The sequence below is a fragment of the Elgaria multicarinata genome, chromosome 9, assembly GCF_023053635.1.
Source record: "Elgaria multicarinata webbii isolate HBS135686 ecotype San Diego chromosome 9, rElgMul1.1.pri, whole genome shotgun sequence".
NCBI classification, from domain to species: Eukaryota; Metazoa; Chordata; class Lepidosauria; order Squamata; family Anguidae; genus Elgaria; species Elgaria multicarinata.
Window position 1 is genome coordinate 91,891,073 of NC_086179.1, and position 121,896 is coordinate 92,012,968.

General features: G+C 41.1%; 1 protein-coding gene across 1 annotated transcript; it reads left to right on the forward strand.

The window, feature by feature from the left end:
* The first annotated feature begins 10,523 nt into the window (after positions 1 to 10,523).
* MPPED1 (metallophosphoesterase domain containing 1) lies at positions 10,524 to 120,805 on the forward strand. Its single transcript, XM_063133332.1, has 6 exons — positions 10,524 to 10,801; positions 18,887 to 19,068; positions 41,399 to 41,624; positions 100,136 to 100,251; positions 113,651 to 113,764; positions 120,558 to 120,805. The coding sequence occupies exons 1-6, from the start codon at positions 10,650 to 10,652 to the stop codon at positions 120,674 to 120,676; spliced, it is 909 nt and encodes a 302-aa protein (XP_062989402.1). The 5' UTR covers positions 10,524 to 10,649; the 3' UTR covers positions 120,677 to 120,805.
* The last annotated feature ends 1,091 nt before the right edge of the window (positions 120,806 to 121,896 follow it).

A 121,896-nucleotide genomic window follows, 5' to 3' on the forward strand; every position in this document is an offset into this window, starting at 1 on the left:
TCTGTATTTGCAAATCTCATTTGAAAATGCATCTGTCTCCTCCACACATTAACCTCTTAATTTCCAATTTTCTCTCTATGCAGTTCCAGCTATTTATAAATTGTATGTTGTACATTGGCTTCAATAACTCTGAAGTTCAGTGAAGTTGAAAAGTTACAAGACATCATCAAATTGGGGTTTCTTTGGGGGGGGGGTAAAACAGTGCATATCTTGTAGTGAAGTGTTGCCAAAAAAACTGAATGGTGAACAGTGTGACATGAAGAACAGTGAATAAATAGTGGAAAGAGACACATTATAGAAGCAAGAGCACAGGATTTAAAAAATAGAGTTCATGAAGGAAGACTGCAGAGAAATATTGCCTTATCCATAAATAACCGGAAAAGATAGACTAAGAAAGATGTGATTGAAAAAAGCATGAAAAAGATGAAGTGGAATTATTTCCTGTAGAGGATAACATAACATAGGCCTTAGCTAGACCAGGCTATATCCCAGGGCGAACCCTGGGAACGTCCCTGTGGGTCCACATGACGCACAGGGAATCCCCGGATCAGGGAGGGATCACCCCTTCCTTGCCCCGGGATATAGCGCTCCCCTTTGGGCCCGGTTTTTCTGCTGTCCCGGGTTGAGCCCGAGACAGCGGAACGTCTGGCCCATTTCCGTGCTTGACCCCACTCTGTGTGATTACTCGCACGGAGCCGCGCACGGGGCGCAGCGCTCCTTAGTAGCATTGCACCCATCGGGGTTAGGGTGAGGGGAAATTAAGTTAAATTCTAAAAAGCACCTACCTTCAGTGCACGAGCGTTAGTGCGCTCCTCTCCCTTTAAAAATAATTTTAAAATGGCGGGCGCGACACCTCTCTTCCTGAGGTCGTCGTGCCTTATGTGTAATCCCAACACAAGGTCTCCCCTCATCTCCCCCGGAACAAAAGGTGGGTCTAGCTAAGGCCATAGTAACAATGATGGAAAATGCTAGAGTGAAGAGCAAATATCCTGTGGTAAAAAACCCAAAATACCCAGAGTCTACTTTTTTTCCTGTTTTGTCTCTGTGATTTCCACCTTTGTTTCATTAGTGGGTCAAGCTAATGGTCCCTTTCATGTGTGTATGTGGTATCGCCACTGTACCAGTGAAATCTCCTTTTGCTTGTTTGCTGTCCCACCCCACCCCACCCTTTCTCCTTCACCCTCCAGTTCATTGGTTTTTGCCATTCAACTGAGTCAGCACAAGCCTGTTCGTTCAACACAGTGTGCTGGCGGAGAGAACCACCCTGCCCTCCTCTTTCATCAGCAAGACCTCCCTTCAAAGCACGTGCCCCCAACAAAGGACATGCTCAAAGGCACCCTGTCCTGATATCGCTGTTTTCTCAGAAACTGGGGAAGTGCACATGCAGCCTTCATCCTTAAGAGAGAGAGAGAGGGAGGGAGGAAAGGGAAGCACTCTGCCCATGCCCAGAAATAGGCTCAACGAAGGGGGGGGGGAAGTGCCCAGCCCAGTCCTGGCCCTTCAGTACAGGCTTCTGATGGAGCTGTTGGTGGTCAAGAAGTGCAGGCCGGGGCAGTCCTGGCAGGAATTGGCTGGAGCGGCTGTCCACTGAGAGCCGCTTACTTCCCCTCCTTCCCAATACTACTCGTCAATACTACTACTTTGTTGAAGAGCAGTATCGTCAATGAGAGGAGGGAAGCGCCTCTCAGAGGACATGGGCACCTGCGGGCCGGGAAAGGCATGCTGGGAGGTGTAGTACTAGCATGCAGAGTGGCTGATTTTAAATAAAGCATGGGTTAGCAGAACAGGTCAGTAAAAATGTCCATCAGACACAGAATCTTTGAGGAAGTTACCTATGATAATGTCCTATCCAGTCAGATGCAGGCCTTTTCACCATGGTTCTGCCGTTTTAAGAAAGGTCAGTATTTACCACCATATCTACAAGATCTAACGTTCCCCGCTCTTAGGAAGGCCTTCACCGCTCTCCGCTTTCAAACAGTGCCCTCAGCATATTTAGAAGGGAAATACAAAGGGATCCCTTATGCTCTAAGACGCTGTATTTGCGGCACAGGGGAGGTAGAAGATTTAGGACACCTCTTTGTACATTGCCCGTTATATAATGAGATCAGGGAGCGTTTTTTAAAAGACCTCCGGAGATCAAGAGCGGGCTGGCCCATTAGTGATATAATCTGTGACTTGTTAGCAGACCATAACAAAGTAAACACACTTAGAGTTGCAAACTTTGCAACAGCAGCTCAAAAAATTCATCAAAACCTCCTGAAGGAAGTGGGAGTTGACTGCAAGGGGGATCATTTGGTATGATGCGTTGTAATGGTTTTGTTGGGGGTCTTATTTAAATGGTATATGCATGTTCAGCCCTTTCGTCTTCAGATATATAACCTAGTATATCTCATGATTGTTATTTGTATGATGTTGGGTTTGTAAAGGCCTTTGTGCTACAGACAAATAAATCTCTTTGATTTGATTTGAAAACATGTCAATATGTGCAAACCACGTCACTATCTCTCGGTCCTAACTCAGCCCCCACTTTCCTGACCTCTCACTAACTGTCTTTGTTCTCCTTCTACCTGACTTTCCCCAACTGCCACCCACCCGCCCACCATTCCATTCTAGCCTCCGCTATCAGTCATTCCTCCATTCACTCCTCTGTTTCAGTCGTAAAGTCAGACTTTTACATAAAAATCATAAACTTTATTCAGTAATTCTTGCATCTGTCTTGGAATGTTGTGGTTTAGTTATAACAGAAAAAACCCACAACTTAAACATCTCATCAAGTTAAAAGGCCTTGGGATTTTTTATTTTTTAAAAAAATCACTTGGCACTTAAAAGCCATTAGTGCAGTCCCTAGGTAAGCCTGCCTGGAAAAAAGAAATCCAGAAGCAGGGTGCCACAACTAAGAAGGCCAGCTCTTCAGTTGTCTCCCACCACATCTCAGATGGTGTTCAAAGGTTAACACGTTATTCAGGGATCTAGGCTTATGCCTACAACTTCCAGCATGCCTTGGGTGGGAGGAAAGACTTTTCGGGCTTTGGTGGCCATTATCTGGAAGTGGCTCGCCATCCTGGCCCTGAAGGGAGAGTGCCTGGGCTGGCTGCCTCAGACACTAGGCCCCATCAGGAGCAGAAGGCAAGAAGGTCGCAGCTCTGGGCCTGTCGCCAATGGCAATGACCAAGCTACCCATGAGTAATCTGGCCAGCTCCTTCAAGGCCTACCTATGGGCACCGATTACAGAGTGTATCGCCAAGCTCTAATTTAAAATACAATTCTTATTAACACAATTTCCCATTTATTCTTACAAAACAATTTACTAACCCAACCAAACTAAAAAAACCCCAACCAACCTAAAGATGAATAAGTTGCAGAGAAATTATTATTTATCAAATGTTATAAACGTTATTCACAGACCCAAGCAACGGTGGGCATATTTGCTAGTAAGTTCTAAACTAAACGTTCTAGTAATCACACCTGGCTTAGCTATGCACGATAGGTTTCCTTATGTTAGTGTAAGTCTTCAAGACCCTGATTTGGATCAGGGCCACAGTGGTCCAGGAGGGGTTAAACCTTTCACGCCCACCGTTTCTCCTCCCGCCCCCCCCCAATTCAATCTCCCCACAGAGTGTGGTAAAAAAAATACAAAAGTTCCTATTGAGTACAATGGAGACCTTTTTTTAAAAAACGCCGCCATTGCAGGGTGGGTGGAATTTTGGGGAAGAAAAACGTGTGTGTGTGTGTGAGAGAGAGATATCATTTAACCCGCCCTCCCAGATCGCAAAGGTCCTTATCCAAATTGAGGCTATGCACACTTAGACCAGCATAAGGTAAGCTAAAATGTGTCTGTTTGCCAGAACGTTTAATTTGGTTGTTATTTCTGGCAGGGAGGAGAAAGTGAGTTCTGCAACTCTCCTTTTCTAGCTGATTGGCCTGGCCGGTCTTTCCCTTGGCATGACGTTATTCCTAGGAATCGGGGTGCAGTCTCCCAGTGACTGTAGGTCCCTGGCTCATGGGGACTTATGCCCTTTGTCACAAAACTTGCATATTACGGGAAAATATAACGATGTTGTTGAATTTCATTAAGTAAATTTCAAAGTGGTGGCTTTTCTTCAAAACATGTTGTTTTCAGAATGATATAATATTCCCATTTGGTCAGTAGCTCATTGTGAAGGCTATTAGAGGTCACTGTACTGGTCATCTCTCCTCTGATTGCAGAAGGGGGTAGAAAGGGCAGCAGAAACAAGTGAGGAGAGTGACCAGAGGACAGGAGGTAGCCTCCTTATTCCTCTCTCTGTCTATCAGTGCAAGAAGTGACTAGGAGGAAGTAGAATAGGGAAGGTGGAGGGAAGAGAAAGTGTCAGAACCAGCAGGACTGAGAAAGAAACAGGCACAGGAGGCAGAGAATAGCAGGGAAGACCAAAGGAAACAAGAGCTGGTGTATTGTTTCAGGCTATGTGCTCTGATGACGCTCCGTTAGGTTGCAGGTTTCTGCTGTGGATCAAATCTTGAGCAGCGGTCAGGTCTGTAGCAAGGTGGAACGAGATCAGAAGAATCACAGAAAGTTCTGAGTGGTGCTGGAAGCCAGACAGTGCTCTCTGTTTGTTACGCCAGCAGAGGTCAGAGCAAGACAGAAGCTGAAATAGAAGTTACCAGCCTTTAGGCTGATTCACTCTTGGTCTGGCGTGCTAGTTTCTTCAGAGTCTGAGAATGGTAATAGATTCTCCTCTGGGCAAAAAAGGAGCTGCCCCCAGGGGTTCCTCTGGAATACTGGGTTCTGGGGAGATAGAAATCTCGTGATGCTTTTCCGTGGCTGAGTCTTCTCCTATATGCTCTGGAGCCTCTTCTGAGGATGAGGGGTTGGAATCCTCTGAGGACGATGTTCAGGGTGCTGATCCATGACAGTCGGGATGGTTGGAAGAGGCCCTACCAGACAGTGGGAGAGGCAGGCTCAGATTGAGGCCAACTGTGTTGGAGAGGTAGAAATCCTGGAGGAGCTGGGGCAAAGAGAAGTCACCCCTGACCACCAAGACCCCCAGGCAGTGGAGACAGAGCAATTTCCTCAGAATCTGAGGAAGAGGGCTTGGGCAGGTGGGGTGTGTGTGCAACCATTCTGCTGCCCCTCACAATCCACCACCTGAAACAAGTGGCACAGAGTTGCTCCTGCACCTCACAGGGATATTGTGATGCTAAAAGACCAAATGAATAATGAGAGGGTTCTTTGGCTCAATATTTCCTCGTATGCTGCTTAATCCTATGCATATTTACTTGGATGTATATCCCACTGTGTTCAATGGACTTGCTCCCTAGTAAGTGTGTTTAAGTTTTCTTTTGAGTAAACAGGTATAGGATTGTGCTGTGGGGTACTTTATTTCAGCCAATAGAGCCAGATTTGAAACTATCTTAAACACTAGGGCTTTTGTCGTAGAAGATTTTGTAAAAAATAAATATCCTTGTTTATTAGAATTTGGAGATTCACATTAAATGGGAAAGAATGACTAAACGAAATATCCCAGAAAACATTTGGATGCGACTTTTCAGAAAAGGTCCAGCAGTATCCATCTAGTTGTAATAGATTAATGGCGTTTGAACTGGCATGACTAATTGGGAAAAAGAACTTGTGGTTGTGATAGCTATCTCGGTGAAAATGTCAACTGAGTGTGAAGCAGTGGTAGTAATAATATCATACTATTATTAGAAATTGAAAAGGAAACTGTCAGTCTTATAAGACCTTAATGTAAATTCATGGTGCGGCTATATTTGGAATGCAGTGCAATTCTAGTTGCTCTGTCTCAAAAAGTATATCATAGAACTGGAAAGGTGCAGCAAATGGCAACCAAAAATTAAGTTATTGGAACACCTTTTCTAGGAGAAAAGGCTAAAGAATTTGCAGCTTTCAGTTTGGAAAGATGGCGACTAAAGAGGATCTTCGTATAGATGGATTAAAAATAGAAAACAAGGTGTGGAGAAAGTTGAGAGAGAACTCTTTCTCCTTCTCTCTTAATACTAGAAGTCAGGATCACCCAAGGAAATTGATGGGCAGTAAATTCAGGGCAGCCAAAGGAAGTAATGAACAAATGTGGTACAGAACCAGTGGGATGTGGTTATAGTGTCTTAACTAGCTTCAAATCCTTACAGAGGCTGTTTCTACACCTGCCTTTTCCCCTGGGATCGTCCCAAGATCATGATCCCTGTGCATCCAAATGACACACAGGGGATCCCGGGAGCAGGCAGGGACGATCCCTCAATTTGCCTGGGATAATCCTTAGGTGTAGAAAGGGCCTCAGATGGGAAGCTAACTGGTTGACTGCAGGCCATTCACTTTGGCCTATCCTAATCAACTTCACGGGGTTGTTGTGCGAATAAAAGGAGGGCCTTGGAGAAATGAGGGGTGTTGTTGTTGTTGTTATTTTTCAACCCACTACACAGTGTAACGTAGTACACACTACATAGTGTGGTGTAGTGGCTAAAGTGTTGGACTGGGAGTTGGGAAATCCGGGTTCTAGTCCCCACTCAGCCATGGAAACCCACTGGGTGTCTTTGGGCCAGTCACAGACTCTCAGCCCAACCTACCTCACAGGGTTGTTGTGAGGATAAAATTGAGGAGGAGGGTTATGTAAGCCGTCTTGGGTTCCTTGGAAGAAAAAAAGGTGGGATATAAATGCAATAAAATAAATTATTATTATTATTATTATTATTATTATTATTATTATTATTATACATTTGTATAATTTGTTCAAGTGTTCAGAGCACTGCACGTCAATATGCGCTAGTTATAATCCTGAGGTAAGTCAGCATTATTATTCCCCATATTGCAGATGGGAAGACTGAGGCTGAGAGAGAGTGGTTTGCCTAAGTCCACCTAGTGAGTTCAAACTTCCTGATTTATAGCTCAGTTTAGTCACTGAATAAAGAAATTGGCTCTTGGCTTAGAAAGGGATGTCAGATTCATGGAGGATACGGCTATCGATAGCTGTTAGCTATAATTTAAGAAACCTCCAGAACATCCTTCGCCAATCTGATGCCCACCATCAGCCAGGCTAGCTGGGAATTATGAGAGCTGCCATCCAACACATCTGGAGGGCACCAGGTTGGGAAAGGCTGCTCAAGATGTTAACTTTTAGTAAGCTATCAAAGGCTATAAAAATAGCAGTTTGAATTGTGCTCGGAAGTGTAACAGAAGCCAGTGTTGTTGTTTTAAGAATGGTGAAATGTGTTCTGTATGTCCAGTCCCAGCCACGGAATATTGTGGGGGTTTTGTTTTGTTTTTAACTTCGCTTCTTACTTAAACATATGATTTGCTGTTTTAGTTTGTGTTATAGGTTTCCTGTGCAGATAATAATCTGCTATTGCTGGTATAACTATATTGTAGAAACAGTAACATATTAAATAATTATGAGACCATTTATTTCACACAAACATACATATATAACATGTTCAGAGGAGGGCAACCAGGATGATCAGGGGTCTGGAAACAAAGCCCTAGGAGGAGAGACTGAAACAACTGGGCATGTTTAGCCTGGAGAAGAGAAGATTGAGGGGAGACATGATAGCACTCTTCAAATCCTTAAAAGGTTGTCATACAGAGGAGGGCCAGGATCTCTTCTCGATCCTCCCAGAGTGCAGAACACAGAATAACGGGTTCAAGTTAAAGGAAACTAGATTCCGGCTGGACATCAGAAAAAACTTCCTGACTGCTAGAGCAGTACGACAATGGAATCAGTTACCTAGGGAGGTTGTGGGCTCTCCCACACTAGAGACCTTCAAGAGGCAGCTGGACTACCATCTGTCAGGGATGGATTCCAGCACTGAGCAGGGGGTTGGACTCGATGGCCTTGTAGGCCCCTTCCAACTACTATTCTATGAAATATGGATTTTGATTTAAGTACCGCATTTCTTCGATTCTACGATGCACTTTCCCCCCCATATAAACATCGATTCTAATTTTTGTGAACTGCCCAGAGAGCTCCGGCTATTGGGCAGTATAGAAATGTAAAAAAACAAAAAAGACACACTCCCATCCACCCCCATATATACATCTCTAAAAATGGGGTGCGTCTTAGAATCGCGGGTTCGTTTATTATTTCTTAGAATCAAAGCTTTTTTTCTGTTGGTGGTACTGAAATTAGTGTGCATATTACAATCAGTGGCATCTTAGAATCAAATACGGTAATAATCAACTTCAGTGTATCTTATGAATAATGGTGTGGCCTTCTGACTTAAGATAATATTTTCAATATAGCTAACAAATTGCCCATTCGAAATTTATTTGAAACTAAGTAATGAATTTATTTCTCACTGTTTTCAGTGTTTTCTTATTTCAAATCAAATAAGACTAGATTTTCTTTCAAATCAAATTATCTCTTCTCATTTCCCTGTATTAGGTCAGTCTTGTTTTGGAGGGGAATAACCATCACCCAGTGACCAACCCAATGGTATTAATTCTGTTGATATTTTGTGTCTTTCAGAAGCTGTAGCTTTGACAATGTGAACGTGCAACGATAAAACCTTTGTGGTTCGAAAATGGTAAGTTTCCACTATTCATGCTTTCTGGGAAAAGCATGAAAGATGCTGCAGTCTCGTGCACACGTACATGAAAGTGAATCTCCCTGAACACATTGAGAGTTACATCCAAGTAAACATGCATAGAATTGTCTGAGGATCCCAAAATGTGGTACTTTGTTAAATTCTAATTGTGTTGGATCCAAGCTTAGTCATACTTCAAGTAGGCCCATTGAAATCAATGGGACTTAACCTCATCATGACCTTAGAAAACATGACATGAAGTTGATAAAAACCAGGTGCTTGTGGTGTGTGTGTGTGTGTGTGTGTGTGTGTGTGTATTTAAATGATATGAAGAATACAGCTGGAATCCAGATGGGTGTGGGAATCATACCTAACTTTTCTTTGATTTTTTTTTAGAGGATGCCCTCCAAAGTCTCCAAACTGCTTTTTAAAATTCTAAAAAAAAATCCATGTAGTTCGGTTTTTGAAAGGGTAACTTGGGAGGAAGAGTAACAATAAAAAGCAAAAATATTCCATTGAAAAGCTCAGCCACCAAATACAAAACTTATGTTAAAAATACATCTGAAGGTATGCCCCCCATCTCAGTCTGTATAATGAAATACTGCTAAATATGTAGAAAGTTGGATGTCAATGAAAAAAAGAACTGGGTGCAAGATTTGAAATGGTATATTTTGATGAATGTCTGGGAAAATATTTAAAAAGTAGGCAAGATCTGAAAAAAGTAATTGTGTTATCAGTTGATGCTATTTTTTTTCAAGTGAGTATGTGAATGTACCATATAATTTAAAAATTCTGGAAAGGTTTGTTAATGTCGTGTGATAAATATATAACATAAGTGAATATGAATTTGATAACTGGATGGATTATCTACCAGATACAGTGTGCTTACGGCAACTTGATGCCCTCCAGTTGTAGTCCAACACATCTGGAGAGCACCAGGTTGGGGAAGGCTGGCCTAGAGGATATTTATTTATTATTACATTTATATCCTGCCTTTTTTCCTCTAAGGAACCCAAGGCGACATACATAATCCTTCTCTCCATTTTATGCTCACAACAACAACCCTGTGAGGTGGGTTGGGCTGAGAGTCTGTGACTGGCCCAAAGTCACCCAGTGGGTTTCCGTGGCTGAGTGGAGACTAGAACCTGGATCTCCCAACTCCCAGTCCAACACTTTAGCCACTACACCACACTGGCTCTGAACCTCTTTGCTGAATCTGAACCTTTGTTAATATGAACCTCTTTGTTGAATCTACTAGGAATTACCAGTGCAAAAGGTATGGAATGCTCCCTCTCCCTCAAATTTGGGATTGACTAAGCAAACTGGAGGATTATGAAGATGGAGGAACTGAGCTTTTAATGTTCATAGAAGAAAAGAGAGATTAAACATGATACATGTGAATAAGTGCAAATTATTTGGGGGCAACTGGAATAATTTATACATGGCACATCCAGTCATGAATAATGTATTAACTTTATACACATTCTTTGCATGGGAAATAATCATGAAAGGGATGCGCATTTGTGATACCTGTTTTGTGGATTCAACAAAGCATTTTCAGTTACAACATTCCTCTGGATAATTTATAGTTTTATGAATGCTATTGAACCATAGGATAAAACAGACCTTATACTAATTTCTTGGGAACACATGCTTGTAATTTCTTCACGCACAGGCATGCAGTCAGTTCAAGCAATAACATAAACATTCAGTAATACACCAAGGCTACAGGGAAGTAAAATTAAATAGTTGTGTTTGCAAAACATTAAAACATGGCATGCAATTTCTAAGCAGTAATGCATTGTTCGGTAGATTTGTGATTAAAAGTTCTAACTGTTGGAACATGTTGCACCATGTGTTCATTTACAAGTTTGATCCCCTCCTTGCTCAACTATATGCAGAACATACATTTTCATCAAATTGCTGAGTTTGAAGAGATTTGTAATGAGATATCAACTCAAGCAGATTAACTATCAGACACTTATACTAACTGCATTTCCTCGGTCTGCTTTCAGGTTTTCGAAAGGAGAGTTTGTACATGCTGTGGTAAGGAGGGAACGTGGATGTTTTCAGCCAATGTAGAAAAGTAGTGGAGATGATTCCCTGAAAAATCAGCATCACTGCACAGAGCAAGCATGGCTTTTGCCCAATCGCACATTATGACAGCTAGAAGGCATCAACACAGTAGACTCATAATTGAAGTTGATGAGTACAGCTCAAACCCGACACAGGCATTCACGTTCTACAACATTAACCAGGGACGTTTCCAGCCCCCACATGTGCAAATGTAAGTATTATAGTTCTGTTATTGCTATAGCACAGACTTCTGAATGGTTATTGCTGTGTCAATGTGGTATTTGATGGGCCAGTCAAAAATGGGAATCTAGGGAATAATATTTGGGTGAAAGGTACTTTTATTATCAGTGGATGCAAGTGGTAAGGCACTGTGATATTGCATCTTGGTAGTTTAGTAAATAGCAACAGGCAACCACTGGAGTTTTTAGAATGGAATGGAATTGTACCATTGATCAGTAACCACTCTACATCTTTATATGAATAGTTCTTTTAAATATAAAGCCTGTTTTAGAACAAAACAATTCCCATTGTTTTGCTAGAGATTCAAGACATCCACACTCACAAAAGAACTGCAGCAACTAATGAAATAGTGTGGGCACCCAACTGACAGTTCCTACTTTAAATACTGACAGTATGTGAAAGGCACATGGTGCTTAAAGTGTAATTAAATTAACATGCTTGTTGTTAACTTTTTGTGCGTAGTGAAAACATCTGTAAAGTTAATTGCTCTGAAGGGTGATTTTCTTTTAATGTAACATGGAAGATCATAATTGCAAAATGAAAACAGCTAATAAAACTGAGAGACAAAGGGGAAAGAAGGAAATCTTTTAAACGTATTAAAACTTACTGTAAAAACCTTGGTAAGAAAATGAAACACGTACAATATACATTTTCTCTTTAAGTTAGAAGACCGTTTTGTTTTGCTAACTTCACCAGAAGCAGAGTAGCGTTTGGCTTATTGTGTCTGATTGTATATGACAGGAGCGGGCTGTTTGTGGCCCTCCAGATGTGTTGGCCTTTGGCTCCCATCAGCTTTAGCCAGCATAGTCACTAGTGAGGGATGATGAAAGTTGTAGGCCAAAACATCTGGAGAGCCACTAGTTAGTCATCATTGGTAGAGGGCATGCTTTTCCATAACCATTCCATATGTAATGCGTGTGCTTGACATGCAAACTGCAGCCATTGTCTCTATGCGGACTTACAATTAACTGGGGTTTAAGGATCAGCATTGAGCCATGGAATTTTGTGCAACCTTTCCCCTGCCCCTTGTCATAGAATCATAGAATAGTAGAGTTGGATGGGGCATATAAGGCCATCGATTCCAACCGCCTGCTCAATGCAAATGCCTCTAGTGTGGGAGAGCCCACAATCTCCCTAGGTAACTGGTTCCATTGTCTTCAACCCTCACCCCCTCTCTCACTATATGGGTTTGGTGTTCCATTTAGTTGTCACCAATTTGGACCTTAAAAAGCTTCGTGACGCTTCTAAAGTCATGTTGAAAAACCCTGATGAAAATAGTTCTCAGAGTTAATTTAGGAACACATCTAAACTCCTTTTAATTTAGTTTGGTGACAGTTGCAGATATGAGCCAATCTCATAAAGGATGGGAAGTAGGGAATGACTGTGCATGTAGTCCCAGTACCTGCACCTGCTTCCTAAACTTTATGTAATTGTACATGAGATCCTCTCAATTAGAAAAGTGACTGGATTTATTTGGGCACGGAAGACCATGAGAATCAAATATAACAAGTGCAAACAATGTTTTATTATAACTGTATGATGGGGTAAGCAGTCCCCATCCTAGGCTAATCAGGGAAGGATTTAGCATCCTTTTAAGTCCATTGATTTGCTACAGTTAGATCAGAATTTGGTGAGATGTGGCAGATGGGATACTTCATTCCAGGACATTACCAAATAGCATTAGAGAGTGCTGTTTCAACAGAAATCACAGTGATAAAGGGTTGAATGAATGTCATATGATAGTCAAACTGCAGCATCACTTTAGAATTAGTTGTGAGAGCTGGGGAGGTGTAGCAACTAAGGATGTGAATTGAGAAGGAGGAAGTCACCGGTTGAGTCCTGCTTAATCCGCAAGCTAGGTGGATTAACCAGTCTGAGCCCCACGTTTGCAACATGGGGTAATAGTTTAGAGTTAAACTGACATTCCTCCTATTTACTGTTGCATTCACAGGTGGTATAAATAGAAGGCCATTTTGAGTGTGTGAGAGTAGAACGGTGGAGTGCAAAGCAAACTTTAGATAGTGGCAGCAGTGCTCCTTGCCGCCATTTCCTCCCCAGAAGGTCCTCAGCATGACGCTCTGTCATGATCCTCTGTGTTGCACAAAGGAACCTTGTGGCATGGATGGGGGAGGGGAAAGAAATGTCAGCTGGGAACTACTGGGAGGAGCTCTGCCTCTGCCACCGCAAAACACAGCTGGTGATGGCAAAGCAATACAAAAGGAGTTGAGTAGTTTCAATCCCCTCTTTCAGTTCCAAATTGCCCCTAAATTAGCTCAAACATTCTCCTCAGAGCACTTTCGGACCGCACTTATTACTGACCTTACAAGTTCTGCTGTAAGGGTTACTGAGATCATCATCATCATCGTCATCGTCATCACTTATTTATGCTGCCCTTCTCTGTGTAGACCTAGCTAAACAAAAATTTAGTTTGTAAGGTAGCAGATTGGTGGCAGGCTTTCTCTGAAGTGCTTCCTGTTCCATGCACTGAGCCAGCTAGATAGGTAAAACTGAGGAGTCTCAATATGTGGATGAGACAGTGGTGTAGGGAGGAGAGGGGTTCACTTTTGTCGGCACTGAGGAACATTTTGGGACAAGTCAGGCAATACAAAAGGGGCAGCTGCACTCGAATCAGAATGGAACCAGACTGCTGGTGCTCAGTGTAGGGTATTCAAGAGGCAGCTGGACAACCATCTGCCAGGGATGCTTTAGGGTGGACTCCTGCACTGAGCGGGGGGTTGGACTCAATGGCCTTATAGGCCCCTTCCAACGCTGCTATTCTAGGATTCTATGTATAGCCAACAGGAGCTGGAAAGCATCCAGTTCAGGTTGAATCATCTCTAGGGAATGAAGGTGGAAATGTTTCCTATTTCTCATATGAGGACAGGGAGGAAATAGGCCAGGAGCATATGGTGAAACATGATAGCCTGAGCTGGGAGTTGGAGGTACTGCGTTGCAGTGGTTCCACTCCTACTTGGATGGCCGATTCCAGAAGGTGGTGCTGGGGGATTATTGCTCTGTGCCGTGGCACCTAAGCCATGGGGTTCCGCAGGGCTCTATTTTATCCCCTATGCTGTTTAACATATACATGAAGCCGCTGGGGGAGGTTATCCGGAGATGTGGACTGAGGTGTCATCAATATGCGGATGACACCCAGCTCTACCTTTCCTTTTCATCAAACCCAGGTGAGGCAGTGGCTGTTCTGAACCAGTGCCTGGGCACGGTAATGGACTGGCTGAGGGCTAACAAACTGAGACTCAATCCAGACAAGACGGAGGTACTGTTAGCGGGTGGTTCATCTGTCTGGCGAGGTGATGTTTGCCCTATCCTGTGCGGGGTTGCACTCTCCCTAAAGGATCGGGTCCGTAGTTTGGGGGTGCTCTTCGATCCAGAACTGTCACTTGAGGCACAGGTGAACTCAGTGGCAAAGAGCACCTTTTATCAGCTTAGGCTGATATACCAACTGCGCCCTTATCTGGACAGTGATAACCTAGCTACTGTTATCCATGCTCTGATAACGTCTTGTTTGGATTACTGCAATGCGTTATACGTGGGGCTGCCTTTGAAAACGGTCCGGAAGCTTCAGCTGGTACAAAACAGGGCAGCCCATTTACTAACAGGGACTGGCTGGCGAGATCACATTACGCCAGTCCTTTTACAACTTCATTGGCTGCCAGTCCAGGTCCGGGCCCGATTCAAAGTGCTGGTATTGACATTTAAAGCCGTAAACGGTTTGGGGCCAGGTTATTTGAAGGAACGCCTCCTCCCATATGTACCTACCTGGACCTTAAGATCATCTACAGGGGCCCTTCTCCGTGAGCCCCTGCCAAAGGAAGTGAGGCAGGTGGCTACTAGGAGGAGGGCTTTCTCTGCTGTGGCACCCCGGTTGTGGAATGAGCTCCCCAGAGAGGTCCGCCTGGCGCCTACACTGTACTGCTTTCGTCGCCAGCTGAAGACCTTTTTATTCACTCAGTATTTTAACACTTAATTTTAACTTAAATTTAAATTATACTGTTTTAACTCTGTATTTTAACCTTATATCAATTTTGCTGCGTGGTTTTATCCTGGTTGTGCTTTTTATACTGTATTTTGTATTTGTGTTTTTAACTTGTTGGTTGTTTTATGATGGTTTTAATTTTTGTGAACCGCCCAGAGAGCTTCGGCTATTGGGCGGTATAAAAATGTAATAAATAAATAAATAAATAAATAGTCAGTCAAAGAGGCTTAAGGGGCATAGCAGAAGATGCACATGGCAAAGATATCTGGAGAGGGACACCTTGTATAGGTCCTAGAAGCCTCAGAGCAAAAATGGGGAAGTTGTAGTGCCTGGGTTTAAAGGGGAATTTAGATACAGTGAGCATAAAAGAAACTGGTAGAACAGAGAACCAGTTGGATACGGTCATCTCTGGATATGAACTGTATAAGAAGGAAAGGCAAAGGCGTATTAGAGGAGTTGTTGCTCTGTACGTCAAGTAGGGCCTAGTATCAAGCAGACTAGAAAATGTAGACTCCTCCAGAAAGGGCTGTGCATGACAATACGGTTCCAAAAGTAATTTTGGGAGTACTAGGGACATGCTATCATCCCCCAAACCAGAACATTCAGGGTGATCAGGGTGACAGAAAATGAAATCAGGGTGGCAGCCAAATGAGAAAGGATTCTAATCATGGGTGACTTCAATTCCCCCCTCCTCATATAGACTAGATGAGTGCATGTTCCGGTCATGACAAACAGCTTAAATTTATTGATGCTCTAAATGACTGTGCCTTAGAACAGCTGGTCATGAAACCAACTAGAGGGTAGACAACCCTGGATTTAATCCTAAGTGGTGCCACCCACAACCTAGTGTGAGATGTGAGTGTTGGAAACAGTGACCACAGTGCTCTCAGATTTAATATAAATTTAAGTGCAAAATTGCCAAGACGTCCAACAGAGTGACATTTGACTTCAAGGGGAAACCTTTCTAAAATGAGGGAACTGGTAAAAAGGAAGTTGAAAGGAGGAGTTAAGAGTATTAAATCCCTCCAAAATGCTTAAAGGTTACTCAAAACCACAATAATAGAAGCTCAGCTAGAATGTACACAAAAGGTTAGGAAAGGTAGCACCAAGTCCAAGAAGTTATTGCACATTATGGTTATTGCACATTATGTCAAAGAAGCTACTTGAGAAAAGGTGGCTCCCTTTAGAAAATGGAAATATTGCCCAAATGAGAACAAAAAGGAACACAAAGTTGTACAAAGGAAATGCAAGCAGATAATAAGAGATAAAAAAAGCATTTTGAGAAGCATATTGCTAACAATATTAAGGCCGATAATAAATAAATATTTAAATTATTAAGAACAAGTTCTTATGTCCTGCAAATATATCAGAAACCATAGAGGGAGGCAGTTGGGCTGTCAGATGATAGTTAAAAGAGGAGTACTAAAGATGAATAAGGAGATTTCAAAGAAGCTGAATTATTTGTTTTTCAGCTGTCTTCCGTGCAGAAGATGTAGGAGAAATGTCTGTGCTTGAGATGATGTTTTTAGGAAGGGAGTAAGAGGAACTGAGGCAGATAATGGTGACAAAAGATGAAGTTCTTTAATTTATCAACTAATTGAAAGCTAATAAATCACCAATCCTGGATGGTATCCATCCTAGAGTTCTTAAAGAACTCAAGTATGAAATTGCTGATCTTCTAACAAAAAAGTTCAGTCTCTACAAGAGTAGTGGAGAATGGCCAATGTAACACCCATTTTTAAAAGGGATGCTGGAAATTACAGGCTAGTTAGCTTAACATCTGTTCTGGGTAAATTTGTTGAAAGCATTATTAAAGATAAAATCATTACACATATGGAAAGACAAATCTTGCTGAAAAAGAATCACCGTGGCTTCCACATAGGTAAATCCTCTCGCTATCCTTTTAGAGTTCTTTTAAACATATGGACAGGAATGATCCGGTAGATGTTGTTTACATGGACTTCTAAAAGGCACTTGACAAAGATTCCTGTGCAGATGTAGCAGTCATGGAATAAGGAGAGGTCCTGTAATGGATCAGTAACTGGTTAAGCAGAGAATAGGAATAAATGGTAGAATCTCTGAATGGACAGATCTAAACAGTGGGGTCCCACAGTGACCAATGTTTTTTCAACTTGTTGATAAATTACTTGGAGTTAGGAGTGAATAGTGATCTGTCCAAACTGCGTGAATGGGCATCAAAATGGCAACTGCAGTTCAGTGTAAGCAAGAGTATAGTTGGGGCAAAAAAATCACAACTTCACATATATGCTGATGTGATCTGAGTTACTGGTGACTGACCAAGAAAGAGATCTTAGGGGTGAGCAGCTGCTATAAAAACAAAAACTCCATGGGCAATTAGAAAAGGAATTGAAAATAATATTGCCAGTATTGTACTGCCTTTATACAAATCTGTGGTGGAACCATCCTTGGAATAGTGTGTACAGTTCTGGTCAAAAACGGATATTGTAGAGTGCAGAAAAAGGCAACTAAAAAGTTCAAGGGGCTGAAACATCTCTCCTACGAGGAGAATTTACAATGCCCCGGGACTCTTTAGCTTAGAGAAAAGATGAGTGAGGGTAAGCATGATAGAAGTGTATAAAATTATGAATAGTTTGGACAAAGTAAAAAGGCATGTAAATCCAGCAAGAGCTGGTAATTCTTGTTGGATTCCGTCCCTGATACTTAGCTCTCTACTGTAAGTTTGTAAGTGGCTACTCCTCTGGGATTTAGCTCCCTTTGCTGTGGCCTTGTTTTGGCTTCAGCAGGTGTTTATGAATTTTAAATTATAAAGGATTATGTCAGGTAACTAAATAATTAGTTAAGTAATTTCACTTACCTTTCCTTGCCCAGTTGCTTAACTCGCGTGTGTCCTGACACTTTTTCACTTGGGCTGAGATGTTTCGTCACTGGGGCTCCTTGTGCTCAGAGAGAATGTATTACCTTTGGGAATGGGGGACCAGTGCTGACTGAGCCATGTATTGCCTCCATTGCTATGCCTAATGATGGCAAGTAAGAATGAGATTTGCCCTTCCCCCTTGAATCTAGCCTGGAGGTGTGCAAGCAAAATTCCCATCAGTGAACCATCACACCAGTCATCTCTGGACGCAACCCAGTTATACCATAATTCAAATGATCTTAATACAATTCTGCATCTGTCATTAAACAAACATTTTTCTTGGACTTTATCAGACTTGTTGTTTTTTAAAATAAATAAATGAATATGGACGCTTCAGTGATGTACAATATAGTATTAATGGAATTCTTACAGAATTGTTTATTAAGAAATATATAGAGAAGTTGCCATACAAGATTATGTAAATTGTTCTCTCTTTAACTGTTACATAGGTCACATTTTTTTCTTATTTTGAAGAGTTGAAAAATAGTGTGTATGTATAATTAGAAATATAAATTTAAAAGTTCTCTTTAAACTGAACATTGAGCTCCCCAGAGAGGTCTGCCTGGCGCCTACACTGTACTCTTTTCGTCGCCAGCTGAAGACCTTTTTATTCTCTCAGTATTTTAACACTTAATTTTAACTTAAATTTAAATTTTACTGTTCTAACTCTGTATTTTAATCTTATATCAATTTTGCTGCGTGGTTTTATCCTGGTTGTGCTTTTTATACTGTATTTTGTATTTGTGTTTTTAACCTGTTGGTTGTTTTATTACGGTTTTAATTTTTGTGAACCGCCCAGAGAGCTTCGGCTATTGGGTGGTATAAAAATGTAATAAATAAAATAAACATTTAACTGAACGTCAGCAAAGTTAAAATTTCATTCAATAAGAAGTGGTATTTATTTATTAGTAAACATGTGAAAAATAACTACAAAGTAAAACATATTTAGTATTTATTTTTACGCCTGCTATTTGGTCTGACAATTATTAAAAAAACTCTTACATTTGAAAACTCTTACATGTATTGCTTTCCTTTCCGAGTGTTCTAAATTGCTGTATCGTATGTGATAAAAACGTACTATGACTTGGGACTGCAAACTATATATGAGAATAATATGGTGCATTCGATTATCTTTTGTAACAGTGCCTCAAATGCTTTTCACACAGGGTAGATCCTGTTTCACATGATGCTCCCAAGCCTCCAGGATACACTCGTTTTGTCTGCGTATCTGATACCCACTCCAGAACAGATCCAATCCAAATGCCATATGGCGATGTTTTAATACATGCTGGTGATTTCACGGAACTGGGACTCCCTAGCGAAGTTAAAAAATTCAATGAGTGGTTAGGTGAGTATCATGTTACAAATGAATTTGAAAGTTTCATTTAATCATGTATAAAACCGTATCTCTGCTTCTGAGTCAAACATTATGCTCTTAGGACTTTTGAATATTAATTTTGCCTTGGCGTTGAAGGCAGTGATCATTATTGCGACTTAAAATCTTGTTATGATGTGCTCTTCAGGTGTGAGACGAAGCTATGTGAAGCCATCCACTCTTGGTTTTAGAAGTTTTAAACCGAGTACAGTATTCTATTCAGCAACTTTCAACTGAAACTAAACTGTGGAACTTGTAATGATTTGCATAATAGCTCTTGCACACATTGATCCCTCTCTGTAGGGCCGGGTGGTGGTGGTGGGAGTTGTTTTGACTCTTTGTTTTATCCTGGAGGCTGCTAATTTTTCTGTCTGAGGCTCAGCTGCACTGCAGCTCTGAAATCCAAACAAAGCAAAACATGTGGTTTCTGCCTTGGATAAAAATGTGGATGCCTTCTGTACCAACTGTTGGCATGGATCATGGAAATTCTGTTCCACTCGGCAAGCAAGCAGTGATTTTTATGCACTCCTATAATGTTCTGAATATGCTTTGATATAAAGTGTAAATAAAGTCCATATATATCCTGTTTTTCATTACTGACTCGGTGTGCCAATATTGCCATGAAATGGGATATATTCAGATTTCCATTTTGCGCCACAATCCTGAGGAAAAACCAGGCAAAGACTGAGATTTCACACGTAGTATTGAATATAGCATTTTTGAATAAATACAGTGTTTTGGTATGAATGAATAGGTTTTAATATGTCATAAATTGATTGACATACTGGTAAGAGTTATGGCACACTTTAAATAAAGTAAGGAAAGTGGTCTTAGGGTTTATAGAAGGAACTTTCAGGTTCATATTGAACACCAAGGGCAGGAACTCCTATCTTTGCTACTGCCTTTTCTTTGGGTGGTCATTTTACTGTCCAATCACAATTATATTAAAATCCCAGATTTCTCCATTTTTTCTACAGCAATTCCTGTCTGTGGGTGAAAAAGAATATAAAGATTATCATTTATGCCAGTTATTCCCAGTTAGCCAAGTACTTCAGACCCCTTGTTTTTCAAATGCCAAGCCATGGACCCCCTACTTTTGAAAAAATTGTTATCTCTATGGTAGTTACCTGTGCGAAGCAATTTTTTGGAGAAAATAAGGGGCAGCCCCTAATACACAAAGGATTTTAGGTATACTAAAAAACAGACCATAAAATTTGTGATACTTGTGATATTACTACGCAAAAATGACAATGATTTAGTTAGGAATATAAAGACGAATTTAATTTTACTAATGTCTAGTTTACAATTGAACAAATTATGACATGTCTAGCAGCTAGTAAACCTAAATGTGATGGGAAAAATCATGCCTCTGTTTGTCCTGAACAATCCCTTCCACATCCGGTTCAATATTTCCTACTTTTAATCTCAAATTTGGATCAACATTGAGCCGATTTCTATGCTTGTTCTTCATATAACAAAATGTCGAAAATGTTTGTTCACAAAGATATGTGGAACAAAAGGGAACTAGATGTTTCAAAGCTTTTTCACCTAACTTCTTATAATCAGGAAAAACCTTCACCCAGAATTAGTCCACTCTATATTCTTTGAAAAATGATTTCAATGAACCATCACAAGTCACGTCAACAAGTGCATTTTGCTCTTCCACAGATAGAGTTGTTAGTTTGTATATCACCACGTTCAAAAGGATTCCTTCTCCATGAGTTTTCAGGATTAGGTGCAGGGAAGTAATCTCTGAAGCTAGTCGCAGGTGCTCAGTGATGTTATATTTTACTTCTGGTAGGAATTCGTAGTCAGTGGACTCCAGAAATGAATGGTGAATATGTGAATGGTGCCACGGACCCCCTGGGTGGGTAACGCGGACCCCCAATTGGGAACCACTGATTCATGCGAATCTATAAAGTTATTCTATGGTTAGGAACAGTGGAAATATGAAATCTTACGATCTCAGTTGAGGAGGAAAAAAATGGAAAATGGAGGGCTGAAGAAAGAAGAATGGTTTGCTTAAAAATATATTGAGCACTTGGGAGTTGGAAGACAAAGGTGGAGGATGCATGCCATGATGTTTTTTGTTTCGTTTCGTTTTTAAACCTCCTCCTCAGGGCCACCCAGAAGAAGTTGGGGGCATGCAAAATGCTTGCTACCTTTGCCCCCCTCCCTCCTCAGGCAGGCATGCTCTCCTTCTGCTATATAGGATGTTTCAGAGGAAAGAAAGGGAAAACGAGATCTTTCACTTTCTCACTCTCCAGAGCGTTTCTCTCCCTGCTATGTAACATTAAAATGTTTATGTCTGGACTGGCAGCCAGTTTCAAGCCTGATCTCTCCTAGTAGTACAGCAGAGGAAGGCCTTGGCCTGGAAAGAGGAAAAAAATATTCCCCCTTCCCCCTCCATATCCTCCCCCACATCAAGAGATCTGAACTTAATACTTCTGTTCCAGACTGGCTAGAACCGTGAACAAGAGCAGCCCTAGCAGATGGGGGAGACGGTGCAATATTTTGCTGCAGCCCCCATGTATCACTTTATAGTGAGAAGGTAAAATCTTTATTAGTCAGAATGCTCTTATGTATTGCAGATACCTCTTCGACACAGTCTCTTCTGTTTTAACGGCAGTCAGATATAATCATAAATAGTCCGAGAGGCTCAGTGACAGCGTATTTCTCACTTACAAAAATGGTCTCAAGTTTCTTGCTTTAAAATCCAAGCAATACTTTATACACAAATGTATCTAATAAAAACCAAAAGGGGGGGGGGCAAAAGAGTCTGTCTTCAAAATGGTACTGAAAAATGTAGGGAACTTTTAAATAAAACCAGAAACTTGGTCATTTCCTTTTTTTGGTGGAAAACCTTACTCAGGGACACGAAAGAACAGAAAACCATAATTCAAACAACAATATAAATATGCAAAATACAAGTTAATATACATAGTTACTAACTATAAGCCTGAAGTGGGTGTGGGGATTATGGATGGAATGTGTGCCTGATGGTGCAACATTTTGTTGAAGGCCGTATTTGTACCTATCTGTAACCTTTCCTGCTATGGTGACCATATGCCTGGATTTGCCCAGACATGTCTGCAAATCCCACCCCCAACCGGAATCCGGGGAGAGATTTCAAAATCCCCCCAAATGTCCGGGAAAATCACGGTCCTGCTGCCCACTCCCATGGCCTATCCAGGCTTTCTCTTAGCCGGTGCAATGTTACCAGCCAAGAAAAGACTCAGATCACCATGCTGGGAGGGGCTGGAGGATGCGTTTCCTGCACTTCCGGGAATGCATCTCCAGCCCTTCCCAGAGCCATCCGGGGCTTGTTCTTGGCGGGTGCAATTGACATCAGGCTCTCCCCCCCCCCACCTTTCCCTGTAGATGTATAAGAAATTACTGCCTCAAAAAAGCCTAATATACTCTGGACACAATATGTTGGCTAGCCCTCTGCTCCTCCTCTCCAGTTATGTGTGATTATTCTCAGTGTGTGTTGTGTCCAGAAGGGGAAGTGTGTGGAATATTTATTATTTGTTTAGGTACAAGAAGAGTTCTCTTGCTATGAATGAAAAAAAAAGTGAGCATTTATCAGTACTGATCGAACTGAAACTGTCCTCCAGACCTCTTGTTAAAATAGATCCTTGTCTGACAAATTCTGAATGCTATAGCAATGGGGGGTCTGTTCCCCTCCACCACCTGAAAAATATGTCGAAATATTTTGTTTATACTAACATAACTCACATGTTTGGTTAAAATTTATGTCCCAACAACAAAACTTTGGAATTTTCTTTTGCCACTTTCAGAAGTTTTTGAAATTATCAAAAATACTCCCTCCCGCCCCCACATTTTTTAAAAAGGAAAAGGAATCCTGGCAATATAAAAGTAAATGCAGTTCATTGTGCAATTTATTATTCCTTTGGTTTGTTGCTTTTTCCTCTCCAGTTTAACAAATTGAGTTGCACACAAAAGTCCTGTTTCCTTCCCTGCAGCCATCAAATGAGTTTCTTCACCACCAGTTTGTATTTGTTTGTATTCAACACTTTTTATGCTCCATTGTTGATGCAAAAAGGCCAGGGAGGTGCAGACAGGTCCCATATTGCGCACCCCTATGTTAAGAACTTGAGCAGCCCAATTCCCTCTTCTCTCCACCCCATCTAGTTTATTGTAATAGATTTTTCTGCGTTTGTCAACTGCTTCATTTGTTCTGTGGTAGCAGTATGCTGAATCTGTGAGTATGGATATGAGAAAGGTGATGGGGAAAGAGAGTTAAATGTTAGGAAGGGTGAGACTATGGTCATCCAGTGAGGGATTTGCAGTAAGAAAAGATGTTTGAAGGAGGGGCAGACTTTACCACACATAATATAGCAAAAGCTTCAAAGTACAGCAAAGGCTACAAAAGTAGCACTGAGTGAAGTTAATTTCAGATATATTGAATCTCTCACTTGTTCTTTATTTCAGTGATTTTTAACATCAAGATGTTATGTAGAACAGGTTTGTCTTAATTGTGTGCTGTAAAATCAGACATGTAACCAAGGCTTTGTTTGGGTGAGGCACGTCCCCTTGGGGCTTGTCATGCCCCCCTGGGGGGGCAGACATGTTGGTCGGCAGACCCCCTGGGGGGCTGGACGTGTTGGTGGGCACGCCCCTAGGAGCTGGACATGTCAGTGGGCACGCCCCTGAGAGCTGGACATGTTGGTGGGCATGCCCCCTTGGGGGCGGCCATGTTGTCCTCCTTTTTGGTTTCCAAAATATGGTCACCCTATTTACTGCCCATGTGCAGATAACAAGGGCAAAAAACCGGAGTTTTGCACTGAAAAATCATCATGTTCTGCAATAGTTGCATGTTCATACTATTAAGGAATATCAACAGTGTGTAGTATATGCAAAGAAGAAGAGGGAGGAAAGTGAGTTTTAGAAAATTCAAGAGGGAATGGAAGAAAGTGCAGTAGATTTGGGGTGGGGTGGGAAGTAAGTCAGTGGAAATAACAATGGAAAGGGAAGGAGGAAATGTCTTTGTTTGGCCCCAGTTCAGTTTCCTGTGTGCTCTAACGTGTATGAAAACAATTTGAGGAATGTTTCAATTGATGGAAAAGCTACATTGTAACAGTCTCCCGACTTTCTATCAAAGTTATTTTCTAAGCCTTAGCTAGACCTAAGGACTATCCCAGGCAAATGGAGGGGTCGTCCCTGCCTGCTCCCGGGATCCCCTGTGTGTCGTTTGCATGCGCAGAGATGATCCCGGGACGATCCCGGGATATAGGCCTGGTCTAGCCATGGCCTAAGTTGTTGATCTGATTCTCTGATCACATGACTTCAGGTTCTTTTTATTGTGTGGTTTTCCTGAAAAGCTCAAGTACAGTAAAATGAAATTCTGTACTTACTCACAAGTATGTCCCATAAAGTCCAATGGGACTTAGGTATGCATGAAATTGCAGCCCAAAAAATGTGTACAGTTGGTACAATAAATATGTGGGTTCTGTGGTTTTAGATGGAATATAGTTTGTGAGAAACCAGTTGATTCCTTCATATTGGTTCTGTAATAGATAATTTGTTGTGCAGTTATTGTTTCATTCTTGCTAGTGTAGTATGTGCTGTTTTAATGGAATGCATTTTTAAATATCGGACAAGGAGACTTTATTATTTGCATTTGTATGTTAATTATTTACACTAAAAGAAGCAAAAAGCTCCTTGAAAGAATGCCGTGTCTCAAATAAACCACCCATGTGCCCCTTCTCTCTCTCTCTCTCTGTCTCTCTCTCTCTCCCCTACTCTCTTTTTGTCTGCAATCTTGCTAATTTGTCTGAAGGAATAATTGACACCATATGGTATGAGCTTCCACCCTCCCACATTTTCTTGCTTTCTCCCGACTGCATTCCTCAACCCCCTTCATGATTCTCAATATTTATTTTCTGCTTTCTTAGGTTTTGTCGCTCTCTAAATATTCAAATCCATATAGCCATCTTTTCTAGTCTCAGAAATCTTTCGCTCATATTCTCTTGTCTGTCAAACTGTCCTTCCTTTACTCCATAGTTTTGTCCAGCTTCATTGCTCATGCTAATTACTTTCTCCATGACGTCTTCATTACTTATGTTAATTATATGTTGCTTTAAACACTCTTCCAAGGTCTGTCCATATTTATATTTCATACCATGTCTCCTGTCATTTGCTGTATTTCAAGCTCTAAGTATTGTACATGCTTCTCAGGCAACATATAAAGCTTTTCACAAGTATTCCTGTTCTCAGCTTTTTTTTAGCCTCTTCTCAACATCTCTTTAAATACAACCGTACTTACTTATAAAAATAAAATGATATTTTTATAGAAATTAACTGTAGGTTAACCAGGTACTTAAACAATACCTCTGGTAAATGGCATTTCAAACCTTGTCATCCTGACAGGATTATAGTTAAGATTTGTTGCACAGTACAATTTATGGACATTTTCTTACAGTGCAATGATATAGAGGTTTATTCAGCGGCAAATCTTACTGAGTTAATCTAGAAAGGTATATCATATGCCACTTTGGACACTTTTAAGGTAAGGCAGTAAGTGAAATAAATGAACAATAGAAAAGTAGCATATATCAACCTATTCCTTCCCTACCTCTGTAAATTCATCACCACACATCTGTAAATTTAGCAGCTGCCACTTCCACATCCTCAAAAAGCTTAGTCAGTTGATTAGTGAAATATTGTCAGAAAGCAGTGAAATATTCTAATTAACATTCAATGTAATAACATTAGCATTTTCCTCAATATTTAATTCATTAAAATTTTAACTGAGAGATGACTTCATTAATTACAAAAAAGTTAGTTAGCTGTTGTTGAGAGACAATAAAAGAAAGTCTTAATCAGCTGTAATCATTACTTGCAAATAACTATGTTATGCAAAAACAAACGTATGAGTCAGATATGTGAATCATATTTATATGTTTTGTGCCTTGCAGTAGAAATGAGAGAGGAACACCAGATTGAAAGCTATAAAGGTCTGTACGATTTAGTGGGAAAAATCCCCAGAATATAGTTTTGTGTAGAAAACTATGAGGCAGCCACCTTGGTGAAGCTCAGCAGGTCTGGGTCTGGTCAGTGCTTGGAGGGGAGACTACATCGTAACCACATAGCTACTTTGAGTTCCACAGTGGGGAAGTAAGGTGGGGTATAAATGTAAGAAAAATTAATTAAATAAATACCTTGAAAATCTGAAGAATCTCAATGATTTTTCACTTTACGTAACAACTGATTTTCTAATTTATTACTTCATCCAGCTGTTTTCATACTACCTGGTATCTAGTATTTGCCCCTACCAGAGTTATATATCTGATACCACAGTGGAAATACAGAGAGAACAAACTTATAGTCACAGGCTTGATTTTATGTGTTTTTGAAGCAGACATCTATAATTGAACAGCAATTTGGGTGAAAAAACTACCTATCCTTTATCAGCTGCAGTGCAGACACAAAATAGGCAGCCATGACTTGAAGCAGGATTTATACATTTGCAGATACTTTTGGCTAGTCGGTTTTTATAGCAATTTATTTGTCTAACCACTATAAAAGTAATTTTCGATCTGGGAAGCTGCTATCCCAATCACATGTACTTGGAAAGAATGTACTTCTATTGAAATCAGTGGGACCTTTTTTCAAGTAAATTGGTTTAAGTTCAGAATGGAAGTATATTTTTGAGCAAAGGCAATTTTTCTTCCCAGAATATCTGTGCCCTTTCCCCATTTTTTGTTAATGTTAGTGCTTAGGTATAGAATATTTATTTGATATTTCAATGTTTGGTTTAATTGCTAGCTTTTACGTTTCGATGCTGCTTAGATGTAACAGTTTACAGATGACTTAAGAAGGCGTATTCATTTTCAATGTTAATGTACATTTTCAGACATCAGCCAAGTGTTTAAACACAGAACTGTCAATGAGATGCTTAAAATGCGATCTAAGACAGTTATACTATCTTCACTGTATCACTCACTGCAATATTCTAAAAGGTTGAAATGAGAAAGAGAAACTGTTAAGTGGGCATTTGTATGATTGCTGCTTCTCTTACAGAATACTAAAATATGTTCAATAAAATACCAAGAGAAAAGTAAAGCACAGCGGCTGTTAGGAGCCTGCGTATCTGTCTCACTAAAGTTAGCATATCATTTTTAAAATATTCAATGGAATATGGAGGGATACAAAAAAGATATCCATAGAAAATGTTTCACGCCCAGATATGGAACTAGTGCTCTTTGCAAGACTGGAGCTCAATCGAAGCCCTCTGTGGAATCTAGATGTTGTCTAAGTAGGCCAAGACTCAACACTGGTCTAACTCATTAAGGGAGAAATCCTGTGGTCCCTAGTCGGCATCTGAGGAGCCATAGGATATTTCAGATTCCCCAATCCAAGGTCAGAGGCAGTGCCCCAACCTTGGAAGGAGGAATCAGAGCTCTTCCACTTCTTCCTCACAGCCAGTGCGGAAAGAACCGACCTCAGAGAAGGAGAAAAATGGACGTTTCAGTGGTGGGGAGGAAAGGAGACAAGATTGAAGAGGCCAGGAGATGAGTTATAGAGCTTTATCACACCAGCGTTATACTGTGCAATCACTGCGAATTGCGTGCAAAGGGCTCCGAAGTTTTCCAGTTTATAATCTGCTTTGACTATGAAGTACTCCCATGCATCCTGCTTTAATTGTGCTATAAAGGGAAAAGACCCGCCCTATTTTGCTACTGGTTTCAGAGCGTGTTTTCCGAGTGGCCACTTGGGCGCAGGAACAGGAGCAGATATGAATTAAACAAATGCTTACATCTGTGTAAGCTTTAAATCAAAATTGGCACAGTAATAGATATTAAGGAGAGCTTTAAGCACACCAAATTTGAATCGGATTGGGCCACCTGTTGATTTTTTATGATTTTTTTTTACATTTCCCCCCTTAAACCCATTGCAAAGGATCTTAGGCGCGCTGCCGCCCCGGGTGTGATTTAGCAACAACAACAACAATGCTGACAGCTTAGCTCTGTAGGGGATAATCCAAGGGAAACAGGAACGTGGGATGAAGCTTATAGTGAGGCCTGTCCTTCCTTCTCATTATGAAGGGCTCCAGCTAGTCAGGCAAAAAAGCCCATCTAGCGAAAAATACAGGGTGCAAGGATAGGGAGGCGAAGATCACCTCTACCGTTCCTTCCCACCCTACATTGGATGATTGGAAACCTCCAATTTTGGGGGCTCATGATCATCGAGAGCACAACCTGTAGGACTGCCCCCTAAGTCTTACGGAAGAAACCACAATGGAAGTACAAAGCCAGACAAAACTTTAGAGTGGAGTTGCCAAGCTCAGATAATGCCTTTAAAGCCTTCTTCAGGCAAAAGGTGAGCTTCTGAAGCCCTTGAATACTACCCTAAACCTTAGAAGAATGCTCAGTTGCCCTCTAGTCCATGCTATCCCCCCCAAATGCTTTCTGCTAGCCCCAACTTCCAAAAACACCATCTCCCCTTCCTGGCAAATAGTAGTGATATTGGGATAATAGAGGATGGAGTCTTGTTCCTTCTCTTTCTCTTCATCCCCATGGTGCACTGAATAGAAGCATGCCAGGCAGCAAATCCCAAGTCCACATATCCAGTGGTGCCCTGAGCTTTGCACACCAAGGAGCATGCCAGGGAGACAGAACATGGAGGAAAGGAAATAGCAAAGCTCCCTCCCCTCCTGTCACTCTGTTCCACTACTGCTACTCCTGTCACCACCATCACGTGCTAAAGAAGGGAAGGAGAATGTTTTGGAGGGCAGCTAGTGAGGTCTTTGGGGAATGGAGGAGGTTCATTTTTCCCAAGCCTTCTGTTTTGAAAGAACCTAGATCATTTCTGGCCTTTTGACTGTTCCGGTTTCTGCTGCTTCCTAGCCAGTAAAGGGGGGGGGCTCTCCCCCTGGTCACTGGTCATTAGTACTACATTCTGCCCACTCTGCATCCAACGGAGCAGGCAGCAATACAGAACTTTAGCCATTGTTAAACAGGTTGCAAGTTGGCTCTTGTTGCTTTTTTACGTAGAGCTGTTGGGAGGATGTGATCATACAAGTCAGGGTGCAGGATGGCCAATGTGCCAAAGCAGCCTTTCCAGCAGAAAGCGTAACAGAACAGAGCTGGAAGTAATTATTGACACATACAAATGCTGTAAGTTCCTTTGCCGTGCTTTGTTTATTTTTGATACACATGAGCAATAATAATGGAAGTTATGGGACTTTAAAAACGTATGGTAATATCCCACTTTTGTTACCACAATATCTCATAATGTTGAAGTCCTCAGCATAAAGTATGTGCACTGTGGTTTCAAAATGGGAATTCAATGTGTTGTAATTAGCACATAAAAACTACAAACAGAGATTCCATTTGATATTTTTAATTAGTAAAAGAAATGTCAAAAAAAGTGAATCAACAAAGCAATTATCAGCTATAAACTATAGACAAATACACACCCATTAGATTGCCAATGCTATCATCAAGTTAATGAAGGTAGTTTAGAGAAATATAACTGGCCAAAGAAACCACACACACAGTTATTGGGGATGATATTAAGAATATAAGAACAAAAGAATAGTTGGATCCCATCTGGTCCAGCATTTTGTTCTCAGAATGGCCAAACTCATAACTTTGGAATGTTCACAAACAGGATATGAGTGCCAGTCTCCTGGTACTGAGAGGCATACTGCCTATGATCTTGGAGGTGTTATATAGCCATAGAATCATAGAAAAGCAGAGATGGAAGGGGCCTACAAGGCGATTGAGTCCAACCCCCTGCGCAATGCAGGAATCCACCCTAAAGCACCCCTGACAGATGGCTGTCCAGCTGCCTCTTGAATGCCTCTAGTGTGGGAGAGCCCACAACCTCCCTACGTAACTGGTTCCATTGTCGTACTGCTCTAACAGTCAGGAAGTTTTTTCTGATGTCCAGCCGGAATCTGGCTTCCTGTAACTTCAGCCCATTATTCCGTGTCCTGCACTCTGGGAGGATTGAGAAGAGATCCCGGCCCTCCTCTGTGTGACAACCTTTCAGATATTTGTATTACCTTTTTCATTACATTTTCATTACCTTTTTTTAAACCTCCAGTTTTACAATATCCTTTTGGTGTAGTGACCAGAACTCATAGAATCATAGAATAGCGGAGTTGGAAGGGGTCTACAAGGCCATCAAGTCCAACCCCCTGCTCAATGCAGGAATCCACCCTAAACAATCCCTGACGGTTGTCCAGCTGCCTCTTGAAGGCCTCTAGTGTGGGAGAACCCACAACCTCCCTAGGTAACTGATTCCATTGTCGTACTGCTCTAACAGTCAGGAAGTTTTTCCTGATGTCCAGCTGGAATCTGGCTTCCTGTAACTTCAGCCCGTTATTCCGTGTCCAGCACTCTGGGAGGATCGAGAAGAGATCCCGGCCCTCCTCTGTGTTCTACCTGACAGATGGCTGTCCAGCTGCCTCTTGAATGCCTCCCTAGGTAACTGGTTCCATTGTCGTACTGCTCTAACAGTCAGGAAGTTTTTTCTGATGTCCAGCCGGAATCTGGCTTCCTGTAACTTCAGCCCATTATTCCGTGTCCTGCACTCTGGGAGGATTGAGAAGAGATCCCGGCCCTCCTCTGTGTGACAACCTTTCAGATATTTGTAGAGTGCTATCATGTCTCCCCTCAATCTTCTCTTCTCCAGGCTAAACATGCCCAGTTCTTTCAGCCTCTCCTTATAGGGCTTTGTTTCCAGACCCCTGGCCATCCTCGTTGCCCTCTTCTGAACACACTCCAGCTTGTCTGCATCCTTCTTGAAGTGTGGTGCCCAGAACTGGATGCAATACTCATCATGAGTAGTGGCTGTTAATAGCCTTATCCTTCATGAATTTGTCTGATTCCTTTTTAAAGCCATCCAAGTTGGTGGTCATCACTACATCTTGTGATAGTGAATTCCTTAATTTAATGATGTGTTGTGTCCCACCATTCAGCTTTATTGGATGACCCTGGGTTCTAATATTATGAAAGCAGTAGAAAAATGTCTCCCTAACTACTTTCTCCACACCATGCATAGTTTTATGTACTTCTATGGTGTCCCTCTTTATTTGCCTTTCTTTCTAAAGAGCCCCCAAACATTGTAAGCTTTCCTCATAGGGAAGCTTCTCCAGCTGCTTGATCATTTTCATTACCTTTTTTTAAACCTCCAGTTTTACAATATCCTTTTGGTGTAGTGACCAGAACTCATAGAATCATAGAATAGCGGAGTTGGAAGGGGCCTACAAGGCCATCAAGTCCAACCCCCTGCTCAATGCAGGAATCCACCCTAAACAATCCCTGACAGATGGTTGTCCAGCTGCCTCTTGAAGGCCTCTAGTGTGGGAGAACCCACAACCTCCCTAGGTAACTGATTCCATTGTCGTACTGCTCTAACAGTCAGGAAGTTTTTCCTGATGTCCAGCTGGAATCTGGCTTCCTGTAACTTCAGCCCGTTATTCCGTGTCCTGCACTCTGGGAGGATCGAGAAGAGATCCCGGCCCTCCTCTGTGTGACAACCTTTTCAGGATTTGAAGAGTGCTATCATGTCTCCCCTCAATCTTCTCTTCTGCAGGCTAAACATGCCCAGTTCTTTCAGTCTCTCTTCATAGGGCTTTGTTTCCAGACCCCTGATCATCCTGGTTGCCCTCCTCTGAACATAATTGGAATACTGTATGCAGTATTCCAATTATGATCACACCATAGTTTTTTGTATAAAGGCATTATGATATTGGTAGTTCTCCTTTTGATTCCTTTCTTAATGATCCCCAACATGGAATTTGCCTTTTTCACAGCAGACATGCAGAGTTTTTTCATCAAGCTATCCACCGCAATCCTAAATTCCCTTTTCTGGTCAGTCACTGCCAGCTGAGAGGCCCCAACAGTAAATATATGAAGTTAGGATGTTTTTGCCCCAGTGTGCGTCACTTTATACTTGCTTACACTGAACCACATTTCCCATTTTTAATACCCATTTCCCATTTAATGCCCATTGACATTAATCTTGGGCCCTCATCCTCCTTCTCACAGGAGCCCTATGGGCCTGTCGCTTCAGGTGACAATACTCCTGGGAGCCAGGCAGTTTAGCCTCTGTGACAGACTCCTCTCTCCCCCCCCCGACAGGGATGGACTCATAGCCGTCTCCCCAAGGGCCTAAGCTCCCCCCTGGTCTGATGACAGGGGCTGATCTAGGGTGCCTTAAGTTTCTAGGAGCTCTAACTCTTCCTCTGAAGAGGATTCCATCAGTGGGAGCATGACACAATCTGACCAAACTGATGGCATTCACAAACTCTGAGGTAAATGACCTCACTACTGCGGAATCAGTGGCTACTATTCTCTAGAGTTGACTGTAGAGGATATTTGTAGAATAACAATAATGGATACAGGAACTCACTGACTTCTTGCAGCATTTGAAGAAATTCCCTGGTTCCAGAGACTGCGCTGTTGCAAAATTCCCAAGCTATGATTTCCTGAAATTATTCCGATACTTCTTGTCTTTTCTCAAGCACCATAATTGGATGTTCCATCCCAGAAAGTTCAAAAAGAAAACCTTCAGTTCCTTAATCTGCAACACTGCTTATAGCAGTGAACAGAATGGGCATTGGGGACTGTGTCCCAGTATTCTGCATCACACATAGTTCTGAGCAATGAGTTTCTTCTTGTCACTCTCTTCTGAGAACACCTCTGTCAGTTATTATTATTATTATTTATTTATATAGCACCATCAATGTACATGGTGCTGTACAGAGTAAAACAGTAAATAGCAAGACTCTGCCGCATAGGCTTACAATCTAATAAAATCCTAGTAAAACAATAAGGAAGGGAAGAGAATGCAAACAGGCACAGGGTAGGGTAAACAGGCACTGGGTAGGGTGAACTAACAGTATAAAGTCAGAACAAAATCAAGTTTTAAAAGCTTTAGGAAAAAGAAAAGTTTTTAGCTGAGCTTTAAAAGCTGTGGTTGAACTTGTAGTTCTCAAATGTTCTGGAAGAGCGTTCCAGGCATAAGGGGCAGCAGAAGAAAATGGACGAAGCTGAGCAAGGGAAGTAGAGACCCTTGGGCAGGCGAGAAACATGGCATCAGAGGAGCGAAGAGCACGAGCAGGGCAATAGTGTGAGATGAGAGAGGAGAGATAGGAAGGAGCTAGATAGTGAAAAGCTTTGTACGTCAACAGGAGAAGTTTATATTGGATTCTGAAGTGAATTGGAAGCCAATGAAGAGATTTCAGAAGTGGAGTTACATGGTCAGAGCGGCGAGCCAAGAAGATGATCTTAGCAGCAGAGTGGTGAACAGAAACCAACGGACTGATGTGAGAAGAAGGAAGGCCAGTGAGAAGAAGGTTGCAGTAGTCCAACCGAGAAATAAACAATGCATGAACAAGAGTCTTGGCAGAAGAGACAGACAAAAATGATTGAATCCTGGCAATATTATACAAGAAAAAACGACAGGATTTAGCTACTGCCTCAATATGAGGAATAAAAGAGAGCGAGGAATCAAATATAAAGCCAAGACTACGAGCTTCCTTGACTGGAGTAAGCGTAACATCATTGACAGTAAGAGAGAATGAGAGATGAGGAGAAGGTTTAGGAGGAAAAACAAGCAATTCAGTCTTTGCCATATTAAGTTTCAAACGACGATGAAGCAACCAAGCTGAGATATCTGAAAGACATGCCGAGATACGATCGTGAACATCAGGAGAAAGATCCGGAGATGAAAGATATAATTGTGTATCATCGGCATACAGATGATATTGGAGGCCATGAGATTGAATAAGATTACCCAAGGGCAACATGTATAAAGAAAACAACAATGGACCAAGCACTGAGCCTTGGGGAACCCCTGCTGAAAGGGGAAAAGAAGAAGACGAGCTGCCATTAGCCAACACGCTGAAAGAGCGACCCGCTAGATAGGAGGCAAACCAGTTATAGACAGAGCCACAAAATCCAAGGTCATGAAGGGAATCTAAAAGAAGATCATGATCAACCGTGTCAAAGGCTGCAGTTAGATCAAGGAGAATAAGAACGGAATAATGGCCTTTAGACTTGGCAGTAAGAAGATCATTGGTAATCTTAGTAAGGGCTGTTTCAGTGGAATGCAAAGGACGGAATCCAGATTGAAAAGGATCCAGAGCAGAGTTACTAGTTGCTGAAACAAGAGTGTAGTGATAGTTTCAGCCCAAGGATCTTCAGCTGTGTAAGTGCATAGAAGTGTTTCACTGTGAGCCCTCTTTGTTGATAGACTGGAAAATCAGTATGGCTTGGCAGCATGTGGAGACATCTGTGGTGTTGTTAGATTCAATAGCCATCAAAGGATTGCTCTTCAATTGTTCTTTGTCACCATCAGCATGTAGGCCAGCAGTTCTGGATCGTCTTCAAGAGACCCCTGAATATTGTGGCACTGTGAAATTCCATGCCTAAGTCAATGGTCAGCATGAGATTTAACTAGACCACTGAAAAGTCTTGGATCCTCCGTCTCATTGTATACATCAAAAGCTCCATAGGACTATATGCAGTTGACAGGTTGCAAGGGAAAGGCAGAAGTTATAGGATAATGAAATAAAGAGGATACCTGCAGAAAAAAGCATGAGAGGACAATTACAAAAGCACAATTTTTTAGGAGCCAGATGCTGTGGGAAACTCAACCATCGGAGCATAAAGGCAGCAACCCTTCTGTACTGTTTGCCCCACAGTAACTAGTGCAGAGCAACACTGCCTTCGAAAATGAGAATTTAATTATCATGATGTCTATCAAAGGATATTAGTCATATATCTCCATGGATGTCTATATCCCTATGGATATGTTTTTAAAACATCATCAAGGGCGACACGCTCAACACCTTGTGGCATTGGATCCCATAAGTTAACTATAGATTGAGGCAGAAAATTAGTGGGGAGGGGCCTAGGACGCAAAATTTGGAGCAAGGTCGAGAAATTGGTTTAAAGGGGGGAAACATGAGGAAAACTTTACATTATGGAAAGTGAAGGGTGTCCTCTTTGTATGGATCTTTTATTATTATTTATTATTACATTTTTATCCTGCCCAATAGCCGAAGCTCTCCGGGCGGCTCACAAAAACCAAAACCATAATAAAACAACCAACAGTCTAAAAACACAAATACAAAATACCGTATAAAAAGCACAACCAGTATAAAACCATGCAGCAGAAATTGATATAAGATTAAAATAGAGAATTAGAACAGTAAAATTTAAATGTAAGTTAAAATTAAGTGTTAAAATACTGAGAGAATAAAAAGGTCTTCAGCTGGTGACAAAGGGAGTACAGTGTAGGCACCAGGCGGACCTCTCTGGGGAGCTCCTTCCACAACCGGGGTGCCACAGCGGAGAAAGCCCTCCTAGTAGCCACCTGCCTCACTTCCTTTTGCAGGGGCTCATGGAGAAAGGTCTTCCCCTTATTGGCTGATGCTGATTGAACAGCTTCCCTGGCTTCCCTGTGCTCTGCTCACTCCCCAACCCAATCCTGTGCTGCCCCTCAAAAACATTGGCCTGGAGGCTACCTGGTATTGGAGGTACAGGCCCTGGGTGCCCAGCCTTAGCAATGTGAGCCCATATGCATAAGCGATGAGAAAATACAATTTCCACAATTGTATTGATCTGGGGTTCTGATTCTGTTGGGTCCCAGTCAAATTAGATTCTTTTGATTACAAAGATGAAACAAAGTCACTTGTGCAAAAGGATGAAAGTTTATTGATAGAAAATGGATGCAAAATATATATGCAAAGAAAGTTCATAGCTCTCTTCGGTTGATAAAGTAGGCACCTTTGCCACAAGCTGAATGTCTATGTGGGCCCCATGATATTTATTTATTATTATTTATTTATCATATTTATACCCCGCTCCTCAGCCAAAAAAGGCTCTCGGAGCAGCTTACACTTAGCAAAAAAGACAGTCCCTGCCCTTAGGCTTACAGTCTAATAAAGACATGACACACAAGGAAAAGGAGTTCAGGAGGGAAGAGGTAAAGAGAGAGAGAAATTAAGTGGACTGGGAAAAGGGCTGATGGGATTGTCCTGCTCCCGAAGGAGGGGAGTCCAACTGGAGTTGGACTCCTGTCCCCTCGGTCTTTCTTCTTCCCCACAGGGCCAAGATGGCAGTTTGCCCTGTGGGGGTGGGGGAAGAGTCCAACAGGAGCAGGCCCCGATGTTTCCTTGGCCTGCTCCTGTCCCCAAGATAGACGAGGAACTATTCCTAGAGCCACAAAAGTTCTCCAAGCTGGTAACGTGAATATTCCCCCTTTGACCGAGACCAAAGCACAAAGCCTGTGGATTGGATCTTATAAGCTTCTCTGCTAGATGCCTCTTCAGTTCATGGGCTGACAGGCAATGCCTCTCTCCTTTCTCAGAAGCTTACAAGCCTCCCCCCACATATTCAGGAGAAGGGGGGCTTCTTTTTTCAAAGGTGCTTGAAGCATTGCAGACTGGGAAATCAGTCATCCCTTCTCTGAGACCAGGGCTTCAATATTCCAGCACGGGAGGGGGAGCTTCTAAGCTACTTCTGTGAGAATCAAGGCACAGCACCCTTATCTTTTTCACTACATGAGATTATTGGGCCAAGGCTTAGCAATGTGCAGTTATTGGCATATGGAGCTGTATTTGCTCGGAACCAATGAAGGCATGTGTAAGGCCTGCCTAGTTAACTATACAGTTGCTAGGTGCCAGCTAGGCCAAACTTTACAGGTCTCTTGAGTGGCTACCCACTGAAGTCCACCTCTTTGCGCACCAGCCAACTTACTATAAAAATGATTTATGCAGAAGCAATTTTCTTTGCAAATGAGTACTTTGAAATGTCAAAAGCACTCTGCATGATTTAATTTTATGTCATATGATCGCATTCCTCCAACCAGTTTATACTGAAGTAGCTTTGGTTTAGTTCTATACATGTCAGAGGGATGTTAGTGCAACTACATCCCATTGACTTATATGATGGATAGATTCCATTTTGCTTACCCCAGTTCAGTGATTTACTTCACGCACAGAAGCTCCCTTACATTGAAAGTCTTTTCTATACATTTCATTAGGAACAGAAACGGCTGCCTTGTACTAGGTCAGACTGTTCGTGTAATTAGCCCAGTATTGATCGGCGGTGGCTTCCCAGGGTCTAGGCAGAGGTTGTTCATATCACTTGCTACATGTTCCTTTAAACAGGAGATACCAGGGGTTGAATGTGTGATCTTGTATAGGTGGAGCATGTGCGCTACCACTGAGCTATGGTCCCTCCTAAGAAGGAGGTCAAATACTGACAAATATCTTGGTTCAGGGGCTCCAGCTGAGAGATCCGTTTTTGCATCTGAATGTATTGTTGTCTCTGGGTAAGGACAACTGAACAGCACAATTATACATATTTACAAGACTACGACTTTTATTTGGAGAAAATAAGTTATTTTTCTAAGATGTAAGATGTTGTGAGTTGCAAGTGAGCATGGAAAGGATAGGAAAAAGATGAGCTGTAAACTCATCAAAAACTGTTGTTAATTGAAAAGCTGGCAGACCCATAACCAGAATAGTGTTTGTAGCCACCACTATAATAAATGTGACTGTACGTTTAGAGTAATTTGCTAATTTGCTTAAGTAACAACCATAGACAGGAGCATGGCATAAATATATTAGCAAAAGCAACAACTATAACCAGCTCTTACAGGGTTTGTTTAGTAGATGGGTAGCTTAGATGAGCTGGAAAACATTTAGAAAATATAGTGGAAGTGGAATTGTTAACACAAATTTAGTATACAGTTTTCTTCTACATTTGTCAAGGGCATAAGAACAAAGGTTCCAAACCTGTGAATGCCTAAATGTACTATAGCACTTGAGCTATATTATCAGTTTACATTTGTGTCTACATATATTATAGAGAAGCACTTCAAAACTGTATATGAAAATACAACTTATATTTAAGAAGTGCTTTGAATAACTTTAATTTTATCTTAAATGGAAAACCAAGATATGCACAAAAGAACAGAAAAGAAGGATATTGGTTTTCAGTGGTTGCATTCAGACAACACAATAATCAGTGGTGAGTTTAATAGTCAACTCCACAGTTGATTATCGAGGGGGTACTCCCCACATGACATGATTATAATCAACCGTGGTGTGGATTAAGGCCAGTGTCGAGTTGACGATTATTCAACGGTGTGTTTGATTGACACGTCCCCCTCTCCCCCCCTCAGTCCTTCAGCTGGTATCCCATCAGCCATTGTGAGATCTGCTGGCTGATCCTAAAGTGGCAGCAACTGCTTTTGCTGCTTTTTGCCATGGGACTCTAGTTGCTGAAAATAACCAACTGTACGCGACAAAATAGTCAACATTGCCCGACACGTGACACGATAACCAATAGTTGTTCAAATAATCAACTCTGCACAGCAGAGTTGGTTATTTTGGCCAAATAACCGTGGTGTGAAAAAGTCCCAACAGACGACACAATAACCCACCGTTGACTATTTAACCCACCGTTGACTATTTAACCGTTGGTTAGTATGTCGTACAAACTCAGTCAGTGTGTTGGTCCAGATTACTTTATAGCTGGATTAGCTAACTAATAATTCTAAATGCTCTATACTCAAACTCAAGTAGATTAGTGATTTTGATATGAGTTGGAGGTTGTGTCTGTATGTGTTCGTTTTAGCCTGGGTAGAAAAATACATGCTTAGAGAAGAAAATGGGGTAAGGACTGGTAGTTTGCCAAAGGACTTTTATGTGCGGTGTGCTAAGAAATGTGGGTGGGGGTTCCCCTTAATTTTTACAGTAACAGCCAAGCTAGAAGTGGTAGCAGCAACTCCTTTTGTTTAAACACAGAACTGCCACAGTCACATAGGAACAGGGAGTAGGTATTTTAAAAGCAAAAAGTGAACAAATAAGAGGTGCTGAAACCTTTTTGCGTCCACTACTTACTTCCAAAGTCGTCGTCGTCCCCGCCCAGTATTCTGGTCTCAGAACTCAGCTGAAGAGAAAAATTCTTAGAGTGTAGGATTGGGTACTTGATTGTCAAAAAATATTTGATCAATTGTCCAATCAAATATTGGTTAAATAATGAACATGTAATTTAAAAGCATCAACCAGCAACAAAAATGCTTGCATGCCAACCCTGTCATGGAGAAACTGCAGCAAAGGGGTGGTTTTGCAGAAAGTTCTTCAGTACTCTTATCTCCCTGTTCGTTTTGCTGTTAAAATCAGCCCCATTTTATTCTCTGCCCTTCACCATGTGAATAAATCAATTCACTATTTAAACATACACAGTTTGCCATCTTAACTTCTCATTTGGCCCTTTGCACAAAAACTACTAGTAATGTTTCAGAAAAAGTTCAGGGTCTCTCCTGAATGGTGAATGATTTTTGTCCACCAATGTCTGTGTAGTTCTGCCTTACTTTAGTTCCATTTAAATCTATTTTATTTATTTATAAAATATATACGTTTACTTCCTGGTTAGGGTAGAAAGTATTTTTTTAATTGCTAAACGCAACATTTCAAAATAACATATAAAACATAAAGGCAGAAAAAATTAAAACACAAAAGAAGAAAAGTAAACCCAACTTGAATTGCTTCACTTCGGCATCCACAGACGTGCAATCCGTATTGCACCCCTAGTTAAAACTGTGTGCCTTTCATCTTGAGACATTCTTCAAAATGTCCAGCTACATCTTCAACATAATCTGAATGTCCATGTTAGTCTAAATAACAAAGGGTCTTGTTAAATTTGTTAAATACTAATTTATTCTGGCATAAGATTTCATGAACACTGTCCAGTTCATTAGATGTATATAACTATAATATATTTATTAGGCCAACGAAAATATAACAAAAAAGGCACAAGCTTTCATGATCTCCAGATTACCTCATCAGGATAGATGTTACAAAAAGCAAAATTGAGGGGTGGAAGAATAGGGGAGGGGGGTAAAAAATAACAAAAGCTTAAGCCAGAATAAATTTGTTAATCTTTAACAAATTTAACAGGTCTCTTGCTTATTTACACGTATACAGACATTCAAATAACGCTGAAGATGTGGCTGGACATTTTAAAGAAAATCTCAAGGTGAAATACACAGCAGTTATAACTAGGAGTGCAATACGGATTGCATTTCTGTGACTGTCCAAGTCATAGGCCTAATCTACACCAAGCAGGATATTACACTATGAAAGCAGTATATAAAAGGCAGGAGCCACAACAACCAGGATATAGAGGTATGAAAGTGGTATATGGTATGTGTCAATAGCCCCATAGTGCTATAAAGCAGTAGTGTGGCTCCTGCCTTTTATATACCACTTTTTATTTTATTTATTTATTTATTTCATTTTTATACTGCCCAATAGCTGAAGCTCTCTGGGCGATTCGCAAAAATTAAAACCATGAAAAGCATAATAAAACAACCAACAGTCTAAAAATGCAAATACAAAATACAATCTAAAAAGCACAACCAGGATAAAACCACACAGCAGAAATTGATATAGATTAAAATATGGAATTAAAACAGCAAAGTTTAAATTTAAGTTAAATTAGGTGTTAAAATACTGAGAAAATAAAAAGGTCTTCAGCTGACGACGGAAGGAATACAGTGTAGGTGCCAGGTGAACCTCTCTGGGGAGCTCATTCCACAGCCGGGGTGCCACAGCAGAGAAAGCCCTCCTCCTAGTAGCCGCCTGCCTCATTGCCTTTGGCAGGGGCTCACGGAGAAGGACCCCTGTGCAATATCCATAGTGCAATATCCTGCTTAGTGCAGATTAGGCCATTGTGTCTCAAATGAAGTGGGGGAGGAGAGGTCTGAGGCATGCAACTTAGGTTCTGCAGATCATAGGATGGTTACAGATCGGACCTAGGGATGCTGGAAGGAAAAAAGAGGAAAATGTTGGATCTACCATTTTGGAAATATAAAATCCAGCTGTTACTCAGAAGTGTTTCTATGCTGGGCGAGCCACGCATGTCTCTTTTACTAGTATACTACTAGGCAGTCTTTATATTACTCAAGATGGGGATAATTTTAGATGCCCTTTGAACTACTCGGTAAAGCTACCTAATTTGACTTTAATTTACTTCTTTTCTTCCTTTTTACCTAGTACAGCACCTCTCCCACAACCCTGCTTTTTGTAACATTATGGCCCCTGAAAAGATCTGGAGATTTTGGAATTTTGCACATTGTTTTAATTGTGCCTAATAGTACCCTAATATAGATTTTGGAATTTTTGTCACGGTCAACATGGCTGTCTTTGCTGTTCTGGGTACAATTTAAATGATTATACATACTTAATATTAGCCTTTTTTTTTTATCAGTAACTGGACTTATTGTTTTTCTCCCTCCCTTTTAGGCAGCCTACCATATGAATACAAGATTGTGATTGCAGGCAATCATGAACTGACGTTTGACCAAGAGTTCATGGCGGACTTAATCAAGCAGGACTTTTACTATTTTCCTTCTGTATCCAAACTGAAGCCAGAAAGCTATGAAAATGTCCAGTCTCTCTTAACAAACTGCATATACCTGCAAGATTCAGAAGTGACGGTGAGGGGCTTCAGGATATATGGCTCACCTTGGTAAGCATTTTAAAACTTAACAGTATGGATAAATGCAGACATTTCATGTCTATTGTTCATCTTTCAGTGGTTATATAACAGAAAATGTAACGGTAACTTCCATATATTTCATAATAAGGTTTCAAAATTTAATTTGAATATGAAATTTTTTAATCAATTACAAAAGGTGCTCCTGATTAATCTAACCAGGCAGTGGCCTAGTTTTCACGTCATGGTAATGCAGTTGTTTTTTGTTTGTTTAAAAAAAGCTGGTTTACCATGAGCAAGCCAGCGTGCTTGCAGGCGCAACTAAACAATCCAGAGACTCTAAGCACCCCTGGTTTGTTTAGCTTGGTGTCTGAACCAGGAACTCTGACTTGCCTGACAAGCCAGAGTTATATGTCACGAACAACCCCTGTCACCCACGAGTCAAACATTTCCTAAGGGGCATCTCTTACATCAGCCCCCCACATCCCGCCCCATACATACGTGTTTTCAGCTGGGAACTGTTTCTGATGCGGTGGGCCATTTGCGCTCCTCAGGTTTATTTCACATGGAGAAGGTGGCCCTTCAAGTGGCCCTAATGTCTTCTAGGAGGGGGATGAACTCCCTTCTTAGTCCAAGGAGAAGGTACATGCTAGATGTGCACCATGCGCTACAGATCTACCATCAGCAGGTTGGTCATCAAATGTATTGTCCTAGCAGATAGGTCCAACAGATGGTCTTCACTCAAGGGAATCATGGTTTTCCAGTGTCTGGGCAGCTGCCTCTGTTGCTTTGAGAATACAGGCCCCCTTAGGCCACATCTGTAGCACCCTCTATCTTCATGTGTTACGACAAAAGAATAAATACATCTGTCTCTGCAAATGCCTCCTTTTGTAAGAAGGATCTCAACTAGTTAGAACTGTAGTTGGGGTGGTGCTTCTTGCCCCCCCCACAGAGAGCCATTGTGGTGTAGCAGCTAATGTGTTGGACTGGGAATCGGGAGATCCGGGTTCTAGTCCCCACTCGGCCATGGAAACCCACCGGGTGACTTTGGGCCAGTCACAGACTCTCAGCCCAACCTACCTCACAGGGATGTTGTTGTGAGGATAACATGGAGAGGAGGAGGATTATGTACACTGCCTTGGGTTCCTTGGAGGAAAAAAGGCAGGATATAAATGAAATAAATAAATAAATAAATATAGGCACCACATTTTGAGATGTCTTTGCTGAGCAAGAACACGATGTTAGACATACCGTGAGATTCTCTTTTGATCATTAGGCAAGAGCACAAGCAGACCAACCTTATCTGCTTTGTTTGCATGAATGAGAGAGGGCTGCATTTTGCTTAGACCTCCTAGTTCAGGAATTAAAGATACCATTGGATTTCCTTCTGTCATGTCTTCTTTTATGTTTTCTATTTCTTTCATCCCTACTGAGATGACAGTTTAATTTCCTGAATCTCAAGTTAAAGAGAAAATGGGAGGGAGAACCAGAAAAATTAGGAAAAACATTTGAAGAAAATTGGTGTTTTCTCTTCAGTTCCCGCCCCTTCAAGCCATCACATCTTTAGTTAAGAGATGTGCTAAATCCAGCTTTTCAGTCTTACAACTGAGAATAGCACTTCGTGCATCTGATGAAATGGATCTTACTCCATGAAAGCTTATGCTACAATAAAACTGTTAATTTTAATGTGCACATGGCTTTTTAAATATATATATATTTATATATATATATATATATATATATATATATATATATATATATATATATATACACACACACACACACACACACACACACACACACACACACATAATGGAAAACTTCATGTGTATTTTTATAGCCCAGTTCTATGAGTTGTTGCGCTCGCAAATAAGCATTCTGGATAGGATGCAATGACTGCTATGCTGTCAATATAGCAGGACAGTGTTTTGCAAAGCTATTGTGTGGTACAGAACTAGGGTAGGGTATGGAGGTGGACCAGTGGCAACCTAAAATGATTTTGGCCATCATAGTGATAGTTACTTTAGAATAATCTTACATGTTTGATAGGAAATAGCAATCTTTCTTTCATGACATTCTGATAGTGAGGAAAACAGTGTTGTCCAGAGCAACTCTAGTGTGAGCCATGCTGAACTCTAGTACAGCCATTTCTTTTCAGAGAGCTGTTAGAGACTTAACACTGTAAAGTTGTGAATATAAATGGTACATTTTTCAAAATCAAGTCTAATTTATTGTTAATATAGAGAATGTATAAATATATTTGGGCTATAACCATAAGTAGATTTACTTGGGAGGAAGTGTCATTGAACTCAGTTGGACCAACGTTTGATGGGTAGGATTGGGCTACACAATATTACAATATAGTACTATACTAAATATGCAGTTATTTTAATTTATTTATGATTTTGTACCTGCTTTAATTTACTAAGGGGAAGTAACAGAATGTAATGCCATTTGTACATCAGAATATGTTGCATATTTGATAAACTGAGCCAAGATTCAACTTCAGTTTATGTAATAATACTAGTTTTTACTATATAACTCTCTAAACTTCAGATTTAACTTTGTTGAAAAGTTACATCTGAAGTTTATAGGGTCATATAGTAAAAACTAATATTATTACATAAACTGAAGTTGGATGCCAACTGTTGAAGGGCACTTTGCATGTTACTATTACACTGTTCCTTGCAACTGCAGAAAAGCAAAGCACAGAATATGCTGCTGGATACAGAATTCATCTTTTTGAGATGATCAAGTCTCTCCCTTATTCTCACTTTAATCCATTTTCCAGTACTACGTGGCTGCTAAAATAGAGGTGAAAGCATTTGTGAAATGGCTGGCAAAATCTCACATAAGAGTTGTGATTAAATAAGATTTCCAGTGATTTCAGGGTAGAGCTTCCTTTACCAGCCTCTTTGTACTCCTCCCAACAAAATTAGCCAATTAAAACAAATGATACAGGTTGCAGAATACACCTTTTTCTTTGTGCAAATTTTAATATTTTTAACACAGACTACATAACGTGGAAGATATAAATAAGTGTGTGTGTGTGTGTGTGTGAGAGAGAGAGAGAGAGAGAGAGAGAGGATTTAATAAACATACAGTAAACTTTGAGACAGTTTAACATTTGTTGTTATTTCTTAAATTTCAGTATTTATGGTTCTGTGTTGCTGTTTCTTACGTCAGCCTGAAATGTAGGAAACAAGTTGTCAGACCTAATGCACGTACCTCAGTGTGAATTCTCACAGTGTGAATAAACTGTGAAATGTATTGGAATTTTTTTTTAATGAAAATTGGCATTCACCAACTTGTGCTTGTGCTGAGTGTTAATCCTCCCCACCTGCTGATTGTTGTGCATTTATCTAAATTTAAAACCACATTGCACTTGAAATACATCCATTTATCTCAAATATCCAAATTGTTTTTGTATTTTCTTCATATCCACCTGCTGTGTTTCAGTTCCATGTTCCAAGTTAATTTTGTTTCTATATATATGTATTATATATATATATGACCAATGTAAAACTAAGATTGGCTACTAAGTTATAAAGACAGTACATATCATTCCCAATAATGTATTTATTTATTGCAGTTTACGATTTGGCACCTATTATTAATTTGTAAATCGAATATAAACATAGTAATTATCCTTTGAGAGTATTTCTGGTATCTTACTTGGTATCTTCACCGTCTGCATCATAAGATCACAGGAATGTAGTTGCATATAGGAGCCGCAGTAAAGGTGCAAATAAAGAACAGTAGTGTCAAAGCGGGCCTGGGAAAGGTAGCCTTAAAGAATATATTCGCAAACTGGAGGTGATATTACACAACTGCAGATTTTTCAGCCAAAAATTGTAGAGAGATACGGCTGAAACAGGACCTTGTTCGTTCTGGTGGCCGCTGCCATCCTGGTTGGTTGAGCGGACTACCCTCCTCCTGACAATGTACGGGTGTCACTGACACAATGTGAAAGTGATTTCTTCATCTGGAATATGGAAGATTCCTTGGGCGGGTGGGCAGGGACAGTGGTGAATGTGTGCAACTGGTCCCTTTGACTTATCCTCACCAGAAGTACAAGGCAAAGGGGATTGGGATGTGCTAGACAGAAGATCTCCATCTGTGGCTGTTCTGGCTAATGGAAGGAGCTTTCTTCCTTCCTTCAGAGGCGGATTCTGGTAGCAGAGACTTGGTTATATTAAGATGATAATGTTTAATTTACTGTATTTTCTGGCGTGTAAGACTACTTTTTAACCCAGGAAAATCTTCTCAAAAGTTGGGGGTCGTCTTATACGCCCTGTCGTCTTATACGCCGGAAAATACGGTAGCTTTAAGGAGTGCAAACGACTGACCTACATTTCATATAAATGGCTGTAGTTCTCTCCCCTCACCCCCAATAAAACTTTTGTTTCAATGTTGTGTTATGTAGTTTACTCCAGCAGGTTAGCCAGGCAGGTTATTTTTCAGAGAGGACAGTGATCCAGAATAGGGAATAAAACAGATGCGTGATTTAGTTTTTTTTTTTTATTAAATTTTTATTCATTTTCAACACTATATAAACATAGATAAACATTACCAAAATATAACTGAAACAAAACACAATAAGAAAAAAAAAACATCAAATATCTGCTGCATACATATTGAATGATTGTTGAGTACAAATATCAAAAACTATTACATATACCTTATCATACTACAACATCTTCGTTCTTAACATAAAAGTGCACCCCCCACCTCGGGATCATTCTTGAGTCCAAAATCTAATCGTTTCTTCTGCTGGTGGTTTCCCACTTCCCTTAGTAAACACAAACACTAGGAACTGTTTCCAAATTCCTTCGAACTCATTTATTTTAGTTACGCCTTTTCTCCACTTAATATTACATGTCAGTTTATCATTAATGGCTATGTCCCATACTTCTTTGTACCATTCCTCAATAGAATATTCCCCTTGGACCTTCCAGTTCCTAGCTACCATCAGTCGTGCTGCAACCAACAAATTCGATATCAGCTCTATAGTTCCTTTTCCACACTTTATATCTTCAAATAGTGACAGCAATGCTATTTTTGGTGTTTGTTCTATTTTCATTCCCACTATTTCTTCAATTTCTGAGAACACCATCTTCCATAATCTTTGTACATATTTGCATTGCCACCACATATGTAAATACGTTCCTTTTTCCCCACAACCTCTCCAACAATTTGCTGAATGTTGATCACTTATCTTATTCAATCTAACCGGGGTTAGGTACCACCTCCATAGGATTTTAAAATAATTCTCCTTTATTCTTACTGATAAACTTCTCAACACTCTTTGTTTCCATAGTCCCTCCCAGCTCTGTCGCCCTATTTGTATCTTCAAATCTGATTCCCAAACCATTTTCTCTGTATTCTCTCTAAACTCCTTCTCTAACAATATTTTATATATTTCACTCATTAATCCTTTTGAAACTATACTCCCTCCTTTCCCTTCCTCCTTACTTACTACTAATTCTTCAAACCTCGTCATCTTTCTGCACATTCTATTATCTTTAATCCACTTTTTATTCCATTGCTCTAATTGACCATATTCTAGCCAAGATAGCTTCTTCTCCTTTAACAAATTTTCCATATCCTCTCTTGTTTTAATATCTCTTACCCAATCCTTTAATCTTATTTTATTTTTCTCTTTTAATATTTTACATAATCTACCCTTTAGATCCTCTGGGAAATTCTTTAACATTATTATCGGTGCTAAGGGAGAGTTGCTCGGAAGCAGCTTCCCTTTGAATTTACTCCAAATTTCCCATTGAGTCCTCAGGAGTGGATTATCTATACTTCCAACCCACTTTCTTCCTCCGTCTTTAAAAAAAACATTCTCCAAATTCATCTCTACCTTATTTATGGTTTTTTCTTCCATCCAATACAAATCTCCTACTCCCATAATTGCTTCTACAACATGTCTTAATCTATTTGCTACGTAGTATAATTTTATGTTTGGGAGACCCATTCCCCCCTTTTTTTGGCTTAGGTACCAATTATTTTTATTCACTCTTGCTCTCTTTTCTCCATTACAATATTTATTAATAATATTTTGCCAACTTTTTATCTCGGTTTCTGATATTTTTATAGGTAACATTCTAAATACAAAATTAATTTTAGCTAATATCTTCATTTTTATTAAGGCTATTCTTCCGAACCAAGATAAATTTAATCTTTTATATTTCTCCAATTTCTCTAATACCTCTTTCTTTAACCTCGTTAAATTTTCCTTTTCAAGATTCTCTAAATTTTTTGTAATTTTAATTCCCAAATATTTAATCTCATTCTTAACTTTCAATTCCATTCCCTTAAATTCCCAAACCTTTTCTTCCTTCTTGGTATAGTTAAACAACATCATCTCTGATTTAGACCAATTTATTTTTAACCCTGTAATTTCCTCAAATTCCCTCAACTGATATTTAATTCTTTCTAATTTTCTTAATGGATTCTTAATGGTCAATAAAGTGTCATCCGCAAACATGTTTAACTTTATTTCCCTTACCTCTCCAATTCCTTCTAACTCTTCATCCTCCCTTAGTGCCTTCGCCAAAACTTCCATAACCATTACAAACAGGACCGGCGAGAGCGGACATCCTTGTCTTGTTCCTCTGGCTAGTCGTATCTTTTCAGTAAGTCCGTCATTTACCACCACTACCGCCGTATTTTGGGAATATAGCTGTTCTATTACATTTTTAAATTTATTTCCAAATCCCAATTTATCTATAATACTCTTTAGTGCCTGCCAGCTCACACAATCAAAAGCTTTAAAAATATCTAATGCCATAATACCTGCCTTAATATTTGCTTTTTTTATTACATTTATTACATTTAAAACTCTACCCACTAAATTATGCATATGCCTTCCTACCACAAACCCACATTGATCTGCTCCTATATATTCTGCCAAAAATTTATTTAGCCGTTTGGCCATAATAGATGTAAAAATTTTAGCATCCTGATTTATTAAAGAAATAGGTCTATAAGAATCGGGATTAGTCAAATCTTTATCTGGTTTTGGGATCAGAATTATCACTGAATGTTCCCATGATTCAGGTATCTTCTCTCCTGATAATATCCTATTATAAAGTTCCATTAATTTTGGAACTAAACAGTCTTTGAAGACCTTATAATATTCTGGACCCAAACCATCTGCTCCCGGTGATTTACCAACTTTTAACTTATCAATAACCTCTTCAACTTCTCTTTGAGTTATTACTGACTCCATTAACTCCTTATATTCTAATTTTATTCCCTTCTTTATAAACCTTCCAATATACTCCTCCACCTTTTCTTGTTGAATTTCTTTACCCTTATACAATTCCTGATAGAATTCCTGAAAATTTTTTATTTTAGCTTTCATTGCATGACAATAATTCCCTCGGCTATCTTTCAACGTTTCTATCCCATTCCTCCCTTTTTCTTTTTGTGTGAGCTTGGCAAGCAACCTCGAGTTCTTATCACTGTTTTCAAAATATTCCCTTTTCATATACATTAAATTCTTTTGAATCTCTTCTATATTTAAATTTTCTAATTGTTTCTTCTTAGCTTGTATTTCCACTAATTTATATTTATCTTTAACTCGCCAATATCTTTCCTCCAAGTTTTTAATTTCTATCTCTAACTTTTCCTGTTCTGCACGTTGTTGTCTTTTTAAACTACATGTTTCTCTAATACAGATTCCTCTTGCTACAGCCTTCATGGTGTCCCAAATGACTGACCCAGCTGTTCCTCCTTTTTCATTAATTTCCCATGACTCCGACAGTTCCTTCCGAATTTTATCTACTATTTTATTATATTTCAATATCTTTGTATTCAGCTTCCATCTATATGCCTCTTTATAATCTTTCTTAACTGTAAATTCTAGACTTAACAAGGCATGATCAGTTACTTTTATTACCCCCATTTCCATTTTACAAATCCTCGTTGCAAAATCTTTTGAAACAAATATATAATCTATCCTGGAGTATGTATGATGAACTGGGGAAAAGTATGAAAATCCAGGCCTATTCCCGTTAAGTAAACGCCACGAATCTAAATAATCATTTTCTTTTACTAATTTATTCAATATAGTCATATTGTTCCTCTTTTCAGCATTAGTGGGATTTGACCTGTCCCGTTTATTATCCATAACCATATTAAAATCCCCAGCTAATATAACATACCCCTCCTTAAATTCTTCTATTTCTTTAAACAACTTTATAAAAAACTCTCTATGCCTCTCATTTGGGGCATAAACATTAATCAAAGTATAGACCTTTCCCTCAATTTTACCTTTTAACATAAGATATCTGCCCTTATCATCCTTTTTTACTTCTTCTAATATAAACCCACTTTTTTTGAAATCAAAGTGGCCACTCCATTTTTTTTCGATGTCCCTAATGACTTTTCATAATAGGCTAACCACTTTAATTTTATCATATTCGAATTCTCGGAGCCTTGGTGTGTCTCTTGGACCATTATAATATCTGATCCCTCTTTATTAAGCATTTGTTCTATTCTCTTCCTTTTCACGACTGCCCCCAAACCTTTAACATTGAGTGTTGATACCTTTATCTTTTTATCCATAATCACCCTTTTGAAATCTCTTCCGATCCCTTGTGCTCAGCAGTTCAAACTTGCTTACATAAAAAAACAAACTCCATACATAAAACCCCCACCCTCCTACCCCAATCCCTCCTCTCCTACCTTCCCCCCCTCCCCACCCCCCACTCTAATCCCCCCCCATATCCCCGTGAGTCTAGTACTCCAGCCATTTTAAAGGGGGGGGGGAGGCAGTGCTGCGCCTGGCCGGCAGGTTTCTATATTAGCATTTCTATTTGCAATTATCTCCAAACATAATTAACAATTCTCTTACTCTCCAGATGTCCCAGCCTCATTCCCTCCCCCACCCACTCCAGCCCCATTTGCTTCCCCATCCAGACCCAGCCTCTTCAGCAATTCTTTACCTTGATCCAATGAGGTTACTCTGTGTTCCCTCCTCCCATATGTAAATCTTAAGAAAACCGGGTAACCCCATGCGTATGGAATTTTGTTCTGCATTAACATTCCAGTTATTGGTTTAATACTCCGTCTCCAATTTAATGTATGTTGAGAAAAGATGCGTGATTTAGATTCTTCTCTTGGAACACAAACTAGGCCTTGAAACTCCCTCCACACACACACAACGGCCTTCTTACTTCCAGAAGCCTCTCTGGCTTTTCTGGTCCCATCCCTCCACAGACAGCTCTTCTACTAGGGTTACTCTTAAAGGTACATGAAGTATAAACTGACGTAGTGGGTATCATCATGGCACCGAGTTCGCACCGCATTCCCCCCAAACCCTGAGCTTTTGCTCCTGCGGGATTGTGCCCTGTTATCCCCATGCAAAGGAGTGAGCATGGGGTTTATATGGATCATGGGGGGGGGGGCAGCTGCTGCTGCCGCCGTTACCTCCCTGGCTTTTGCCCTGGGATTGAAGCCAGGGGAAGGGAGAACCTTCCCTCCAGCAAAAGGAAGACTCTTTTGGAGGCATTGCAGGCTGACGGCAACCAAATGGCTCACCATCTGCCTGGCCGTGCCTCCAATGCGACCCCAGAGCAATGGCGACAGACAGCGATGTGCTGTCCTCACCGCACTCCAGAGAAAAAAGTTGCTTCGGAACTTTGGTGGAAAATCTCAGGATGCCTCCGCAGTGGCTTCTGCATCCTATAATCGACCCTGCATTACCGCACACCCACCCCGGGACTTTTGTCAGGTATAGATAGCCCCTTCGATATAGTTGCTTTCTAAAGTATGGTGTACTGGCTAAAGTGTTGGACTGGGAGCCAGGAGATCCGGTTTCTAGTTTAACATTCATGTTTGACATTGCTGCTAAACTGATTTTTCTGAAATTTATTTGAAACAAATCACTGGGGATTTAATTTATGCCTTTGTATACTTGTGTGAATGCATGCACACATGTGCTCATTAGGCAGGGCATAAATGGGGAAGAGGTCACCTTTTGTACATTTTTTTGTCCTCTACAAAAGTGCATCCCTTGATTTGGGGTGTCCTTACGGCAATTTTTTAAAGGCAACCTAAGCCCCATCTCTATATATGGGGCTTAGGTTGCCTTTTAAAAAATTGCCATAAGGACACCCCAAATATATGAGGCTTAGGTTGTCTTTAAGTAATGGCCTCAAGAACCATGTGTGTGTGTAGACACACACACATCACACTGCATTAGGAGAATGCTCTGACAGACATTTTGAAAGATGTCGCACGGAACAATACAAAAATATTGTAGAGGTACAATTTAAAAAAATATTACTTGAACAATCACATTCACTTTCCTAACCGCTCCTTGGTGGAGAAAAGGCTTTCCCTTAGGAGAACATTACTTAAGTTTCTAAGACTAGAGAGGGCTGAAAAATCAAAATCATACTCATAGAAAATGTACTTGTACTGATAACTGATAAAAAGACATTTGGAACTGATGGCCTAAAGTTTACATCTGGAATGTAAAAAACTGCTGCTTGTAAAGGATATCTTAATATTTTGGGGATGTCTTAATATTATTTTTGTATATTATCAATAAAGACACCACCTTTCTCCTCAAATGATAAGTTTGGCCTCCAGCAGAAGATTAATATTTGAGGAGTATGGTAGTAGTGGTGGCTTTGTACCAGTGGACCAGTGAATTCACTCTGGGTTTCAGTAAGAACTCTAAAAGAGTTATCCAAAATGCTAAACCCATTTTGGGGATAGGGTTCAGCACTTTGGATAGCTTTTTAGAGTTCTGCTGAAACCCAAAGCTGATTCATTGCCCCACTGACATAGGATCCACCAGCCTCCACTGGATGGTAGTTATCCTTAAGAACTTCTTAAGATATTTTAATAAATTAGCATGTACTTTCATGGCTTACAACCCACGTAATCGGTATAAATGTTTCCTAGTACATGTTCCTTCATTCCCTGAAGTCTTCTTGAAAATGAGAAGGTTGATTTGGTATTAGAAGAAGAATAGTCCATCAAGGCAAGAGGGGATTCATTAGCTCAGTCTGGTATTTGGCATTGCTTTTTAAACGAGGAATGATGAATAATTATAATTTCCAAGGAACTCAGTCCATGTACTACTAATCTTCCTTGGAGTTTTCCTTATGCTCAGTCATTTTTGCTGTTTTTTTCCTAGTCCTAATTCTACAATGTTCATTTTGATATAACTGAATTGTTCATAACCTCGTAGATACATGCAGACCAATTATTTTCCTAATGTCCTTTCACTCTTTTTTCTTTCCATGTGCCAGCTCATCTTATTTTTCAATATTTTGACTTAAATGACAACATGGAATAATAGTTGTATTTTCTAAAAACTCAAAACACCTGAACTCTACATTTTGATAAAAGAAACCATTGTGAAAAAGAAGTCTGCAAATCATGTTTTAAATATATCAGCATGTTTATCATTAAAAGGCTTATCACTTTTACCTACCCATGAAAGTAAAATCAAAATTCTTCTTGAAGGAGCTCTGATCACAGGGATAACCTATATCCCACTTAAGTAACTGAGAAAACTTATATTGGGTTAGGTCAATAAGACCTAACCCATTGATCCACTGGAATCAATGCAACAAGTTAATTATGACTTAATTCTTCCCATTGATTACATTGATGGGAACAGCACAATCCTGTGTATAACTACTATGACATCATACCCACTGAGTTTAATGGGGCTTACTCTCAAGTAAGCATATATACCATAGGCTTTAATCCTGTGCACACTTACCTGGGAGTATGCCCCATTGAACGTACTGGGACTTACATCTGAATAAACTTGCAGAGAATTGCACTGCACATCTAGACCAACCTAATGGTTTGGGACTGAACTCTTAGGGTACAGTTCAGTTGAGCATTACAGGTGATTTTCATCAAAATCAATAAAATTTAAATATCCTTATCTATGTACTGGATTGTGCCCTAAGACTATAATTATAGCTAAATCGTAATGAAGTAAATGGGATTTATTCATGCATACACAATGACAGGACTACACCGTAAGAATGGAAATCTTATTAAATTAAGAACAATTGGTAACAGAAGTTCTTACTTTATAGTATAAACACAAAACAACACCTTTAACTTGAAAAACAGATGTCTCTCATAAAATTAAACTTTTAAGGAAATGAGGAAAAATAAAAGTGAAAAAAAATGCTTTGGGTGATTGCTTTTTCATTCTTGTGTTTTATGAACTGCTTGAAAATGAAGCAATTCCCTATAGTGAAATTACAGGTCTCTAACTCTGTAGTCCTTCAATTAAAAGACAGCTGAATGGAGCAAACATCTTAACTCAATCTGAAAATTAAATTATTTTCTTTTAAGTAACTGAAAACTGAACCAATTATATTAAATATACATGTAATAATTAACACCACCCAAAAATAATTTAGATATTTCTCTGTATTATTACAATGTATTAGAATACCTTTTAAATTTAAATTAAAGTCTTTCTCCCGAAGAAAATCCATGCCTTAATCATACAAATAAGAATCTGGTGTACTTTCGAAATAAAAACCACCACAAGAAGCAAACTATCAAGCAAAATCAACCAGATATCTAAACAATGCTGGTTTGCACCAGACGTTTTTCATGCTATCTGCTGCTGACTTGTGCCTAAAGAAAAAAGACACTCTACAGCTCATCCCATTATCTGTCACTGTTTGCATTCCACCTCTGTTTTTTTTTTTTTTTGGTTTTTTTTTTGGGTGGTGGTGGTACATAAAACTATATACATCCTTAAAGTGGTATAAACACTTTATGTGTTTGGTATGGTCTGATTCACGTGTTCACCAGATTTCTGATCACTGTCCCAACCCTTCTCCAATAATGATAATTTTGCATTTTTCTTTAGTACATTTGTGCCATTGCACCCATGTACCCATTAATCCACCTATGTTAATCATTGTGTGTGCTAGCAGCCACTAAACACCTAGCTATTTTCTGAAACCATACCTGGCTACTTCACATTCCTAGAGACCAGCTGTCTTTGGGTCACATGCGCATACATATCCCAAGTAAGACTCCTAAGCATGCAGTTAGGAGAGGGCAAGAATGTGTGTGCAGGAATAGTGTGTGTGTGTGTGTGTGATTGAAAATACCTGGAAAACAGAAATAAAATTCAGAACGCTTTTGATAAGCTGAAGCGCTGGGGTGAAAACAACAGAATGAAATTTAACAGGGATAAATGCCAAGTTCTGCATCTAAGAAATAGAAACCAAATGCACAGTTACAAGATGGGGGATACTTAGCTCAGCAATCCTACAAACGAGAACGATCTTGGAATTGTTGTAGATCACAAGCTGAATATGAGCCAACAGTGCAGTGTGCCTGCAAGAAAGGCAAATGCTATTTGGGGTTGCATTAAGAGAAGTATAGCTTCCAAATCGTGTGAGGTCCAGGTTCCTCTCCTAGTTAGGCCTCATCTTGAGTACTATGTCCAGTTCTGGGCACCACACTTCAAGAAGGATGCAGACAAGCTGGAGCGTGTTCAGAGAAGGGCAACCAGGATGATCAGGGGTCTGGAAACAAAACGCTATGAGGAGAGACTGAAAGAACTGGGCATGTTTAGCCTGGAGAAGAGAAGATTGAGGGGAGACATGAGAGCACTCTTCAAATACTTAAAAGGTTGTCACACAGAGGAGGGCCAGGATCTCTTCTCAATCCTCCCAGAGTGCAGGACACGGAATAATGGGCTCAAGTTACAGGAAGTCCGATTCCGGCTGGACATCAGGAAAAACTTCCTGACTGTTAGAGCAGTATAATGGAACCAGTTACGTAGGGAGGTTGTGGGCTCTCCCACACTAGAGGCCTTCAAGAGGCAGCTGGACAACCATCTGTCAGGTATGCTTTAAGGTGGATTCCTGCATTTATTTATTTATTTATTTATTTATTTATTTATTTATCATACTTATACCCCGCTCCTCAGCCAAAAAAAGGCTCTCGGGGCGGCTTACATTTAGCAAAAAAGACAGTCCCTGCCCTCAGGCTTACAGTCTAATAAAGACATGACACACAAGGAAAAGGAGTCAAGGAGGGAGGGAGGGAGGGAGGAGAGAGAGAGAGAGAGAGAGAGTCTAGCAGGAGCAGGCCCCGATGTTACTTCTGCCTGCTCCTGTCCCCTCGGTCCTTCTTCCCCACAGGGCCAAGATGGCAGTTTGCCCTGTGGGGGGGGGGGGGGAAGAGTCCAGCAGGAGCAGGCCCCGATGTTACTTCTGCCTGCTCCTGTCCCCTCGGTCCTTCTTCTTCCCCACAGGGCCAAGATGGCAGTTTGCCCTTGGGGGGGGGGGAAGAGTCCAGCAGGAGCAGGCCATGATGTTACTTCTGCCTGCTCCTGTCCCCTCGGTCCTTCTTCTTCCCCACAGGGCCAAGATGGCAGTTTGCCCTTTGGGGGGGGGAAGAGTCCAGCAGGAGCAGGCCCCGATATTACTTCTGCCTGCTCCTGTCCCCTCGGTCCTTCTTCTTTGAGCACGGGGTTGGACTCGATGGCCTTCTAAGCCCCTTCCAGCTCTACTATACTACGATTCTACATTTCTTGTAGGGTAGAAGGAAAGCCAGGTTCACACATACATAATTGTCATTTAATGGCTGCAACTCAAGTGATGACTTCCATGAGTGAATGGACCATCACAGGTCCATTTCTCAGATAGAGATTTGGGATTATCTCATCTCACCTTGTAGTGTTTTTCAGTGGAATCACTTCATAAATTCAGTTGCTAGGCATGCAGTGCAGACTGTCATATATAAGAATATAGTAGTGTAAGGCTCATTACTCAAGGTGTACCTGACTGACTTTGCTCATATTTGTTTTAAACTGAAGCTTGAGCAGTATAGACATGCAGAAAATGTTGAAACGTTTAAAAAAGTCCAAAGCTCAAGATTTGGACAGGTGGGCAAGGGAGAATGGAGAGGGATGTGGAAAACAGGAGGTTAATGCATATGCCCTCACTGTGCATGTAATGTGACATGTGACACAGTATCTGTGTGTGCATGTGTAATAATGCTTATTCCTGTGAGCTTTTAGAGGGCTCAGGCAATGAAAGGCCAGGCACAGAGTGTTGAGAAAGGGGCTGAAGAAAAGTCAGTTAGAGGAGGAGCAAGAGAAACTGAGGAGAAACAGCTGAAAGGACCCAAGAGAGAGAAGAGAGAAAAATCTTACATCACATGTTTTCAGCTTCAAACAATGGTAAATGATCTTTTTTTAGAAATAACATTTTTTATTTTCATGTTTGTTGGTTTATTTGCAGTACATTTATTTTAAAAGTGTAAAGTTGTTCCAGTCCCAAGGGAAATGGACAAACATATTTTTATCCAATCTTCTCAGACTACTAGCCCCCGTGGTCATATGGGATTTACACTACTGTGTGAAGAAAGCTCTTAAATGAATATTGATATTCAACAAACGATGTACACGCTTCAACACATTTTCTTTTCTCTTTTCCATTTCTAAAACAGCCATTTATAAGATAAAGGTCTAAGTGATTTGCAAATAAGTGTATACAGTATACACATACTTTGTATTTACTATTTTATATTGTTTAAAAGTAAGTACTGGGTGTAAAATTCTATCAATCACAGCTGAAAAGTTTTTAAATGTACCATGCATGAATATAAAGTAACTTCACAGTCTGTGCTTTGCATATGAGACTCAGATTGCTTCCAACTAGCCCGTTTTTTGGATTAGTAATCCTTTGTTCACTTACAATTTACACAGAATCCACACAACATTGTTGCTAAATCGTGGTGTTCCACTTTTCTCTGTATTGTTTTTTCAGACCCAGTTGTAGGTAATTTTGTTGTTGTTGCAATAAAATGTAATTTTAGTACCAATATGCCCACTTGTGAGGCAAAGAACAACTTACTAAGTTTTAAAGCTCTACTGTGCCTTAAATTGAAAGTTTCCTATTTTCAGGTTCAGTCTGTTTTATTGATCTTTATTTACTATAGCTCAGGAATCAGTGATGACTAGCCAGCTTCTGTTCGGGGGTAGGTGGGGTTAAATTACTGGCTTCCATCTTTACAGTGAAATAGCACTATATGAAAAGTAAAAAAAGCAGGAGGAAAGCAGTATTTCCTCCTTAGCTCTACGAAGCAGAAGCTGAATACTTAGGGGGCAATTCATCACTAATACCTCAGCTGCACTGAACAGAAAGGAGTAAAATGGGCTGAAACTACAAGGAGGAAACTTTTAGTGTCATTGAGGACTTTTACTGAATGCGAGTCACATGTGAGTAAACATTATTTAAAAAATCTTGGTCTTGGGGAAGAACACGGCTGAATAATACAGTTCTATAATAAGTGTACATGCAACTTCTGATTTAATTACACTTCCCACTAGGGTTGCCATATTCTGAATCCTCATAACTGGGACATTTTTTAGAAATGTATTTATTTTTGCATTTAAAATACATAAGTAATTTGACGTAACTCAGAATGCATAAACATTAATAAAATAACCTTTATTAACCTGGCACTTCCAACACTTCTGTCTTAGGGCAGGCAAGAATAGTCACAGGGTCTGTGATAGGGCAGGCCAGAACCGTTGGAGAATCTGCAAGAGTAGCCGAAATAGTTTGAAGAGCCTGCAGTAGGGCAGGCTAGAATAGCTGAGGGCTGTGTCAGGGCACACCAGAACAGCAGAGGGGAGTGTGACTTTTGCCAGATACTGCCCGTCTGGGTTTAACAGAGAGATCTAACACATCCTTTGGGGAAAAAAATTGATCAAAGAAAATTGGCAGAAAAGAATGGCAGATGCCCTGGCATTCTGAAATCAAGAGAAAGAAAGTAAGGCTTAAGTGGTTCAAACAGTACTCAGCGTGTTATGTGAACCATTCCTAACTATGGTAGCTACATAACCACGATTTAAACACACTCATTCATCATTCACTGCAAAAAGGTTAGCAGCCTAACCACAGCTTAGCATGTTTTCTGAACAGGCCTTTAAAGTGGATCTGAGTCACAGCTAACAGTAGGTTGTACAGCCATACATTAATCTCTCTCTCCTTTTGAAGCAAAAGTAAGGAGTGGCAAGCTACAGTGAAGAGCATGTGAAAGCATCCCCCCATGCACCTATAACAACCCCCACCAACCCCCCTCTTTTTGCGGGGTCCTCCTCTTAAAAAAAACAACCCCAGCTTGACTGAAGGGACCAGAATATCATCAGACTTCCTGTAGTTGTGGAGCCTCATGTGGCTCAGAGTGGTAAGCGGCAGTTACTGCAGCCAAAACTCTCCCCACGGCCTGAGTTTGATCCCAGCAGAAGCTGGTTCTCAGGCAGACGGCTCAGGTCGACTCAGCCTTCCATCCTTCTGAGGTCGGTAAAATGAGTCCCCAGCTAGCTGGGGGAAAGGTAACCATGACCGGGGAAGGCAATGGCAAACCACCCCGCTACAACGTCTGCCAAGAAAATGTCAGCGAAAGCAGGCGTCCCTCTAGGAGTCAGTAATGACTCAAGTGCTTGCAAGAGAGGTTCCTTTCCTTTCCTTCCTGTAGTTGTAAATGCCCCACTTAAATGAGTCCAATAGTCCCTAAACAGTTGAATTAGTTATTTGCCATTCAGTCTGTACAGTCTTAGCTGTACAGAAAGCATTCTCCCTATTTATTTAATTTATTTTTCCTAGAAACATAATAAAAAGTAATGGTGTGGGTGGAAGGGAGTTAGACGAAGAAATCTTTGCAATTGTCCAAGTGCCTGGTGGAATGCGCCATCCAGCTGTAAAGGCATGGGCATGTCTGCTCTGCTGAAATAATGTCATAGAATCATAGAATAGCAGAGTTGGAAGGGGCCTACAAGGCCATCGACTCCAACCCCCTGCTCAATGCTGGAATCCACCCTAAAGCATCCCTGACAGATGGTTGTCCAGCTGCCTCTTGAAGGCCTCTAGTGTGGGAGAGCCCACAACCTCCCTAGGTAACTGATTCCATTGTCGTACTGCTCTAACAGTCAGGAAGTTCTTCCTGATGTCCAGCTGGAATCTGGCTTCCTTTAACTTGAGCCCGTTATTCCGTGTCCTGCACTCTGGGAGGATCGAGAAGAGATCCTGGCCCTCCTCTGTGTGACAACCTTTTAAGTATTTGAAGAGTGCTATCATGTCTCCCCTCATCTGCATCTCCTGTTCTCATGGGTGGCAAAGACATCCACCAAAGGAGCACTCTAATGACTGATGAGAAGGTCCACAGTCCTTCAATGGTGACTCATGGGAGGATGGAGAGCTACGGCTCAGCAGATTAGTGGGGAGATTTTAGTGCTTGAAGTAAAGGTCCCTTCCCCATTCCATGTACAGGAGCTGAATGCACTTTAACGCTAGTGACGGGACAGCATCCTTCATGGTCCTGAAGGGGAGTCTAAGGCAGGCTATGTGACACATACAGTTTTGTCCTCTCAACACTTTGCTGCTCCTCTGTCCTGCTCCTCCGCCCCACTCCCAGTATCTCCTGCCTGATGCAGCTCCCTCACTCTGCCCAATGGTAGGGCTGGTTTTGGGGTTAGCAAAGTTAGGGTGACCATATGAAAAGTAGGACAGGGTTAGGGTTAACTCTCTCTTTTTGTAAGACTTAACTATTTGACATGCCATGTTTATCTCTGTAATTCTGACATGCATTCCAACATATCACAGGTGTAAATAAGGACATGCTTTTAACTCCCGTGTTCTCATACTAAGGATCACTTTGCTAGAGTGACCATATGAAAAGGAGGACAGGGCTCCTGTATCTTTAACAGTTGTTTTGAAAAGGGAATTTCAGCAGGTGTCATTTGTATATATGGCGAACCTGGTGAAATTCCCTCTTCATCATGCCAGTTAATGCTGCAGGTGCCCTGCCCTCTTTTAAATCTGGTCACTCTAGAATAGCTCCTGCACCTTTAACTGTTGTGATGAAGAGGGAATTTCACCAGGTTCTCCATATATACAAATGACCCCTGCTGAAATTCCCTTTTCTATGCAACTGTTAAAGATGCAGGAGCCTTGTCCTCCTTTTCATATGGTCACTCTAGCAAAGTGATCCTTAGTATGAGAACACGGGAGTTAAAAGCATGTCCTTATTTACACCTGTGATATGTTGGAATGCATGTCACAATTACAGAGGTAAACATGGCATGTCAAATAGTTAAGTCTTAAAAAAAAAGAGAGAGCACCGAACTATATTGTGTGAGAAATATACTAAGAAGTGTCCATGCAGAAGAAGAGAATACAAAGGATGCTGCAGTCCATGTAAGTGAACTGAGGGTTAATTTACTAGACTCAGATATCTTACAGTATATAATTTCTTACATTTTTATTTTGCCTTTCAGGGTTGAAGTACATGTTAATTGCAAAATTGTAAGAAAGGCCCAAGAAGATATTTCCCTGCTTCGCTGAGGGATTGGGGGGTGGGGCATGTTGTTTAACCCTTCCCCAACTCATAATTTGATTTGCAAAATTAGCAAAAAAATTGCATAATATGCAAATGAAACTGTGAAATGGGAATATGGCAACCAGAAACTTACTATCCCTATGCCAATGTAGCATCACAAATTGTTTTAAGCTAAGACGGAAAGGCTACAGGTGTTACAGGAGGATACATTGTCACAGGTGTTTTGGAAACCACAGTAGTAAATTCCTACCAGCCACCCTCACCCTCTTTTTAGGCAAAATAATTTTGTGCTTCATCTGGCTTTTGCATTTAAAACTGAAAATCTGTATGTAATTTAAGCTTTGCTGTGAACATTTTTATTGTTATTTGGTATGCATCTGAATATAACAGACCATAGCCCATGTTTCAAAGTAAATGGCACTGTTATGGTCTGAAGACTTTAGAAGAAAAATGGTGCCTTCTAAAATGGAGATACTAATAAATACGAAAAAGGGTGTAAAATGTCAATCCATTACTCCTATAAAAATGAAATGTGTATTCCATGCTGAAATTATTATTTTTGACAAGCTAATCAATTTTTCCTTTTTAAAAAAATGCTTAAGCATATGTCACATTTATCTTTCATTTACTGAACACCTGAAATAAAATATCTTCCCTCAACTCCAAAGAATGCTGCAGCCTCATCATCTTAAGACGTCAACCTCCTGCCTTAAAATACAAATGGATATGATATGCTTCAATTTTAAATAGCAAGTGGAGTGTATTATTCACACTCAGGATTTCCATTTACCTCAAGAACCTTTCCAGCCTCAAATACTCATTATAATCCTCATAACTCAAATGGATGGTGAAAACACTGTTCCAAATCGTGGCTTTCCTTCAACAAAAGTGCGTATGGCGAGAGAGAATCAATGGTTGTTTTTTTAATCCAACTTTTGAAAAACCTAACATATTGTAAGAGGAATCTAAATATAAAATGCCTTATGAATGTATCTCCTTGAAAATCTAATTAAGCAACGCATGTACATTCTGAACTGAAAAATAATTCTTTGTTGCTTAAAATAACCTCCCAGAAGGAATCATATTGTGATTCTTCTTGCTGTTAACTCTTACCAGCTGAAGAAGGCAGAGCCAACATCACACAGAAAATTGTTTACTATGTGACATAAAAAAAAAACCTCCAAGTCTGAGGTTAACAAGCAGTCTGTGCATCTGAGCGTGTTTATGACCATTAGTATGTATGGGCTGCTGGTGAAGTTCTCCTGAGCCAGACTGAGAAACAAAATTTAAGGACTCAATAAAAGCCCAACTCAAACACAGACGTGAGCTTTTAAAGCCCCAAAATTATCCTTCAGCTTTCCCCATCTACAAAGGTCCTCACTCACAGCTTGCCACCCCCAAAACTCCCATCCCTTCCTGTTTCTGGCAAGTGTTGGTGACGGCGAAAGCAACAGTGGCAGTGCACAGGGAACGGAGAAGAGGGAGAAGTTGTCCCTCTCTTCCATCTCTCTTTGGCCTAATCTTCACCAAGCAGGATATTGCACTATGAAAGCAGTATGGAAGCGGTATATAAAAGGCAGGAGCCACACTACTGCTTTATAGCGGTATTGAAGTGCACTGTCAACTGTTGCGGCCCATTGACACATACCATATACCGCTTTCATACTGTCATATCCTGCTTGGTGTGGCTCCTGCCTTTTACATACCGCTTTCAGAGTGCAATATCCTGCTTGGTATAGATTAGGTCTCCCTGGTACACTTCACAGCAAAAATCCCAAGGGCCCATGGAGTTCATTTGAGGGCTATTACAACTGGGAGAGCCCACTCATCTCTATTAAACATTTTTAGGACATAAAAAAAATACTTTGGGGATAAAAAACATTCTTAAAGAACTCCTCAAATCATTTCTATAGAAGAAAAGTCTTTAAGGATAGGTCCTGCTCTCTAAGAGCAGCCCAAAAAACATGTCTCCACTTGGAAACATTATTTGGCAGTGATTTGTTTGTAAACTAGTAAATACCTCAACCAAAATTGGCCCGAGCCATCACTGTGGTAACTCAGTGTCTTTCTACAGCCCCTACTCACCCCAATGTGAATCTGTATGGTTTGTTACCTATGACTGTGGGCAATTAAATTAAAAATCAGCGGTGTCCCTTCTCATTCTTAAAGGAAGCGTAGTTCTTGGGTCATTTAGATTGTTGTGCTCATCTGCATGGCTCTGAAAAAAAGATCCAATAATTTGCAGCAGGTGAAAATTTGAAACACACATGTTTTAAAAGCATGTTTGAAGAGGCCTCAACATCCTATGTAACAGCATTACTAACCATCATCAATCCTGTGCAGCCAACTAACCATTGCTATTGGGTGGTATAGAAATGTAATAAATAAATAAATAAATAAAATAAATTATGGCCTGTGAAGTGCTTACGGTTTTTTGCAGGCTCAGGCTGTCTTATTGAAACTCTCTTGGACAACCATACATGACCAGTATATACAACTGGCTCTTAGTGGCTCCATTCAGAAGACACCTTAAAACATGGCTTTAACCATGGTGGTTAAGCCAGAAAGCCGGGTTGTGTTCAGAAGACACCTTAAACCATGGCTTTAACCATGGTCTGGCTTTCTGGCTTGACCACCATGGTTAAAGCCATGGTTTAAGGTGTCTTCTGAACGGGCCCAAAGTGTGTGATGGAAGTCCTGAACCACAAACTCACTAGGTGCCCTGAGGCACACCATTATTCTCTTAGTTGTGCACGATATCAGAGCTGAAATGTCTTCAGCTTAGTAGCTCACAAATTTTCCAGGTCCGATTTTGATGCATGCCAGAGCTTCTCCTGAAATAACATGTTTGTACTGTTGTAATTATGAGTGAATATAACATACAAGGGAATTATTAATGAAAGTTATTTATAGTTAACTTCAGGTAGAAACTGCAAATGAAGTCAGCAAAAGGAGCTCTTGTTTTTGTTTTACTGAGTTCGCTTCAGCTGTTATTAAATTACATATATAACATTAATGTAATAGACAAATGTATATATGTGAATGTGATATGCACATGCACAAATATATGAATTTTAATGGTTTCAGATGTATGTTTTCTGTTCATTTAACTCAAACCAGCTTTGGATTAGAAAAAAAGAAGTTGGCAGGCAGCTAGTCCATATGGTCTAATTACTTTGGTATTTTGGAAGGAAAAAAATGAAAGCCTTATGTGAGATATTAAATTGAAAAGTGGATCCTATTTAGGCTTTACGTGTGTGTGTGTGTATTACATGCATATCCTACATTCTTAGTCTTCGTTCCTTCTGCCTATACACTTCCGGTTGGAATTCAAGGTGTTGGTTATGACGTTTAAAGCCCTAAATGGCTTGGGACCTCGATACTTGAGAGAGCGCCTCTCCTTATATATGCCTGCCCGAGATCTTAGATCTGTTGGAGGAGCCCTTCTCTGCATCCCACTAATGCAACACATACGCTACGGTGGGACATGGGAGAGAGCTTTCTCTGTGGTGGCACCCTGACTGTGGAATACCCTCCCCTTGGAGGCCCGATTGGCGCCAACAGTGATCGCATTTCGACGCCAAGTAAAAACATGGCTTTTTAACAACACCTTTGATGGTTAAACTCACTGGCACATTGTTTTAACTGTTTTTATTGCTTTTAAATTATATATTGTTTTAACTTGGATCATGGTTTAATTTGTTTTTAACTGTGCATATTTATTGTTTTATACTGTATGTATTTATCTGTACGCCTCTCTGTGATCTTAATGATATAGGGTGGGATATAAATGTTTTAAATAAATAAATAAATAAATAAATACGGCCCCAGCTTGCTACAGCTATACCTATAGAAAGGATGCTTATATCACTACAGTGGATTCAATGGGGGGGGGAGCGGGGGGAAACTTACCTACATTATTTGTGCAAGTATCACAATTGCAGGCAGGATAGGTACTTCTGCAGTTACTAGTCCTTTAGAACTGCTGTGCATGCAATAGTTAAGTGCAGTACATGCATGGGTAATGGTTCCAGATACAGTCAGCAATAGCTGGGCAGGTATCTCAAGCTTCACAATGTGTCACTGTTTCGCATGGTGGTTTCAATGGACGATGGGTGTGTGTGTGTGTGTGGGGGTCTGATTTAGGTGACCATCAATGGCAATGGCGTCATTCTCAACCCCTAGTCCTGGAAGCTGTGGATTGTCCTGAAGGACCATGTTCATAGATAATTGCTCAGTATTTAGCAAGCAACAATGATATCTGGTACAAGGTCTTCCTCCACCTGCAAAAGCATGTATAGGGAGTACTACTGCGATTTTAAGCAGCCAAAAACATGCTCTACATGGAATCTAGCTTGGATGTGGTATTTTCTATTTAGCCATCCTCAGAACTTGATATGGTGTTACGAGCTATGGTTGAAGTGCAAAAGCCTGGTTGCCAAGAATAAGGGAGTTCAGGGGAGCCCAATTACCATGGCTGGTGAATGATCCCATTGCTAGTTTATCCATCAGTGGCTAATTCCAGAAGATAACAGTGTCATGGCTTTTCCCCAAAACCCCAGCATATATGTCTATGAATCTTCCATTAGAACCCACAAGGGCCTGAAGCATCATGCTATAAAAACATTTATGGTTGTAGAAGCTAAAATGCCAATGTGCTAAGAATCCACTGCCCAAGGGAACCCTAGTTCACGGAACCACCGGAATATTCTTTCTCTCAACTCATACCTTGATGATGTCAGACACAATGTTCCACTGCTTCTCTGAAGAATTCACGTGCAGTAGATTTCCTTACCTTGAAGGTAGTGCTGAGCACAGGAGGTACCCAAAGTTGAAAGCAGTTTTGTACTAGAAACCTTTTGGTTCTTCTGCGTGGTTTCTGTGCATCACACACTATGGGCTTCTGCGCCTGCGCAGGACCAGTGTCAGGAGCTTCAATAGCTGAGTATGACTTTTGGCGGGATCCCCGCCCACCATCCTACTGCGCATGTCCAGGGGGTCCCGCCATGCTCCTCAGTTCTCTTTCGAACGCGCTGCTACCAGCACGTCCGGAGCTTCGCTCGTCTTCAAAGAGAATATTTAGCTGAGATTTCGTACGTTCTTACCTCTATCCGTATTCTTTATCCTTCCTTCTTTCTTTTCTCCCTTTATTCTTCCTAAAAACAACAACAAACAAACACTGTTAGTCTTGCTATTCTTTACTTTCGTTTTCCATTCTAATGTCGGACTCTAACAAAGGCCCGTTTAAAAGATGCCTTTCCTGCAATGGAAAGGTCCCTCTTTCTGATGGACACTCCTTGTGCATCTTATGTTTGGGCGAGTCGCACATCGTTGAAGCCTGTTCGTGCTGCATGAAGCTATCCAAACAGTCTCGATGTAATAGAGCTGATCGACTGAAAGCTCTACTTTGGAAAAAGGCCCTTGAATCGGTTCATGAACCAATTCCGCAGGCCTCGACATCGACTGCCCAGCCCCTATCTCCTATCATGGAACAACGGGCATCTACGGGCAAGAAATCCCATACCCTTGTAGCAGCTAAAAAGCTCTCAAAAAGGGCAAGGGATCATAAGGCGGACAACGGAAAGCAAAAGAAAAAACCTCACCGAGAAAAGGAGCCACGTCCTCCGTCTCGCCCTCCAACTCCTCAGTCGCAACCGATACCGTCAGTACCGTTGCCTCCGCCGCCACCGACATCACCGCCACTCCCCTCGGTACCATTGCCTACGGCATCGATGTCAGAGGGTGAACTCCGGGACTCCCCGTTATCATCTAGAGCCATCCCATTGGCACAACCAATTCCATCTCAACAACCTTCCGAGCAACAGGTTTCTACTCAAGCGGCCACTCGCCCTCCTTCGTACAGATCACGTTCTCCACTCCGTGACTGGGACTCCGATTCCAATTGGTCCATGCTAGGGCCTCGCGACTCGTATCGTCGTTGAGATCGACAACCTTACCGCCGTCGGGACCAAGAGTTCACCATGGCATATCACCGTTCTCCATACCGCGAAAGACCAGTTCCACGCACGCAATCTCCACCGCCTCTGCCGGTACCGCCTAGGTTTGCATCGTTACAACGCTCCCTACAAATACAACAACGACGCCACGATCAACGCAGATCGCCTTCTCCTTCCGACAATGACTATCAATCGGATTCATCTTCAGTCGTATCGGTACCGAGATCGGTACCATCACCAACTGACGCCGTCGACACAACTGAACACGTGTCTCCTTCCGACGATATCGACCATTTTACGGAACAGATCCTTCGCATGGCCCAATCCCTTGGCATAGATGCTCAGCAACCATCCGATGACATTTCTGACCCTATTTTTGACTCTTCTTATCCGGATAGTACACCTCCGGTATCGATACCGCTCTTCCCGAGACTCCTGCATATTGCTCGACAGTCCTGGAAGACACCAACCACTCTCGGTACCACATCTAGGCGACTCGAGAGTCTCTATAGGGTGCAAGAGAAGGACGCCTCTTTCCTTTTTAGCCACCCTAAACCTAACTCCGTGATTGTTGAGTCCTCACAGGGTTGTTCCACTAAAACCCACACTACACCTTCCGATAAGGAATCTTGTCGACTCGACATAATAGGCAGACGGTTATATTCATCTGCGGCTCTGACTATTAAGGTAGCCAACTATACCGCCCTTATGGCGCGTTACCAGATATTTCTCTGGGACAAAATGGCCTCTCTGACATCACACCTTCAGGGTGACCAAAGGGAACTTGCCCAGCTCTTCCACGCCGAGGCGGCTAAAATTTCCCGTCTCCAACTCAACGCTTCTCGTCATTTGACCGACTGCGCCTCTAAGTCTATGATTGGTTCCATCACTCTCCGTCACCATGCTTGGCTTCGTGCTGCCGGTTTGACCCCTGAAACCCGCTCAAGAATCGAAGACCTTCCGTTCGATGGTGAGGGTCTATTCAATTCTACCACCGACGAAGCAATGGATACCATTCAAAAAGCTCGCCTCACGGCACGGAAAATGGGAATTTCCCAACCCTCTTTCCTTCTGTCTTATAAAAGAAAGTGGCATCGCCCACAAACCTCCTTTTCATCAAGGTACCAACACCATCAGCAACAACAACATCATGACAAATTCAATCGTTACCAGCAACAATTCAACCAACCCAAGCGACAAGTACCTTCTCCACGATTCCGTCAGCCCCGTTCCAAAACGGATGCCTTTCCCAAACGTCGTCTTTGACAACCACTCTCTTCCACTAGTACCAATATTCGGCTCCATACTAAAACCATTCTACCACGCCTGGTCCAACATCACAAACGACACCTGGGTTCTCACCATAATCCTAATAGGTTACCGCCTCGAACTTCAAGACATTCCACCTCTCGGTACCGTAAAAATTACTTCCCCATCACAACCTCTCATAGACGAATCCCGTCTCCTCCTCAGCAAAGGAGCCATCCGCAAAGTCTCCACCAACATCACCCGAGGATTCTTTTCCCGATACTTTACCGTACCGAAAGCCGACGGCGGACTACGCCCTATTTTAGACCTCATACATTCAACCAAGAAAATTCAGAATGACCACATTGGCTTACATCCTTCCCCTTCTTCGGGAAAATCACTGGTTCACCTCCGTCGATCTAAGGGACACGTATTTTCACATTGCAATTCACCCGTCCCATCATAAACTCCTCCGTTTCGCCATCGGAACCGACGTTTTTCAGTTTACAGTTCTTCCCTTCGGACTCTCCTCTGCCCCAAGGTATTCACAAAGTGTATGGCACCGGTGTGTGCACATCTTCACACCCAAGGAATTACAGTCTTTCCTTATCTTGATGACTGGCTTTTGATGGCTCCATCTTCCTCAACAGCCCACCGAGACACCACATACACCCTCAACCTTCTTGCCTCTCTAGGCCTCTGTGTCAACAACGAAAAGTCAAACCTCCTTCCCTCCCAACGCATCTCTTTTATCGGAGTCGACATAGACTCAGTAACCTCCACAGCATATCTACCTCAAAAACGACTACTTACCCTCATCGCTCAAACACACGCAATTTGCTGTCGACCTTCTCCAACGGTCTGGACAGTCCAACGCCTCCTCGGCCTCATGGTATCCACTGTATACGTCGTATAGTGGGCGCGCCTACGAATGTGCCCTCTTCAAGCATACCTCATACGCTCCTACAACGGCACAACCGATCCACGTCGTACTCACCTCATTCCACCAGACATTCATTCCTCCCTACTGTGGTGGACTCAAGCACGTCAAGGCATGCCTTTTCGACAACCTCAACCAGACATCACAATTACAACCGATGCATCCAACCTCGGTTGGGGCGCCCACACCAATCACTTCAACACCCAAGGTCGATGGTCCACCAGCGAGTGCAAACTACACATCAATGCCCTCGAACTCTTAGCGGTATACAAAGCAATCATCGCTTTCGAGCCGAACATCCAACACAAGCACGTCCTGATCCTGTCCGACAACACCTCAGTCGTGTGGTACCTCAACAAACAAGGAGGGACACGCTCCACTACACTCATCAATATAACCCTCAACATCTTCAATTGGGCAATTGCCAAGAACATTTCGATAACGGCCACCCACATTGCGGGGAAGTCCAATCAGGTTGCAGACACCCTCAGTTGCACCTTCTCTCCGACCCACAAATGGGAACTCTCCCAGGCCATCCTCCTCCAACTGTTTCTCCAATGGGGAACTCCATCCATAGACCTCTTCGCCTCTCAAACCAACGCTGTCTGCCGACTCTTCTGCTCCAGAGCTGGGCACGGAAAATCCTCTCTCGGAGATGCCTTTCAGATTCAATGGGCACACACCTTTGCTTACATATTCCCACCCTTTCCGCTCCTCAACACAGTTATTGCCAGGCTGCGGACGGAGCCAATGACTGCAATTATCATAGCCCCCTGGTGGCCTCGCCAGTCCTGGTTCGCTCCCCTTCTCTCCATATCGAACCAGACCTACATCCGCGTGCCCACGATACCGAACCTCATCACGATGAACAACGGACACATTCACCACCCAGATCTCCAAACACTTCGACTAACTGCATGGAAAATCAACAATCACCATTAGATATCCCCCCCCAAATACAACACATATTACGTTCAGCAAAGAAACCATCTACCCGTAAAGCCTATCGAGCCAAACGTCACCGATTCAGATCTTTTGCAATACAACACAAATTTGACCTGCAGAACTGCTCCATCAAGGATATCCTCCTCTTTCTTAAACATCTTGTGGATTCAGGTCTTAAAAATTCTTCACTCCGAGTACATCTAGCAGCCCTATCCGCTGTGCATCCTCCAATTCAAGGACATTCTGTTTTCACTCACCCTCTCATCAAACAATTTCTAAAAGGTGCTAAAAATTTATTTCCTCCAATAAGATGCATCACTCCACAATGGAGCCTGTCGGTCGTCTTAAAAGCTTTAACGGCAAAACCTTTCGAACCTTTAGCATCCATCAGCATGCGCCTCCTCTCGATGAAAGTAGCTTTCCTCATGGCTATCACATCCACCCGTCGAGCTTCTGAACTCACAGCCCTTCGAGTCGACCCACCATATCTGTCATTCCACCCTGACAAGGTCACGCTTCGACCAGATCTACAATTCCTTCCAAAGGTTGTGACATCTTTCCATCTCAATCAGGATATCATTCTCCCTACTTTCTTCAAGCAGCCCTCTTCTCCACTAGAAACAACTTTGCATTGTCTCAATGTCAGCCGAGCCCTTGCATTTTACAAATCTCGAACCGAGTCATTTAGAACTACCCCACGCCTATTTGTTGCGTATGGTAAGCCAAACCAAGGCTCACCTGTATCATCACAAAGGCTTGCAGTATGGATCACCCAGACAATCCGACTTGCCTACCAACTGCAAAATTTACCTGTACCTAATCCTCTGACAGCACACTCTACCAGAGGCATTGCCACCTCTATGGCTTTTTCCAGAGGAGTCCCACTTCAAGAACTTTGTAGAGTGGCCACCTGGTCGAAGCCCTCTACTTTCATCAGACACTACCGACTAGATGTCAGAGCCAGAACTGATTCCAGTTTCGGTAGAGCTGTCTTATCTTCACTTCTGTGACATCAACACGACCAACAAGACTACCCTCCTCCGGTAAGTCAGCTTGCTATTCGCCCATAGTGTGTGATGCACAGAGACCACGCAGAAGAAATGCAGGTTGCTTACCTGTAACCATAGTTCTTCTAGTGGTCATCTGTGCATTCACACAACCCACCCACCATCCCCTCTTGTCTCGTTCAGGCTTGAGGTATACTGCATTATAATGTGACACCTGTCACACACACATGTATTTGTTCATCCTGCTTGAGCATATACATAGACATGCATGTCTGTCTAACCGCATATTACTATATGAACATATATATATATATATATATATATATATATATATATATATATATACACACACACACACACACACACACACACACACACACACACACATTATTATGCGGTATGAATATATACATATATGTATAGCTATCCTTGGTTCTATTGACGCAGTCTCAAGGAACTGAGGAGCATGGCGGGACCCCCTGGACATGCGCAGTAGGATGGTGGGCGGGGATCCCACCAAAAGTCATACTCAGCTATTGAGGTTCCCGACACTGGTCCTGCGCAGGCGCAGAAGCCCATAGTGTATGAATGCACAGATGACCACTAGAAGAACTACGGTTACAAGTAAGCAACCTGCATTTACTGGAATTGATTTCCTCCTTAGCGTGTCTGAACAGTGAATTATGGGATCAATTTCTGCTGCTATGGTTTCAAAAGTTGCCCAGGACTTGCAGAAAGTGCCATGAAATCTGGCATCATCCCATGCATCTACATCTAACATTGATGACCAAACAGCTTCAGTATGCAGCATTGTCCAGCAGCGGATGACACATCTGTATGCAGTAAGCTGCTCCGCTACAGTGGTTGCAACCACAACATCCTGTTATTTTTCCACAGAGGCAGACATTTGGAGCCTCTGCTGATTGCTGAACCTTCTGTGACCATCCTCCAAGAGGGTTCTTTTGTAGCCCTGGTCCTTCCCTTCCGCTCCACCTCCAGTGCAGAAGTGCTGCAGAGACAGTTGAGAATTCGCTCTACGTATCATACAGAAGTGCTGGAAGACCTCATTCTGGTCATCGCAGTGAGCAGTTTGCATAGCAGTGGCAATAGCAGATTCTTCTCCCATAACTCAATTCCCAATCCCTTACATGAAAGGGGTGGTAGCAGTCAATCATGTTGATTTAGCTGTGGAGATAGGAGTTGAAGGAGAAGAGGGAGTGGAGGCTGAACCCTGGGAAGGATGCCATTTGGTGTGAGTTAAGGAATGCTTAACTCAGTTGTCGGAGGGAGGAAGAGGCAAGCAAGATTGCTCACGAGGAGCGTCACAGTTTTGGCTACTCTTGCCAAACATCTCTGTAGCCTTTTTCAACAACCCACAATGAAATCATCTTGCTAGGTTTGGATGACACAACAAGCCATCATGGGTATGAACAACCCTAGAACAAGCCATGGCTTCTCAGGGTGGCTTGTTAGAGAAAAATAACCCTGCTGAAAATGCACTGGGTTGAGATGACATGACAGCCCATTATGGCTTATTACCTATGGTGTGTTGTGTTGTCTGAACCAGGTCAGTGATGAGTCTCACCCATTGCTTGGTTTGATCCAGATTTGGCAGTTGTTCCTAGGGTGCTTCCAGATGATTTTTTTATCATGTTATTGCCCTGCCTTATTCATGGAATTTTACAACTGGTCCGGACAGTGATGTCATCCACTGGTCCCCTCTCATGGTTTCCCATTGCTGCTTCTGTCTTTTTTTCTTACTGTGAAAAATTAGTTAAGGAAGAAATTCTGCACAATGCCTTCTTATCGTTAATGGTAGAATTTCTCTATCTGGAAGGAAATCCCTAAATTTCATAGCTAAGGCACATCTTGATCTTGACAGGCTGGAGCGCTGGGCTGAAAACAACAGAATGAAATTTGATAGGGATAAATGCTAAGTTCTACACCTAGGAAAAAGAAACCAAAGGCACAGTTACAAGATGGGGGATACTTGGCTCAGCAATCCTACAAGCGAGAAGGATCTTGGAATTGTTGTAGATCACAAGCTGAATATGAGCCAACTGTGTGATGTGGCTGCAGAAAAAGCAAATGCTATTTTGGGCTGCATTAAGAGAAGATAAATAATAATAATAATAATAATAATAATAATAATAATAATAAGAAGAAGAAGAAGAAGAAGAAGAAGAAGAAGAAGAAGAAGAAGAAGAAGAAGAAGAAGAAGAAGAGCTTCCAAATGATGCAAGGTACTGGTTCTCTTCTATTCAGCACTGGTTAGGCCTTATTTTGAGTATCTTGTCCAGTTCTGGGCACCATACTTCAAGAAGGATGCAGACAAGCTGGAGCGTGTTCAGAGGGGAGCAATGAGGATGATCAGGGGTCTGAAAACAAAGCCCTATGAGTATGAAGAGAGACTGAAAGAACTGGACATGTTTAGTCTGGAGAAGAGAAGATTGAGGGATAGCATTCTTCAAATACTTGAAAGGTTGTCACACAGAAGAGGGCCAGAATCTCTTCTTGATCATCCCAGAATACAAGACACAGAATAATGAGTTCATGTTACAGGAAGCCAGATTCAATCTGGATCTCAGAAAACTTCCTGACTGTTAGAGCAGTGTGACAATGGAACCAGTTACCTAGGGAGGTTGTGGGCTCTCCCACACTAGAGGTCTTCAAGATGCAGCTGGACAGCCATCTGTCAGGTACACTTTAAGGTGGATTCCTGCAATGAGCAGGGGGTTGGACTCGATGGCCTTATAGACTCCTTCCAAGTCTACTATTCTATGATTCTACTCTTTTTCTGAATTAAAATTAGAGCTCTACATTTGAAAGTGTAAAACTCTATGAATTATCCACTGTTGGAGACGTCCATCCTATGTTCTACATGAGTTTATCTCGTCGCTGGAGAAGCAGTGGCTCGTGCGCAAATGCAATAAACAACCCCCATTGAGGGCAGCTAACTGCACTGTTTTTCTGCATCAGGAATGAACCATATAGTAACACCTAATGCAGAGATATGGCGGAGTGGAGCCTTCCCAGAAAAATTGAGCTGCTCTCATCCCAGCCATTTTGCTGCACTTTGCACAGGGTTCAAGAATGGGTAAGGGATTTCCATTGTCTTTCAGTGAGGGTAGGGTTTGTTTCTTTAATTCTACTATTTCTTTTTCTTAATTTATTGTGAATTTAATATTTTTAAGCATTTATTTGGGCACTTGTACTTTAGTGAATTAAGGAAATGAGATTTAAAAAACAAACAAGCAATTGCCAAGCTGATCAGATCTGAAAAGTGACATCCTGGGCTTCTCCTCTTCTCTGCCTTTGAGCCCATGAATATGCTACTCATCCTTCTCCTCTTCTTCTACTAGGCCCCCACTTCCTTCCTTCCCCAATGTAATTGCAGGATGTGGAGAAGAGAAGTGTCTTCCGAAGAAAGTGTAGTGCTTGGGAGAAAACCGCCCTCCTTAAAAAGTGCTGATACACGCACTTACAGAAGGAACTGAGCCAGAAAGAGAGTGTGTGACTGAAGGACAACCCTACCTTATCCCACCTACACTTTCTCTGGAACCAGAAGAAAAAGGCACTGGCTTATTCTGGGGGGGAAAGGGAGATAACAGCAATTTCATTCTTTTTAGAAGTTGCACATTGGCAAACTGAATTAAAAAAAAATCACACTAATTCAAGCCATTGCACCCTGAGGAACACCTTTCATCAGCTCCTCATAGTTGGCTGGTACAGGCAGCTGAGGGAAATGATGTTTGCCATTGATCATGGCGCTGCTGGTGTTAAGTAGCCAGATTGAATCTTCTTTTGCTGCCAGGTTCAGAGTTGGCTGGCTCCCTTCCTCCAACCATCCTTCTCCTTTGCTCTCTTGCTCTCTCTCTCTCTCTCTCTCTGGCTGGCTCCTTTGAGCATGGAGCTGTGATCTTGCTCAGAGAACAGCACCTTATTCCCCCTTCCTACTGTTAAAAAAGCTAAACAGAAAAGGGGAAACTGGGGCATTTTGGGACATGTAATGGCAGTGCAATCAGGGAATGGAGTATCATTGAGTATCATTGAGCACATTTTCCATGGACTACTTCTCTGGCCAGCTGCTTCCAAAGCCTTATACCTGTTCACACCCGATAAACAGATGTTGCAGTTGAATTTAGAAGAAAATCCACAAAAAGATGAGAGGCATATATAGAAAATACTGGAACACTAGGGTGTCAGTGACATAATATGAATTTCCCATAAAAACAGAGTGAATGTATGGTCCATTTCAGACCAGGTTTTTTTAAAAAACAAAATATAATATTTTATTGAATTTTACATAAATAACAAATGGATGTATGAAAGCAACTGGAAATAAAGTGTGGCACAACTAAGTCTGGCAAAACAAAGTTTAGATCACAGTTTCCCATCTCCTGACCTTTTCTTTTTTCTTTTTCTTTTTTTTTTTGTGCTTCCTAGGAAGAATAAACCATTTCCTACTTTCCTAAGTCAAGCTCTTCTGTGCAATTAGACAGTAACATTGAAGCAATGGAGTTTTTAAAAAACCCTATGGGATTGGTACGAAAGGAGAAATTTATATGCTTCTTCAATGCACAACAGACTTGGCTTTCCAAAATAATGTTTACCCTGGAATAAATAAAACATTATACGTAATGTCAAGTGAACAGGACATGGATGTACAATATCCTATTATCTTTGTACAAGACTTACTGTGCGTAACGTTTAGCAACTTCATGTGTTTGTTGCTGCACTCATTCAGAGTACTGGGGAGTTTACTTCTAATTACACTTCTTGTATGGAGACATCATTTTTATTTATTTTATTTATTGCATTTTTATACTGCCCAATAGCCGAAGCTCCCTGGGCGGTTCACAATTGTTAGGTTCATGGCCTATCAATTCCAGCACCAAGCTGAGGAAGATAGTATTTCTTATGTCTGGTCAGATACTGGGTTGGATCTAGACTAAGGTCACAATCCTAGCATATTTGGACAGAAAAATGTCCTACAATTCCCGGCATTCACCGCCAGCATAGCTGGCTTGCAAACGCTGGGATTTGTAGGACATTTCTCTCTCTAAACATGCATACGGTATTCTACCATAGATTAGTTATAAATTATATTTAACTATAAATTATGTCCACTTGCAAGGTTTGTTGTTTTTTTTTTTGCTGGAAAAGTGTCTCATTAAAGAGATACTAACTTTTCTTCAAGTTAGTATCTCTTTAATGAAATCCTTCCGGTGGACATAGTTTATACCTAGGGACAAGTTGTAATAACCTTAATACGTCTGGGGACATATCCGAAGAAAACCTGCTAAGGGAGGCATTCCCTTCATTTGTGACAGCCTCGTTACCTATTTCTTTGACCAGTAGGTGGGGTCAGAGAAATAGTTTGCGGAAAAGAATAGACTCTCTGCTGATGCTCATTTATGAGCTCAATGGGTAAGCTTGAGCATACATCCCTATGAAGATGGACACCAGGAATGAATTTGAACTGCAAGCATATAAACATGTACCATATTATGATTTACAATGTATTGGTTACCATTCTGACTGTGTAAAACTGTTATCCAAGTTGTTCACTTAGTGAACTGATTGTAAATATACTTATCGCCTAACAAATTTTTGAGCGGTTGAAGAGCATGGTAACATTCGGCTCACTGTGGATAAGGAACCCACGGACAACCTTCTTGTGTGATGTGAATACCATTTGGCAAGTTGCCAACTATTCCTGCCCTAAGAAATTTGAAAGGATCAATGAAACACTTGGCAGTGTGTAAGATGAAACAGGCAAAAAAACAGAAAGAGCAAACTATTGGGAGGCAGATGAAATTCAGAAGTGGTTGAGATACAGCCAGAAGATAAGAGCTTGGTAGAAATAATGCCAGGAGGAGGCATCTATATCTACACCAAGCAGGATATCCCACTATGAAAGTGGTATATAAAAGGCAGGAGGCACACCACTGCTTTATAGTGCCGTTGAAGTGCACTGACAACTGTGGGGGCCCATTATACCACATACTGCTTTCATAACACTTTCATAGTGTTATATCCTGCTTGGGGTGGATGTGTCATGGGCCCCCACAGTTGTCAGTGCACTTCAGTTCCACTATAAAGCAGTAGTGTACATCCTGCAGTGCACTTCAATGCCACTATAACGCAGTAGTGTACATCCTGCAGTGCACTTCAATACCACTATAAAGCAATAGTGTACATCCTGCAGTGCACTTCAATACCACTATAAAGCAGTAGTGTGGCACCTGCCTTTTATATACCATTTTCATAGTGGAATATCCTGCTTGGTGTAGATGAGCCCTAAATCTAATCCAAGACGGTGTTCTCTCTTACCCAGTTTTGGGGTCCATTTCACAGCCTATGGGAGCAATCATGGCCCTTAGACAGTGTTCCGACCTCCAACCTAGGAGTCCAAGCTCCCTACCCATTCTGTCGCCCCCTTCACAGCTGGAGTGAAGAAAACCACACTGGTTGCTTGTATGAGCTTGCAAATGCAAGCTCACAGAGGGGTGAAAGGGGGCGTGCTGGAAAGCAGGGCGGGGAGGCTGTTGGGGAAGCAGGGATATGAACTATCCCCTCCCCCTCCACTAGATGGGCAAAACCACCCATTTAGTTAAAATGCAGAGCAGGAGGCGCAATGGAGGCTTACAAGTACCCATGGCAGATCAAATAGGATTGTGCCCTAAAATGCAGCAAACACTGATCTGTGCATCAGGCAAGACCAGGTCTCTTGAGATACCACACAATCCAAAGGCTCCATACATTGCATTCGAATTGCAGGGGTCATGTTACCTATATTCACCCGTGCCTGAAGAAGGCTGTGAGAGTTCTAGGTAAATTACTAGAACAAACCTCAGCTGCAGGCTATGAAGTGCTTGGCTGATAAAATATTGCTCTTCTTCATTATGGATATAGCTCTATGGAGAAGGAAATTGAGAGTTTACCTAGAGTACGTTGACCATATGAAAAGGAGGACAGGACTCCTGTATCTTTAAAGTTGTGTAGAAAAGGAAAGTTCAGCAGGTGTCATTTGTATATATGGAGAACCTGTGGAAATTTCCTCTTTATCACAACAGTTAAAGCTGCAGGTGCCTTGCCCTCTTTTAAATCTGGTCACTCTAGTATAGCTCCTGCAGCTTTAACTGTTGTGATGAAGAGGGAATTTCACCAGGTTCTCCATATATACAAATGACATCTGCTGAAATTCCCTTTTCTATGCAACTGTTAAAGGTACAAGGGCCCTGTCCTCCTTTTCATAGGGTCACCTAGTTTACCTCAAGTTGAAGACCAAAAGTTAATAGTCACGTGACAATTCCCTTCGATTTGGCTTAATCTGAGTTATCCCAGGAACCTTTTTGTGGGGAGGGGCTGTTGGATTTTTTCCTGTTCTTTTTGGTCTTAATGTTGAATTTCTTAGCTCTTTATTCACAATTTGAATGCTTTCTTCCATATCAGCTGTAAGATTATCTTTTGGCAGAATGTGAAAAAACAATCCTAATATATATTCGGCATTTCATTAATGTTATTCACGACCTGTTATAGTTTGCCTCTCCTAGTTATGGAGATAAAATTTACTCAATTTTGTTTTTCATTGTTTTATAACAAATTAATTTTTAGAAACAATCATTTCACATTAGTCACAGCTCAAGTCTTTCTTCTTTCCAGTCAGAGACACATGAATTCTCTTTTTAAATAAAAGGTGAAAGATTCCATGTGTAATTTGAAAAATGGGGGAGTTAATAGCAGCGGGTTTTTTTGTGTGTGTGTGTGTGACGTTTTCCCTTCATGGAAAAAAAACTTAATTTGAGATAGAATCTTCACCTGTTATTATTATTATTATTATTATTATTTATTTATTTATTTATTTATATAGCACCATCGATGTACATGGTGCTGTACAGATAACTCAGTAAATAGCAAGACCCTGCCGCATAGGCTTACAATCTAATAAAGTTGTAGTAAACAATAAGGAGGGAAAGAGAATGCAAACAGGCACAGGGAAGTGTAAACAGGCACCGGGTGGGGTGAAGCTAACAGTATAGAGTCAGAACAAACTCAAAGTTTAAAAGCTATAGGGAAAAGAAAAGTTTTTAGCTGTGTTTTAAAAGCTGTGATTGAGTTGGTAGTTCTCAAGTGTTCTGGAAGAGCATTCCAGGCATGAGGGGCAGCAGAGGAAAATGGACGAAGCCGAGCAAGGGAAGTAGAGACCCTTGGGCAGGCAAGAAGCATGGCATCAGAGGAGCGAAGAGCACGAGCGGGGCAATAGTGTGAGATGAGTATGCAGCATAGGAACGGTGCCATACCGGTTGGGGTAAACATGGGAGGGTGTAGTGATGGTGGTGGTTAGGAATGTTGCAAGTGTTTGATTTCAGGCTTTCAAAGGATCAAGTACCCTTGCTCTAATACAAACAGGATTTGGGTGAGCAGAGCAAACAGGGCCCTTGATTCCATGAGTGCCTACTGCCTCTTCACCTTGCCCCTGCCCCAAGGATCTAGGTACTTACCTTGGATCCAAGGAAGTCATTGGCTCTCCACATGCCCAATGGAGTGTCTTTTCCTGCCATGGATGGGATGAACTGCCAGCTGCCAAGTCATTCGTGGGTAAATGACCAAATAGCCTCATTTTCCCACTGGGAATGACAAGACCCATTCCAATGCCCGTTGTGGAAAGACAATTATCAGGGCCTTTGGACAGCCTGCCATGGCTGCCACCTTCCCCTGGCCCTAAGGTAAATTGTTTGGGCTGGGGCAAGGGAGGGTGGTGGGAGCAGACTTTTGTGCGTGCTTGAACCAAGTGCTCACAAAAGGCTTGAGCTTCCATAAGCACCTAAGTTAGGCGCTTGCAAAAGCTTGACCTTTTGGGGATCAACTCTTGAGGCATTAATCCCTGGTGTTAAAGAGAAGAAAATGCTGCCTCTGTCTCCTGTTCAATAGAAAACCTGTCTCCACAAGCTTCAAAGAAATGTGAAACAAATGGTTATTTATTGCTTTGGTAATTGGCTAGGTTGGATGTCCAGTTTGTTTATTTATTTATTTATTGCATTTCTATACCGCCCAATAGTCGAAGTTCCACTGGTGCAGCCAATTATCCTAAATCTTCCTAATATCTAATTCTGATTTAATTTACATTGTGGTGAGGGGGTGTCAGTAGCTGGATGTGCAAATTCTTGTGCAAGTTAAGTAGGAGAAAACAGCTTAATGTACAACTGCATGTTCAAGGAAAAATCATAAAATGTCAAAAAGCATGAAGAAGGGACAAGGTAAAGAATAGAAATTGTTTTGAGAGTGATATCCAGGAAGTTCCATGAACTTTCTGTACATCCACTAGTCAAGGTGAGGTAGGCAACTGATTTTGGGTGCCATTGAAGGGCAGCAATTTGATAATTCTTGGTATTGTTGTTGCATTTACTGCTAGGGAGGGAGAGAGGTATGGGTGGGATTTCTTGCCTCAGGTATCAAAACGATTTGGCTGAACAAGTAATATATACCTTGACTTGGGGAGGCATCATTTGCTGCTCTGCCGCAGGCAGCAAAAAGTTTTGGGCCAGTCCTGGGATGCCCAGCGGAAAACCTAACAAATAAACTGAAGAAATTTGTGAACATTCCTTGTAAACCCTTCCCTCCCTCCAAATGTAAGCAATTCAGTTGGACCAGAATGCTGTCACTATCCCCATCTTCCAAAGCAGAAATTTTGGAGCGATGAAATCATGTTTATCCCAAATTAGCTTAGCATTGTTCTTTTTTCAACAGTGGGCTTCCAAATTGGTGGTGGAGGTTAAGTGAATCATATTCATTCACACAGGCTTTCAAAGTTAGGGAATGCGTAGCTTTTATTTCTCCATAACTCTGCCCATATAGCGGAGCCAGTTAATTTCAATGAGGTATCTGCAGGTTAAATCCCTGAGGAATGGTGTGACTGTCCTCATCATGAAATTGGCAGAAAGAAAATCCTGTATACTGATTGCGGTTGAAGCAAAACAATTTTGTAATTTAATGGTTCTTAAGCTGCTGTTAAAATAGTAGCCAGCTTTGCATTAACACGTCCAAAATGAAAATAATAAGATTTCAAAAAAGAGGCAGCCCAGTTTTCAGTTTAAATGTACATGGTAAAGCAACTTGTGTCTTTATTTTATTTACCGTATTTCTTTGATTCTAAGACGCCATCTATTGTAAGATGCACACTAATTTCAGTACCACCAACATAAAAAAAAGCTTTGATTCTAAGAAATAATAAACGCATCCGCGATTCTAAGACGCACCCCATTTTTAGAGATGTTTATATGGGGGTGGGTGGGAGTGTGTCTTTTATATATATATATATATATATATATATATATATATATATATTTCTATACTGCCCAATAGCCGGAGCTCTCTGGGCGGTTCACAAAAATTAGAATCGAAGAAATACGGTACTTAAACTACTTCTATACCGCTTGATATTCTAAGATCTTTAAGCAGTTTACATAGAATTCATCTAATACAATATAAAAAACTCAAAGAAAATAATAAATAGATTTATTTATTTGTTTTTAAAATGGTAAGCAGTCAGTGAGCAGTGAAAATTTCAAAACATGCCATTGCACCGTCTATGTTCAATTTCTCCTTGTGCATATATAGCTTTGTTGGCTTGCAATTATGGAGGACGCATTTAGCAATTGGGCTTTAATTCAGAAGGCTTCTAAACATTTCCCTACAAGACTAGCCATAAAGTTTAAAACTATTTATTTATTTATTTATTTATTACATTTTTATACCACCCAATAGCTGAAGCTCTCTGGGCGGTTCACAAAAATTAAAACCATAATAAAACAATCAACAGGTTAAAAGCACAAATACAAAATACAGTATAAAAAGCACAACCAGGATAAAACTATGCAGCAAAATTGATATAAGATTAAAATACAGAGTTAGAACAGTAAAATTTTAAGTTAAAATTAAGTGTTAAAATACTGAGAGAATAAAAAGGTCTTCAGTTGGCGAAGAAAAGAGTACAGTGTAGGCGCCAGGCGGACCTCTCTGGGTTACGAACATGGTGGGTTACAAAGAACTACAACAAAACAGCAGTCCTCAAAGTAAGTTAAGAGACAATGTTGTAATGTATAGCAGAGCTATACAAGACACTGATCTTCAATGCAAAATTTGAAATGGGACGTTCCCAAATGTCAATGATTTTCCTCCCAGATTTTCACTTGTTCATTTCATGTTTCAAGCTGTTCCAGAGGCGAAGGTACAAGAAGCCTCCAGTATGTTATAAACCAGCCTTCCCAAACCTGGTGTCCTCCCATATGTTTTAGTCTTCAACTTCCATCATCCTCAGCCCGCATGGCTAATGGACAGGAATTCTGGGATATGTAGTCCAAATCATCTGGAAGGCACTCGGTTGAGTAAGGCTGTATTAAACTCTATTAGTTTAAGTGACTGTAACACTGTGTAATGATGTATTTTCCTTTCAAACACTTTGGTTTGGTATTCGTCAATTTTTCTAGACTTCAATCTGGGTTCCAAGAGGAATCGAGGATCTTTCCAAGCAATGGTATAGTCCAGGTAACTTCCACATCAAGCTACTCATATGATTCCTTTAAAAAGGAATGCAAATTATGTCAGCCATGGCACAGATTAGTCTACTTTAACTTCTATATTTCGAGATCAACCCTTGACCTTACTGCTTAACATTTGCTGTAATTGTATGCATGGGTCTGAAAGGCAAAGTAGGTATACTTGACTAGAAGCATAGAATAGTAGAGTTGGAAGGGGGCCTAAAAGGCCATCGAGTCCAACCCCCTGCTCAATGCAGGAATCCACCCTACAGCATACTTGACAGATGGTTGTCCAGCTGCCTCTTGAATGCTAAGCTCTGTTGAAGTGTATGTGAAGATTTTAAAGCTTCACAGAGTTCTTTCTTAGACTTCCTTCTTTAGAATTCTGCAGGCAAAAATGTCTACTAATAGAAAAGTTCTGCATTGTTCAAAATCCTATGAGTGGTAGTTGACTCAAAACAAAGAATGAATCCTTTTTTCACTGTCATATAATAGTTATGTGCAAATAATGTGCCTCTGATTAATAGTTCTCTCAATTTTGTGTGTATGTGGTCATTTGAAGTTCCTTTTCCATTAAAGCATTTACTTTTTTGAATGGAAAGCAAATTCATTTATGTATCTTCTTAATGGAAATAGCAGAGATGTGAATATATATAAATATTATTTGTTTACTGAGTTCTTGAGTGATTTTTATTGTTGTATTGTAAGGCCATGTACATATTGCTCATTGAGCCTTCAGGTACGGATAATTGTATTCCACAGTGCTATCTGCAAATATTAGTCTGTCATTATTGAACTTGGTTGTGTAGCTTCTGTGAGAAGTTCTGCTACAGAAGCCCCATTAAATAATGGGGAGCTATGGTCTGCAGCTCCTATTTATTTCATTGGGGCTTGTGCAGGAGAACGTCTTAGAGGATCATGACCAATATATTTAGAACTTGAGTAACTGGGAATAACTTGATAGAGTGTGCATGCCAGCAGCAATTTCATTTCATATCCATGGTAGGACAATGGCGACAATAAATGTGCCTCTGAAATCCTTAATTTAACATGTAATTTATTGTTTAGCCATAGGCCATTTCAATAATATAACATTTGATAAACTACAATGAAATAAAATACAATGATGAATAACAAAAAAGAAAACTCAGTGATCACTTCAATCAATCTCCAAGGCAGTTCTCCAGATCATCCGTTATAAAGGCATTTCTCAATGTTATAGCAGTTACATTTTCCTGCCCTAAAGATGATGCATTTGTCTGATTACAAAAAGGTCTCTAAATTCTACAAGCAAAGAAGGAAGCTAATTGTCTGTGTGTATGTGAGGGGGTGTTTTAAAAAAGCTATGAGTGTTGGTTGTTTTTACTTCGTTCACTCAGTTTAAGTAAAGGTGCATTCATATGTAACTGTCAGTGGCTTATTTAGTTTCTTAAATGATAAAGACAGGGATAAGTTATTAATTATACACCTACATTTAAAATAGAAAGACTCCTGTATAATTTGCTTTGGCCAACGTCTGGCAACAAAATTTCTGATGTGATATTTTTCTAAAAAGTGAAAATACCATCAGATGTGTGCCCCATTCGGGTCTGTTGTTTCGTGTGCATAACCTGTCTTATTTCTACAACTGCTGAACCATTTGAGGAGTGAAAACCTTCCATTTTTATGTTAATTAAAGATGAAATCTACAGAATGTGCTGTGGCCTTGTAAAGTGAATTACACATACAAATATTTTGTGCCCCATTTAAAATGCAGCATTTGAACTGCACTGTTTCTTTTTTAAAGCAGAAGTTGAATAAAACCAGGAACACTGATAAATAATTAAGTCATAAATGCATATAACCACTTTTATTTTAGTATCATTTATTTCTGTTATTATGGCAGCAGAAATGAATACTTCAGAGAAAATGAAAGTACTAATTATAGCTAAAGAGGTCATTTACAGGAGGTTAAATTGGTTTAATTAGAATTTATTTGAAGGTTACATAGGAGTACAAAGAGATGTTAAGGGGTTAACCCATAAGAGATTACATTGTAGTCAGTGTTCTGTTAAAGTTTGAATTAATTTTTCCCATGGGTTTTTCACATTCTAATTTTCAACTAAATGAGACATCTGTTTCAGAAAAGGAAAATTTGCTATGGTTGTCATAGCAACTATCATTCTGTAAGAAAATTATTCCAATGGTTACTTTACAACAGAAAGGCAGAAATTCAGTACATAAAGCAGCATCCAAGAGCTAGCAGAAATTTTGTCCTTTTGTATTTGACCTGTAAAAGTTGATCATACATTTTAAACATAAGGTTAATTATGCTGTAAACAAATTCTCTTCTCATCCAATTTTTTTCTCCCTAGAGCCTTGAGCACAGCAAGTTCATTTCTGCTGTGGTGTTAACACTCAGTTTATATGGGATAGCGAGCATTAACAGAAATGTGTTGCCTTTTGGAAAGACGATCTGTCAGGATACATTGCTTTGTCATGAACATTTTGTTTCTTAGGTGAAATGTATAGGCATTTAGATATGTTAAGTATGTATCTAATATAAGTCACATCAGATATACATGATAGGAGTATCTAATTGATATGTTAAGTGTGAACACAGGAGCTTCTCGGATCATTTATTTGACATTTGCTCATATTTTGTAACTGCCACAGCAGCCAGACTATTTGGGGGCTAGGTGAGAAGGCTTAGCCTGATCTCTCCTTGCCTCTTACTGCTGCTATGTGAGGGCTTTCTGCTAACCAGGCTGAGGTGTTTCTGGGCTTGTGGAAGTGCCTACCTATAACTAGGCTAACTAGTTCCTTTTGTTGCTGGGTATTAGTTTCTCCTTTTTGGAGAGTGCCTGGGAGAGAGAATATGGCCCCTAGTTAATGTGATTAACTAGGGGTAGAGGGAGGTATGGTGTTGGGTGGAGGGCTATCTAGATGTAGTGATGGCCACCAATCTGGATGGCTTCAAAAGGGGGTTGGATAAATTCCTAGAGGCGAAGGCTATCCATGGCTACTAGCCCTGATGGTTGTGTGCTATCTCCAGTATTCGAGGGAATAAGCCTGTGTGCACCAGTTGCTGGGGAACATGGGTGGGAGGGTGCTGTTGCACCATGTCCTGCTTGTTCATCCCTGGCCGATGGCTGGTTGGCCACTGTGTGAGCAGAGTGCTGGACTAGATGGACCCTTGGTCTGATCCAGCATCAGGGCACTTCTTATGTTCTTAGATAAGGAGAACACAGCACAGACAATAAATGGCTATGCCCTGCTCCATCCCTCCCCTCACTTGCAGGTTTGGTGGTTGCCCTATTACAGCTTGCGCTTGGGACTCCAGATGCCGTTTCTAAATGCCAGATCTTCCTATTTCATGGTCTAATAGTGGATGAGGTGGCCAATCTAGCATGTTTAATCAAAATCTGGGTGGGCGAGCAGGGAGGAGTTAGTATCTCTCAGCTGTGCCAGGATACTTGGTTCAACCAGGATACTTGGTTCAACATCATGCTACACTTGAGGGCCAGGGGATTGATTTGCAATGGTCCATAGGAACTCTCTTTCTCCAGGCTTCCTGTCCATCTGACTACTAGTCTGGAGTGTTGGTGTACCTCCTACCCTGCTGCCCAACTGTCTCCCTACTTGAGCTGACAGAGGTGGTCCCGGGTGTGCTTCTGAGGTCCCCCAGACTGCTGGCTCTGGGGGATGTCAACATTCATGCTGAGGGTGCCTTGTCTGGGGCGGCTCAAGAATTCTTGCCCTCCATGACAACCATGGGACTGTCCTAAGATGTCATTGGTGCAACACAAGTAACAGAGCATACTCTAGACTTTTTTTCTACCAGCCATGGAGGTGGTAATCTAATGGTGGTGGACTTTGAATCAGTCCTTTTGCCTTGGTCAAGTCACCTCCCGTTGAGGTTTAGACTTATGGCAGCTTTCCCCCTCTGCAACAGTGGGGACATATTAAGATGGTCCACCCTGGAGGTTAATGGATCCAGATAATTTCCAGAGGTTTGGGGGTGGGTGGGGGTTTCTAGCTGATATGGCTGGCTCTCCTGTCAAAATCCTGATTCTGTGGAATGCAGAAATGACCTGGGTAGTTGACATGATTGCTCCTGGGTGTGCTCTCCAGAGTAGAGTTCTTATGGCTCCATGATATACTGTGGAGCTGAGAGCGATGAAGCAAAATAGGAAAGTTTGGAACCTTGAAGGCTCATTGGGGGGAAAGAAAGCACAATCACCTTTTAAAGTCATTAAACTTATGCGAAGGTGCGTGTTTCTGGAAAAGCATAGATTTAAAACAATAGCCTTCCCTCATCCTTCTCTCTACTGTAAGTGCAGTGGAAGTCAGTGAGAATTATTTCTGAGTAGACATGTTTAGCCGGTTGCTTTCAGGGCTGAACTGGAGATTTCAAAAGAACAAAGTTGTCACTTTCAAGCTCAGAAGGAAAACAACGCGTGATCATACTCAGGCCTGATTCTCCCAATATGATGCAACTTTTCCTTCCTCCTATCAGTGCTGCACTCCCCAGCTGGCACCAAAGGCAGTATCACATCAAAACTGGCACGACGGGAAAATCCGTCACAATATGACTTTGCAAAAATGTGGACGTGGAAAACGTGTCATAATCATATGTGAGGTGCAGTAGCGTCGGAATAAATCCCCCATGTAGATGGGGCTCTATAAAAACACTCAAAAACCTGACTTCATATGTTAAATTTAAACTTGCTATTAAAGGCTTCTTTAGATTAAGAGGAAATCACATTGTCTTACCAGGGCTTTGCTTCCTGTTCTTCTTGCACAATTGTAATGGGCTGCACTACACGGGCAGAGAGGGATGACCACATGGTTTATAATTGAAAACTTCTCCTCCTCCCAGTGCTCATAGCCTTGAATAGGACACCACTCTCTAGTGGGTGCTTTGTAGCGCAACTTCGGCTGCACACAGTAGCAAATTCTCCGATATTTGAGAAGAATTGGGATATCCAGAGAGTTTTTCAGAACAGAATAGCTGGGGGAAAGGCATGGGAGACGTGCAGGAGGTTGATGTGTTATCAAAAGGACCCGCAAACTTCCGTGAGTGGCCAATCATGTGCATGCCTTATTCTGCTTGTGTGAAGAGGTCCAAATTCTCTAAACACAAGGCAAACTTGTCTTTGAACATGTGATGGGTCCAAAGGCTTGTCGCAGTGTTTCAAGGATGATTCTTTCTCTACATACAAACATTTTTTTAAGACCAGCGTTTTACAAGAAGGCAGAATGGTTTTACATTTTTTATTGTGTTAAGGTACTATATGAGTAGAGAATCTTTGGAAATTCAAGAAAGGAAAGCTCGTCTCCTGCACCAAATCTTTTCTAAGGCTTCATCTTTTTCAGGCAGATTTTCTTGTTCTTAAGATTGTCACAGGAGCGACAGCATAATGGCAAACAGCACAAGTTTTAGCATCGCCTTTGCATAAAAGAACAGCTTCAGCATGCATAAGTTGGCAGATCTTAACTCAAGAGTATATATTCTACAGCTACAGAATAAGGGGAGGGGGGAAGGAGAGAAATTTCCCTTCCCTTAATAAGCTGATCATTTCTATTCACAAAAGAAAACACATTTTCCAAGAAGAGAAAAAAAATGTGGGTTATGAATGTTAGGACTAATGGAGTAAAAGATAGCAGTGGGATTTTGCATATATTTATGGAATTCCTTAAGACTGGTTGATTTCAATGATGTGGGGGAAAAATCACCTTGCAAATTCTTGAATTATGGAGTTTCTTTTACCCCTTATTATCATTTACGATAGGTATTCTAATGTTTGCTATCAGATTTATTATTGACTATTTCATTTGTTTATCCATTAACAGTTGAGCTATATTTTTTTTAAACACACACACACACACACACACACTAGTTGGGTATCAAAAATTGTGATGATATTATCAGCTTAGGTTGATATACCAACTATGTCCTTATCTGGACAGAGATAGCCTAGCTACAGTTATCCATGCTCTGATAACGTCTTGTTTATTATTATTATTATTATTATTATTATTATTATTATTATTATTATTTATTCATTTATATAGCACCATCAGTGTACATGGTGCTGTACAGAGTAAAACAGTAAATAGCAAGACCCTGCCGCATAGGCTTACAATCTAATAAAATCATAGTAAAACAATAAGGAGGGGAAGAGAATGCAAACAGGTACAGGGTAGGGTAAGCAGGCACAGGGTAGGGTAAAACTAACAGTAGAAAGTAACAATAGAAGTCTGCACAACATCAAGTTTTAAAAGCTTTAGGAAAAAAAAGTTTTTAGTTGAGCTTTAAAAGCTGCGGTTGAACTTGTAGTTCTCAAATGTTCTGGAAGAGCGTTCCAGGCGTAAGGGGCAGCAGAAGAGAATGGACGAAGCCGAGCAAGGGAAGTAGACGCCCTTGGGCAGGCAAGGAACATGGCATCAGAGGAGCGAACAGCACGAGCGGGGCAATAGTGTGAGATGAGAGAGGAGAGATAGGAAGGAGCTAGACCGTGAAAAGCTTTGAAGGTTAACAGGAGAAGTTTATATTGGATTCTGAAGTGAATTGGAAGCCAATGAAGAGATTTCAGAAGCGGAGTAACATGGTCGGAGCGGCGAGCCAAGAAGATGATCTTTGCGGCAGAGTGGTGAACAGAAACCAACGGACTGATGTGAGAAGAAGGAAGGCCAGAGAGAAGAAGGTTGCAGTAGTCCAACCATGAAATAACCAGTGCATGAACAAGCGTTTTGGCAGAAGAGACAGACAAAAATGATCGAATCCTGGCAATATTATACAGGAAAAATCGACAAGATTTAGCTACTGCCTCAATATGAGGAATAAAGGAGAGCGAGGAGTCGAATATAAAGCCAAGGCTACGAGCTTCCTTGACCGGAGTAAGCGTAACATCATTGACAGTAAGAGAGAATGAGAGATGAGGAGAAGGTTTAGGAGGAAAAACAAGCAATTCAGTCTTTGCCATGTTAAGTTTCAAGCGACAATGAAGCAGCCAAGCTGAGATATCTGAAAGACATGCCGAGATACGATCGTGAACATCAGGAGAAAGTTCCGGAGATGACAGATATAGTTGTGTATCATCGGCGTACAGATGATATTGGAGGCCATGAGATTGAATAAGCTTGCCCAAGGGCAACATGTATAAGGAAAACAACAACGGGCCAAGCACTGAGCCTTGCGGAACCCCTACTGAAAGGGGAAAGGAGGAAGACGAGCTGCCATTAGTCAACACGCTGAAAGAGCGACCCGCTAGATAGGAGGCAAACCAGTTATAGACAGAGCCACAAAATCCAAGGTCATGAAGGGAATCTAAGAGAAGATCATGATCAACCGTGTCAAAGGCTGCAGTTAGATCAAGGAGAATAAGAACGGAATAATGGCCTTTAGACTTGGCAGTAAGGAGATCATTGGTGATCTTAGTAAGGGCTGTTTCGGTGGAATGCAGAGGACGGAATCCAGATTGAAATGGATCCAAAGCAGAGTTACTAGAAAGAAAGTCAAGACAGCGAGAGTAGACCGCACGCTCCAGGATCTTTGAAACAAACGGCAACAAAGAGACAGGTCGGTAGTTAGACAGAGATAGCCTATCAAGAGTAGGTTTCTTGAGAATGGGAGAGACTGTAGCATGTTTAAAAGCAGAAGGAAATGAACCAGAGGACAGAGAAAGATTAATAATATGTAGCAAGGAAGGGAGGATAGCAGGAATAAGATTAATAAAGACGCGAGAAGGAATCGGATCACGAGAACAAGTGGAAGGCTTCGAAGAGCGCAGTATTGTAGACAGTTCATCCGCAGAGACCGAAGGAAACGCAGAGAAATTTGCAGGAGGAGCTGACAGATGAGGAACAGGAACTGGAAGAGGAGCAGAGCTGGCCAGATCAGAGCGGATAGTTTGGATTTTAGCATTGAAAAAAGAGGCAAAGTTATTAGCAGACAGAGAGGCGGGGAGAGATGGCGGATTAGGCTTCAGGAGAGAATTGAAGGACGCAAAGAGCCGCTGAGGATGCCTAGCATTTGACTGGATCAACGTTGAGTAGTACTGCTGTTTGGCCAGTGAGATGGCAGAAGAGAAAGAGGAGAGTACAAATTTGTAATGGACAAAGTCTGCCCGGTCCCTGGTCTTACGCCAAAGGCGTTCAGCTGCCCGGGAACAAGAGCGAAGGTAGCGGAGGGAAGAGGTGAGCCACGGTTGGGGTTGAGAAGGGCGAACTATCCGGGTTGTAGATGGAGCAAGATTATCAAGAGTTGAAGATAAGGAGGAATTAAAGAAGGAGACAGCTGAGTCCAAGAAGACAGCCGAACAGACAGAAGGAAGGGAGGACGCTAGAGACTGGGAAAAAGCCTCATAATTGATAGATTGCAAGTCACGACAAGAGCGAGAAGCGGGACGTGAAGGAGGAGGATTATGAGTAATATTGAAAGAAACTAGGTGATGATCTGACAGCGGAAAGTGAGCAGTAGAAAAGTCCAACACAGAGCAATTCCGAGTGAGAACAAGATCCAGACAGTGTCCAAGGGAATGTGTGGGTGCATCAGACCAAAGCTTAAGATCATAAGAGGAAGATAATGAGCGAAATCGTAGAGCTGCAGCATCTTGAGGGTCATCCACATGAATATTGAAATCACCCAAGATAAGAGTAGGACAGTTATCAGAGAGGAAAAAGGACAGCCACGAATCAAAATCAGAGATAAATTTTGAGGATGAGCCTGGGGGGCGGTACAGAACTGCAATCCGCAGTCGCAGTGGAGCGAAGAGCCTCACCACATGTACCTCAAAGGAGGAGAAGCAATGTGAAGGTGGAATGGAAAGAGGCTGGAACTGGCACAAACTAGATAATAAAAGACCCACACCACCACCCCGACCCTCTGGGCGACTAGTGTGAGAGAAAGAGAGTCCTCCAAGAGAGAGGGCAGCAGAGATGGCAGTATCATGGGCAGGAAGCCAGGTCTCAGTAAGAGCAAGGAGGTGGAGAGACCTAGAGATAAACAAGTCCTGGATGACAGGGGCCTTAGAAGCAACAGAGCGACAGTTCCATAAGGAACACGAAAAAGGCAGCAGAGAAGAGGGGAGACACCGAATAGGAACTAAGTTGGGAGAGACGAGATTGGAACGAGCCATAAGGAACAGATATGAGGAGAAAAGAACTGAGAGGAGACAATGAGAAGATCGTGACCTGAATCAGAAAGTGGCAGCCGCCGGACCGTGGCTGGGGTTCCCCTCCGGAGCAGAAGATCCGCCTGACCGGCTTCGCACCCACGGCTGAGAGCCACAGGCCGGATTACTGCAATGCGTTATTCGTGGGGCTGCCTTTGAAAACGGTCCGGAAGCTTCAGCTGGTACAAAACAGGGCAGCCCGTTTACTAACAGGGACTGGCCGGCGCGATCACATTATGCCAGTCCTTTTCCAGCTTCATTGGCTGCCAGTCCAGGTCCGGGCCCGATTGCTCTGAAATGAGAGGTAACACTCTAAGGGAGCTGAAGTTTGCACCTAACAACACATTCTGTGCTTTGTCTGTGCTTCCATGTAATCACGGCATTCACCCAGCCCTGCCATAGAAGGAGCTGTGATTATCCATGAGGTAAAAGCACCTATGTAGGATTAAATGCCAAGTCTGCTGCTACTGCTTCATTTTACAAAGAAAATTACCATTTTCCTAAACAATATTCTGGATGCATGACAGTTAGGATCTAGTTCTGGGGGCATTTAAGTCCCTCACATGATGGGGCTCTTATTTTTGTCCACAAATACACAATATTTGAGAGCTAGTGTGGTGTAGTGGCTCAAGAGTTGGACTGGGAGCCGGGAGATCTGGGTTCTAGTCCCCACTCGGCCATGGAAACCCACAGGGTGACTTTGGGCAAGACACATACTCTTAGCCCAACCTACCTCACAGGGTTGTTGTTGTGAGGATAACATGGAGAGGAGGTGGATTATGTACGCTGCCTTGGGTTACTTGAAGGAAAAAAGGCGGGATATAAATGTAATAAATAAATAAATGCTCATCCTCTTTGCCAAAGTGTTTGGAAGGGTTCTGATATATATAGAACTCTCCTGCAGGATCAGTCTGAAAAGGTTCAAAGAACTTTGCCTTTCTGTTCAAGTCCTCCAGAAATCATTAAAAGCCTTCTTTGTTCAATGCAAAGATTTATTTATTTATTTATTTATTTATTTATTTATTTATTACACTTATATACCGCCCCCATAGCCAGGGCTCTCTGGGCGGTTCACAGAAATTCTAAAATGAAGATAAAAACGAGTATACACAATTTTAAATGCTAAAACGCAGAACATACGCACATAAAGCATTAAAAACCGTTAAAGATGTTCATTGATATAAGAAATGTTATGTTGTTCCCATTAACTGATAGAAGGAAAAGCAATAGAATAGTAAGATTATTTTATTCAAAGCTCAGAATGATCCAATTTGAAGATAAGTTGTGGGCTATTGGTACAACTGCAGAAAAAGAAAATTAAAGGGAAAGGTGATAATTGAAAATCTGAAATTGAGAAGGGTACAAAATAGAACCCATAAGGGAGACTGTATGGAGAAACAACCTATGTGAAATGGAGAGCCAAAGTGATATGCAAGTTTTAACGCCCCTAGAAAGTAAGCTGGGACTTTGAGTGTTTACATCTTTTCTTTTTAATTTTTCAAATTTAAATACATGTTTTAAATTGCTAAATTGGCAGCTTCTGCCGAACATCTATCTAGGGTTGGCTATTTTTTTTCGTAGTGTCTCCTCTGAACAAGATTTCACTATATTTTCAATTGTCAGGGTAGTGTTTCACATTGTACATTTTGTGAACCGCCCAGAGAGCTCCTGCTATTGGGCGGTATAGAAATGTAACAAATAAATAAATAAATTGCTACAATCATACATGCCATTGTTTACACCATGGAAATAGAAGCAGTGTCTCCTGATGTTTACTGCAAGGCTTATTTCTGAACTCACCTTTTTGGTTATTTAGATTGTTTACTTTTGAAGCAGTGGTGTATATGTAAAACAGTAACAGCATTAATACATTTCACGCCTGTGTTGTTACAAGACCTTACCCTTGACAGGTAGCCAGCAATTTGGGAAATAACATTTGTGGTTTTTTTTGCAGGGGGAAAAAAAGCTGTGGAGGAACTATGTGGGATGTGACTCAAAACTGAGATAGCTGAACATAGATACAATGAGGATAAATAAATTTTGAAGCAGAGTATTTCTACTTCAAAAACTGGAAAAGTGGGACACTGGGGGGGAAAGGGGAGAGATAAAATAATTGTGTATACTGTGGGCAATGACAGTTATATAGGCCTCAAAAGAGCTATCTGTCTCTGAAACACACCTTAATCTGTACAATCTTGCATTGTCATGCTGTATGGCCCATACCGTAAGGAATGTTTTAGAATGGAAGATCTTACATAAATGTATGCTGTTCTGTTTGATATACCTTCCTGTGATTCTGTGTTTTCTCCCAGACATTCCTCCCTGTTTCTGTTGGAGAGGCTTTCCTCTGCACCTTACTCATTGAAAAACAATCTGTATGACAGAGGAGCAGTACTTTTTGTATTGTAGCACCAACCCTAGGGAACTCATTCCAAGAGAATACCACCTGGCCATTTCCCCGTTCAGGTTTCGTTGGCAGGTAAAGATCTCCCTTTACCATACTGGCTTCCCTTGCACACTACTGATGGGCACATCGCCTATCTGAAAATTATTTTTAGAAAACAAAACAAAACCTGTTCTCTTCTGATATATAAAATCTTCCCTAGCTAGGAAGAGAGGAAAAAATGCCTGGGGAGAGGAAAAAATGCAACACAGCCAACGTGGCAAGCAGTTATTTACGAGCCTGGTCTAAGGAGCACCATCACTGAAGCCCCAGAGATAGGGGCAGGAGTGGGAAAGAGATTTGGGGGAACAATATCACATGGGCTTATGTGGTGGGAAAGAGATGAAAAGGAGAAAACGATAAGCACACATGTGCATATGCGCTTTCCTCTCCCCAACACTGATGTTTAGCAATAGAAAAGGAGGTATAATAAATTGTTCTTAAAAGATCCAACACCAGTATCAACCCCTATATGAATTGCATCTGCCTTCCTGTTCTCAGTCTGCAGTAAAAAATGAGATAGGTCCTATGTTGACTAGGGGCTAACCTACACCTGCAGCCCTTTCACAACGGAAGAGGCAGGCTCCCGAAGGTTGCCAGCTTCCACGATCGCCCCTCACGGGGCGCATGCGACTGATCTGTACGGCAGTTAGAGGAGTGCCGTTGCAGGAGCACGTGTGACTTGTCACGGCGGTTCTGCATGTGTATCGGTAGAAGTGGGCGGGGCTAGGCAGATGGCTATGGGGTGCAGGCTACGGGGCGCAGTAACACATGGGGGGATATGAACTGTGTCGAATATGCACTCCTGTGCAGAGAAATGTTTGTATTAAAAAAAAAAAACCCACTCGGTAGTAAAAATACGCCGATACCCATGCACACGCCCCTCACTGTTTGCTGAGCCCGGAACTCATGGCGAAGAGCAACGACTTCGCAAAGGGGAGGGCACACCGCAGATGTTCTTTGGAATGGAAGTGAGAGAGCCAGAAGAACTGTGACAAAAGCAGTCTGGGATATTCTGGTAAAAGTGAGAGGTGGAGCCGAGATCACCGCAGGAGCAGGTGAATGTCCTGTGGCCAGTTAGGGACGACTGCGATACAATCGTGCAATAAACGGGTGATGTGGACTCCCCCTAGAAGTCGGTACAGTGTGGGGTGGCTTGCGTATCACCGCTGTAAATCCCTGTAGTGCAGACAGGCAACGGGGTATGGAACGGTAGGGACTTGCAAATGGTGAACAACAGTACAGAGCTATAAAAGGGGCAGACGGGGGTGGGTGGGTGTTCTTCTGCCAAAAAATATCTTCTTTCCAAGCGAGCTTATTTATTTATTTATTTATTTAGAGTATTTTTATCCCACACCTCAGCCAAAAGGCTCTTGGAGCGGCTTACAATGTATCAATAAAGAAGACAGTCCCTACCCTCAGGCTTACATTCTAAAAAAAAGGCATGACACACAAGGAAAAGTGGATGGGGAGGGAAGAGGGAGAAAATAAAAAGAAATTAAGGAGACTGTTTAGGCTGGTGGGAAGGCCCTGCTCCGTCCTCTCATCTCCCAATGGAGGGGCAAACCAACAGCTCCTTCTTCCCCACAAGGTGAAGATGTTAGCCCTGGGGGGGGGGGGGTGTTTCCAACTGAAGCAGGCTCTGATGGTCCCTGCCTGCTCCAGTCTCCCTCGCATCTTCTTCCCCACAGGGTGAAGAGCTTGCATTCATAATTGCTTCTGGTACGCCGTTTTTACAAACATTACACACACACACACACACACTGATAGGATTTCAGAAGGAAATATGGAAAAACCATCAGAGAAATTGCAGACAACACGTTAATTTTCTGAAAGCACTAGAAATGCATCTGTAGTGGAAGCAGATAAATTGCTGCTTCAGGGGCATTCCCTTTTGTCTTCACTATACAGTATACAAAGAACAGTTCAGATGATTTCTTGAAAGAATTCTCTCTGTTTCTTGTTGATGCAGCAAGGGCGTAGTGTGAAGCCTCCTCAAAAGTAACATCTGTAAAGAAGCGTCGTTGATGCGCCTATCTTTATAAACACTAACGCTGCAATTATCATAAACCTTATTAAATTGTAGCAGGCTGTTTGGTCTTTCTGTAGGGGATATAGCAAAAGCCCCAGTCAGCAGATATAAATACCCATAAACACATTCAATGGTATCAACCCCACACTCCTTTATTTGCAGTATTGCCGGGAAGCAATTGTCTACCACTGTAATGACAGAATTTTAATGATTTGAGATTGCAGTCCAATAGCTCCCTTATATAATGAAACACTATTTAAAAATAGTAACTTCAGAGTGAAATATTTGAATGCAAAAGTTTGAAATTGTAATAATTAGCATATCAAATGCCAGAAGAAAATGTTATACACGGGTAATTAATTAATTGGGAAGGTTAGTAATTAATTTCAGATTTTGTAAACCAGAAGTGTTGTTTTTACAAAAAATCAGATTCTTTTTAGAATCACCCTTCAATAGGATGTTCAGTGCTGCTGACATTGCTGTAAATATATATATATTGAGTAGCAGTACAATCCTACATGGCTTTGGGGAGGAGTGCAGCTACACCAATTCACCTCAAGCCACCTCACACTTTTCAGCCTGACATATAATTTTATGTTCAGCACCCTGCTCCACTGGATGAAATGGGGGCACGTAGTTATATCATCTCCAGATCAGTTGCCCCTGGGGGATGGAGCAGTTTTACATTCAGTGGAACATCTATTTATAGCTGAAACTGTAGTAAATACTAAATACCAAAATCAATTGACTTATCTCTTTTAATAGGTTAATAGGTAAAAACAGCCACGACCAATTAACTGATTAGAAACTTTAAAATTCTGGGCAGAGTTTCACATTTTGTTTGCAGCATTTTTAAAAACATAGTAGACAACAAGCTAATTTCCCCATATTCTTTGTAGCAATTTGTTTCTTTTCAGTGTTTTGCTGCTAAGTAAATATGACATAAATGGTAGTAAAATGTATTAAAATTTTAATTTCAAATCTTGATTTTTATCCTATGCAAGCACAGAATTATTTAGGGTTGTCTTCTCAGGTTGTGAATGAATTAAATGTATTGCACACCCACAAATGTCATTTTAATGTTCTTCTCCAAATCAAAATCTCCTTACTGCAGACCATGACCAAATTGAAAATGCAGGATATGGAAGATTTATAGACAAAAACATATATAGCATCAAAGTATATATACACAAAGACATATCGAACAGTGTATCACCCATGCTGAGCAAATCAAAAACAGCTCTCAACTTAGCTACTTTCACAGTAACTACAGGAATGGTATCAGCTAAACATTAAGATACATAAAACAGATTGTCTCTGCCAGGAAACTTAGATAATAAAGGCACAATCAGGTCTCTCTTAATATCCCGATAGAAATTGCAATAATAAAGCATTCAATACAGTCTCTAAATCCGCTGAACCACAGGGACGAAAAGGTTGCAGTGAAGGATCCTTACTGAACTTCCTCTCTAGCATGGCAGATGGTAGAGCATTTGTACAGACCAATGTAAATGCAACCTGAAGCTTAATAAACATGAACAATTTTTAGATGGTTAGCCCTTTTGCTCCCATTTTTGAACTGAATGCCAAAAATAGAGAACAAAATTTAGCTGCCATCAAATGTTGCCATTCAGTGTCATACGGTCTTCCCAAAATAACTTATTTTGCCTTTTCCCTGCCCAAAGAAAAATCTCCCAGGCATTTTTAACAGCATTTTAACAGCATTTAACAACGTTAAGTTTGTTTTTAATGGACCCCACAATTGTTGTTTTTAAATGGATACTGTTGTTTTTATACTGTTTTTATGTGTGTGTGTGTGTGTGTGTGTGTGTGTGTGTGTTTTTAAATTGTATACTTTTAATGTTTACTATTTTTAAATGTTGTAAACCGCCCAGAGAGCTTCGGCTGTGGGGCGGTATATAAATGTAATTAAATAAATAAATAAATAAATTGCAATGGATAAATACCCATTTCTATTATTTTACCATGTAAAGCCTTGAAAAGACATTTCTATAAGAGCCTTGCAAGATCATAGAACAGTAATTAGGGTCCTGTTGGTCAAAACAAAATTTAATTCATCTAAATAGTGAAGATGCCTAAACTGTACATATTATAGAGTTTAATCCAGTTTCCAAGCGTAATACTGCATTAGGCACATACCTAGGGACCCCAAGAATTGTTCGAAGGAAAAGTGACTGAAATCTTTCAACCTCATTATTTATGCCCTGTATCCAAATGGATACCCCATATAAGAGCTAGGTTATAATCTTAGCACAAAATCCGTACAAAGCTATATGTATTAATTGACTGTCCTTTGAAAAATAGAATGTCACAAAAATGGGCAAAAGCCTTCAACAAACAATATAGTCCTAATTTAGACAGCTGAATTTAGCATACATATTAGGGGGACTCCATGGCCTCAGCTAGACCTACCTGGCATTGTGCGACGGAGGGGTGAAGATCCCCCCTGTTTACACGTGTGCGACGACCTCAGAGGGAGAGGACATCACACCCGCCATTTTCTTTTTTAAAAACACACAGAAGATGCACATGAGCACTTGTGAGCTCAAAAGAGGAGCTCTGTGGCCCGTGTGTGGTTCCCAGCTCCTCGCGAGTAACCACGAGGAGCCGGGACAAACCGCGACGCCCAGCCACACATTCCACGGTCTCAGGATCAGCCCAGGACTGTGGAAAAAACAGGCTGAAAGGGCAGGGCAAGATCCCAGGGTAAGAGAGGGATCGTCCCTCCCTGCTCCCGCGATCCCCTGTACGTCATGTGAACGCACAGGGATGATCCCGGGGATCACCCCATGATAAAGCTTCATCTAGCTATGGCCCATGAGTGTGCATCTTGAGGTTATTTAGTTTTAAAATTCTTGAATTAATTTAATTTAAAGAACCATCTTCAGTCACTAGATGGCAGAGTTCCTTAAGCAGCAGATAGCTTTGCAATTCATAGTTTGAAACCAGGAAGAGAGGGGTGCAAAGGACAGAATTATATTACTTCCCCCTCCCCACTGCTGTAAAGCAGCCCTCCTTCCTCAGGAAACTATTGAGGGTACACACCACGGCCTACAGATACCAATGGGCAGTATCACACTCAGACAGTCCAGGCACAATGTGTCCAGCTCTTACTTCTGTATATTGAAGTTTTTGCTGTATCAAACAAAGGGCTATTCAACCTATGCAAAGCCAGGTTCATTCGCTCCTAATTATGTAAAATAAGAGCGTTCAGAATGACATACCATTGTGTTGTAAGATTTTTTTAAAAAAAACTGTGATGAAACATATGAAATGTCTTCTTTTATCAACCAGACTTAATAAAGAATGATAATAATTAGTGCTTGTGTCATCCTTGACTTTGTTACATATAGTCCCATTTTGGTAAAATACATGAAATGCATTATTTGCTTCCGATGGCTTGCGTTAGATTTAAATTTAAGCAGGTGGTAACCAGCTTTGCTGAATTTGACTATGATCATCATACACTAATTTAGTCTGTCACTAGAGGAACACCTTCCAAATTGAACACCAATTTGCAACAGCCTTGCTCCAGGATTTTCCAGATAATGTTAGCCAGCTTATACCCCCAGCTAGTTTGCAGGTGCCCTGTGCTTGTATTAGCAGCTCCTGGGAGAATATTTATACTAGATTCAGCCTATTGAAGTTTGTAAGAACTTGTTTCTTTGTTTCTAGTTGCTAAATTCTGAAGATTGTATAATCAACATCAGTTATGGAGGTTTTATTAATGTGTGCCACTGTTTTTCATTGAAGAGAGCATATTTGTGTATCTGCATTTAAAAAAAAAATGCACAGAAACTGTTCCCAGGTGGTTGATTTCAACTAACTATCTAAAGCATGTGCACTGAACACAATCCCTCTCTCTTTTGGCAGGCAACCTTGGTTTTATGGCTGGGGCTTTAATCTTCCACGAGGCCAGGCACTCTTAGAGAAATGGAACCTAATTCCAGATGGAATAGATATTCTTATAACGCATGGACCACCTCTCGGTAAGAAAACCCTGGAAAGTACTGATCTGTTTCAGTTTATGATAATTTATCTGTGTTGGGGAGAGATAATAATTTCCAGTCTTTGCTGCTTCTGCTTATTTTTGGGGATCTAAGTGGTGCGATTCTGGAGAACCTTACAGGGAAACAGTATTCCACCCCTGCTTTGCAGTTCTAACATCAGTAAATCCATTGATTTAATGATTGGCATAAACAAGGCAACAAGAATGAAACAGGTCCAATATAGTTTTGATCTCCCACTTCTCTGTGAGAAGTTTGAGAGCAATGCTAAGTTTTAGTTCATTTTGTGTTTTGTATGTGTTTCCTACATTTACAAATTTACATGCAGAATTCATTGGAAACAGACTGGTACGCCTACAGTAGACCACAAATCTGCACTAAATTACGAAGGACAGTCTTTGCACCACAAGTTGCTTCATCTCCAGGCAATTCTCAGGGTCCTCTAGCTTCTGAAAGTGAAAACAGGACTCCAGGCCATCAGGCAAAACATCCTCTAATATATAAGGTGCATTTAGCTTTCGTTATTGAAGTTCTTGACTACTCATTCAAAGCAAATCTAGTTTTCACATGTATTTATTACTTCTAAATATTAATCAAGTGAGGGATTTGATTGGACGGGGGTGGAATCAGAAAGATTCCCAGAATCCCATTACACTCTAGATACTGCCTTTGTCCCTTTTATTTATTTATTTATTTATTTGTTGCATTTCTATACCGCCCAATAGCCGAAGCTCTCTGGGCGGTGTGGCGTTTCACCCCACAAGTCAGTTCCCTAATATATGTCTAAGATTTGTAAGTCTATTGTGTTTAGGATATTGACCTGAGTCGGTGAAGGTTGAATATCTTAGGAGGGGGGAGGAGGATATATAAGGGAATGACTGAAGTGATAGGGGGTGTTTTTAAAGCTTCAGCTGGTACAAAACAGGGCAGCCCATTTACTAACAGGGACTGGCTGACGAAATCATATTATGCCAGTCTTTCTACAACTTCATTGGCTGCCAGTCCAGGTCCGGGCCCGATTCAAAGTGCTGGTATTGACACTTAAAGCCCTAAACGGTTTGGGGCCAGGTTATTTAAAGGAACGCCTCCTCCCATATGTACCTGCCCGGACCTTAAGATCATCTACAGAGAAGGGCGAACTATCCGAGTTGTAGATGGAGCAAGAGTATCAAGAGTTGAAGATAAGGAGGAATTAAAGAAGGTGACAGCTGAGTCCAAGGAGACAGCAGAAAAGACAGAAGGAAGAGAGGAGGCTAGAAACTGAGAAAAAGCCTCAATCTATCAATTATGAGGCTTTTTCTCAGTCTCTAGCCTCCTCTCTTCCTTCTGTCTTTTCGGCTGTCTCCTTGGACTCAGCTGTCTCCTTCTTTAATTCCTCCTTATCTTCAACTCTTGATACTCTTGCTCCATCTACAACTCGGATAGTTCGCCCTTCTCAACCCCAACCGTGGCTCACCTCTTTCCTCCGCTACCTTCGCTCTTGTTCCCGGGCAGCTGAACGCCTTTGGCGTAGGACCAGGGACTGGGCGGACTTTGTCCATTACAAATATGTACTCTCCTCTTTCTCTTCTGCCATTTCATTGGCCAAACAGCAGTATTACTCAACGTTGATCCAGTCAAATGCTAGGCATCCTCAGCGGCTCTTTGCGTCCTTCAATTCTCTCCTGAAGCCTAATCCACCATCTCTCCCCGCCTCTCTGTCTGCTAATAACTTTGCCTCTTTTTTCAATGCTAAAATCCAAACTATTCGCTCTGATCTGGCCAGCTCTGCTCCTCTTCCAGTTCCTGTTCCTCATCTGTCAGTTCCTCCTGCAAATTTCTCTGCGTTTCCTTCGGTCTCAGCTGATGAACTGTCTACAATACTGCGCTCTTCGAAGCCCTCCACTTGTTCTCGTGATCCGATTCCCTCTCGCGTCTTTATTAACCTTATCCCTGCTATCCTCCCTTCCTTGCTTCATATTATTAATTTTTCTCTGTCCTCTGGTTCATTTCCTTCTGCTTTTAAACATGCTACAGTCTCTCCTATTCTCAAGAAACCTACTCTTGATAGGCTATCTCTGTCTAACTACCGACCTGTCTCTTTGTTGCCGTTTGTTTCAAAGATCCTGGAGCGTGTGGTCTACTCTCGTTGTCTTGATTTTCTTTCTAGTAACTCTGCTCTGAATCCTTTTCAATCTGGATTCCGTCCTTTGCATTCCACTGAAACAGCCCTTACTAAGATTACCAATGATCTTCTTACTGCCAAGTCTAAAGGCCATTATTCCGTTCTTATTCTCCTTGATCTAACTGCAGCCTTTGACACGGTTGATCATGATCTTCTTTTAGATTCCCTTCATGACCTTGGATTTTGTGGCTCTGTCTATAACTGGTTTGCCTCCTATCTAGCGGGTCGCTCTTTCAGCGTGTTGGCTAATGGCAGCTAGTCTTCTTCTTTTCCCCTTTCTGTAGGGGTTCCGCAAGGCTCGGTGCTTGGTCCACTGTTGTTTTCTTTATACATGTTGCCCTTGGGTAATCTTATTCAATCTCATGGCTTCCAATATCATCTGTATGCTGATGATACACAATTATATCTTTCTTCTCCGGATCTTTCTCCTGATGTGCACGATCGTATCTCAGCATGTCTTTCAGTTATCTCAGCTTGGTTGCTTCATCGTCATTTGAAACTTAATATGGCAAAGACTGAATTGCTTGTTTTTCCTCCTAAACCTTCTCCTCATCTCTCATTCTCTCTTACTGTCAATGATGTTACACTTACTCCAGTCAAGGAAGCTCGTAGTCTTGGCTTTATATTTGATTCCTCGCTCTCCTTTATTCCTCATATTGAGGCAGTAGCTAAATCCTGTCGTTTTTTCCTGTATAATATTGCCAAGATTCGATCATCTTTGTCTGTCTCTTCTGCCAAGACTCTTGTTCATGCATTGGTTATTTCTCAGTTGGACTACTGCAACCTTCTTCTCACTGGCCTTCCTTCTTCTCACATCAGTCCGTTGGTTTCTGTTCACCACTCTGCTGCTAAGATCATCTTCTTGGCTCGCCGCTCTGACCATGTTACTCCACTTCTGAAATCTCTTCATTGGCTTCCAATTCACTTCAGAATCCAATATAAACTTCTCCTGTTGACCTACAAAGCTTTTCACTGTCTAGCTCCTTCCTATCTCTCCTCTCTCATCTCACACTATTGCCCCGCTCGTGCTCTTCGCTCCTCTGATGCCATGTTTCTCGCCTGCCCAAGGGTCTCTACTTCCCTTGCTCGGCTTCGTCCATTTTCTTCTGCTGCCCCTTATGCCTGGAACGCTCTTCCAGAACATTTGAGAACTACAAGTTCAACCGCAGCTTTTAAAGCTCAGCTAAAAACTTTTCTTTTTCCTAAAGCTTTTAAAACTTGATTTTGTTCTGACTTTATACTGTTAGTTTTACCTTACCCAGTGCCTGTTTGCATTCTCTTCCCCTCCTTATTGTTTTATTATGATTTTATTAGAATGTAAGCCTATGCGGCAGGGTCTTGGTATTTACTGTTTTACTCTGTACAGCACCATGTACATTGATGGTGCTATATAAATAAATAAATAATAATAATAATAATCTACAGGGGCCCTTCTCCGTGAGCCCCTGCCAAAGGAGGTGAGGCAGGTGGCTACTAGGAGGAGGGCTTTCTCTGCTGTGGCACCCCGGTTGTGGAATGAGCTCCCCAGAGAGGTCCGCCTGGCGCCCACACTGTACTCCTTTCATCGCCAGCTGAAGACCTTTTTATTCTTTCAGTATTTTAACACTTAATTTTAACTTGAATTTGAATTTTGCTTTTTAACTTTGTAATTTAATTTTATATCAATTTTGCTGCGTGGTTTTTATCCTGGTTTTGCTTTTTATACTGTATTTTGTATTTGTGCTTTTAACCTGTTGGTTGTTTTACTATGGTTTTAATTTTTGTGAACCGCCCAGAGAGCTTCGGCTATTGGGCGGTATAAAAATGTAATAAATAAATAAATAAATAAATAAAGTACTTTGGTTCGAGGGGAGAATTGGAGGATCAGGGTAAAGAGGGTTGTCTTTTGAGTGTAGTGTACAGATAGTCAGTTGGTGTATATTAAACAATCCTGATAATAAAGAAAGTTCAAGAGTGAACATGTGAGAGAAAGGAAAGTGTGTATGAGAAGAGAGAAAGGATTGGATGAGAGGTTTTAACAAGGGTCTGAAAAGTTTTATTATGAAACAAAGTCTGTGAACATTGAAATAAATTTTTATTCAGTTTGTTTTACTACCACAAAAATCCCACGTGCCTCTTTGGCATTTATCATCTGCAGTTATATACATATAACCCCCGTTCTGACATTAATTCACCATCAGCACATAAAATTCACAGCACATTATTTTATTCCTGAAATTATTCCTGTTTAACCCCTTTCTCCACATAGTTTGTAGAAAGGTGATGTTTGTGGCGCTTAGCTTATCATAGAATAGCAGAGTTGGAAGGGGCCCACAAGGCCATCGAGTCCAACCCTCTGCTCAGTGCAGGAATCCACCTAAAGCATACCTGACAGATTGTTGTCCAGCTGCCTCTTGAATGCCTCTAGTGTGGGAGAGCCCACAACCTCCCTGGGTAACTGATTCCATTGTCGTACTGCTCTAACAGTCAGGAAGTTTTTCCTGATGTCCAGCTGGAATCTGGCTTCCTTTAACTTAAGCCTGTTATTACGTGCCCTGCACTCTGGGAGGATCGAGAAGAGATCCTGGCCCTCCTCTGTGTATCCTTCAAATACCTTTTAAGTATTTGAAGAGTGCTATCATGTCTCCCCTCAATCTTCTGTTCTCCAGGCTAAACATGCCCAGTTCTTTCAGGGAGCAGGGAGTGACTGCGGACAGGCCTGTTGTAAAGAGCCTGTGTCGTGGCACAAGCGGTTCACAAAAAAATTATACAATGACATTCAATAGCAGCTAAGGGATGGGAACTGAAAGTTCCTTGATTAAATCTTGCTTCAGCCTTCAGGACCGAGACAGACATAACGTGAAATGTGTGAATGCATTGAACATGTCATGAGAACATAGGAGCCATGCTGGATCAGTTCAAAGGCCTCTTTAAAAGCTGTCCAAACTGGTGGCCATCAATACATGGTATATTTTTATCCCTCCCTTTAACAATAGCAGTTGTGGGGGGGAGTGCGGGGAAAGCAAGAAGGAAAAGAACCGTGGTGTTGAGGAATGCTCAGGCCATTCCCCTCACTGCTGCTGCTGCTGCTGTTAAAGTGGGAAAAGACATGTTAAATGCATTCATGCATTTAATATCATGTTTGTTTTGGTGTTTGGACAAGTTCTACTTTCCATTGCAACACGGGGATAATCATGCTGACCCACCTTACATAGTTGTTTTAAGCATCACACCAAGATAGTGCTGTATGTGAAGCGCTTTGAACAGTGTAAAGGAATATACGCATTAAATATCAGTATTATTGTTGCATTAGTCATTTAGAGATATCAAGCCGTCTTAAGATCTGTTGTCTGCAGAATATTTTTCATTCGCACATGCACAAACCAGGGCTGTTTGGTATGATATTAGCTGGAATGTTGAAGAAGACTTCAGATTTTTAAAAATCAAAATAACCTGACCATCAATAAAATATGCAGTATACAATTTTCTGGGTTTATATGATTTCTGATTTTCTTATGCTGCGACCCTGTACCCTGAGAGTGGGACTTACTTCTGCATAGGAATATATAGGATTGTGCTGTTAATTATCTAATAGCTATTTGGTTTGTAAAAAGAAAACTGCTGAATGGTTTTCTCTTGAAGTCGCTCTTCTGTATTTATAGGCCCTGATCCAGCTGTGCTCGTGTGCAAGTAGCTGTATGTGGCCCCAGATGGAGGTGCAAATCCGCATTGCAAGGCACACCAAGCTGTTTCATTGTGATCCAGATAACCATTGCTGCATGAGTACGCAGGTGGGCAGAGTGGAGTCACATCAACCCCACCCAGCTCACCCACCCAAGTCTCAGTATTGCACGGCAAATCAGCCTTCTCATCCAAGATTAAATCATGAATAAGAGCAGTCTTATTATGGACCGACCTGGCTTTAAATAGCAGCAGCGCAAGGGAGGAAGGCTCACTGGATGAGTTACCAGGTACATGAGAGCAAGAGGATTGGGGAGCAGAAGGGGAACAGTGTAGAGAGAATTCCCACACTTCAAATTGTTCACTTAAGAACTGGTTTAATGTAGTGGCTCATGTAACATGAGTTATGAGCTGGAGGTTCCTAGTTCAGAGGAGGGCAACCAGGATGATCAGGGGTCTGGAAACAAAGCCCTATGAAGAGAGACTGAAAGAACTGGGCATGTTTAGCCTGGAGAAGAGAAGATTGAGGGGAGACATGATAGCACTCTTCAAATACTTAAAAGGTTGTCACACAGAGGAGGGCCAGGATCTCTTCTCGATCCTCCCAGAGTGCAGGACACGGAATAACAGGCTGAAGTTACAGGAAGCCAGATTCTGGCTGGACATCAGGAAAAACTTCCTGACTGTTAGAGCAGTATGACAATGGAACCAGTTACCTAGGGAGGCATTCAAGAGGCAGCTGGACAGCCATCTGTCAGGTATGCTTTAGGGTGGATTCCTGCATTGAGCGAGGGGTTGGACTAGATGGCCTTATAAGACCCTTCCAGCACTACTATTCTATGATTCTATGAGTTCAAAGCTCACCTCAGATATCAGCTCACTGCAAGCCACTCTCACTCTGCTTGACTCATCCATTTGTAATATGGAGATGATAATAATTCTATCCTATTTTACATGGATTATCAAGGAATGGTTTATGAACATGGTGATATATGAATACAAGAGAATAATATAGCCAAAATTAAGCAAGTTAAGTCCCATTTATGTCAATAGGAGAGATTTAACCACATGCTAAATTTACCTATTTAAAACAATGGGATTTAAAAGTGCTTAATGTTGGTTCTAACTCTACCAGACCTGTGGAAACAGGGGTGGCATTTCTATTCTGATTCTTTATAGAGACTATCCATTGCAATATTTCACAATACATTCAAGTTCTTATATATTTTTCTTCGCTGCAAAATATTAATGATGACAACAGCTGCAACATTAATGTGTCCTATCTTTTCTGATGAAATTAGGTGAGCTGATGGCTATGCTACCATGTGAAGTTAAGAGAACTATTTTCTGTCTCTCAGTCTTCTTTTAAAATTGCAGCTTTTTGTGAAAGTTTGGTGTTTTCAGCCAGGTGACCCTAAAAAGTGCATCGGAGACAGTTAAGTCTCTGTAACATTAGATTTATTATAGACCCCAATAATAGGTAGTGGCTGTCTGTTTCATAACTCCCAAGACAGCTTATCTCTTCTCCATAGGGCCCAAGGGATGGTGCAGCAACAGGAGGCTGTCTGGTTTGAATCCTGTTCTTTGCATTAAATCACAGTCAGCTTCCGAGTCTAAGCCAAAGAGGTTAACTCCAAGAGTGTCTTGTTTTGTTTTTCTTTAATAGCTGAACTTTTAAAAACTTTTCACAAATAATATAGTAGAATCTGTAGAGATACCAACCAGCTAAGTGAGAAATAACAAAATCCCAGAGATGAAAGCTAAATTGCACAACCAGTCATATGGCTATGCTGAACCTGAGTGATGTAGAGAGGATTTGAAGAAGGAAGAATTTCTAATTAACATATTGTTTTACACTACTCATTTTCCCAACTAGTAGTGTTTATTTAATCAGTGTCTTCTAGCCATCCATTTAAAGCAGACTTTCCTAACCTGGTGCCCTCTGAACCTGAAATATTGTAATCTTGGGATATATGATGTTTTATTTTGGTTTTAAGTATATAGTTAGGGTGACCATATGAAAAGGAGGACAGGGCTCCTGTATCTTTAACAGTTGCATAGAAAAAAGAATTTCAGCAGGTGTCATTTGTATATATGGAGAACCTGGTGAAATTTCCTCTTCATCACAACCGTTAAAGCTGCAGGTGCCCTGCCCTCTTTTAAATCTGGTCACTCTAGTATAGCTCCTGCAGCTTTAACTGTGGTGATGAAGAGGGAATTTCACCAGGTTCTCCATATATACAAATGACACCTGCTGAAATTCCCTTTTCTATGCAACTGTTAAAAATAAAGGAGCCCTGTCCTCCTTTTCATAGGGTCACCCTATATATAGTTAACTATCCTAAGCCCTGTGATCAGGTTATGGCTATGCTGGTTTAGACAGAAAGAAGTTCCTAGCATTTCCCATTCAGCCATGCTGGATTGCACCCTAAATCTCTCTTGCCTACAGAGACTAAATACTCTACTCTGTTTGCTCTAGAGGAAACTACATCTGTTGTCTTTTTTATTTTTAAACAAGCTTTCATTTCTTTTTAAAGTCTTTATCAGACAGTCTGTTTGATTGTTGGTGACAAAGATTTATACTTTCCTGCCAGTTGTAGATTTCTGTTTTCAAGTAACCAAACAGTAGGGGGGTGTTGGGGGTGGGGGTGGAATCTAAAGCAATCTCTAATTGTTAGCTAGGTGTAATCAATTATTCTTAGTTTGTGTAGTCAGGTGTACATAATAAGCTGCAAACATATGGGAAAGCTTCAGAAGGCTGATATTGCATGCAAACAAAAACATGCTGAACATAAATAATGCTTAATTTAATGGAGAAGTTAATTTCATGGATTTTAGTTTGCAAAGTTTTTGAAGTGGAAATACGTTTCGCCTTTATGTACAGCCTTATTTACAATTAACTATTTCCCGCCACTGGGACAGCAACAACTTGGATTTCAATCTCTGGGTGCTTTCAGATAGTACTAGCACTATGAATTTGAAGGCATTGTGCAGCAATTCCGTCTTTTTCCTCTTAGCAAATTATTTGCAGTAAGGAAAAAGACAGAAGAAGCATAGGAAAAGGCCAGAGGGCTAAGAGTGGAAGATGTTGCCTTCTGAACTGTCCATAAAATTCTGTGAATGAGGCAAGACGATGGCCCTCTAGAATCATCTAGAAGCCTCATCTAGAAGCATGCTCAGTTTGCTGCTCAGGAGGTTCTGTGGGTGATACTTTTTCCCTTGGGCACTTCCTTTTCCTTGCTCATTTGTTCTTGGTTTTGGGAAGGAGGATTCAATACAAGCTGTTCAGCAGTCTGATGCTGTAGGGCTGCTTTACCTCCAAGTCAGCTCCTGACACCACAGATATAGCCCCCAGTCACATACTTTTCAAAACATTAGGCAAAGAGTTGTACAGAAAACTGCAACTTTGAACTTCCATTAAATTTCCGTATTTGGGACTTCTAGCATCCTGCAGCCCTGCTAGCCCTTTGTACAGTGTCTATGCTACATAGTGTCAAAGCTGAGGTCAGGTCACAGCACTAATGAGTCCTATGGCCCACGTAGTTGTGCGTAGTTGTGCACGCAAACAGCTCTAATAATCCCCAGGGAAGCAGTGAGATTTATAAATGCAACGCTTCAGTTTATTGGCCCTCATCCAGCCCGTTATCTTAGCACTGTATGAATTCTGGTGCAAGCATTGGTGAAAGCATTCGTAGCTTTTTTGGTTCTGCTCACTATTCTCTCGATCCAACATATTGTAGTCAGTTTCACTTAAGAACCCATTCAGACCAACTGTGTTAGAACCTGGATTTAAAACAAAAAAACCAGCAAGGTTGGAAACCCAATAATGGGTAGAGTCTCACATCTATGACGCAGATGTGCTTAACTAACGGCAGATCAGGACTGTTTGGACGTAATGATAAGCCAGAATTGCTATGAATTCTTGCTTATCATTTCTCTCTTCCTGACAGCAGGAGCGGTTAAACGAACCAGGAAATAGCCAGCAAGCTAAAGCTTATTATTGCATCCAAACCAGGAGTGGTGGCTTGACACTCTCCTAATAAGCCAGAATCTGAAACTTATTAGAATATAAATCCTGGCTTGAACGCCTCCTTCCATATGTACTAGGGTGACCATATTTTGGAAACCAAAAAGGTGGACAACATGGTCGCCCCCAAGGGGGGCGTGTCCAGCACCAAGGGGGCATGCCCACCCGAACATAGCCTTGGTCACATGTCTAATTTTACAGCACACATTTAAGACAAATCTGTTCTACATAACATCTTAATGTTAAAATCACTGAAATAAAGAACGTGAGAGATTCAATGTATCTGAAATTAACTTCACTCACTCCTACTTTTGTAGGTTTTGCTGTACTTTGAAGCTTTTGCTATACTATGTGTTACATTCTCCCCTTCCCTCAAATATCTTTTCTGACTGTATCTTCACTCATTGCAAGCTGCTGTTGTTGTTAACAGGGTTTGCTACTGGCCCCAGATCTGTTTCAAATTTGGTATGGCTAAAGCTCTACCTAAAAGCTATCATGGTGCCAACTTTCAGCTCTTTATCTTTAAAAATGACAGTTTAAAAAATAATAATTTTAAAACCTCAATTTTTAAAAAATTCTTAAAAAATCAATGGATGAACGGATCTGTTTCAAATTTGGTATGACTAAATCTCTTCCTAAGAGCTACCATTGTGCCAAGTTTCATGTCTTTATTTTAAAAAATGACGGAGTTATAAGCATTTTTGTTAATTCCCATTAGAGCTGCTCTTTGGGGGGAAATCCGGATTTCCCCTCCCCCTACCGGATTTGCCATCAAAACCCCGGGCAAATCCGGTCATATGGTCACCCTAATATGTACCTGCCCGGACCTTAAGATCATCTACAGGGGCCCTTCTCCGCGAGCCCCTGCCAAAGGAAGTGAGGCAGGTGGCTACTAGGAGGAGGGCTTTCTCCGCTGTGGCACCCCGGTTGTGGAACGAGCTCCCCAGAGAGGTCCGCCTGGCGCCTACTCTGTACTCCTTTCGTCACCAGCTGAAGACCTTTTTATTCTCTCAGTATTTTAACACTCAATTTTAACTTAAATTTAAATTTTACTGTTCTAACTCTGTATTTTAATCTTATATCAATTTTGCTGTGTGGTTTTATCCTAGTTGTGCTTTTTACACTGTATTTTGTATTTGTGCTTTTAACCTGTTGGTTGTTTTATTATGGTTTTACTTTTTGTGAACCTCCCAGAGAGCTTTGGCTATTGGCCGGTATAAAAATGTAATAAATAAATAAAATAAAATAAATAACGGGAAATCCAAGCAGGAGTGGCCGGGCAATACTCAAGCATGGGGCTCATCAACAATGTCAGAATTCACCAATGTACATAGTTGCAATTCTGAGTATAGTGTGAGACAATTTGCAGAAAAAACCTCGGGGAGCTAACTGAGTTCTTGTGCATGAAGTCCGAGTTCTAATCCTACCACTTTTGCCAGCCCACAGCATTCAGGGGAACACCACATTTCTAACAAACCCCCCAAAGCAAGTATGAGAGTATATATATACACTGTAGGGATGTCTATACACCCTATTTAACTTGTGTCTGCGCAGTTTTGCTGCGTTGTTTATATGACGCAGCCACCAACATGCAGACACATCGGGCTGTTCCCCCAAAACTGCACTTTTGGGAAGTGACTTTTTACCGCGACTTTTCCCTTTGCAACGAGGAAACCACGTTGTTTCTTCGGGTGTCAGTGGCGGCCTCAGTTTGGGTTATGAAAACGCACGTAGCTCTGGGCGGATTGGGAACGCACGGGAATGCAGGGCAGGGGGCAGGATTGACATGCCAGCGCTGCGGTTTTCCTGGCCAGATAATCTGCACCCCCTCCTGCTGTCTAACTTTATCGTTTCTGTCTCCAGTAGTGATGCTGCAAGGTTTTGAGGGAATCAAAGACCACCATGAGGTCGTAGAGTCACCCCCCTAGATTGCTAACATGGATGGTGGGTGGAGAGTGGAAAGAGAACACATTTCTATTGGTCCTTTGAAAAGGAAAGATGTTACAAGCTAATTTTAATGGGCAGATGGGTTTCCTTCCCATCTTCTCATTGTCGTACGTAGGTTGTACTGTGTGAAAGAAGCCCAGCAGGCCATTACCAGTTATGGCATAATCCAAACTATTCCAATTAGCTGTCTATTCCTGTTAATAATGAGGCCTAGAAAAGGGAGAAAAGAAAAGAAAAAGAAACTGTAGGAAATGGGAATAGAAGATATAAATTCTTTTCTGACCTCAGCTGGAAACTATTAAAGCCCCAACATACCATATCAGACTGTTAATTCTGAATCTAGACAAACCTAAATTAAATTAATCAGTTTCTTCTTAAGCCATGTAGCCGTATTGTTGGTTAAGACTTTTGTTCTAATGCTAAAAGAGAATAACTACAAAAGATTTTCTCCGAATACATTCATTTTTCTCAGCTGTATTATGAAAATCATTTTAATTAAAGAATAGATAATAACGCACAGCCCTCAACACGTACATTATTAGTAATACCATTTAAAAATTATCAGATTAGACATGATTTTCTTCTTACATGAGTGCCTCTGAATCCTCATTTAACTGCTTGCCTATAGTATGTGAGACCTTGGCGATAGGCAACATGGCTTACACTTTATAGCTGATGTCCTATTTATTTCATTAGGACTCAAATGAGCATAATTGAATGCATATTAGCCATCTATATCTTAAGAATGGCTGGATCTGTTCGTTTTGCTTTCTATATAACATTTGCGTATTTTCAAGCACAAATTTGTTCATTTCATCTCTGCAGAATTTTCATTTTTAAAGTCCACATGAAAATTTGTAACCATTTTCATGCTCACTTCCCATAATAAGCACATTTTTGCAAGCACTTTCGCCTAATATATACCTTTTGGAACGTAATTTCCCTTAATGTACACATTTCCTATGCAATGTATTGGATCAGAGAACTGCATCACAAAACTCAAGGATAGAATCATAGAATAGAAGAGTTGGAAGGGGCCTACAAGGCCATCGAGTCTTGCATTCCAGTTTAGTTCAGGATGTTCATAGTTCATAGTTTAGTTCAGGATGTGCGAATTATATCGGTTCGCATTGCAATGCAAACCAAATGAATTTTGCCTCACATCCCTGCTTTTAAGCTTATTAAACTATAACTGGTATAGGTAATGAGATTTTCTCTTACATTAATTAACAAAAATTGTTTAATCGGCATTTATTAAAAACCAGCACCACTCAGTACCACTTATACGCGTGTGCGCACACACAGACACACACAGATTTCCCTTCAGCAGCTGTCAGTGACAAGATTAATTCTAATCCTTTTTGTTTGCATAGTTGATTGTTCCATTTTATTAAAATATTATTCATTTCTTTATACTGGCCAATGAATACACACACTTTTAAAGATAATTCTCCATATATTCTTTTAAAAGCTAGAAGAGACATTCAACAATATGATTTTTTTTTAAAAAAAAAATTCTAAGTATGAAGTTCCTCTGATAATAAGTTTCTTTGTTCTTCTTTTATATTGTATTTCTTTTAAAGGTTTTCTAGATTGGGTTCCCAAGAAAATGCAAAGAGTGGGTTGTGTTGAATTGCTGAATACGGTCCAGAGACGGATACAACCACGCCTTCATGTTTTTGGACACATTCATGAAGGTAAGAAAGCCTCTTTGATAGTGGTTGTGATTTTGTGTGTGTGTGTGTGTTTGTGCGGGCGCACATGTTTGTGTGCAACTTAAATTCCAAGTTAAACTTTCACAGTCTAGATCACACTACATTAAGTTGCAGGAACCTACCAAATAATTTGATTCAAGTACTGTCATTATTGTGAAAGAAGTACTTCCAACCCTCAAGGGCAGCCGTCTGCTAGATTTATATACGAAGGAGTATTTAATGAAAACGTTGGTTTTACTGGTAGCAAAAGACTTTCTAGAAACAAGAGAGCTGCATCTGTCAATGGGAGAAAATGAGAGGAAAATTTGCAAAGATGCTGTAGGAATTTTTTTAAAGTGCGCAGCTTGGGACTGGGCTAACTGGGAAAGTTCAGATGATGGCAGTGGCCAGTAGTACGTTTCACCAGCTTAGGCTGCTACACCACCTGCAACCTTATCTTGAGAAGGCTGACCTTCCCTTCATTATGCATGCTCTGATGACCATCCATGATGAACTACTGTAATGCACTGTTTGTGGGACCTCTCTTAAAGATGGTTTGGAAACAGCAGCTGCTGCAGAATGTGGTTGCCCAGCTATTTGTGGGGCCCGGGCAGTCAGTTCACGTGACACCAGTGCTGAGTAGTTGCACTGGTTGCTGGAGCATATCCAAGCTCAATGTGAAGTACTGGTTTTAACCCTTAAAGCTCTGAACAGCTTAAGCCCATGTACACTGCGCTCAACATCTAAGGTCCTCCTCTGAGTGCCTACTCCGAGGGAAGCTCGGAGGATGGCAACAAGAGAGAGGGCCTTCTCGGTGGTGGCCCCCCAATTATGGAATGATCTCCCTGATGAGGCTCGCCTGGCGCCAACATTGTTATCTTTTCGGCGCCAGGTCAAGACCTTTCTCTTCTCCCAGGCATTTAACAGCATTTAACAACATATGCTAAGTTTGATTGTTTTTTAATGGACCCCAGAACTGTTGTTGTTTAAAATGGATACAGTATACTGTTGTTTTTATATCATTTTGATGGTTTTAAATTTTGTATACTGTATACTGTTGTTTTCTGTATACTGTATACTGTATACTGGACCCCAGAACTGTTGTTGTTTAAAATGGATACAGTATACTGTTGTTTTTATATCATTTTGATGGTTTTAAATTTTGTATACTGTATACTGTTGTATACTGTATACTGTTGTATACTGTTTTTTCACTTTTGTAAACCTCCCAGAGAGCTTCAGCTATGGGGCAGTATATAAATTAAATAAATAAATAAATAAATAAATAAATGTGAAGGACCATTTTTACCTGTATCAGTTTAGCCACAGTCTGAGGTCACCGACAGAGGCCCTTCTCACTTACCTGCCTCCAACCATGGTTAGGTTGGTGAATACAAGGGAGAGGGCCTTTTTAGTAGCAGCCCTGCACCTCCAGAATAGGCTTCCATCAGGGTTTCATCAGGACCCTTCTTTGCAGGTCTTCAGGAAAGCTCCACATGTTCTCATTTGGCCTTTTCTTAATTATTGCGCTGTTGCTTTTATTGGTAAACACTATTTTTATTTCTATTTGTTGTTTTGTACTGCTTCTTGTTTTGTATGGCTTCTTTTATTGTGTCTGATGCCTTGGAAAAGTTCCATCCTTAAAGGCAGCCTAAAAATAAATAAAAAGGCACAGCACATTTCACGTTCCCCCACTCTTCCTTACCCCCCTCCCACCCCAAAGTATTTTCCTTTCCAAACTCTTTTCAGAGACAGATGGTTCTATTTTTTCGCTTACTTTCTGTCTATAGAGGATGTGACTTGGGACATTTTCTAAAAATAAAAATAGTCTTGTACAGCACCTTTGCATATTTTTATCTAACTTTTGCAGTAAACAAGTCTGCCACAAAGGAATCAGAAATGCATTTTGGAGCATATATGCACATGTTTCAATGTATGATTGGCTAATGCTTGGTGTATACAAAGTGATATATATATTCCATTTTTACATTATTCACACATTACTGAAGTCATTGGTTTCCTTTTCCTGAATTCTTATGATGTGAACTAGCCAGCTCCTTAAATAAAAAGAACCGTAAGTTTGTCTCTGTCATGACCTGAACATGTAAATCAATTAGACTGACTCTGTGGAGTTCAATATATCAAACAGCCCTAACCCTATGCACATTTATTGAGAAGTATTTCGCATTGTGTTCAATGGAGCTTACTTCCAGGTAATGCTGCATTGGACTGCAGCCAGAGTTGAATTTCACTAATGTAAAAATATACCAACTTTTGTCCGGTATACTTTAGGCCAAACTAGACATGTTGGGTGTGGCCATGTTTGCTTATTCCGTGTATCTACCTACCTCATGTATAAAGCAGGGGTAAGGCACCTAATTATTAAAACAAAATTATTTATTTATTTATTTAGTACATTTCTATACCACCCAATAGCCGGAGCTCTCTGGGCAGTTCACAAAAATTAAAACCATTCAAAGTATAAAGCAACAGTATGAAACCATAATATAAAATCCAATATAAAAGCTCAACCAGATAAAAACAGCAGCAATGAAAAATTATAACTTTAAAACACCAAGTTAACATTTATTTATAAACTGTTAAAATGCTGGGAGAATGAAAAGGTCTTCACCTGGCATCTAAAAGCATATAATGTAGGTGCCAAGAGAACCTCCTTAGGGAGCTCATTCCACAGCCGGGGTGCCACAGCAGAGTAGGCCCTGTTCCTGGTAGCCACCTGCCTCACTTCCTTTGGCAGGGGTTCGCGAAGAAGGACCCCTGAGGATGACCTTAGGATCCGGGCAGGTACATATGGGAGGAGGCATTCCTTCAGATAGCCTGGCCCCAAGCCGTTTAGGGCTTTAAATGTTAATACCAACAAAATGTGCATGCAAGGAAGAGGAGCTAATCATTTCAGCTCTCCTTACCTAATCACACCTTTTGTTATAAAAATTAGACTTCTCACCCTCCACTTTATACCTGGGCCAGATCTACACTAACCAGGATATGACACTTTGAAAACAGTTTGACAACTGTATAGGGAGTGTGTCCTGGGCCTCAACAGTTGTCACTACTGTTATAAATCATTTTAAAGCAGTAGTATAGATCCTGCAGACATGTGAATAACAAAATGTGACTTCACCCCTCATATTTAGTTTAGCCTGAATTATAATTGGCATTATGTATCTGGTTAGCTCACAGGCCGGGAATCTTTTGCCACTTTCACGGAAGTAGATCTTTAAAATCAAAAGAGATGATAAAAAATGGTACGGGACGGGTGATTGGCTCCATACGTCAAAGCTACTGCGGTGTGCTGATGCCGCAGTTAAAGCTTCAATGGATTTTTAAAAAAATTGTATGGTAAGACTGATTTGTTTTCAGGAAGACATATTAACAGACAATAAATGTAGGCGTCATCCTATTTATTTATTATTTATTTATTTAAAGCATTTTTATAGCGCCGCCTCACCATTTCTGGCATCGAGGTGCTTTACAAAAGCACATAAAACAATTCCATTAAAACCCTCAACCCACATTACAACAATTCCATTAACAATTCCTATATATCTTTGGTTCAATGTAAGTCCCGTTTATGCCGTGGGGCTTGTTTCTGAGTAGAATGCATAGGATAGGGCTGTTATACTGGTAATTAGCACTACAAAACGTCTCTTTCGGCCTAGTTCACTTACTTGAGGTGCCAGAAACAATGTGGAGTTTGCTAGATCCACATTTTGTGTGTCCGTTGAAACGTTAAATGACTGTTTTTCAAACAGCTACCCTCCATAACATTCAGAGAACTGCTTTTTGAAGTTCAAGGGACTTTCAGAACCAATGTGTGATATAGCATGGTGGGAGTGAAACAGTTTGCGTCCTGCAAGGCACATGCATGCTCTGAACATGACTGAGAAGCTGTTTGGCTTCTGCCCTTTTAAGCAACTCTTCTAGAACTGAACTGGCAGGAAATTATATTTATACGAGTGACTGTTTCAGATGGGTGTCTCTTGCAATGAATAGTTTTAGGTTGCAATCCTATACACACTTAGCTGAGAGTAAGTCCTATTGAAGTCAGTGGGGTTTATTTCTGAGTAGACATCCATGGGACTTCACTGTTAAGAGTCTTTTCAGCCAGCAAAACCAGTTGAAACAATTATTTCATCACCACTGTACAAGTAGCACAAATGCTGCTCAGAGCTAGAGTGGCAAGTATCTATTGTTTTATTTGGCAACATATATACAAAAGCAGGGGTATTGTAACAGTACTGCTTACAAAGCAAACTGCATAATAAAAGAGACAAGATATTTTTTATTGCAAATGACAATAAATTAAAGCAAATAAGTAGGAGACTGCAAGCTAGATGTTACCTTGGGATGTTGAAGTTCCTCCAGAAAGAATTCCCAAGTAAGTTATCATAGAAAGCCTTCACACTACAAGCTGTACTTTATGGAGTGGCTGCATGCTCTAAGCACATGAAATCTTCCCCCAACCAAAGCTACATCTGCAGTAGTCATTTATTGAACGTCTGGGAGGAGTAAGTAATTGACTGTTCTCTTCCCTCTAAAACTATTTGTCCTGCCAAACGTGTCCCACCTGAAATTATATTCCATACTGGTCCAGTGCTAATGATGACAGAATCACCATTTTTCTAGTGATGTTGTCAACTCCTCTTTCTTCAGCAAGAGTTCAGTTGCATACCCCTTTTCAAATTCTTCAGTGTTGCTGAAATCCTAAAATAAATCCTGTATATTCTCCCACCGCCTCACAAACTTACACACACAGTCATACACAGAGTGTTAAAAGTACTCAACTTCCAAAGGAGCATATCCCAAATCACCTGGAGCTCGATACCTGTGGCATGGGAGCATAGCCTAGGAAATTAAGGTTTGCATCTCTCGGAGCCAGGATCACGGCTTTGGTGATACTTGCAGTTGTTGCTTTTAAAAATGAAGTCTCTCCTCCTAACTCATCTTCAGTGCAGAATTATTGCCCTGTCTCCCATGTTTTTTCAAAGTATATTTATTATGCCTGTATTGATATCTAGTCACTCGTCCACAGTATGAAAGAGAAAAATACTGGAAGAATATGTAAATGCTAAACTTTAGAATTGGGGCGAACTTGGTGATGAACCCTGTGGAAAGTAGAGACCTTGAGAAGGCCGAACTCCTGAAACTTCAGGTCAAAACCCAAAATTTGATGACCCCCGTGAAGCATTAAATATGCAATTAATGTGCTGTAGGTATGTTTTTGTGTTTTGCACGAGTTTGCTCTCTCAGCAAAGCAAGGCACAATGCATCTACACAGCTATGTTACCCTTCTGCATCAGGAATCCTCTCTGTAACTTCGTTGAATTGTACTCTCTCAAGCCCTGAAGAATATGGAAACAGTTATGATCAGTGGATTGTTTTCAAAAAAAAATTGCATATGAGGACTAACAGTGTGAAGCAATACCTGCAAAGAGGCAGACGTCATCTTCACATGCAACTAGGTCAGCTTAACAAATAAGTTTTCAAGTACTTAATGCCACTGTTCACTCTGAGAAAAGGAGGTAATGATGAAAGAGTGTGGAACTCCTCTTTAAAGAACAGCAATAGCATAATGCCTGTGTTGTTTGCTCAGGTGAACGTTGGGGGAGTAGAGCCCACTTTCTCCCTTCGTAAGGCGGTCTGTGATGAACTCCAATCATGTGCTGTGGCCTTTGGGCTATGGATAGAGACCTCCCTGCTACTATTCCTAGATAGTAGGGATACTATCCCTAGATAGTGATGGTTTGGTGGGAATAGCTTCATTCGCACAGTAGGTTATCAGCTTCCAGGCCCTGGCACGCAGCATGGCCTTAATGTGCATTAGGGCTCAGAGGCCCAATCCAAATGTAATCTGAATGCTAAAGAGCATTTACAGAGATGTATTGAGGATAGACTCCAATTTCTCCAGGTCCTACAGTCACTGACCTTTGCGAGAGGTGCTTTGCGAGCGAAGCATCCCCAGCTAAGCCGACAGCTGAGCACTCCACCAGCTGCTGCCTCAGTTGTGGTGGTGGGAACTGGCACACTACAAACTCCCGTCATGGGCCGTAGTGGAATAATATCAGTCCGTAGAACGCTGCTGCACTGCTGGCCTCCCAGCCCCATCTCTGTTAGGACTTGGGGAAATCACATCTCCCGAGGAACAGCAGGAGGTTCGCCAAGGTGCCTGGAGTTCTTCCTTGCTGAAGAACAGAGCCAAAATAGTTGTTCTATGCAAGGTCTCAGGTGTTGCCTGCGGGATCGCCATCTCCCATACAATCCGCCCCACACACTCAGGTCCTCTGGGAAGCATTTACTCCAGCCAACAAAAACAAGGCTGACAACTATTACCCAGAGGACTTTTTCTTTTTCTTCAGTTTGTGGAATGGCCTGACGGGAGAAATTCGTCAACTTAACAGTCTTCCAGAATTTAAGAAAGCCATAAAGACTGATCTCTTCCGGCAGGCCTACCCAGTTGAATTTTAAGATGCCTTTTTTTAATGGTGTGCTGCTTTTAATGATGCACTGGTTTTAAACGTTTGAATTAGTTATATGTATTTTATGGTGTTTTTATTTGTGTTGTACCCCACCTCGATCCAGAGGGAGAGGCAGGTAACAAATAAAATTATTATTATTATTATTATTATTATTATTATTATTATTATTATTATTATTATTATTGCCAAACGATCTCTCTTTCCAAATTCCCAGTTTCTCTAAAACCTGCCAGTGAAAGTTAATCTGAAGCAAAACACAGAAAAGATGACTCATAACTAGTTTTTTTTTTTTTTTTAAGGTTATGGAGTCATGGCTGATGGAACTACCACCTATGTGAACGCTTCTGTGTGTACAGTGAACTACCAGCCACTCAATCCACCTATAGTTATCGATTTGCCTACTCCAAGGAACACATGATTATTACAGGACACCAATATGAAGCCTGCAAGCTACGCACAACGTGAGCAGCTCCGTGCTGCTAGCCAATGTGGTAACTGAGCATACATTAAAGTACGAAAACACGCTTCTCCTTTCTTCATGGACCAACTGGAGAGACAAGAATGGACAGCTAGCAAAGCGTTTGGTGCCACAGCTTTCTAGAAGTGCTTTAATGGATCTACCATTTCATTGTTTTAAAAGAACTTTTTAATACAAAAAAAGGGGGATGACTTCCAGAGAGAGATGCGTGCATTTTGCATATTCCATGTTATACTAAATTTACTAAAGGGACATGCCTCTTCAGCAAATGATTCTTTATGAATGTTTACAGTATTACGTGTGTTAAATAATATCATTTGTTCATTTAAAATGGGCTTCAGAGGATACTCATGTTGGGGGTGGGTGGGTTTGTAATTGTGCCACATTCTTTGAATGGTTATGACAGGTATAAAAGAGTATCCCCATGTATTTAAGGAAGCATATCCTTATTCGACATTCTTTTCAAATCTACAATCTTCCACTCTTTTATTAAAAGCATTTCAGGTAAAAACTGTCTTTTTGTATCTGGCATTAAAAATGAAAAGTGATATGGTGCGGATTACTGAAGTGCTGTAAACAGCAGAAAAATCAGAAAGAGAGGTTATTTAAGAATCAGATGTAAACTCAGGAATTAAAACTCTCTCCCCCTGCCCGCCCCCCCCCCCGAAAAAAGCCCTGAAGAATTTTGTTGCTGTAAAATTTTGTTTAGGCTGCAATCCTATACTAACTTACATGGAAGTAAGTCCCATTGAACGCAATGATTCTTACTTCTGAGTAGATATGTATAGGAATGTACAGGAGGTAATTTTATGAGTAATATAATGTTCAGGGTACAAGTAAAATTATGTTTAGGGCTCACTCACCAGTCATAATACCAGTTCTTGCATTCTGATTCTTCATGGGTAATGGCACAAATTGTGTGGAATCCACACCTACTCATAGTTGATTGAATATAATGGATTATGTTGCATTTTTTTGTCCTTCTTCTTAGACCAACACAAAATCTCCTTTTCATCATGTCAGATACAGCTCTTTGATAATCAAGCACTGAAATTCACTTTAATGTGATAATGAAGAACGAAAGAAATCGAAGCAGCTGTTGTTTCCGTAAAGAGTACGGTATGGATGTTTTAGGTTAGTTATAGAGCGACATCTCCAGA

Bases quoted from the DNA above. Each gene is read 5' to 3' on its own strand.
- MPPED1 (XM_063133332.1), top strand. From the start codon at position 10,650: ATGGCTTTTGCCCAATCGCACATTATGACAGCTAGAAGGCATCAACAC. The intron at 100,252-113,650 runs GTAAGAAAACCC...TTTCTTTTAAAG, and splicing joins AACGCATGGACCACCTCTCG to GTTTTCTAGATTGGGTTCCC. The intron at 113,765-120,557 runs GTAAGAAAGCCT...TTTTTTTTTAAG, and splicing joins TTTTGGACACATTCATGAAG to GTTATGGAGTCATGGCTGAT.